The sequence below is a fragment of the Erithacus rubecula genome (genome assembly GCF_903797595.1).
Source record: "Erithacus rubecula genome assembly, chromosome: 9".
NCBI lineage: Eukaryota > Metazoa > Chordata > Aves > Passeriformes > Muscicapidae > Erithacus > Erithacus rubecula.
The window spans coordinates 31,013,332-31,143,254 of NC_136660.1; the positions used below are offsets into that span (position 1 = coordinate 31,013,332).

Genomic DNA, 129,923 nt, shown 5'->3' on the forward strand with positions numbered 1-129,923 from the left:
GGGCTGTCGTGTCCCTAAGACATTTACAACTCCATTAAGATTCACTAAAACCAACCAAGGAAACCAGCTCAACAGGCCTCTTGATTTCAATTCATCCTTCTTTTCTGTTTTATAAAGTGTGTGATTCAAAGGATTGAAGGGAGTCCTTCTGGCAGATGCATCTGAGGGGAGACAGTGGTAAAGCAGAACAAGCTCAACAAAGGTCTGCAGGTGAGGTTCACTTAGGGTATATTACAAAAAAATGGACATGAATTTACTTTTGATTCCTGACTTAACCCTATTTATGATCTGCTTTTTTGTACAAACAGCAGGGAAACCAATCTACAGTTTCAAATGGAGAACTAAAATGCAAACATTTATCACACCAGGTCTCTCTGCTGAAGAATTTATCAGAAAACCTGCTATGAAATTGTTGCTTCACCCTGCAATATGTTAAAGTCTGCGTGATCAAGCAATTACCTATTAGCAATAAATAAATAAAATTGGGAGGTCTGAGGTAAAGAAACACATATATTCACCAATCTGGTTCCAAAGGTAACTCTGGGGCTGCACATATAGTTAAGATAATTTATAATAAGGGCATATCCTGGTTTTGACTGGCATACAGTTACTTTTTCTCCCTAGTAACACAAATTATGGAGGAAATGAAAACTTTACCACTCCTATGTAATCCTTCTGTAAAGATCAGGTAATCATAAAAAATATTGCAAAATATATCAGACATAGCATGGGCCAGGCTGACCTTGGGGCCCCCCCTCTTTTACCAGTGCAGAGTATAAAATCTAATGCTCAGTTTTACTGGGATCTCTTGATCAGATGGGTGCCATCAGGGACTTGCTGTGGTTATTCCTCCTAAATGCAGCACTCCTGGATGCCATCTCACCTAACCTACACACAACATATTCTTCCCAAACAGGTAGGAAAAAGAGTGTCTTGCTTCACTGCACTGGGTTGATACCTGGCACTCACAGGCCAGTCTAATCAACCCTTTGCAAAGATTAGAAGACAGACTGAAATTATATAACATCATGTTGTCTTATTAGAAATATGAATCAATCAAAATCACAATGAAATATTTTTTTTTGTTGAAGCGAATTTAGTGTGATGAAATTATCATTGTTTTGCAGTGGTGTCTTCTAGCTAAGTTTGAACCAAATTTAAAAGAAATTCTGACTGAAAGACTGAAAAGACACTGTTTTTATAAATCCATGGTTTTCAGTATGGAATTATGAGGCATTATAGTCTCTTTGGCTGCAATGCATGTTTGCATTATAATACTTCAAAGTCCACCTTGCAAATGCACACTTGCATTTAATTTAATGGGAGTGTAACAGAAAGACACATTTGCTGTATTGTAGGGCATCAGGAAGCCTCAGGTTTGTGCATTTTACTAACTTGGGGCTTTCAGTCATGTGGAATAAAAACTTGGAGACTGTAACAACCCAGCCTGCACATATGCAAATACAAAACAGTTTCCTCAGAAACCAATATTTAGTATTGCTAAGGACTTTCTGAACACTATCAGTATTTTTTAATAGAGCTAAAACAACAAAAAACTACAACTAAAAAAAAAAGGTATGACACTCACACCTCTTTCACAGAAGATATCTGAAGTCTTATGCTCCTGCTAGGAATTTCTTCTGACTCAGACACCTCTTTGTTCACTGTTTTTTGCAGCTATAAATAAGTAAACAATGCCTATTATATCCCTGGGAAAATTTGTGATAGGGAGTGAATTGCTGATTTTGCCAACTGCTTTCAAAAAGACAGTTCAAAATGATTGAATTATACAAGCAGAAAACAGAGAAATGAAAACTAATCCAAGGAAATCCGAATAAGAGACATTTAAACCAAGGAAATCATAGAACAAAGAAAACAAAAGGGTTTGATATCTGTCCCACTGTATAAAGTCACTTTCTATATATCTGGGAATTATCAAGTACTTTATTTGTGCTGCTCAGATACAAAAAGCTTGAAGAAGATCATTGACCCTGATTAAGCATGTCACTGATTTCGTTTTACATTAAAATCAAGAATATATTTATGGAAGTTTTCTTTGTTCTTGTTTTCCGTTTTTTTCCACTTGTTTAATTTTACAGAAAAACCTGTGTTTAAAAAAACTGAAAGTACTGTGGTATTTCAAATTGGAAGCACATATTTAAGGGAGTTCCACAAATATTCTGTATTACTCAAATTTTGAGTAATTAATTTATTTGGTTAACAGTAAGGCTTCAATACTTGGTTTATGCATCTCCCAGTAAATCCTGTCCATTCCTAGCGAACACTTATTAAGAAATGCCAATAAAAAATTCAAAGTCCAGGAAAAGTAGATCATACTGAAGCCAAGTGTGGCAGAGTAAATGATTTGAAACTTGTAGAACAAGGCCCTAGAAAGGGAAGATGGCAGCAACACACGCAGCACTGGGAGAAACCTGGCCATCCTACTTCATCCAACAGGACCTCACTTGCTTCTTTCTCTTCCTCCACTGCAGATGACAGAGATGCCACAAACATACCCAGCTTCACTGGCTCTGTTACTCCAGGTGAGTCTGAATTTCTCCTGGATTTTCTGGCTGCCGGTTGTTCTAGAAACAATGAGTGCTTCAGAATGTGGGGTTCGGTTATTTCCGTGGGAGATGAGAACCTGGGCAAAGCAGCAAAACCCAGGCATAGTTGGGAGATTTAGTGGCCTGAGAGTCATTGAGTGCTGTCCAGGCTTTGGCAAGCGAAGATTCACTATTACTGGAGCCTCTTGCCAAGGTTTCCATACCTCCTTCTTTGGCAGATGCCACCATCAGCCTGGTGAACGGCAGCAACCGCTGCGAGGGCCGCGTGGAGATTTCCCACTCTGGGGGCCGGGGCACCGTCTGTGATGACAGGTGGGACCTGAGCGATGCCCAGGTGGTGTGCAGGCAGCTGGGATGTGGCTCTGCTGTTGCTGCAACCTCAAGCGCCTCCTTTGGAGAAGGCACTGGCAGCATCTACCTGGACGAGGTCCGCTGTTCAGGCAGGGAGTCCTCCCTCTTCCAGTGCAGCCACCAAGGTTGGGGCGTCCACAACTGTGGCCACAGAGAAGATGCTGGTGTTGTGTGCTCAGGTACCACTCATTTGACTGCCTGCGTGCAGATTGACATTCTGAAAAGGACCCCTACTGAATGCAATTTGGTGTGTGTTGTGGATGAGTGTGGGAATAGGGCACTGGAATGTTGCCTCAAAAGATCAGCCTGCTAACACCTCCAGGTTCTCCATTGCCCATATGCCAAGGTGGCAGCAACACACGCAGCACTGGGAGAAACCTGGCCATCCTACTTCATCCAACAGGCCCTCACTTGCTTCTTTCTCTTCCTCTCTTGCAGATGCCACTGATGCCACAAACATGCCCAGCCTCACTGATTCTACTCCTCCAGGTGAGTCAGAATTTCTCCTGGATTTTCTGACCTCTGCTTTCTGCAGAAACAATTAGTGCCTCAGACTCTGGGGTTTAGTCTTCACCAGAGGGGAGCAGACCCTTGGAAAATCACTGCAGAATGCAGCTGAGATTGGGAATTGTAGTAGTTCGAAATTCACAGAGAATTGCCAGGGCCCTGGCAAGAGAAGACACCAGTAAGTAGTCTTCGTTTGCTGAAATTTGGAGTGTGTTGGAGAAGATTGTGGAATTATGTTTTTGGTTAGACCCTCAAGACAAGACCACCATGCTGGGAGGTCCAAGTTCTCCATATCCCATGTTACAGTGAGAATCCTGGCCATGCTCCATCATCGACAGAGACCTCATGTGCTTTCTTATTTTTGCTCCTACAGATGCCACAACCACTGATGATGTCAGCATAGTGACGACTGCCTTTTCAGGTGAGTCTGAATTTCTTCTAGATCTTCTGGCTGTGGGTTATTCTAGAAACAATGAGTGCTTCAGAATGTGAGGTTTGGTTGTTTCCGTGGGAGACGAGAACCCGGGCAACGCTGTTTAACCCAGGGATAATTGGGAGATTTAATAGCCTGAAAGTCATCGATTGCTGTCTGGGACTTCACAAGCGATGGTTCCCTTTTGCTGGAGCCTCTTGCCAAGGTTTCCATACCTCCTTCTTTGGCAGATGCCACCATCAGCCTGGTGAACGGCAGCAACCGCTGCGAGGGCCGCGTGGAGATTTCCCACTCTGGGGGCCGGGGCACCGTCTGTGATGACAGGTGGGACCTGAGCGATGCCCAGGTGGTGTGCAGGCAGCTGGGATGTGGCTCTGCTGTTGCTGCAACCTCCGATGCCTCCTTTGGAGAAGGCACTGGCAGCATCTACCTGGACGAGGTCCGCTGTTCAGGCAGGGAGTCCTCCCTCTTCCAGTGTGGCCACCGAGGCTGGGGCGTCCACAACTGTGGCCACAGAGAAGATGCTGGTGTTGTGTGCTCAGGTACCACTCATTTGACTACCTGCGTGCAGATTGACATTCTGAAAAGGTCCCTTATTGAATGCAATTTGGTGTGTGTTGGGGATGAGTGTGGGAATAGGGCATTGGAATGTTGCCTCAAAAGATCAGCCTGCTAACACCTCCAGGTTCTCCATTGCCCATATGCCAAGGTGGCAGCAACACACGCAGCACTGGGAGAAACCTGGCCATCCTACTTCATCCAACAGGCACTCACTTACTTCTTTCTTTTCCTCTCCTGCAGATGCCACTGATGCCACAAACATGCTCAGCCTCACTAATTCTACTACTCCAGGTGAGTCAGAATTTCTCCTGGGCTTTCTTACCTCTGCTTTCTGCAGAAACAATTAGTTCTACAGACTTTGGGGATTTGTCTTCACCAAAGGGGAACTGACCCTTGGAAAATCACTGCAGAATGCAGCTGAGACTGGGAATTGTAGTAGCTCAAAATTCACAGAGAATTGCCAGGGCCCTTGCAAGAGAAGACACCTGTAAGTAGTCTTAGTTTCCTGGAATTTGGAGTGTCTTGGAGATGACTGTGGGATTATGTTTTTGGTTGGTCCCACAAGACAAGACCACCATGCTGAGAAGCCCAAGTTCTCCATATCCCATCTTACAGTGAGTATCCTGCACATGCTCCATCATCGACAGAGACCTCATGTGCTTCCTTATCTTTTGTTCCTACAGATGCCACAACCACTGATAATCTCAGTGTAACGATCACTAATTTTTCAGGTAGGTCTGAATTTCTTCAGGATATTCTGGCTACTGGTTATTCTAGAAACAATGAGTGCTTCAGAATGAGGGGTTTGGTTAGTTCCGTGGGAGACGAGAACCCAGGGAAAGCAGCTTAACCCAGGGATAATCGGGAGATTTGGTGGCCTGAAAGTCATCGATTGCTGTCCAGGACTTCACAAGCGATGGTTCCTTTTTGCTGGAGCCTCTTGCCAAGGCTTCCATACCTCCTTCTTTGGCAGATGCCACCATCAGCCTGGTGAACGGCAGCAACCGCTGCGAGGGCCGCGTGGAGATTTCCCACTCTGGGGGCCGGGGCACCGTCTGTGACGACAGGTGGGACCTGAGCGATGCCCAGGTGGTGTGCAGGCAGCTGGGATGTGGCTCTGCTGTTGCTGCAACCTCCGATGCCTCCTTTGGAGAAGGCACTGGCAGCATCTACCTGGACGAGGTCCGCTGTTCAGGCAGGGAGTCCTCCCTCTTCCAGTGCAGGCACGGAGGCTGGGTCATCCACAACTGTGGCCACAAAGAAGATGCTGGTGTTGTGTGTTCAGGTACCACTCATTTGACTACCTGCGTGCAGATTGACATTCTGAAAATGTCCTCTGCTTGCTGGAATTCCATGTCTGTTGGGGATGAGTGTGGGATTATGTTTTGTGTGGATCTTTGTAGCTGTCTGGGGACAGGATTTATTCCAGCCTCGAGAGCAGCTACTCACCGGCAGAGATGAGACTTAGGGACCTGCTATCGATCTTCCAAAGATAACTGTATTTCTCCAAAGGGAATCTATGCACGAAGTCCAATTACATGATACAACAAAGGGGTTTTATAGTTTTCTAGAGGATTGAGATTCTAAGCAATAAAAACTACAAATTACAAAGTAATTAATTACCTTTAAATTCTAAGTAAGAAAAAACCAATCACTTAATGAGTTTAAGAACCAATAGAAATCCTAAGAGATAACAGAAGTTTTGATGGGGGGTGGGTCATGCTTTAAGGAATTTCTTTGTCTAAGGAATCAGGTCCCAGGGGCCCTGTTTGGGTCAAGTAACATTTTCCACAGATCTTACCATGCAAAACCATCCTGCTATCACCCCCCGACTCTCCTTTGCCCATGTGCCAAGGTGGAAGCAACATGGCCAGCACTGGGAGAAAGCCAGTCATGCACCTTCATCCAACTGGCCTCACCTGCCTCTTTCGTTTCCTCCCCTACAGGTGTCACAACCACACCTGCAGCCAGCACCAACACCACTGCCTTTCCAGGTGAGTCTGAATTTTTCCTGACTTTTCTGGTTGCCGCATTCTGCAAAAACAATTAGAGCTTCAGAATTTTCGTGTTGATTTCCTCCATAGAGTGGAGAAGTTAAGAAAAGCAGTTTAACCTGGCCAAGACTGGCAGTGAAGGTGGCCTGAAAGTCATAGAATGATGCCAAGGCCTTGACAAGTGAAGGGGCATTTGTGCTGGAGCCTCTTGCCAAGGTTTCCATACCTCCTTCTTTGGCAGATGCCACCATCAGCCTGGTGAACGGCAGCAACCGCTGCGAGGGCCGCGTGGAGATTTCCCACTCTGGGGGCCGGGGCACCGTCTGTGACGACAGCTGGGACCTGAGTGATGCCCAGGTGGTGTGCAGGCAGCTGGGATGTGGCTCTGCTGTTGCTGCAACCTCAAGCGCCTCCTTTGGAGAAGGCACTGGCAGCATCTACCTGGACGAGGTCCGCTGTTCAGGCAGGGAGTCCTCCCTCTTCCAGTGCAGCCACCAAGGTTGGGGCATCCACAACTGTGGCCACAGAGAAGATGCTGGTGTTGTGTGCTCAGGTATCAATCCTTTGATTGCCTGCGACCTGACTGAGATTTGGAAACTTTCCCCTATTAAATGGAATTTGTGTGTGTTGGAGATGAGTTTGGCATTATGGTTTTGGTCAATCCTACAATTGAAAACCATTCTGCTGGTAGCTCCAGGTTCTCCATTGCCCATATGCCAAGGTGGCAACAACACACGCAGCACTGGGAGAAACCTGGCCATCCTACTTCATCCAACAGGCCCTCACTTGCTTCTTTCTCTTCCTCTCTTGCAGATGCCACTGATGCCACAAACATGCCCAGCCTCACTGATTCTACTCCTCCAGGTGAGTCAGAATTTCTCCTCGGCTTTCTTACCTCTGCTTTCTGCAGAAACAATTAGTGCCTCAGACTCTGGGGTTTAGTCTTCTATGAAGGGTGGCAGACTCTTGGAAAAGCACAGCAGAATGCAGCTGAGACTGGGAGTTGTAGTAGCTCAAAATTCACAGAGAATTGCCGGGGCCCTGGCAAGAGAAGACACCAGTAAGTAGTCTTAGTTTCCTGGAATTTGGAGTGTCTTGGAGATGACTGTGGGATTATGTTTTTGATTGGTTACACAAGAAAAAACCACCATGCTGAGAGGCCCAAGTTCTCCATATCCCATCTTACAGCGAGTATCCTGCACATGCTCCATCATCGACAGAGACCTCATGTGCTTCCTTATCTTTTGTTCCTACAGATGCCACAACCACTGATGATCTCAGCATAATGACCACTGCTTTTTCAGGTGGGTCTGAATTTCTCCTTGATTTTCTAGCTGTGGGTTATTCTAGAAAGAATGAGTGCTTCAGAATGAGGGGTTTGGTTAGTTCCATGGGAGACGAGAACCCAGGCAAAGTAGCTTAACCCAGGGAAAATTGGGAGATTTGGTGGCCTGAAAGTCATCGATTGCTGTCCAGGACTTCACAAGCGATGGTTCCCTTTTGCTGGAGCCTCTTGCCAAGGTTTCCATACCTCCTTCTTTGGCAGATGCCACCATCAGCCTGGTGAACGGCAGCAACCGCTGCGAGGGCCGCGTGGAGATTTCCCACTCTGGGGGCCGGGGCACCGTCTGTGACGACAGCTGGGACCTGAGTGATGCCCAGGTGGTGTGCAGGCAGCTGGGATGTGGCTCTGCTGTTGCTGCAACCTCAAGCGCCTCCTTTGGAGAAGGCACTGGCAGCATCTACCTGGACAATGTCCGCTGTTCAGGCAGGGAGTCCTCCCTCTTCCAGTGCAGCCACCAAGGTTGGGGCATCCACAACTGTGGCCACAGAGAAGATGCTGGTGTTGTGTGCTCAGGTATCACTCCTTTGATTGCCTGCGACCTGACTGAGATTTGGAAACTTTTCCCTATTAAATGGAATTTGGTGTGTGTTGGGGATGAGTGTGGGAATATGGCGTTGGAATGTTGCATCAAAAGATCAGCCTGCTAACACCTCCAGGTTCTCCATTGCCCATATGCCAAGGTGGCAGCAACACACGCAGCACTGGGAGAAACCTGGCCATCCTACTTCATCCAACAGGCCCTCACTTGCTTCTTTCTCTTCCTCTCCTGCAGATGCCACTGATGCCACAAACATGCCCAGCCTCACTGATTCTACTCCTGCAGGTGAGTCTGAATTTCTCCTGGACTTTCTGACCTCTGCTTTCTGCAGAAACAATTAGTGCCTCAGACTCTGGGGATTAGTCTTCACCAGAGGGGAGCAGACCCTTGGAAAATTACTGCAGAATGCAGCTGAGATTGGGAATTGTAGTAGTTCAAAATTCACAGAGAATTGCCAGGGCCCTGGCAAGAGAAGACACCAGTAAGTAGTCTTAGTTTGCTGAAATTTGGAGTGTGTTGGAGAAGATTGTGGAATTATGTTTTTGGTTAGACCCTCAAGACAAGACCACCATGCTGGGAGGTCCAAGTTCTCCATGTCCCATGTTACAGTGAGAATCCTGGCCATGCTCCATCATCGACAGAGACCTCATGTGCTTTCTTATTTTTGCTCCTACAGATGCCACAACCACTGATGATGTCAGCATAGTGACCACTGCTTTTTCAGGTGAGTCTGAATTTCTTCTGTATCTTCTGGCTGTGGGTTATTCTAGAAACAATGAGTGCTTCAGAATGTGAGGTTTGGTTGTTTCCGTGGGAGACGAGAACCCGGGCAACGCTGTTTAACCCAGGGATAATTGGGAGATTTAATAGCCTGAAAGTCATCGATTGCTGTCTGGGACTTCACAAGCGATGGTTCCCTTTTGCTGGAGCCTCTTGCCAAGGTTTCCATACCTCCTTCTTTGGCAGATGCCACCATCAGCCTGGTGAACGGCAGCAACCGCTGCGAGGGCCGCGTGGAGATTTCCCACTCTGGGGGCCGGGGCACCGTCTGTGATGACAGCTGGGACCTGAGCGATGCCCAGGTGGTGTGCAGGCAGCTGGGATGTGGCTCTGCTGTTGCTGCAACCTCCAATGCCTCCTTTGGAGAAGGCACTGGCAGCATCTACCTGGACAAGGTCAGCTGTTCAGGCAGGGAGTCCTCCCTCTTCCAGTGCAGCTACCGAGGCTGGGGCATCCACAACTGTGGCCATAGAGAAGATGCTGGTGTTGTGTGCTCAGGTACCACTCATTTGACTACCTGCGTGCAGATTGACATTCTGAAAATGTCCTCTGCTTGCTGGAATTCCATGTCTGTTGGGGATGAGTGTGGGATTATGTTTTGTGTGTATCTTTGTAGCAGTCTGGGGACAGGATTTATTCCAGCCTCGAGAGCAGCTACTCACCGGCAGAGATGAGATTTAGGGACCTGCTATCGATGTTCCAAAGATAACTGTATTTCTCCAAAGGGAATCTATGCACGAAGTCCGATTACATGATACAACAAAGGGGTTTTATAGTTTTCTAGAGGATTGAGATTCTAAGCAATTAAAAACTACAAATTACAAAGTAATTAATTACCTTTAAATTCTAAGTAAGAAAAAACCAATCACTTAATGAGTTTAAGAACCAATAGAAATCCTAAGAGATAACAGAAGTTTTGATGAGGAGGAGGTGGGGGCATGCTTTAAGGAATTTCTTTGTCTAAGGAATCAGGTCCCAGGGGCCCTGTTTGGGGCAAGTAACATCTTCTACAGAACTTACTATGCAAAACCATCCTGTTATCACCCCCCGACTCTCCTTTGCCCATGTGCCAAGGTGGAAGCAACATGGCCAGCACTGGGAGAAAGCCAGTCATGCACCTTCATCCAACTGGCCTCACCTGCCTCTTTCGTTTCCTCCCCTACAGGTGTCACAACCACACCTGCAGCCAGCCCCAACACCACTGCCTTTCCAGGTGAGTCTGAATTTTTCCTGACTTTTCTGGTTGCCGTATTCTGCAAAAACGATTAGAGCTTCAGAATTTTCGTGTTGATTTCCTCCATAGAGTGGAGAAGTTAAGAAAAGCAGTTTAACCTGGCCAAGACTGGCAGTGAAGGTGGCCTGAAAGTCATAGAATGATGCCAAGGCCTTGACAAGTGAAGGGGCATTTGTGCTGGAGCCTCTTGCCAAGGTTTCCATACCTCCTTCTTTGGCAGATGCCACCATCAGCCTGGTGAACGGCAGCAACCGCTGCGAGGGCCGCGTGGAGATTTCCCACTCTGGGGGCCGGGGCACCGTCTGTGACGACAGCTGGGACCTGAGCGATGCCCAGGTGGTGTGCAGGCAGCTGGGATGTGGCTCTGCTGTTGCTGCAACCTCAAGCGCCTCCTTTGGAGAAGGCACTGGCAGCATCTACCTGGACGAGGTCCGCTGTTCAGGCAGGGAGTCCTCCCTCTTCCAGTGCAGCCACCAAGGTTGGGGCATCCACAACTGTGGCCACAGAGAAGATGCTGGTGTTGTGTGCTCAGGTACCACTCATTTGACTGCCGGCGTGTGGATTGATATTTGGAAACTCTCCTCTGTTTGCTGGAATTCCATGTGTGTTGGGGATGAGTGTGGGGTTATGGTTTTAGTTGATCCCACCAAGAAAGGCCATCCTGCTGACACCCACAGGCTCTCCATTGCCATTGTGCCAAGGTGGCAGCAGCATGCCTAGCACTGGGAGAAAGCCAGTAACGCACCTTCATCCCACAGGCCTCACCTGCCTCTTTCCTTTCCTCCCCTACAGCTGCCACAACCACACCTGCACCCAGACCTAACGTGACTGCTTCGCCCGGTGAGTCTGAATTTCTCCTTGGTTTTCTGGCTGGTGTTTTCTCTAGAAATAATTAGTGATTCATATTTTGGTGTTTAGTCTTCTCTAAGGCTGAGGAGAGCCTGAGAAGATCACACTACAATGTATTTGAATCTGAGAGTTGTGGGACAGTGAAAGTCATAGAGTGATGCTAAGGTCCTGTCAATGAATGCTTCGTTCTCGTGGTTTGTATTGACTGGAGTTCAGTCACATGTTTGGGATGAGTGCAGGGTTATATCTTTGTTTGATCCCACCGTGTGAGAGCATTCTGCTGAGACACCCCAGGCTCTGTTTTGCTCAAATGGCAGGGTAGCACCAACATCCCCAGGTGTGGTAGAAAGCCTTGCCATGCTCCCTCACCCTCCAGTGCCTCAACTGCATCCTGTTCTTGGTCACATACAGCTCCCACAAGCGTGGCCCTTGTTAAAAATCCTCCTGCTTTAGATGTTTGTATATTTTTCCCCATTTCTCTGATCCATTACTCTGGTAGTAAAATAATTACTGTCTTGCAGGTGTGATCTGTTTATTTGCATAGTATAATATATTGGGAAATATCCTTACTCTGTTTAATTCTTTATATGCTACACACTGGTCTTTTGTGCTTGAATGATTCTATTGCTGGAAGTGGATTTCAGAGTATGCTGATTACATGGGAGATTTTATTTTGTTTATTCTCTGATTTTATGGTATCTAGGCCACCGTTTTTTACTTTATTTCATATCTGCATGCCTGAAGCCCACAAAGTTAATAACTGCCAGCATGGGTCATAATTCTGTGAAGAGTTCATCACTCTTGTATCCTAACTGACAGAAGTACAATCATTATGCTTTTTTGAGATTTAACCTTGTGTGGCCACAGTTTCTGTATATAGAACAGATTTTTATTTGAGCAAAGTAAATGAAAATTAATCACTTCTATCCCTTATTATATTTTTTTTCTTTTCTTTTTCAGTTCAAAAAATTATTTGTGGTGATACACTTTTAAAGTCCTCTGGAACATTTCAGAGTCCTTCTTGGAATTCTTCAGATAAAGCAGATTGTTTATGGCAAATACACATAACAAACAATTTCCGCATTGTGCTCACATTTGATAACATTCAGTAAGTAAAACACTTTCTGCTTGGGCAATAAGAAAATTCCAAATCTCAGTTGCATCCACACTTCCTGGGCTTATTTCCCATCCTATAAGTGCATGATAAATATACATAGGAAATGTGTACATGCAGAATCATATTATATTATTTGTCCAGCATTGAAACCCCAAAGTTTAGCAAATACATTTTTCATATATTCTCATTTCTTTCTCAGGTTGCAAGGTGGATGCCAGAATGAGTATATTGAGATCTATGATGGGCCACCCAAATCTTCTCCTCTACTTGGAAGAATTTGTTCTAACTCCCCTCACAAGTACACTTCATCTTCAAACTTCATGTCTGTCAGGTTTTACAGTGACTCCAGATATTCCAGTGGAAGCTTTCGGGTTCAGTATCAGTCCTTTATAGCAGACCAGAACACAAGTAAATTTCCATTCTATTTGTAATTCTGTTCTCTTAGTAATGTTTTCTTTGCTCAGAAGCTTTTATACACTGTGTTTTTTTACTATACAAGTATTTGTTGAAGGAATCTCACATAGAAGATATTCCTACTTGAACTGTGTGGCTGATTATTGATTGCTTACTTTCAGAAAATAACTATGTTTTTTTCTTTAAAAATATTTGATTTCTTTGTCTTTAGATGTTTTCTATGCTATTTTCTAAACTTGTATTTCTTTGTATCATGTCATAATTAATATATATTTTTGTACTTTTCTGGAAAAACTTTCACAGAGTTATAGAAATGTTGGTTACAAGGGACTTTTGGAGGTTTCCAAAGCCAACTATTCGAAACAGAACTACTGCCAACACCAGGTCAGATCCATTAAGAACTGGCCTAGTTGTGTGTCTAGAAATACTCAAAGGACAAAATATTTAAAGCTACTACTTGGGTGACCTGTTCCAATAGTGTCCTATTGCTTACTCATATCCAAGTCTCAATAAAATGTAAAAACAAGTGATTCAGCTTATGAATTCTCTTCTCCAAATGGTAGCAGCGATCTCATTTATTGGACTTGCAATATGGAAGCATTATCAAGTAGCTGAAATCATTAATAATTCATTTTTTTTCCCCCTAGCCCTTCTGTGCTTGCCAACCCACATGCGTGCAGTGGTAGACAGACATTATCTCAAGTCCAAGGGCTACTCACTGGAGAGCATCAGACTGGCAGACCCTCAATGTCGACCAATAATTACATCAACTGAGCTTATATTCAACATTTCATACAGTGACTGTGGTACACGTAGACAGGTTGGTGTCAAGACATTTGGGAGAGCTCTGGGCATGGGAATTGAATAGACATTTGGAAAATTGTCTTGGATTGCAAAGGGTGTTGTAGGCCACAAGAATGCAAAACACAGAAAAGGAGCATGAATGTCTGAAGGCTGAGATTGGTTAAATATTTTTGCTTATCCTTCCCAGGGTACCTATATCCTTCCATGTGCCTATTTCAGAATGATATTCTAAAGAGCAAAAGTAGAGGGGAGAGTTAAGTGAGCAATCCCATCCTGGATGCTTGAGATTTTTCAGTGTGGCACATCCTTTCTGATTGCTAGAACCTGGCACATACAGAAGTTGGCAATATTCACAGTATTTACAGTGAACATGACCACATGTGGTAATTTAACTATATTAATGTATCAAAACAGAGCAACAACGAAACAATCACCTACTCCAACGTGATAAAAATGTCTGCTCCTGGTGGAGTCATCAAGAGGAAGAAGGACCTTCACTTGCACATCAGCTGCAAAATGCTGCAGGACACCTGGGTTCAAACCATGTACATTGCTGATGATGCCATCGATGTCAATGAAACCCAGTATGGCAGATACGACGTGAGCCTGATGTTCTACAACTCCTCATCTTTCCAGTGGCCAGTGCATGACTTCCCATACTATGTTGACATGGATCAGAATTTGTATCTCCAAGCTTCTCTTCACAGCTCTGACCAAAATCTGAAGTTGTTTGTGGACACGTGTGTGGCATCGCCTAATTCTAGTGATTTTAGAACACTGGTCTATGAATTGACCAGAAGTGGGTAAGAACTTTGTTTAAAATTACTTTAAAACTGTTTCTATGTGTAGTTCTAAAAGAACCTAATTTGTGAAATGAGGTGATTTAGGACCAGTGTACATTGGTTGTAATTCTCAGCACAAATGTTCTTATAAGAACAACTTTTTGGCAAAGCCTGAATAAAATTCAGAATGACAACCAAATGTCATTCAGAAGTTGAGGTCAAGCACTGAGATTTCACTCAAGGAGGCAGTGAGGAAGTTGAGGTCTTACTTTGTTTCTGAGATAGATGTATGAAAGAGAGAGATTTACCCAGCTCTACATTTCTGTACATCATGAGTTTTACAGCATCAGAACTGGAATACAAAATTGTCTGCTCAAAACGAAGAGAAATCCCTTAGCCTTTTCTTATTATTCTAGAAACATAAGCCACTTTTCCTAATTTTGTACCAAAGTGCATTGAAGCATTTAAGAGAATGCTTATTTAAAAAAAAAAAAAAAAATAAAAAAAATAAAAAGTGTATTAAAGTTAGTTTTATTCTTCCAGAGCAGAAAGGGGAAATTTCTCTTTCTGCATCAACTTTTAGGGGCCTCTTTTCAAACAGTTAATTCTGTTTGCAAATGCATAACAGGCTCTCACCTGAAACACAGAAACCAGCAGAACCACTAGCCCTTTTCCAGCTATTCAAGTTTACACAGAACTTGCCAAGCTATGAAATTTCTGTGCTGTTTGCATTTAATAATTTCTCTTCTTGCTAAAAGCATATTTTTTTCCCCAAGTCTTTTGATTTCTCTTTTACTTCCTGATTTTCTATTTAACCCTGAAACTTATTGCAAAGAGAGGGCGTAATAGTGCTTCTACTCAAGTGAAGCTGTGAGCTAATAGCTGATGTGTTGATTTTCTGTCTTTGCAGGTGTGCTGTTGATTCCACCTACTCCCTTTACTCCCCGCCGCGCAGCGATGTCGCTCGGTTTGGGTTTAACGCTTTCTCCTTCGTCAACCGATTCCCGGCGGTTTTCCTGAAGTGTGAGCTGCTGGTCTGCAGGTACCAGGACTACTCCTCCCGCTGCTACCAGGGCTGTGCCAAGAGGTTCAAGAGGAGTGCAGGTTCTTCCCATAAACAAATGAATGTTGTTATTGGACCTGTGCAGCTTCGGGAAGCTCATGCTGAGAACAGGAACGTTGGTAAGTTTAAATATCTTTAATAACGTAAGACTCTGTGTGTTACTCTGTGTGTGTTTGCATTTCAGTTCAGACTCTGAAATGTGCCTTTGCTGGTTTATTTACAATTCTGCTATAATTCTTGTGGGGAATTATTGCTCTTTCCCTTCTGTCATAGTTTAGATTCATTCTTTGTTTTGCACATATCAAGTAGCAATTGATTCAGTTCTATGGGAGGAGGCATGAGATGTAATAATTTCCCTGCTGGATTTATATTAATTTTCCAAAGATGTCTGTGCCTTACTTGCATGTCTGTTATTTATTTACAATCAATCTCTAGGTCCTCTTGGAAATGCTGTTTCTCAGCACCCTGTAGCTGCTGCTTCCACTACCAGAAAGCAACATCTTAAGGTCTTTGAGTATAATCATTACAGACTCTCAACTTCTCTTTAATTCCTTGCCAAAATCTTTACTTGTTTTGCATGACCACAGAATTATTTGTGAAATAATGTACAGTTTCTGATCAGATCCAGATTAGAGCTTTTTAACTCAAATTCTCTTTGCCTAATCATCTTTGCAATAAACTAGCTCGGAGGGGGAAAAAAAAAGTAAGTTTTTCTCTGACCTTTTTTTTATGCACAGAGCTGGCCATCCAGGCAAAAGAGGAGACTCTGAACTCAGTGCCTGCTGCCAGCTTCCAAGCTCCTCTGGCTGTGACCACCGTGGTGGTGGTAGCTCTTCTTCTCACAGTGGGAGGATTTATTTGGAAGCAGAAACTGCAGGAGGCCATCCCATACCTGAAACTGTGAGAGGCAGCTCCAGGCATGGAAGTGGAAGGATACTTTCACCAGCCACCTGCTTTGTTGTTTGGGTTTGCAGTCAGTGTGAAGGGCAGCTCTTACTTGACTATTCCACCATCCAGACCATGTTTGAAGAACCGAGATGACACCTGATGTTACCATGAACTGAATTTATAAAGCAATCTGATTTTAAAACCTAAGGTGTAAAGAAGGATTGGTTCTTTCATCTCAGCATCCAAATAAGAATCTTCAGTACTGGACATTTCAAAGTTTTTCTGCTGAACTCCTCATTGGGTGTCTGTGTGAGAAGACTGAAATAGATGACTTGAGAAACAAGAGCTGACTTATTTGGCCCTTGCTGATATGCAGATGAAACACCTGTGTAGCACCATAAGATACACTGGGAAGAAGTACAAGAAAAATGTTTCTTTGCAGTAAAACATCTCAATAGTGAGCCATAAGCAAATACACTCAGGGGCTGCATGTGAGGAATTACTGCTCTACAGCATTCCTGTCTTTGGGCTAATATGGTTCTTCCCAAATTCCTATTTCTCTCAGTAAATGTAGACCATTTATAAGATTTTGTATGGAGGATGAATATAATCCTGTTACGTAAATTTGTAATTAAAAAGCAGAAAAGAAAATGTTTTTTGAGCAATATCTTTTTTCGTGTACTTGCAAACACCCCACTGTGTGTGTGAACTCATGGCTAACACACTGTTGGGTTGGAAAATGTGGCTTCTGACAAAGTGACTTTGCCAAGCAACGATTCCTGCTCTTGCTCTCACACATTTCTACACCTGGAATGGGTGGGAGGGAGAGAATGTACGTAAGTTCCCATAAGGAAGTGTCACCTGTCTCCTATCCCCATGCAAAAACAAGATTAAAAACAATAAAAAAGGAAGAATTTATTTGGATGAAGCTACTTAATACAGGTGGAAAGGTCACTGGTATTGATTGAGAAATTCCCTTCTTGAGACTTTCCTGTTTTCCAGCCAGCTGTGAAAGAAGTAAGTTCATTTTGAACTGAGCAGTATCAGATGTATAAAGTGAGCCAAAGTAGTGACGTGTGAGGAAGGTGAGCTGTGCTCTTGTGCTCTGACCTGACAAGGAAGACAAGGGCAGCTCTGATGGGAACCAGCCCCAGCCCCACAGCCTGCCCCATTTGTTCCTTCAAGCTGCCTTCTCCCCATGATTCCAGGCAGGCATCTCACCACCCCTCTGTGGTGTGAAGAAGGGATCACACAAGCAGGGACTGGCACTGTACACAGAAAGTGAGAGGGTTTTTTCCACACTGGAGGAACAAGGATTTAGGGTCTTCCTCCCTCCTCTGCCTGCAGCCACCTTCAGAGGGTGGAGCACCTCAGCAGGCTGACCTGCCTTCTCTGTTCTCTGGGCCAGAGATTGTCCAGCCTCAGAGGAATCCACCCATCTGCTCAGCACAGCAAGGACTCTCCTGCACCTGGGCTTTCCTAACTCTGTACAGATCTTCCCCTCTGCTCTTCCCAGACCTGCTGTATTCTCCTTCCCCTCTTCCTGCTGTGGCCCTGCTGCTGTGGTGTTGCTACCACACCATCTTGCAGGGTACAGCTTGATTGCACTTCTTTCCACTTCTATTCTCTCAATATTATTTTCAGCAGACAAGCAGAAAGATCCCAGGCCGAGGTGCTGGTGTCTCCAATCCTTACTGTCCCTGTGCTGTTCAGAGCTGTTTTCCCATAGCATGTCTGTGTCAGGGCTCCCAGATGGAGAAATACCAAAGCTGGATAAAAATGCAAGGTGGAATTACCAAGTTCACTGGTTTCTATATTTAAATATTTCTCCAGAAAGCATTAGCAAACTGTTCAGGTAGTAGTTGTGTCAGACTGCTCCTCACTTCTTGCTATCTCCCTTGATCCACAAGTATTATAGGATTCATGAAAATTGGGTTTGATGATGAAGAAAGGGTCATGTGCCTGGTGAATGATCTCTCTGCCACAAACCTTCCTGCCTGGATTCAGACTATCATTCCATCATCCTATCATTCCTTTGTGGAAAAGTCTGTGGATATCCTTATTCCAGTGTAGATACCTTCTGATAGTCATGGGTAAAAGCTGATAAATCTTGTTCATCCTTTCAGTGGTTTCTATTTTTACCTTTAAAGCCCAGTATGTTTGCAAAGTGCCCTCACAATTGTCAGCAGCAGAAAAAGTATTTTCGGTGTAGCTTCATTCTGAGTGATGTGATGGGAAATTTTTTAAGCTGCCAGAAGACCTTGAGAACAAAAGTGTGTTGCTACAAGAGATTTACCTAGCCAGTGGAAGGGTGGAATACTGTATGGTATTTGCATTAATTAACTTAGGTTAATCAAAACAAATTATTCATCTATTTCCATTGTGCAGAGATTGTCTGATAATAAAGATATCTATAAATATCTAGATTTTTGAAATTAATGATTTATTAATAAAGAAGGTAGTGAAGAACTAATCAATCAATCAATCAATCAATCAATCTTTTACCTGGGTAGTTTAAGACTTTTTTTACACTTAAACCACCTGGGAATCCCCTTTGTGCTCCTCTTCCTCCTCACCCTTCTTCAGTTATTACAAGAGTTTGGAGAAGAACTGTGATCCATCACTCATTCTTGCTTCACTGATTGCAGTGTTTGATTGGCCAGACAAATACACTGGATTTTTCATTCTTGTCAAGGTGTCAAAACCAGAATATGAATAGTGAATACCAGGTGTTGTGTACATATCCTCATGCATGTGCAAAAGTGGTTGTTTGGATAAAGAAAAAACATATTTGCCATTCTGAATGTTCACTTTCAAGGCTTCCAAAGTTGTCTTTGGCCTCTTATATTTTTCACTTCCTTCTTCCATTCCAATGATATTGGCCTTTGTGGAAAGATGTTTTGGATCATTCTCTTTCTCCCCTGGGCTTTGTTCTTCCTGCTTGATGAAAGTCTCTGGAGGCAATAAATTCATGTATGGCAACAATTTTAACTGGTGATAGTTCCATCCAAGACATGATGGCTGTGGAGGTAGGGATGAGATGGAGAACAATATTCTGACTCTTCAGTGTAAGGATGATCATCAGATTTTCTTGATAAATTGTTAGAAACACCAAAAGAAAAGAAAGTAACCACTCTGGCAAGAGAGTGATGAATGAGAATTAGGTATTATTTCATGTTGTGGAAAAACCTTGGATTCAGTCTTTAAAGAATGATACAGCTGTAACTGTCACTATGAAAAATTAAACAAGGAATATATTCTTGATATGAAGAAATTGGAACATTTTCCCCCCAGTTTGTTGGTTCAAAGGATCAAATGAAATTTTAGAAATAAATTAGTTTCATCCTATGCAATTTCCTTCACTATGCATAAAATCTAATGATTTTTTCCACGGTGTTTGCACCAAAAGTTATCAATTGGCCCTGAATACCTGACACTTCTTTGCAATATGTCTGCCAGTGAATTTTGACTGAAATTTTGGCTTGAACTTGAATGTGCCCCAAAATAATAGGTTTATACTGGGGCTGGACCTGTTGACTTCAGCTGCAGAATTCTTCAGAGACCCCTCAGTCATAATTAAACAGGGCCACCAGGTCTGATCTTATTTTATTTATCTCAAGTCTGCTGAAGATTTAGGATATTCATGGCTCCCCAAGGAGACCTGACACTCTGGTTGGCAAGGGTCTCTTGCTCTTTTGCTGGAAGAAACCCATTTAAGTTTCAAGATTCCACTATCAGCCCAATATCTCACCAGGAACCTCCTCATGAAAGAAAAATGCTAGGATGCATCAGCCAGAATTAAAGGGTTTCTTTGGACAGGAGCTCTCTTTTTTTTTTTTTTTTGGTACAATGAGATGATTGTGAAACCTATGGTAGCATAAATAGTTCCTTCCAGGCAATGGAAAATGTTACTCTTGAGATATTGTCTTTTTGCAAAACCCAGGAAGTTACAAAATATTAAATAACAAATCAAACATATGTTTGTTTCAGATCAGAGGATTGTGGTTGATTTATTGTTCTGCTGCAGAAAAAGAGACCTGTAGAGCCACTCCCCTTCAGAAATAGAGACTATATATTGTGAGATCCTTTTTACCAACAACACCTGGTGAGATGGGTACCACTATGATTTTGACATGGCTGCTCTTGTTGGGTCCAGCAGTTCTGGAGGCCAAAACAGGTAAAACACTTAGACTTGTTCCAGGGCACATAAAAAATTGATAAAGACTGCTTGGAGTCTTCTATGTTGATTCCAAGAGCAGAAATTCGATTGAGGTTGGTATTGGTTTGGGCAAATGAAAAAAGGGAGAATTGGATGAAGGAGCAGAGTTTAGTTCCACTAAAATTATGAACTAACCATCAGAGTGGATGATAAGAATGATTTGAACCATTTTGTGGAGTTCATTTTGCTGCCATAGAGTGCTACAGGTCTCAGTGCCCTGTATCATTGCAAGAAATGTGTCTCTGAGGATGTCGTGAATGAGGTTCCAAAAATCTGATCCAAAATTATGGAAAGGTTTATTTCTTTACTTATTTTCAATGTGTATTTTATTCCAGAGTATATGTCTGCACACATATGCTACATATTTAATATTGCTTGGTTTTGATTCTTCTTGATACTATGCACTATTTAACAAAATATAACATGAAGTTAAGTTTTCATACTCTAGCACTGTAGTTAAAGATGGATATCTAAAAATTATGAGAGATTAAATACTTTTCATTTAACTTTTTTTATGGTCATAGAATTTTTCTTTCCATGATTACTTTCTACCTCCTGAATGACAGGCACCTTGAGTGGTTTGGGTGACTTGGAGTTAATAGTTCTGTGTATATCTTAGAATAATTGCTGATGACTCTTCTAATGAGTTATTTAAGCTTCATGATGATAATTTATATTGCCACCATTCACCTCATCAATTCTCTTTATCTGTCTCCTGCTTTTCTGGTGATAAACCATCTCCCTCTGTCTGCTCTAGTTCTGTTCTCTGTCTCTGTGTCTCAGAGCAGAGTATTTGCTGTATTTGTATAATCACAGTCTTTTGTCTTTTTAATACCTTTGAAGTGTGAGGCAGGATTCAACCTATCCAATTTCATCCCCAGCTGATGGTTATGCTCTCACAGTGATGACAGGCCTTGAATGAAAGCAAATAAAACTGGTTTAGCTTGGCTTTAATTTCCTAATCCCACTCTGACTTTTTGCCAGGTTTGCTGTTTCACCTCTCAAAAACCCTGTGAGTAGGGTTCAAAAATGTGCATGTTCAAGTAGATATTTGAGGGAACAAGTCAAATATAAGTCAAGGGGCACTTTTATAGCTTTGGCCTTTGAAAGTCATACAAATCAGGGCAAATTTAGTTTGGTCACCATCTTGACTGTACTTCAAGCTCAATAGCAAAGAATTAGGTGGAGTGAAGAAATCCTGGAGCTGTTAACTTTTGAGATTTGTTTTGCTTTGGATGACTTAGTGTTTAATAACAAGGTAAATATGTACTTGGCAGCAAAGCAAAATATAACAAGTGCAGCTGCATGTTTTGATTTCCAGAGTGTAAATACTGCAAATCCAAAGTTACAACATTTATTTGCTTGCTTACACTTGGTAGTAAAACCTTTAATAAACTTCTTTACCAAAAATGGATCTCTAAAATCAGGATTTTCATGATGGTTACACCAGAATGGATAATCAAGACACACAAAACTGAAAAGCAGATGGACTTTACCTGAATGAATGCAGTAATCAGCTGTATATATGATAGATTATTTCTTTTTTTCAAAATGAAATAACATTTTACTGGTACATAAGAAATAAAGCCACTGAACTCCTGTTGAAATCTTTATAATCCTGTTGAGACCATCATCCATTTTGTACAACATTTGGTAGAATTCTTCCACTATAGTTACTCTTATAAGCTGTAGGATTTGGTGATGCGGGGACTCTAGCTCCTTAAACATGTCCCAAAAAAAATATTTTATTGCTTAAATAACTTGTGCTTAGCCTGACTTGATTGTAGGGATCTTGCATAAAATATACATGGCTGATTTGGAGAACTGGAAGAGAGGAATAAAAAAGGTACAAATCACATCTATCCTTACAGGCACCTAATACTGGTTTGGCCAACACCTTCTAGGGACAGGAGGGGAAGAAGACAAGAGACCCTCCTTGCAGCCCCTTCCAGATTATTTGCCTGACAGTTTTGTGCCCATGCCCTCTCTCCCAAAGGTCGGTATGTGCAGCTGGTGAACGGCAGGCACCCGTGCGAAGGGCGCGTTGAGATCTATTACAGAGGACGGTCGGGGACAGTCTGTGATGACTTCTGGGACCTCGCAGATGCCCAGGTTGTGTGCAGGCAGCTGGGATGTGGCAAGGCCATTGCAGCTCTGGGAAGTGCCTACTTTGGGCAGGGCTCAGGTGACATCGTGCTGGACAATGTGAGGTGCAGAGGAGATGAGGTGTCCTTGCTGCGCTGCAATCACACCGGATGGAGGATCCACAACTGTGCCCACTATGAAGATGCTTCTGTTGTCTGCTCAGGTATTCTTACTTCTTCTTTTTTTTACCCCCAATCCTGTCCTTTCACTCTGCTGACCCTGCAGAACAAGCATGAGTCCATGTTTTTCTTACTGCGGGTCATGTGAAAACTGTGCTTGCCCATCCATGCAAAGCAATTAAAAACCCCAAGGATCAGATATAAATTGCAGATATGTGGAACAATTATTCCAGCTAATCACCTGGCTGTGGCAATAAGGAAACAATTCAAAATTTGAGCCAAAAGCTATGTCTGATAGGCAGTTTATCAGGGAGGAATGGGGTTAGGTCAACTCTTAATGGATTTGTTAGGGGCAATAATAATTTCACAATCACAACTCAGATTGTCATAACTCACAATTCACTTTGGATTGTTTCCATATTTTCCAAGTCTTCCTTAGTATAGCTCTATTAATGCCTCTTTCCTTTGCAAATATCCATTCATTTTGAGTATTCTTTCACCTTGCTGTGTTCATTTCACTTTCCCATTATTTTTTATGAGAATGTGGGTTATTTATATTTTATTTTCTCATGTATTAACAACAGATCATCATGAACTGAGGCATGGCTGATGACAACAGATTGTTCAGGTGTTTTATATCTGTATTGAAGTTTTCCACATATCCTTGGAGAGTAAGAGGCTGAAGAGCTGAATCCATGCTAGAAGAAAGTGTTAATTACACCAGTGTTTTTCACTTAGAAGAAAAGAATAAAATTGCTACAATAGCTCTATTAATCTATATGTGATATGTTCAGAGCCTTTTTAAATGCCATTTATTTTTTGCTTGCATTCATAGCTCCAGTGCCTTCTATGTGCTGGATGTATTCAACAGATGGCTCAGCCTGGTTCACTCCTGTCCTTACACCAAACACTATCCCAAGACCACTGCCTAGCCTCTTCCTGGGGATGCCCTGATCCTGTGCAGAAGGGCATTCTTGATGGGGACAGGTCCAAGCTCTGCTGCTGCCAGCAGCCCCACAACTCCCCCCTTTCATGCCAGGAGCCTTTAAACTCTCAGGCTGTGCCTGGGCTGTGGTGTCCTGGGATTGGGAGCAGATGCCATGCCAAAACCTTATCCTGCTTATCATCATGGAAATACTTCCAAGAAAATTTTAAATTGGATGTTACCCACCTCCATTCTATCCTTTGACTCCTGACAAGATGGACTATGCCATCAGAGTAATTGTTCTTGATTTCACATCATCCTAGAGGAGCTGGGATTGTAGCTACCACACAGATGTACCCATTGCACAGTGCTCATGTGTGGGGTGTTTTTCTTCTTTTTTTCACAGAAGAGTTTGATCCAACACCAACAGAGCCAATATCAACAGATACAGCAGCACTGGAGACGACCTCCATAGAAGAGACAACACTCCCAGAATCAACAACGTTTCCAGGAGAGACATCAATGTCAGCATCAACAGATACAAGAGCCTCAACACTGGAAACAACCTCCATAGAATGGACAACAAGGCCAGAACCAACATCTCTGGGAGAGACAACAATGTCAGCATCAACAGTCCTCACAGAGGAGACGACATCCCCATGGCAGACAGCCACCACAGTGCCATCATCCTCCAGAGCAGAGACATCCTCCCCAGCAGAGACAGCCACCACAGCACCTATGACAACCCCAGACAGCACATCCCTGATGACCTCCCCAGGAGAGATGTCCACTTCACCAGGGATGACAGCATCGTCTGCTGCCCTGCCATTGTTGTACAATCTGCCTGATATGACCACCACAGAGACACTGGACACCACAACAGAGGAGAGCAAAGCAGGTAACCCTGTCCACTGTCACTCACTGTTCTCTTTAGTGCCCCCAGACTTCCTTCCCAGACCTGACTGCCCTGCAGGAGTACTCTCAGAATGACAGGACATGCTGTCTTCTCCCATTAACTGTCCAGCTCTGCTTTTCATGTCCATTCCCATGTCCATTCCCATGGCACTAATGATCCCCTTAGCAGGAACATCCAGCCCACCACATCCGACCAGCACAGTGCTACCCACTAGCACACCAGAAGTTTCCACTTCAGCAGAGATGACCACCACAGCACCATCCAGTGCCTCAACAGAGATGACCACCACAGCAGAGATGTCTACCACAGCAGAGATGTCCACCTCAGCAGAGAATACCACATCCACAAAGATGGTAACATCACCATTGATGGCCATCTCAAAGGAAATACCTATGAGAGCAGAGGGAAGCACACCAGGTAACCTGTTCAGTGTGTGAAACACCAAAATCATGATGGTCATTTCAGATGAGTGAAAAAGCTCTGCAGGATGTTGTAGGAATCATAGGACAGGGGCTCCTAGAGAATGGGCTACTCTCATCTGCATGGCATTGTGCTGACTCTGTTTGGAACCTTTGTCACTGACACCAAGTTCTTCCTTGCATCCTCAGCTCCAGCATCTACCCGATCCAGGCCATATTCCACAGGTAATTCCAGCTCCTTCATCCCCATGCCTGACCTTGCAGCCTCCTTGCAGGCTCCGTGTTGCAGTGGCCCACGTGGGCTCTGGTGTGAGCTCATCCTTGCTCCGTGTGCCAGGGCCCAGCGTGCGGCTGCGGGGCGGCAGGAACGGCTGCGAGGGCCGCGTGGAGCTGTACGACGGCAGCGCCTGGGGGACGGTGTGTGACGACCAGTGGGACCTGCGGGATGCCCAGGTGCTGTGCCACCAGCTGGGCTGTGGCCAGCCCCTGGCTGCGCTGGACACTGCCCACTTTGGCCCGGGCTCCGGCCGCATCTTCCTGGACGACGTGCAGTGCCGCGGGGACGAGCCCTCGCTGCAGATGTGCCGGCACAGCGGCTGGGGCGTGCACAACTGCAGGCATGTGGAGGATGCCAGTGTCATCTGTGCAGGTGGGTGGCCAGCAGAGTCCATCAGCTCTCCAGCAGCTCAGGACACGTTCAGGTGTCCTCCATGGGAAGCAGCCATGCAGAGCCAGGGCAGAGAGGGGAGCCTGGGGTCTTCTTCTGCCTGATGCTGAAATACATGTCATGCAAAATCCCCATTTTTGCACAGAGAGGGCATAACAGGCTCTCCAGTTTCACAGGTGTAGGTGCTCCATGTGGTTGCAAAGAGTAGGTTTGTGGGATCATGGCATGGGCTGTACTGGGGACATGTCAGACTGGTATCTAGATAGGACAATGGCAGAATTTCCATGCCCTTTCCTCCCTGATCCTGCCATTTTCATGTCCATGTCTATGTCCGTGTCCATAGCCATAGCCATATCCATGTTCATTCTCTCTCACAAGTTTACTGTCTTTAGTGCTCTTTCATTCACTTCCTCTTTTCCTTGCAGCTGCCAATCCAACCCCTCCTGCTCAATGGCCATACACAACAGGTAATTCCTTCCTACCCAGCATGTTTCCAGTTCTACAGTGAGCCCAAGCCTGGTCCAAGAGGAGAAGAGAGGGGGCCTGCTGGGCTGAGCCAGTTCACACCAGTGCTGCTGGTCCCTTCTGCCCACAACAAGGGGCTGTGTCACAAGGGGTCTGGTCATGTGAGGGCTTCTGGCAGGCAGGATCTGAGCCTCAGCACAATGGCAGCTGCAGTGGTGCTGAGTCCAAGTCCTGGTCTGCCAGATGCTCCATGTCTCCTGGCTGTGGGGCAGCAAGCACCAAATGGGTGGGGGCAATCTCTTCCCTCAAAATCATGTGCTTGCCAGGCCAGCCCAAGACACAGCTATGTGTCCTGATGCCAGGTCATGGCTGTTGCTTTGCAGCCATCGAGCAAAGGTGGCCAGTCCCTTGTGCATGCCGTGTCAAGGACCACAGCCTCAAACATCTGCAAGGGATATGAGTGGTACCCCTCAGGAGATGTGCCATGATCAGAGAGTACAGAAATGGCCTTTTGGCAAATGCCCCCATGCCCCAAGAAGCTCCCAGGATCCCTAGGTTGTTCTCAAGGGATTCCCCAGCAGATCCTTGCTCATTATGCATCAGCCTTCCATGCATTAGGGATCTTTGCTCTCTCACTCCCTTTCCTTGGCCCTTTGAGGTTTGCACGACCTTAAACCAAAATCACAGGGTCATAATCTGCAAAAAATATTTGGGGATGTGGAGGCTGTGAATGATAGGGTGTGGGAAAAATGATGTTGTGCCATGTGCCAGGGTCCAGCGTGCGGCTGCGGGGCGGCAGGAACGGCTGCGAGGGCCGCGTGGAGCTGTACGACGGCAGCGCCTGGGGGACGGTGTGTGACGACCAGTGGGACCTGCGGGATGCCCAGGTGCTGTGCCACCAGCTGGGCTGTGGCCAGCCCCTGGACGCCCCACGGAACGCTCGCTTTGGCCCGGGCTCCGGCCGCATCTTCCTGGACGACGTGCAGTGCCGCGGGGACGAGCCCTCGCTGCAGATGTGCCGGCACAGCGGCTGGGGCGTGCACAACTGCGACCATGTGGAGGATGCCAGTGTCATCTGTGCAGGTGGGTGGCCAACACACAACACCCGGCCTTTGGCACATCATTCTAGGAGGGTTTTGGGTCTGGTCAGGACAGAACTGAGGCTGGAATCATCTGCTGCCTGGGAATGAAACCAATGCAAAATCCTCATTCTTGCACAGAGAGGGAACAGCAGGCTCTCCAGGATTCCCGCTGTCTGTGTCCAGTGAGGGGACAAAGCTCTGGATTGAGGCATTGTTCTTTGGGGATCATGGGGTAGGACTGGGGACAGGTCAGGGTGGTACCAGGATGAGGGGAAGGAAACAAAGAGCTCCACCCTCCCTCCTGGCATTAAACCTCCAGCTCTGCTTTTCATGTCCATTGCCATTGAACTCATCACTTCCCGAACAGAGATATCCAACCCACCAGAGATGAGCACAACAGCACCAGCCCCTGCCACAACCAAGGAGTCCACCCCAGCACTGCTGACCACCACCACAACAACAGCTACCACAGCAGAGAGCAGCACACCAGGTAACCCTGCCCACTCTCACTCCCTGCTCTCCCTACGGATCCTGACCTCCCTTGCAGAGCTGATTGCACTGCAGGGAGCCTCCCAGCCTCCTTGCAGGCTCCGTGTTGCAGTGGCCCATGTGGGCTCTGGTGTGAGCTCATCCTTGCTCCGTGTGCCAGGGCCCAGCGTGCGGCTGCGGGGCGGCAGGAACGGCTGCGAGGGCCGCGTGGAGCTGTACGACGGCAGCGCCTGGGGGACGGTGTGTGACGACCAGTGGGACCTGCGGGATGCCCAGGTGCTGTGCCACCAGCTGGGCTGTGGCCAGCCCCTGGCTGCGCTGGACACTGCCCACTTTGGCCCGGGCTCCGGCCACATCTTCCTGGACGACGTGCAGTGCCGCGGGGACGAGCCCTCGCTGCAGATGTGCCGGCACAGCGGCTGGGGCGTGCACAACTGCAGGCACGTGGAGGATGCCAGTGTCATCTGTGCAGGTGGGTGGCCAGCTCATCTCCCTCAATAGAGCTGGGGCAGGGCAGCAAGTTGGCAATGCAGAGTTCAGCACTTAAGGCAGGATTCGGCGATTCGTCAGGCTTTTGTCTGGAAGGAGGGAAAGGTGGGAGACAGCTCCACTATGTTTTCCCTTTTTAACCCTTCAGAGTTTGTTTCCATGTCCATGTTCATGACTATGTCCACATCCATATCAGCACCTTGCCTCTAGCCTGATGCAATCACTACAATTCTGTTCACTCCCTCTTCTCCTTTGCAGTGGCAGAGCCAACACCTCCAGCTCAGGGTCCATTCACAAGTGGTAAGTCCAGTTCTGCCTATTTATGCTCAGTTTTAAAGCAAGGCCCCAGCCTGGCACAAGAAGAGAACAAGGGAGTCCAACACAGCTGATCCTGGGCAGTGCAAGGGTGCTGGTCCCCTGCGCCCTCCAGGGTGCATGAGTGTCCCCGGTCAGTGAATGGGACAAATGCAAGGGGAGCAAAGGATTTTTGGGCACATGACTCAGGGTCTTGAGCATGTCTGTTCTCAGGAAGCTCAATCAGGACACCAGCAGCACATGCCAGAGGATGTCACCTCTGCCATGTGTATTCTAGTGATCTTTGCTCAGTCACTGCCCTCCCCTGATCCCCTTAGTTCTGCAGCACTCCAGATCGTGGTCACAGAGACAAAATCCGCAAAAGAGTAGAGGAGATAACTCTGAGTAAGTGTGGATGATGGGTTAGAGGGACACAGACCAATACTGTGTGCCAGGGTCCAGCGTGCGGCTGCGGGGCGGCAGGAACGGCTGCGAGGGCCGCGTGGAGCTGTACGACGGCAGCGCCTGGGGGACGGTGTGTGACGACCAGTGGGACCTGCAGGATGCCCAGGTGCTGTGCCACCAGCTGGGCTGTGGCCAGCCCCTGGACGCCCCACGGAACGCTCGCTTTGGCCCGGGCTCCGGCCGCATCTTCCTGGACGACGTGCAGTGCCGCGGGGACGAGCCCTCGCTGCAGATGTGCCGGCACAGCGGCTGGGGCGTGCACAACTGCGACCATGTGGAGGATGCCAGTGTCATCTGTGCAGGTGGGTGGCCAGCACACAACACCCGGCCTTTGGCACATCATTCTGACGGGATCTGGGTGTATCCTCTAGAAGAGCCAAGCTCAGCTCCCCTATTGGTGCCAGGGCAGAAGCAAGGCTGGGATTTTCTACCACCTGCAGCTGAAGCGTGTGCAAAACAAATGACACATTTTTAAACAGAAAAGAGGCATTTTGTTTATCACACTTTCTGCTTTAGAGGCTAAATGAGGGTGCAAAGACCAGAAGGGTGGGATTGTTCTTCGGCAAGAATGCGGCTGAACTGGGGACAGGTCTGGCTAGTATTGAAATGGGGGGAAAGGTGGTACCCAAGCTCTCTTCCCCCTTTAATCCTACATCCTCAATTTTCATGTCCCTGGTCATGACCATGTCCACATCCAATTCCATACACTGCCACAAACCTCACTAGGCTTTTGTTCACTCCCTCTTCTTCTTTGCAGCCGCCAATCCAACCACTCCTGCTCAATGGCTACTCACAACAGGTAGGTCCTGCTCACCCAGCTTATGCCCAGTTTCAAAGCCAGCCCCACTCTGAGCACAATAAGAGAAGGGAGTCCAGCACTGCTGATCCTGCTCAGTGCAAGGCTGCTGATGCCCTTTGCCCATGACAATTCCAGGGTGCTTGAATAGTCCCCATCGGGGTAGGTTCACACCCAAAAGTGGCAAAGGGTATTTCTGAAAGTGCCTCTGTGCATAAATGACATCTGCATTCAGACAGCTCTAACAGGACACCAAGAGGTTTCAGGACAGGGCTAGACTGTTGTCTGCATGCCTGCAGACAATCCTCAATAACAATCCTCCCCCAATCCATTTTGGGTCTGCACTACTGCAGCTCATGGTCACTGTGTCAAGATCTGCAAAGCAACGGGGAAGTTTGGGGCTGTGGGTGCAGGGTTGGTGGAAACCTGTCCTTGCTCCGTGTGCCAGGGCCCAGCGTGCGGCTGCGGGGCGGCAGGAACGGCTGCGAGGGCCGCGTGGAGCTGTACGACGGCAGCGCCTGGGGGACGGTGTGTGACGACCAGTGGGACCTGCAGGATGCCCAGGTGCTGTGCCACCAGCTGGGCTGTGGCCAGCCCCTGGACGCCCCACGGAACGCTCGCTTTGGCCCGGGCTCCGGCCGCATCTTCCTGGACGACGTGCAGTGCCGCGGGGACGAGCCCTCGCTGCAGATGTGCCGGCACAGCGGCTGGGGCGTGCACAACTGCAGGCACGTGGAGGATGCCAGTGTCATCTGTGCAGGTGGGTGGCCAGCACACAACACCCGGCCTTTGGCACGTCATTCTAGGAGGGTTTTGGGTCTGGTCAGAACACAACTGAGGCTGGAATCATCTGCTGCCTGGGAATGAAACCAATGCAAAATCCTCATTCTTGCACAGAGAGGGAACAGCAGGCTCTCCAGGATTCCCACTGTCTGTGTCCAGTGAGGGGACAAAGCTCTGGATTGAGGCATTGTTCTTTGGGGATCATGGGGTAGGACTGGGGACAGGTCAGGGTGGTACCAGGATGGGGGAAAGGAAGGAAAGAGCTCCACCCTCCCTCCTGGCAGTAAACCTCCAGCTCTGCTTTTCATGGCCATTGCCATTGAACTCATCACTTCCCGAACAGAGATATCCAACCCACCAGAGATGAGCACAACAGCACCAGCCCCTGCCACAACCAAGGAGTCCACCCCAGCACTGCTGACCACCACCACAACAACAGCTACCACAGCAGAGAGCAGCACACCAGGTAACCCTGCCCACTCTCACTCCCTGCTCTCCCTACGGATCCTGACCTCCCTTGCAGAGCTGATTGCACTGCAGGGAGCCTCCCAGCCTCCTTGCAGGCTCCATGTTGCAGTGGCCCACGTGGGCTCTGGTGTGAGCTCATCCTTGCTCCGTGTGCCAGGGCCCAGCGTGCGGCTGCGGGGCGGCAGGAACGGCTGCGAGGGCCGCGTGGAGCTGTACGACGGCAGCGCCTGGGGGACGGTGTGTGACGACCAGTGGGACCTGCGGGATGCCCAGGTGCTGTGCCACCAGCTGGGCTGTGGCCAGCCCCTGGCTGCGCTGGACACTGCCCACTTTGGCCCGGGCTCCGGCCACATCTTCCTGGACGACGTGCAGTGCCGCGGGGACGAGCCCTCGCTGCAGATGTGCCGGCACAGCGGCTGGGGCGTGCACAACTGCAGGCACGTGGAGGATGCCAGTGTCATCTGTGCAGGTGGGTGGCCAGCTCATCTCCCTCAATAGAGCTGGGGCAGGGCAGCAAGTTGGCAATGCAGAGTTCAGCACTTAAGGCAGGATTCGGCGATTCGTCAGGCTTTTGTCTGGAAGGAGGGAAAGGTGGGAGACAGCTCCACTATGTTTTCCCTTTTTAACCCTTCAGAGTTTGTTTCCATGTCCATGTTCATGACTATGTCCACATCCATATCAGCACCTTGCCTCTAGCCTGATGCAATCACTACAATTCTGTTCACTCCCTCTTCTCCTTTTCAGTGCCAGAGCCAACACCTCCAGCTCAGGGTCCATTCACAAGTGGTAAGTCCAGTTCTGCCTATTTATGCTCAGTTTTAAAGCAAGGCCCCAGCCTGGCACAAGAAGAGAACAAGGGAGTCCAACACAGCTGATCCTGGGCAGTGCAAGGGTGCTGGTCCCCTGCGCCCTCCAGGGTGCATGAGTGTCCCCGGTCAGTGAATGGGACAAATGCAAGGGGAGCAAAGGATTTTTGGGCACATGACTCAGGGTCTTGAGCATGTCTGTTCTCAGGAAGCTCAATCAGGACACCAGCAGCACATGCCAGAGGATGTCACCTCTGCCATGTGTATTCTAGTGATCTTTGCTCAGTCACTGCCCTCCCCTGATCCCCTTAGTTCTGCAGCACTCCAGATCGTGGTCACAGAGACAAAATCCGCAAAAGAGTAGAGGAGATAACTCTGAGTAAGTGTGGATGATGGGTTAGAGGGACTCAGACCAATACTGTGTGCCAGGGCCCAGCGTGCGGCTGCGGGGCGGCAGGAACGGCTGCGAGGGCCGCGTGGAGCTGTACGACGGCAGCGCCTGGGGGACGGTGTGTGACGACCAGTGGGACCTGCAGGATGCCCAGGTGCTGTGCCACCAGCTGGGCTGTGGCCAGCCCCTGGACGCCCCACGGAACGCTCGCTTTGGCCCGGGCTCCGGCCGCATCTTCCTGGACGACGTGCAGTGCCGCGGGGACGAGCCCTCGCTGCAGATGTGCCGGCACAGCGGCTGGGGCGTGCACAACTGTGACCATGTGGAGGATGCCAGTGTCATCTGTGCAGGTGGGTGGCCAGCACACAACACCCGGCCTTTGGCACATCATTCTGACGGGATCTGGGTGTATCCTCTAGAAGAGCCAAGCTCAGCTCCCCTATTGGTGCCAGGGCAGAAGCAAGGCTGGGATTTTCTACCACCTGCAGCTGAAGCGTGTGCAAAACAAATGACACGTTTTTAAACAGAGAGGTAACACTGGGTTTTCCACACTTCCTGTTTAGGGGTAAAATGAGGGTGCAAAGAGCAGGAGAGTGGGATGGTTCTTTATGGAAAATGGGACTGGACTGAGGACAGGTCTGGTTAAGGCTTGAAATGAGGTGAAAGGCAAGACCCAAATGCTTGTCATCCTTTAATCCTACATCCTCAATTTTCATGTCCCTGGTCATGACCATGTCCACATCCAATTCCATACACTGCCACAAACCTCACTAGGCTTTTGTTCACTCCCTCTTCTTCTTTGCAGCCGCCAATCCAACCACTCCTGCTCAATGGCCACTCACAACAGGTAGGTCCTGCTCACCCAGCTTATGCCCAGTTTCAAAGCCAGCCCCACTCTGAGCACAATATGAGAAGAAGGGAGTCCAGCACTGCTGATCCTGCTCAGTGCAAGGCTGCTGATGCCCTTTGCCCATGACAATTCCAGGGTGCTTGAATAGTCCCCATCGGGGTAGATTCACACCAAAAGTGGCAAAGGGTATTTCTGAAAGTGCCTCTGTGCATAAATGACATCTGCACTCAGACAGCTCCAACGAAACATCAAGAGATTCCAGGACAGGACTAAACTGTTGTCTGCATGCCTGCAGACAATCCTCAATAACAATCCTCCCCCAATCCATTTTGGGTCTGCACTACTGCAGCTCATGGTCACTGTGTCAAGATCTGCAAAGCAACGGGGAAGTTTGGGGCTGTGGGTGCAGGGTTGGTGGAAACCTGTCCTTGCTCCGTGTGCCAGGGCCCAGCGTGCGGCTGCGGGGCGGCAGGAACGGCTGCGAGGGCCGCGTGGAGCTGTACGACGGCAGCGCCTGGGGGACGGTGTGTGACGACCAGTGGGACCTGCAGGATGCCCAGGTGCTGTGCCACCAGCTGGGCTGTGGCCAGCCCCTGGACGCCCCACGGAACGCTCGCTTTGGCCCGGGCTCCGGCCGCATCTTCCTGGACGACGTGCAGTGCCGCGGGGACGAGCCCTCGCTGCAGATGTGCCGGCACAGCGGCTGGGGCGTGCACAACTGCAGGCACGTGGAGGATGCCAGTGTCATCTGTGCAGGTGGGTGGCCAGCACACAACACCCGGCCTTTGGCACGTCATTCTAGGAGGGTTTTGGGTCTGGTCAGAACACAACTGAGGCTGGAATCATCTGCTGCCTGGGAATGAAACCAATGCAAAATCCTCATTCTTGCACAGAGAGGGAACAGCAGGCTCTCCAGGATTCCCACTGTCTGTGTCCAGTGAGGGGGCAAAGCTCAGGACTGAGGCATTGTTCTTTGGGGATCATGGGGTAGGACCGAGGACAGGTCAGGGTGGTACCAGGATGGGGGAAAGGAAGGAAAGAGCTCCACCCTCCCTCCTGGCAGTAAACCTCCAGCTCTGCTTTTCATGTCCATTGCCATTGAACTCATCACTTCCCGAACAGAGATATTCAACCCACCAGAGATGAGCACAACAGCACCAGCCCCTGCCACAACCAAGGAGTCCACCCCAGCACTGCTGACCACCACCACAACAACAGCTACCACAGCAGAGAGCAGCACACCAGGTAACCCTGCCCACTCTCACTCCCTGCTCTCCCTACGGATCCTGACCTCCCTTGCAGAGCTGATTGCACTGCAGGGAGCCTCCCAGCCCTGCTGGATCTCTCCAGATAGGCCATCACGAACCAAAGTGAGGATGCAAACACAGCATGTGGCAGAGTTGGCAAGTGGGGCAGCTGTGCTTTGAGTCCTGGAACTCTGCAGCCATTGCTGGTTTAATAAAACCCTTTGCAGTGGGATTGTCTGTCACTGCAACCAGGAGCAACATGCCCTGGGATCATTCTGCCTTCAGTTTCTGCATGGGTAGTACCAGAGCTGTTTCCTAGACCTATGCTGGATTTTGGGATATGATCAGAAGAAATGAGAATATGAGCATTTGCTGTAGAGAGAACAGGGTCTTCTATGGAGCTCATTGCTCTCTGTGCCTGGCCTCCTATTTCCTCTTCCCTGCCTTCCTGTGATCCCCATTTTAACACTGTGCCTCAAGGGGAGGCAATCTCCAGTCCCCAGTACCTTTCTCATGACCCACCCTTCTCACCTGTCTCTTCTTCCTTCACACCCACAGCTCCAGTGGCCACCTCAACACCTCCTCCAGGTAATGCTCTTTTGTGTCTCTTCTCACCTAATTTGTGGTCTGTCTGTCTCCCTGTTATACATTTCTGTAAATTTGTCTTTTTTCTCTATGACAATATCTCTGCAAGTGTGAGTGATCTTTTTCAAGCATATTATAAAATGGAATTTCATCTTTAAATGTCACATCTTCTAGGATTTATATCCAGAGCTTGTGCCCACCTTCCTACAAAGATGTTTTTAGGATCACCAGTGTGTTTAACAAGAATTATGTCATGCATGCTGGCAGGAACACTAAAGCTTTTTACAGCTACGTTTGTACTTAAGACTTTTCCCAACAGCCTGAATTACTTATTTCAGTCTAAGACCAGAAAACTAGTTTTCTAGAAAATTTGCAACTTATTTACCTTCTAAAGACCTTAAGAAAATAAAGAGAAGCAGCAGAGTAACTGATGAGAGGCTGTCAGTTCAGGAAGGCACTTCCATTTCAACAGTCATGGCACCTCAGAATTGACCTCAACTCTAAAAAGGGGCAGAAAGCATCCAGGTGTTACCTGCCCAGCCTGAAGAGGGTAGTCTGACACCATGGATGGAAATCCACTGCTGAGGGAATTCCGAATCCAACAAGAAAGCAAACCTAAAGCAAAAATAAATATTAGTTTTGGTTCAGCTCCTATAGACCCGCAGCCAGCAGGGAACCTGCTTTTCAATAGCTGTGGATGAGGCACATACAGCCCAAGCACACTATTGCAGAGGTTATCGTTAGTAAATTCTTTCCCATTTCTTTCTGCAGCACCTTATCTTTGTGGTGGCTCAGTCTCAGATTCCTCTGGGGTCCTGCAGAGTCCCAACTATCCTGGAAATTATCCAAACGACGCTGACTGCGTGTGGGAAATACAAGTAGAGAACAATTTCCGTGTAACGCTCACATTTAGAGATATTGCGTAAGTAAAACATTGTTTTCCTGGGCAAATATCAAAGTCAAAACTTATTGAGAAGTTTGAAATCTTATCTGAAACAAACAACCTTTCTAATTTTAAAGATACTTTCAATAACATCCACAGCTGGAAGACCAGATCAAAATCAGAATTGCTGTTGCATTTTTTATTCATCAATTTCTGCTAAAGCTGCATAAAAGCCAAATTAAATTTTGCTGAGAAAACTTTAAATGCTGGAAGACTTTATCACATGTTAGGCAGTGAAATCAGAGTTTCTGAAATGGGTTTGACAAGGTGCTGATGTTTTTCTACCAGGATGCAAAGCAGGACATGCCAACAGGACTATGTTGAAGTCTATGATGGACCTCTCCACTCTTCCCCTCTTCTTGGGAGATTCTGTTCTGGTTCCTTTCCCACATATGTGTCCTCTTCAAACATGATGAGTGTTCGCTTTCACAGTGACTCCAGATACTCCTTCAGAGGGTTTCAGGCTCACTACTCCTCCATTTCAGCTGGTCACAACACCAGTAAGTTCCTGGCCAGTGTTTCTCAACATACAAGCCTATTTATTGCTTTTGTTTGCAAAATAAATATCTGTGTAAATTTAAAGATATTTGTGGAAGCGTACAGTGGGTTGGGGCGGGAACTGCCTGACTTCTAAATTAAAGAAAAAACTGCTTCTAACCATTACCAAATTCCTAAAGTCACAAACATACTGCATCTCCCTGTTCTGCCAGCCATCCAGTGCTTGCCAGACTACATGCACGTAGTGGTCAGCAGACACTACCTGCAGTCTCAGGGCTACCAGGCACAGAGGGTCACCCTGAATGACAACAGCTGCAGACCGACAGTCACACCACGGGAGGTTGTGTTCAACATTCCCTACAGTGGCTGTGGAACCATACAAGAGGTACACTCCCTGTTTTGGGCACTCACTGCATACCTTAGCTTAGCAAAACTTAGAACTGGGACAGGATGTTCCAACAGCCCAATTCCCGATTTTAAATTGTGTTGTTAAACAGGAGAACGACGACACGATCAACTACTCCAACACCATCAGGGTTGCTTCCTCTGGGTATTTAATCAAGAGGAAAAAGAACATCAACTTGCATGTCAGCTGCAAGATGCTGAGGAAGAGCTGGCAGCAGGTGATGTACGCTGCTGAGGACACCGTGGAGGTGAACAAGTTCCAGTTTGGAAGATACAACATGAACATCACCTTCTACAACTCCCCGACGTTCCAGCAGCAAGTGCGCAGCTCTCCCTACTACATCGACCTCAACCAAAACCTGTACCTCCAAGCTTGTCTTCACAGCTCAGACCCAAACCTCAAGGTGGTTGTGGACACGTGTGTGGCATCACCAGACCCTCGTGATTTTAACACACTGGCCTATTATTTAGTCAGGAATGGGTAAGAGCTTTTTTCAAGTTGTCAGGAGCACGCCTGTCATCCATGTTTAGTTGAAATAATACAGCCAATCTGGATGGGGCTAAAACTCACTATCAACAGACTGTGAAAAGTGGTCTTTGGGTTTTTTAATTTTTACAGTATGAGCCTGGAAATAAGGAATTCTATTTAGACTGTACTATCGTTTCATTTCACTTACTCCATCTTTGTCCTGTGAACAAAACTCAAAGTAGTGGGAGAAAAGTAGATGAGACTGGCAATAGAAATTGCCTATTTAACTCCTAGGAGTTAAATATTTTAGTAAAACCAGGTCAAGCATTAGACTAATTTTTTATGCCTTGTATAACATTGACATTACTAACAGTTTGTCATTCCCTCTTCAGTCCTAAAGTATCCTTCCCTTGGAAAAAGAAGAAGAGTTGCCAATACTACAACTGCTTCATAGTACTTTAAAAAGTCTATATTTTTAAAGTCCATACTATGCTATGAAAGTTACATTTTTATCCCACTGCATTCCTAATACCTGACCATGACATAATTCACTTTTAATCCGAATTTTGCAAGAATTTATAATAACAAATTGAATAATCTGAATTTTAATTTCGCAGGAATGTGCACACATGAAGACTAATTCCCTTTTTCACTCCTTTCTAGGTGTCCTAGAGATTCTTCCTACACCACCTACTACTCCCCTTCCAGCCACTTTGCTCGGTTCAAATTTAATGCCTTTGAGTTCATGAGCCAGCACCCATCAGTGTACCTGAAGTGCCAGATGCTGGTCTGCAGGCTCGGGGACTATTCCTCCCACTGCTACCAGGGCTGCAGCTCCAGGGCCAAGAGAGACACCAGCTCTGCTGAGGAAGAAGTGGACGTGGTGGTTGGACCCCTTCAGCTCCGAGGAGGGGATACTCAGAATGAATAAATACAGGAAAAGCAGGGAAGCAGAATAAATTTCTCTCATATTTGCTCTAGGATGACCAAAAAGAAAAGCCACAGCTCTGTTGCCTGTCACTGAAATCTGCTTTTGCCAATTTTGCCATAAAAATGAAGGGATCAGCACCTTACAAGCTTCTACTTTCACCCGTTTTTAAAAAGTGTAACTGCTCTGACTGTCCCAAACAAGATTTGCCTGTAATCCATTTTAGTGCTATAACTCCTTGAATTGTGCTAATTAGCTCCAGTCTTGTTGTGAATTTGATGGCACTTGGGGAAATGGTTTATTGATGGACTTGTCTGTGCTAGTTTAATGGTGGCACTCGATAACCTTAAAGGTCTTTTCTAACCTAAATGATCCCATGATTCCATGAAGCCAGCTGGGAGGAAATTCCCAGATTTCTTGAGAAATCTTTCATTCCCTCAGTTGTTTTCTGCTTATGAAGTTTACTTTGTTGAGTTGTCATCCTTGCTAATATGAAGCCTGTCCAAATAGTGGAAAGCAACAAATCTGTGAGTTTGCTTGTTTCTGACTTTGATCAGGTAACCATCTTTTAACATTGGAGCTCTTTGTGCCTTGTACTTCAAAATGCTGAGATCAAACCCCAATAACTTTCATTCATAGGGTTGGGCTCTTCTAACAATCAGAATTTGTGGCTGTACAGTGTTCTTATTCTTATTCTTATTCTTATTTTCTTATTCTTATTCTTAGCCAAATATTCTTATTATTTTGAGTATTGCTTTTAGTGCTGCATTTCTCATTGAAACAATGATGAGTCTGTGCTTATTTATAAAATGCAGAGATTTCCAAGACTAAAATTAATCTGTTCTGTGAGCAGTGTAATGTATAATCAAAGGAAGGAGTGTTTACAAACCAGTAAATCTATTTTGTCTCTCAAATTAATGTCTCTGTGCTTAAAATACAAATATTTTACTGCGTTGAAGAGTGTGGTCTGTTTGGTTCAAAATTCCAAGTGGTGATCTGAGCCCCTGCTTCTGAAACACTACACAGGGAACTTCTACATTTTTTCTCCTTTTTAATTCTCCTCTCTCTCATTCTAAAACCATTTACCTCATGCCTCAAAATTTTGTCAGCTGGAATGAAAATGTGAATGAGGCATCAAGAAATATTTCAAGGTTTATTGAAAGGAAGGAAGATTTAATTTGATGAGAATGGATCATCTCTGGAAGGGAAGTGTGAAAATTCTTACCACAGCAACTGGATTTGTGGCTATCTAATATTCTAATTATTTTGAGCATTGATTACTATACTTTCCATGAAGTTTTAACTTCTCTAGACTGAATAAATCCAAATTCAAAATATGCTGAGCTGTTAAAGATGTTTTGTTTGCAATCTTTAAGGCTGAAACACACAATCTATTCTAAAGGCTTGTTATATCAATCCCATTAACAAACATCCTAAACCAGGCAAAAACACAAATATCAGCCAAGAGATTGAACCTCAGCCAGGAGACTTTTCAGCTCTCACCCAAATGTCAGTCAAGAGATGAAAGACATTTCATATCTGCTTTCCAAAAGGAAAAGTTTTATTCTATTTTTATTACTTTTGGATGCTGTTCACAAAGCTTTTTTTTTTTTTTTTTTTCCCCTCCATGCTTTGTGGTTGTGAGGAGTTTGACTTCTCAGAACTTACCCAGACTTTCAGAATGTCTTGTGCACATTCATAAACCAGACTGAAATATGCTGGAAATGCAAACAGCCAAATGCCACATAAACATTTATCACTGGTGCATGAAAACATGAAAAGCAAGACCTGTGACTTTTTGCCTTTCATGTCTTAGTTTAAAAAATACAAAGAATTAAAGCCAAAATGTAAGCTAAAATTGTTTATTTGGCCTTTTGTTTTGGTTTTTTGTTTGGTTTGCAGGGGATCAATGTTATGCCAATCTCCCAGTTGAAGGCTGGTGCCTGCAAACACAAGGGTCTCAAGACCCAGGAGCATGCAAAGGACATTTCTTTTGCTCTTTTTAAATGAGTTTTCTGGGGGCTGCTTATTTTTGTCACCTCCTCTGCCCTCAGACAAGACACACCAACCATCACTTGGCAGTTTTTTCCTTTCAATAACAGTCTGACTTTGGTATTAGGTTATTTCATTTCCTCCTGGTACATCTGTCACAGCCCAGCCATGGAGCATGTGCTTGTTCACTCAGTAGTATGCACTCAACTGATCACCTCAGCACCAATAATAAATATTTTGTTTGAGCACCATGAGAAAATCTCTTAGAAGTGACAACCCAGTGCTTAAATTACACCCTGCACTGGTGCTGGCTGGGTAGGTAATTTTCTTCCTAGCACTGGTAGGATTCCTATTTGGATTTAAGATGAGCAACTCTCACATTCAGTTAAGGATTTATCAGCTCCTTGTGCTTCTGTGCTAATGAGGAGGCTGGGGGGCTCAAGACATTTTATATATTTTTTATTTTATTTTATTTTATTTTATTTTATTTTATTTTATTTTATTTTATTTTATTTTATTTTATTTTATTTTATTTTATTTTATTTTATTTTATTTTATTTTATTTTATTTTATTATTTTTCCCCAATTGTCCCCCCTATCCAACTGGGGTGGAGGTGTGGGAATGAGCAAACAGCTGAAAGTTCTCAGAACTCTGACAAAACTGCACATCCCTGAGAAACTCTCCTGAAGGGTTCTTTAATGGGAAGAGAAGGGTTGAAAATCAATTTGATTGAAAATACAAATATATGTCTTTTAGTAAATAATTACATGGGATCTATGAGTTCCTGATTCATGCTGCTCCCAGTGCTACCCAGCCACCTATTTGGCCAGAGCTGGGGTTGAAACAAAGCTCAGAAACAAAATCCTTGTTTGCTTGTTTGTATGCTGGATTTCCTGCCCTGTTTATCCTTCTATTCTAATTTTGGAGTATGAAGCAGATAATTCAGCTCTCTAGTCCTCCTTCCCAGGAACCTGCCACGAAAATATTTATAACTGGGTATAAATAAACATGGTTTAGTTTCTGCATCTCATAGCCAGCAAGTAGATTCATTTTCCAGTTGTTAATAACAAATCCTCACGTAGATTGAGATTTCAAAAAGCTAATTAGGGTTTGCAGGGTATAGGTATGACACCATTTTTCTTGTTTTCATCCTTTTCTCCCCACAGTTTCCCATGGAATCCCACAGATATCCATTGACATCCAGCTGAGCACAACCTTCTGCTCCCAGTTCTGGCTTAGGGGTCCTTCAATGCCCAAGCCCCATTGCTTGTACCAAATTCCAATTATATAACTAAAGGAATACACTCTGGAGATCATTTCACTCAACTGATAATTTTATTATCTTAGTTAATTCTGTCAGACTCACCAAGTCACAATCAAGCTTTTTTGATAGGATTGCACTAGAATCTCCCTGCTGTGTTTTTAATTTTTTTGGCTGTTTTTATCTAGATGGTTAAAATTAAGGAGACACTAAAATCCACACAGCAGCTTGTGAATATTAGGAGTTCTTCTCTCTCAGACTCATGGCACAAAAAGTCTATTTTAATGAAACCTCTCCTGGCTGAGCAAGCTCATCAGTGACCCAGCTACATCAGAGCAGTGAGGGTTGTTTCCATTTCCTAGAATAACACTTGGAGCACCTCTTTTGCCCTGAATCTCCTGGTACTCATCCAACCAAATATTCTTTCTTTTTTTTTTTTTTTTTTTTCTGAAATAAGTGGATTAGTCACAGGGTGCCATGTAGACATTAATTGTACTGCTGCTGTTCTAAAGAGACTGCCAAGTCTGAATGACTGTCAGGTTTTTTTCCTGTGTTTTTCTCAGTTTTCAGGAACCATCCTTTCAGAGAGGTGGGTTCTCTGTTTCCTCCCAGTGATGTTGAGATGTTTCAGAAGCATTTGCCATTAGTTACCCTCTTCCATTGCTAAGCCTGGATTCAAGCAGAGCTTTGTTGCATGAGCTATGATGAAAATTGTGTCCATGTGAGGGCTCTATGCCTCCATTCAAAGGTGTGTGTTTTGCCTCACTAATTCCATGGCTCTGTTTGGCAAAGCCAGGCCTTCTGTCCCAAATGCTGGATCTTGATATCCCTAATTCAGGCTCAGAAACCCAAAGGTTGGCTCCAGCTGCAGAGGAGTGGCCAGAACCTGCTGCTTCAGTGTCCCTTGGTTTGGGAGCAGCACTCTGAGCACATAGAGTAAACACTTGATCTGAGCCTTGCCAGCATGAGACAAGCTCTCTTTGTTCCAGAAGTTCACTGGATTTTGCTAAGGAATGCATTGTTGGAGAGGACAAGAAGGCTGCTCCCTGCCAGCACCCAAGGGTTCACCCAGGCATCACATGAGATGCTGCCCAGAGGCAGCAGTGTGACAGCTGGGGGGACAGAAACCAAGCTGGAAATTAACTGTTTGAAACACAGGCTAGAATTTAGGCTGTCCTGAGGGGCTTCTGGCATTGCATTTTGGAAAAAAATAGTGTTTTGTTTACTGCAGAGAAGGTAGTCCTTTGCCTGGTGATGTTTTCTCCCTGGCTCCTCTTGGGCCAGTGGCCACTGTGGGATACCCAAGGGAGGCTCCCACAGAAGAGAAGAGCTTCAAGGTACTCAGAAAATGAAGCTATTAGAAAGGAACTCCTGCAAAAAAATTTACTAGAACATTTGAGAAGTTAAAAGTATCTCCACTCCATGAAATTACATTGGCTATTGCTGGTCTTTCAGTTTTTTGCTTTCCAGCAACATTCCCTCTGTAGCATCAAACCCTATCAAATCAAATCCTTTGGTTTTACTCTGATTTGTCCTGGATTTTCATTTTAATGATCACATTGTTTCATTTATACAACCTCTTTATTACTAACACTTTTTAAATTCATATTTTTCCCCATAGTCATAAATAAATACATTTCATGACTCGTCTGATTTCTGCTGTAGAGCTGTGTAATAGTCCTGAAACAAAGGTGCATTAATCTGCTTCTTATTGTGTCAACAATATCTTCAGCACCTTGTGCAATACCCTATTTCCTTGCTAGATGTTGCTGCAGTGACTCAAACTCCACCTAGAAGTGATTGATTTTTTCATTCACAGCTGAAGGAAGGGGCAAACTGATTACATAAATTGCATTTCATATCATGCTCTGATATTTCACAACTGAGTTTGTACAGAGCAAAACACTGCAGGTATTCAATGCTCTTATAGACATGACCCAGAACAACCTGCTTCAGGCATAAAACATCTGATTCTGTCTTTCCATGAAATGCCCAGGTTCAGGGAAATTCTCTTTTGTCTTTCAAATAAAGGTCAGTGAGGCTGGTGAATGGGTTGGACCAAGGGTAATTCTCTTTTGTCTTTCAAATAAAGGTCAGTGAGGCTGGTGAAAGGGTGGGACCAGTGCTGAGGGCAGGCTGAGATATTTTGCCAGAGCCTGGGGGAACATTAGTGATGATTTCTGGGATAAAATTGATACAGCACTGTCTGCAACCAGCAGGTTTGTGAATGTCACCTTCAGGAGATGTGACTTTTGCTCACAGCCCAGGAAAAATTGTCATGGATGTTGTGCAGTGCAGGAGGGATGAGGAATACCTGTGGGAGTGCTCTCTTGAGGGGTGGCATGGGGAAAGTGTGACAGTCACTGTGATGCCAGTGCCATGTGCTGGTGTACAAGGCAATACCTTTGCCTGCTCAAGGGGAGCCAAAGTGAGTTTTTAATTTTGTCAGATGGAAAAATGCTCCCCTGAACTATAAAACACATTTCCCAATAACATTATGCCTCTCTTAGTGCCCACATTGTCACCAAATCTCTGTCCTATTCAATGTTTCCCTCCTTTTTCTTTATTTTTAATCCATATTTGACATGGCAAACTTCCATCCAACTAAGATTCAAAATCTTTCAGAGCATTTTAAGCAGTGTCACTCAGAGTCCATCCTGTTATATACTTTTTTAGGCACCTGTAACCTCTTTTAACCAACTTTATTTGCTCACAACCAAGGCTTGGGAGGAGCAGCAAAATCAATCCCCAGGTACATTCTGCTCTCACAGAACCAACAAACATTCACACAGGAGACTTTTCCTGAACTTAAGGTCCTAATCCCACATATCTTACTTTGACAAAGCTTTTATTGAACACCTGAGGATTATTTATTTGAGTGAGATAACCAGGATAAACCAAGTGCAAAGATTGAGAGTCATGACTCCTTTGCAGCTTAGGGACAGCAAGGCAGAGAAAGGAGCCAGGGCTGTGTCAGATCCCTCTGGATATGCCATGACCTTCTGGCCCTTTGGGTTCTTTCCCAAATTTAACCCTGACAACATTTTTTCATGTCTGCCTGATCAGAAAAAAAGTTCAAAGTCATGCTCTCCACTGATTTTTCAAGTTGTTAGCAAGGTCAGTCAGCACATAATTAATTATCCAGTTTTGGTCCCTCTGTGAAACAAAACAGATTTTACAAAACAGGTGAAGTGTTATCATAGAATATCTTGATTTGGAAACAATCTATGATGTTTGAGTCCAGCTCCCTGCTCCTCACAGGAATAACTTCACTTAAATCACAATTATAATGTTGTCCAGGCACTTCTTGACCTCTGGCAGGTTTGGTGCTGTAACCAGAGGAGCAGTTCCAGTGTCCAGCCACACTCTGGGTGAAGAACCTCTCCTAAAAATACAGTTAATTATATAGAAACTGTAATTGCTAAAATGTATATTTTGCCTACTTCCTCCTCTGAAAACTTCTATGGGAACTAAAATTCCTGTCATTTTCAATTTCATATTTATTCAACCATTTTTATATTGAAAATAAATTCCCAACCATAAAAGCTTTCTCTTTAAATTATTACTGATTTTCAGCTTATTTAGTTTCTTCAGTAACTTATGCATGAGGAAAAGCTTAAAGTACAGTATAGTTTGACCACAGTGAAGGCAGTAATTCTGATTTTCATAAGTTTTCATGAGGCTAACCATAGATTTTTAATATTTAAGAAGATTTAATACATGAAACAAATATAAATCTGATTTGTATAGGACTGTATCTTTTGTATGTGAAAAACCTCTTCACTGGATCAGATTGTTGAAAGTTTCAAGTCTTAAAAAAGGAAAAATGTTGCATAAAGCAGCATTTTTAATATTATCTGTTATCCATATTTACCTCACATAAAAAAAGTCCTAAGAGAATTGTTGCACTCCCTAATGAAACTCAAAGGCCCTTAAGTGATATGAAAGGAGAAAAGAAAATGCAGTTATAAGGAAATAATTATGACATTTGGTTTGATGTACCTCATGTCTTTTGACTTTTTGGTCACCTTTGACTCAATGAGTTGAACCTTGGTTTTACTCTATTAATTTAAATACCTCATTGTAAATATATATAAATAAATACCCACTAAATAAATGCATAAATATATAAATAAATACCCACTATCATCTGTCTAACACAGGTAATTTATTTCATTATGACTAATTTCATAGCCACTCTTCAGCTGGGAATAAATCACTTTAACTTTGGCAGCCTACAGAATCTTCTTGAGTTACACAGCTCACTTCATGTGTCTCACTGCACTGATTTTACCACCAAAATTTAAATTAAATTTAAAGGCAACAGTGGCGCCAGCATCCCAAGGGCACTCCCACGTTTGTGATGCCAAATGTTCAAAGGGTGCTGCAGAATGTCACTGGTGGCACTCTGTGTGACCCTGCCCATGGTACTGCTGAGGTCAAAGGGATTTGCTGGAAGCTGAGAAAACTCTGCATTAAGACCATTGTCCACAGGGAAGTGGGGAGCAGGAAAAGCTGCAGGAATGCAGCAGATGCCAAGACAAGCAAGGTGTGCTGGCAGGAAGCCTTGGGTAAGGATGGAGTGACCTGTCCTGCCATGTGTGGCCAAGGTCACTGACACCCCTTGATTTGGGCACAGCTTTCAGCTCTGACAGATTTTCCTCACTGGGGCTTCCAGAGGCTGGATGTGACACCCTTATCCCAAGGGAATTCTCCTCTGGGACTGGGAAGATGGAGCCAGCTCTCAATACTCAGTTTAGCCTGACAGTGGCTTCATACATGAAGTTTTCACTTTACAATAAACTCACATAAATAAAGGCAGTCACTTTGCAGGTCATGTTATTGAGGATGTGATTTACTCCAGATGGGATTTGCATTTTCTCTACTCATTCCTCAAAAGCACCTTTCATCCAGAACTCACAGGGCTTTAGTGTAAAGGCTGTCAGAGAGCAAACAGGGGCTGTTCAGCTCTGGGTCCCCAGGATAACAAAGGCATTGAGGGGCTGCAGAGGGTCCAGGGAAGGGAACAGAGCTGGGGAAGGGGCTGGGACAGAATTGAGTTTGGCACTGGGAACTCCTCTATGGACATGGCCCACCCCAGATTGCTGGGAATGCAATGGGTTCAGCAAAAAAACAGGATTTACTGCATAAGAACACTTTTCAGGAGGGCAGTATGATGTTGAAAGAAATATTAAATATATTGCTATAGCATGGGGAAAAGCTGTGAATTCACACACATCAGTGATTTTTCTTTTTCCCCAGGGAACAAGAAATGCAACTAAATACAAGTGCAGAAGAAAAGCAGTTGGCCCTAATTTATTCCTTCAAAAACATTTTAGTGAAATTCTTTACAAATACGTGTATTTAATGGGATTTGCTCAGGTGGGGTGTTTTTATGGGCACCACAGCATCTCTGTGGTGTTGGAGCATCTTCCCCCAGCCTCAAGCACGGGGCCCAGCTGCCCTCCAGTGGCAGCAGCCACCAGAAAAATTCCACATTTCCCCTCTGCTTTCAACCCCTTTAAGCCCAGATACTTACAGAAATTATAACACTAAATAAAATAGTTAAATAATAAATACTATATAAAATAAATAAACACTAAATAAAATAATACTAGCAACAACTAAAATAATAAATAACTAAATAAAGTTATTCCCAGGGAGGGGGAGATGTGCCAGTGCAGCAAAACTTCACTGTGTGAAGAAAGATTAATGCTGAACCTCCTGCCAAAAATTATTTCACTACAAGCCCTCCTTGATTCCTAGGAGCAGATTTTGACAGATTTCTTTAAGATGATGTTCTGGGGAACAGCTTTGCTCTTCCAAGGTCACAAAGGTCAGCCCTGCTGCACACAGGATTTACCCTCTGCATGGTTTCCTTGGGACCTGTTTTGTAAAGGAGACTGAGGAATGCTGAAAAAGCAAATTTTGATGATTCTTAATAATAAAAGATTTTTACATTCAGCCACATTCCTCCCATGCCACCTTCTATCCCTATATCAGGGGCTCCAAATAGAGCTGTGCTGTGCCATGAAAATAAGCAAAGCATTCATGAAAAGAAAGAATTTATGCTCACTTTTAATTCAGCTAAGAAAATTTAGTTTTGTTTTACTCCCTGTAGCTGAGTCCCTTCTCCCTGACAGGACAAAATGAGGCAGAGATGGAGGCATCCTTTAGGATATCAGAGGCCATGGTGACACCATCACCTCATGATGAGGAAAAGACTGGAAGCTCTTATTGCTCTGGGGGCTGCAAGTCAGACAGAGAGACTGCAGATCCAAAACATGCTGGAGGGTTAAGGAGAAGTCAGGAAAATAAGAAAAACTTCTTCTTACAGGAGTAACTTTGGCAAACAAAGAGAATTTGTTTGAGGTTTGCCTGGCACTTTTAGGATGTTAATCTTCTGGCACAATCCTCACACCAATTTAATCTGGTTAATATGGTTGTAAATTGGAAATTTTCTTCATGGGTGGCACAAGATTCCTTCCCAAACAGCCTAATCTCCAAAAGTAAATCACTGCTTCCTGGTACAGCCCCACCATCAGCACAGGGTCACAAAGGAGCCCAGGGAGTGTTTGGGAAGATCTGAGACCAGGCTGGAACAGCTCCCTGAGCTGGATCTCCTCATCCGGATGTCTGGATGTACCTGTGAAAGGAAAATCCTCCCTAAATCACTTCCTTGGCATGGATCTGGAAGTGCAGGGGGAGGGCTCAGGTTGCACAGCACCTGCCTTTGATGCAGACCAGAACCCATTTGGTATAAATTCTGCAGCTGGGCTAGAACAGATCACCCCCAACAACCATGGACCTTCACCTGCGTCTCACCTGGCTGCTTCTGCTGAGCACCACTCTCCTGACTGAACCAGGTACTGGAAATTTTATTTCATGCTTGCAGAGTGTATAATTATTTACTAATATAGGCTGGCTTGCTGGAAGTGGTGGCAAAGATTCTCCTTGGATATTACTGATGAGTTTTGTACCATAGAATTGAAAGCTTGTCTTTTACTTCGAAGATTCAGTCAAAATCTGTAGGTTGTATTTCAAAATCTATTTATTTCAAAATCTATGTATTTTGAAATATATGTATTTCAAAATACAATATATATAATGTATGTATTATTATATTAAGATACTATATTTCAAAAATATAACCTATGAAGGTTACAGATTGGAGAAGGCTGAAGAATATTCCTTTGTTTCTTTTCTATGAGGGAAATTGCTTGCAGAAGTTGTTTTCTAAATGTTCTTCTTCTAATATTCTAGTTTTAATTAAAATTATTCTATACTGTACATTTTTAAATGTAGAGAAAAAAGGGGAAAGAAACACAGAGCTCGAAATATGCTGTGCATGACATGTTCCTTCAAACTTATAATCTTGCTAATTTAAATGAGATAATTTGGGCTTTATTTATCACCATGAAAAAAGCCTTGACAATCCCTTACAAAAAGAGGTATTTCACAGAGTGTAAATTAAGGGCTGGCTGTACTGAATTATTTACAAAACAAGAGTATGATGCATTACTTCAGGGCTAATGTTTCCTTCTCTGCCACAGCAAGTGGAACCTGGTGGAACAAGCCAGATGGAGACCCAAACTCACTGTGGAACAAATTTACTGATTGGATTAAGGACAAATTCCAGCGCAAAGGTAAGAGACGAGTTCCTGGTTGTGAGCACACCTGGCAGATGTGCAGAGTTCCCTGGGCCAGCTGTGGCTGTGCAGAGCCGTGGGGATTCAAATGCAGGCAGCAGAAGTTCAGCTATAAATAAACAAATTGGGGTTCACCTGTCAATTTTTGCTTCAGCTCCACCACAACCACAGCTGAGACTGGAGTCTGGAGAGGACCGATGTGCCGGGAGGGTTGAAGTTTTCCATGATGGAAAATGGGGCACAGTCTGTGATGATTATTTCAATATGAACAGTGCCAACGTTGTGTGCAGACAACTCAAGTGTGGCCGAGCTGTCTCTGTCCTGGGACTGTCTTACTTTGGCCCCAGTGGGAAAATTATCCAGTTGGATGATGTGCAGTGTAAAGGAACTGAATCCCACCTTTGGGACTGCCAGCACGCTGGCTGGGGCAAGCACAACTGTGGACTCAATGAGGATGTTGGTGTCATCTGCTCAGGTAAAAGTTAAATTAATAAGAAGAAAAATTGTACTCTTGTCCACCATAAATGTAAGAAATATCAGGGTAGAGCTTGGAAATCAGACCAGGGTTGAAAATTGGGTGTGGGGAGGGTCTTATGTTTGAGTCTGAGTGATTGAGGAGCAAAAGAATGCACTGTACAAAATAACAAGATTGGACAGCAAGCCCTGAGTATGAAAATAGTGAAAAGCAGGTAGTTCAGGACCACTGTAGTCAACATCTGATTATAGCCAAGATAAGAAATGCAAAGATTAAGGAGAAAATAGAGGTCCATCCAGTTGTGAACCAGGCATGTGTGAGTGGAAACAAGAAAAATTCTTGCCATAAATATATAATATAAATAACTGCCCAATAAAGCAAACTTTTGCTTTTTTTTTTTTTGCTGTTCACAGATGCAATGCTCTCCACAGTTGCACCAACAGGTAAGGCTGAGCTTTTGGGACAGAAGTCCTAAAATTAGCTCTTTACAGTCTCCCCAATGCTCAGAGTTTAATTTCAAACTCAAAAAATCATGTGATTACAGTTCCTTGGCAGACAGTTTTCTACAAAGGCACACATTCTGAATTACAAGCTATTGCTCCAAATTACTGTTTGCTCATCCACTGCACTATTTCTTTATATTTCATTATTTCTTTATATTGCTAATACAAACTGTATTTGCCACATACCTATTAATAATTAGTGAAAACATGAGGCAAGTCTTTACAGTCCAGGTCTAAGTTTCTGATTCCATTTCTTTGCTGAAATAATCATAACACCCTGGAAACTTTAAAGTACACACTCTACTAATGTTTCTTAGGATTTCTGGGTGTTAATGATGCTCTTTATAATGCACAGTCACAGAAGAGCAGATGTTAAAATGCAGTTTTCTACCATATAGAATCATGAGTGTTTTATTGTATGTAACACAGAAAAGAAAAGCTTTTTATTCTTAAGGTTTCAACACTGTGACAACACAACACACAACAGAAACCCCTGATTTCTGCTGGGCAAAGGCAAGGGTGAAAAACAAGCTGCAAATGTGTGTGGAAATTTTGAGCAACAGATGTGATTTGTTTAAAGCAGACAGGAGGAGCACAAATCTCCCAAGTTCTCTTACAGTGACTATTGGAAAAAGTTTTTCTGAGCCACAGGACCAAAAGTTCAAGTGCAGGGATCTTTCTTTGCCGTGAAACCCAAAGTGTGAATGATGTCTCAGATCCCTGCAATGTCTCTGCAGGTTCCTCCCCTGCTCCCAGCCCAACCCCAGCCCAGACTCAGACATCTCCTGCTCCAGAGACCGTGGCAGGTGAGGCACAAACCTCGTGCTTTATTCTCCCTTACAACTGCCCATTTGCACCTTTCCAAATGACTTCTGCACCTCTAGGAGTGAAACAATGCAGTCAGGGACAACACAAAGACTGACTGTCTTTGCTAATAAATATTAAATCAAGTGAAAGTAATTGTTTTGTAATAAAAATTAAAAGACTGTGCAATGACTCATTGTCCCACAAAGCCCAAATTTATTTCCTTTCATCAAGACTGTCATTCACATGTTCACTCCTAATTGCTGCCAATCTCTCTCTGCTTTGTATTTCCTCATCTGGCCCCAGATGTGTCTTCTGCACCCACTAATGTCACAGAGAAAATGAGCACACCAGCTCCTGAAATCCCAACCACAGCTGATAAAGGTAAGAACAGTCATTTCACATGTGCTTTTTAAAAGAAACACTCTGTTAATTTGGGGATTTCAGCTAAATTAAGATGTGACCATGTAAATATTCATAGCAGACAATATAGTTGTCCTTAGTTCCTCTTTTGTGAAGGAACAATCCCCTTACAAGATCTTCACTTGAAAAATATCAGCCTAAAAGGACACAGGGATACATCCACTTACTGATTAATAGCTCTGGGTTGTAGCTATAAAGAATATACTTACAAATTTGCAAAGAAAAAACACCCAGATCATTGTAATTCTCTGTGTCCAAAATTCATAAATTGTCTGGAAACATTAAGGATCACAGACAGGCATTTTCACTCATTTCCTTTCCCTCAGCTGGGGGATGAGCCTCCCAGTTATTCAGCAGATTGATAATCATGGAATGGTTTGGGTTGGAAGGGACCCTAAAGATCCCCTGGATCCAACTCTCTGCTATAGGCAGCAACACCATCCACTAGATTAATTTTTTTTAAATTAAATCTGAGACCTGAATCAAGTCACAAGCTCTTGAAATCACTCTTAAGCTTTTAATTGCTTGCAGCCATTTAGTTTCTCACTTTTCAGCCTCCCCTTTTCACTCCCTCCCTCCCTCCCACCACAGGGGAAAGCAGGACATCAGAAATCCCAATTCCACCACAGACAGGTGAAGGGCATTTGCACAGCATGCAGCATGGCAGAAAAATGTGGTTAGGAGGGGACTTCAGTGGAAAAGCCCAAAATATGCTGCAAAATGTCCATGAATTTGGCCACCTTGCCATGGACCTGCTGCCACCCTGCAGGTGGAGCTGGATTGGGCACATTTTGAATCCACACCAAGGAATCTGAAAGCATTTAAATTCACCAAGAGCTGATCTCAGCCTTACCTGAGCATTCTTTCCACGTTCCTTCCTTTTTCTCACAGCCTCTGAAAAAACTACAGAATCAAACTTGACACCTGCTGGGCTTGTAGATGAGACAACCCCATCTGCAGAAATCCTTTCCACACTGGCTGAAGGTAAGGCACAGACACAATGCCATAAAATCTAGTAACAGTGCTTGAGTTTGTTCAAAATAGATTACATTGATAGGATAAAAGTAAATTAATAAACCTCAAGATCAGTCAACTGCTAGCTCATTGTTTCAGTGAAGAAAAGTTCAGTTTATATTCAATATCAACAAAATCTAACCTCACCTGAGTGTTTTGACTCAAATGATCAGATTTTAGAGGCTACAATCCAAGTCTCTCTTCCTTCAAGGATGCAATCAAAAGCATATCAGCAATCATCAGATCCATTTTCTATCACTGATTGAAGTTTTTCTCCAGTAATGGATTTTCTCAACACTTTCACAGTCCCTTCCAAACCCTCAAATTCCTCCTTTGCATCCACTCAGTGAGTGAAGAGCCTGAGGCAGGAACTACACCAGGAATTCTAAGCACAGCTTACATTGCAAAGTTTGAGTTGCAAATCCAATTTGGAGCCTAAGTGAGCTAAAGGACAGCCAGACTGTATGTCAAAATCATGCAAATAAGTTTAATAAGGAGGGTATGAACATACTGCTTCATTCTCCAGTAGATAAGAAGGTTAAAAACCCAACTAATAAATATTTATTTATTGTGGTGTTATGTGGTGATAAAGACTTTACACTTTTAACATTATGACAAACCCAGTTTAATCAACATTCAATTCTGGTTCCTATGGGCAGTATTGTTCATTGTTCCTCCTGCTTTCTTTTTCCCCTCAAAGGTTCATCAGATTATTCAGCCACAGAAGCAGAAAATTTGAGCACATCTGCCCCAGCCAGAGGCAGCACTGAGGCAACAGCTCCAGCAGCACTGCCTACAGTGAGGGAAGGTGAGAAAGAGCCTGGCCTGATGGTGCTGCCATGTGTGACCCCACATCCCAGCTCTTCCCACCCTCTTTTCTGAGGAAACTCTCTGACATCTATTTTGTACACTTTGCAACCTTTTAGAGCTGCTTTAATGAATTTATGAAATAATTTTTAGGTATTAAAAATCTATTCAAAGCTGAATTTCACCAATTAGTGAAGAAATATCAGTTGCTCTTTTTCTGCCTTTTTCCTGGCAGTCATTTCACTTTCAAAAGGAGAGAAACTAAAATTTTCCAACTTAGGAGACTCCTTTACAGAGTTTTGATCAGATTTTGCTTCTTCCCTTCCTTGTTCAGACAATTTCATCTTTCTTATAGACACTGTGTGTAACTGGGATGCTGTTCAATGGTTAAATGGGAAAAAATGCTCTTTTCTAGCTCCACTAACTTTGTTACTTAAATTTGTACACAATGGAGGTAAACTGTGTTAAAATCTCAGGAAAATTCAGTGCTCACTGATTCCTTTGATTATATCCTACACTTAACAAAGAATTTCATTTGAGAAGAGATACAGATATTGATTATTTTCTCATATTGATTTCCTGAAAATGAAAAGTGGCTGTTCAGTTGTCTGTAGGTACCCCATAAGAAGACATTAAAGATTATTGAGATTATTATTTAATCAGTCCTTTATTTGCTGAAAAAGTCCCCCTAAAAACTTCAGATTGCTGATCATATTTCAGATTAATGAAATAATTAATTTATACAGTAACTTTTATGGGAGAGGTGCCTCCCTCCCATAAAACCATTTTTAATATTAGCTGAATAACAACAATTAACTTCAGCCTGCAATTCAAGGAATGGATCCAAACAGAGAATTTTTAATCTGCCACTTTTTCACTATCCCCACCTGGATTTAGACAGCTAATGCAGGAAATGTCTCAGAGAAAAAGTATATTGTTAAAATGGAGAACAATATTTAATTTCACCTTTTCACTCTGTATTAAGTAATACAGCATTACTCTGGTTTATATGCTATGATGGAAAGCAACATTTTAAATGCCCAAGATATTTAATTTATTTTTTTTTTCTCACAGCAACAGTCTCTCCTACTGCAAAACCTGCAGATGTAACCACTTGTAAGTAATACAGTGTTACTGTGGCTTACATGCTACAAGTTTCAGAGCAAAAATATATACTTAATATTTAATTTCTCCTTTCCTTTCTTTGCAGCAACAGTTGCTCCTAGTGCTGCAGCAAGAGACATTACCCCTGGTAAGAATAAAGAGTAACCATGGCCTACATGTTATGGGTGTTAGGGGGAAAAAATACACATTTAACATGCAGACAATATTTAAATTAATGTTTTCTTTCTCACAGCAGCAGCATCCACTGCTGCACCAGCAGACAATGCCCCTGGTAAGTAATTCAGTGTGGTTCTGGCACCATGCTCTGATCATGTATTGACTGTCTCCATAATATTAACAATAAAATCTCAGGATTCCCTCTCTGGATCTCACCAGGGCAGCAGCACCATTGGCAGCCCTCAATGAGAGCTGCAAGTCTCCTGAGGTTTGGGTAATTGGCAAAACTGTTTTTAACCTGCAGTTTTGTTTTTTCTCATGTCCCTGACCAGCCCCTGCACAAGGTACAGCACCTGGAGTAGCAGGTGTGTGTGACTTTAGTATAATGTGCAGAATTTTGGGATTAAGGATCAGCCTGAGTAAAATCCTGCTCCTCTGCCCCTTGGCAGCCCTGGATTTGCCCACACAATAAAGGAACAGGTCTTGAAGTGTAGTTTTGTTTTCTCTTTGACAGTCACAACTAAGCCCACAAGAGCTGAAAGCCCAGGTATTTATTTCTGGTCATTTCTGCAGCTGTGGTGGACAGTGTACTCTATTCCATGTGAGTCACCCATGTATTCACAATATGGACAATGCTTAACTTCATATTTTCTCTTTTCACAGTGACAAGCTCAGCTGCTCCATCAGTCCCTCCAGCTCCTGCAACAACAGCCATTGCCACTAGTAAGTAATGCAGATTTACCCTGGTTTGTACCCTAAATTCTCTCCCAAAGCTGGGACAGGATGATGTGTTGGCAAGGCTCCCTGTCACCACTGCATGCACCATCTCCTAAAATTAATATTGAACTTTGGGGATCATTTTTTGGCTTCCATATAAATTGAGGGACCTGAATTGTTGGTCTTGATATAGGAGGAATACCTGGTCTGCTGAAAATTTTAAGGAATTGGAATTCACAGGAACAGACACACTACACCAGCATAAATTCAGTTTTCCTCTAGATCACCTGACTCCTTCAAAATCAGCCCCCTGCACTTTCAAAGTCCCATCCCCACTGGAAGTCGAGTCACTGGGAATTCTTTTGACATATTCAGTGGTATTTGCTTTGAACCTTAGTTTTCCACAGTGGGCTTTATCTTTTGAAAAAATTGAATTGCAATAATAATTGATAATGTTCTGCCTCAGTTTCTCGCAGAACAGACTAAGGGATTCTCTTAGAGTCTGGCTCTATCAGTTTACTTTGATAAAAGACACTTGGCTGCTTTGGTAAAACATACAAGAAAGTGAACTTCAGGTGCAGAGCAGACATTTGAGCATGGGATTATGTCCCCACACAAAGGGATAAACAGAATTCAATCTTGTTCCCATTAATGCCAGTAATATGTCACTTGTCACTTTCTTTAGTAAAAACCCTTTGTCCATGACAATTCTATTCCTCAGAACCATTGCTAGTAATATTTCCTAGTCTTGATGAGTGGCATAAAGGCACATATTTTTCCCAATTAGCTCACTTTTAAATTTTTTTTTTTTTTTTTTTTTTTTTTTTTTTTGCCTTTAAAGCCCATGCAAAGACAAATGCAGCAACTACCAGCTCAGGTAAGGTACTTGATTTTTTTCTTCTTTTCAATGACTTCTCCTCCTAAGGGCAGGATACTCTGGGTGAGAGATGTGAGCTGGGAAGGGCTGGCAGGTCATTGGCAGAGGGGATCTGAGTGCAGGGGAAGTGGGAGAGGCTGGGAGCAGGCAGAGAGATTGGGAATGCCTGGCTCAGCCAGGGGTCACACACTGCTCATACAGGGCTGGCAGCAGAACCATCCTCAGTGGTGACTGCCAAGGGGATGAGCTGGCTTAGGTTTGCATCATTTATGGTTAAAAAATATTTGAAATGCCCTCCCTGCAGCTGCCAGCTGCTGCCCACCCAGTGCCCTCTGCTCTGGAGGGCTCACAGGCAGAGACATCTCATGATCCTGGCAAATTTACCCTCTGCCAGTGGAGAACAACACCAAGGAGTAACCTCGGGCTAGTTGCTAGTTGTAGGAGGGAGAAATGAGCTTTTAATGGAATATCATCAAAGAGAGAGAAATTAATTTCCTCTCCACTCAGCTGCTATTCCAGGCCTTCATTTACATGTGCAAAGCAGGCCAGTATTTAATATGTGCTGCATTTTGCTCTGTGTTTGCCTCTGGTTTATCAACATTCAATCCCTCCACTGCAGCAAACATTACTCCCCTGCCTGACAACATGAAGCAGCTGCTGCTGTTATACCTAAAGAGCCTGTGCCAGCCAAGGAGACCTGGGATGCCAAAAGTAACAGTGGAATGGTAAATATTTATTCATGCATGTGAGATGCCCCAGCCTGGGATACCCCAAACCATTTTCTTACACCCCTCAAATGCTCAGGTACAACTTGATTTGACTACTCAGTCATACCCATACTACCAATACTAATCACAAGAAAATTTTGCAAAAACACCACTATTTCTGCAGCATTCTTGGTGCATGTCAGTTGATCCAGACTGGAGCAGTGACTGGTTTATGGCACCAGATGATGCTGGCAGGGTTTCAAACACATCAGAGGGGCTGGGATGCTGGTGTTGCCTTGGCTGTCCAGGGGAATCCTTCATGGACAGCTCTAAGCTTCCAAAATGCAAAATCCTTCTTGCCAGGGCTGGGCTGTCCTTTAGTCTGTTTTAATTAAGCATGAACCATAGCTGAATGTGCAGTAAAATTCCACTACCTCATCACTGTGCAGTTTATAATATTATTTAATATATATTAACAGAATTCCACTAGGTGCTTTACATGAGTGATATTTGTGTGTGTTGTGATGCACATTACACCAACAGACAATCAAATTCCTGCAGTGGCATCAGTGCTCAGGAGTTCAGAGCTGTGAGCTGAGAGTAACATCCCAGAAGGACATTTTTGGAAGAAAGTTTCTTACAACTGAGAAACAAACGGGCTTAGTGAACATGTCACAATCATTCCATGACAATTTATTTGTGGGGTTGTTTTATTTTCCTTTTTCAGGTGTGTAAAGGACCCAAGCTGTGGGAAGCACTCTTCATCAGGCCAGAGGCTCGTCCAGCTCCGTTACAGAGCTCCTGTACAGTCTGGGCTCTGCCTACGGTGCAAAGTGTCAGGGTGCCACGTCCCACCTCCCCCTCCCCAACCCTTCCCAGGGAACAAACTCCCTTTTCCTCCCCATCCCTTCCCAGGAAACAGGCTCCCTTTTCCTCTACCTCGACCCTTCCCAGGGAACAGGCTCCCTTTCCCTCCCAGACCCTTCCCTGGGAACAGGCTCCCTTTCCCTCCCAGACCCTTCCCTGGGAACAGGCTCCCTTTTCCTCACAGACCCAACTCAGGGAACAGGTTCCCTCCTCCTCCACCTCGAGCCTTCCCAGGGAACAGAGGCCCTCATTTCCCAGGCCCCAGAAGAGCCAGGAGAAGCACAAATGATGATGTTGTTGTTGTCATTGTCCCCCAGCAATGAACCTTCTGACCATGGCATTATGTTGATGTACCTCTTGACCTGTCCATTGTGGTCCAAGATCTGCTGCTGATTTCTAAAAATATACTGTAGTGGGTGTAAATCTAAAGGTATTTGATCTTAACTGAACTTGGGTTCCTTAATCTCAGATCTTTTGGATCTATATAGAAGATCTGTAAAAGCCTAAACTTCAGTAAATAATCTGTGACAAAAAATAATTGCATCAAGTGCCTGTTCTTTCTCACCAAGACTTTGTTTCTTTCTCAGTGTTCCTTCAGTTCATACAAAACTCTCTCCACTACACTCATAACCCTGTGCTCTGCTTCTCACAGGTAATGATTTAAAGGGCATTTGGTTCTGATAGACACAGCACTGTTTGGCAGGGATCCACCTGCCAGCTCACACATTCACTGCAGATTCACATCCAGTCACAAAAGGGATGTTAACACCTGAAAATTCCTTGCAAATACATGTGTAGGTATAAGAAATAAAACACAACATAGAGTAAATGCAAATTTAGCATTTCCTTAAGCCAAAGGGAATACAAACACTCTGCAACATCTTTAAACTTGCATTCAATGCTTCCACACTCAAAGGCAGTGTAAACACATTTCAGGATGAAGAGACTGTTGCATTCAATCCTTACAGAGTTAAAAATCAGAGAGAGTTGTTTTAAAGAAGGCATAGGTGTGAGATTGCAAATACAGTATCATTACAAATGCATTGTATATTGGTTTGTTTATAAAAGAAAATGTTTTTGTCAAAAAAAAAAAAAAAAAAAAAGAAAAAAAAAGAAACACTATGAAAGAAAACACCTGGCTGTGTTTCAAGAAGGTCTGTTCTAGAAAAGCTGGAAGAAGCCCTGTTTGCACAGCTGTGGGGTTTGTGCTGCCCATGCTGGAATGAAGCACAGGCAGCTCCTGAGGGAGCCCCCACACCCAAGGCCAGGTAACAGCACACCTGGGGCACTGGCACAGCCTCAGCAGCCTTAAAGGCTGGGCACTCACTGCTGCACTCAGAAATACCCTAGAGTTCAGAGCTTTGGTCCTTATGAGACAAAATAAGGTGAATATATTGGAACAGGTATTTTGCTAAAGTTGTCAAAAGGAGCTCAGGCTTTCAGGGCTGTGCTTGTTTCCTTGCCTCAGGAAGGAAAGGCTGATTCCTTTTTCCTTCTCTAGCTCCCAGTGTGGGGCTAAGAAGGTTCTGCCTGCAAAGTGGTGGCAGTGCAATCTTCTTCTTTTGATCTGTGACAAACATGAACCTGTCCTTGCTCATCCCTGAGTGTTTCAGCAATATATTCATGACAACTCTTTTACAGTAGCTGCACTTAACAACCTGAGGAATGCTCAGCAAGGACAGGGAATGATTTGCCAGAGAGATGTCAAAATGAAGGGGGGAGAAACCAAGCTCCTGATGAGAAGTGCTAAGAGAAAACTGCAGATGTGCCTCCCAAGGGAGTCTGTCAAGTCCTTCCACAACATTCCTGCTCATGTCAACACCCCCAAACAGCCTCTCAATGAAATCTACTGAAAAGTGCTTTGAGCCGTGAGAGCTGACAAATGCACTTTAAATTTATTCCACACAGTGCCTGCTTAAAAAAAAAATGGGCCCACCTGTTACTTTCTCATCTATATCTGTTAAAAAGAAACTGTGACTGGCAGATTAAGCCCTCCCTCCAGGATAACTTGTACTACAGGGTGATTGTGAAATAGCAGGGGGTATAAAAGTCAGAAAAGCCAAAGCCTGCCCTCCCCAGCTACCCTCAAAATGCAGCTGCTCAGGCAATTCCTCCTTCTGCCTCTCCTTACTGCTCTGGCTCTCACTGAAGGCAACTCAGTAGAATTCACAGGTATGGAAATCTGTTTATCTGTGATATTTTATTGATTTCTGCACAATAGATCTTGTGTAGCCAACTGAAGGGCAAAATGTTGAACATCTCTAAAGGTGAATCTTATTTTAATGGGCTAATAGCATGACAGTGACACCAAAATGTGACTGCAAGCATTTAAAATGATAAATTAAAAAAAAATTATATACATTCCACCCTATGACAGTTATTTTAATTTAAGAACTCAATTTTGAAGTAGTTTTACTCTGGAATGTAAATTTGCTTTTATAAATGAATACTATATTAGAATAACAGGAATCAGGAGAGTAATTGGGAAATGTTTGCTTTTTGAGAGAGATTTGTTGATTTTTCCTTTGTTCAGTCAGAAGCAATGAAGAGCTGTTTGTTGCTCAGTCTGGGATCACCATTCTGTGCTCAGATCTGCCCTGTAGCTGATTAAAGGAGGGTAGGTTTTGGAGGATAATGAAGTATTGCAGCTGCTCCAGTGCTGTCTGACCCCAGAGTGCAGGAGGGTAGGACTGACCTGTAATGCTCTCACAATGAGGAGGTTTCATTTGGGATGGTAAAAATCTCTTCTAAACTTTTCTATTCCCTCTGAAGTCCATCAGAAACCCTGACCTTATTTTCTGGGACTGCATGCACTCTAAAGAAAATACTTCTGACTGCATTAAACCATTATTTTTACATTAATATTAAAGTAGAAATGAGATTTTATGCTCAGAGTAGATGATAAACTTTCTCCAAAGTTTCCTATCCAATGGCCATGACTGCAACTACTTCACAACTTATTCAGTAGCATCAGTGATGTCAGACATAGTTGAGTTGTGGGGTTTTTTCATAAGAGAACTTACAAGTCCCAAGGCTTGAATTGTTTGTGGTGACAAACCTTGCTGAAGAGGGCTGCTGAGGTGTTCTTCACCACTTGGCATTTCTAGTTTTGCTATTGGCTTGATCCTTTTCTCTGCTACCAGGAAAACCAGGATAAACCAAGGTTTTTATTATTCTTTTACCATCTGATCAATCAGATTTCATAAAATGAAGTTATATAAACAATTTTTTAAAATTAGCACATTTTTCATATCTGTTTGATGGACTCTCCCAGTCATTACATAATGCAGCATGAAGCATTTACTGCAAGAAAACAGTTGAGAGATATCCTTGCAAGCTGTTTCTGTTCAACAGGGGTGCCTCGCTGTGGGGCTTCACTCCATGAGCCCAACAAAGCATTAAGGATTGAACTAAATGCAAATGCAAATTGCATCTGGCAAATCCAGAGGAATGCAAACCAAAGAATTAGGCTCATTTTCTCCTATTTTAAGTAAGTATTTCCAACAGTTCCTTTTGTACTGTTTTGTTTCATCAGAATACAGCACAGAAATGTATTGCCTCTAAATATTTCTCTCTATTGAATATTGTTGTGCACTCCAGTGAATCTCAGAATGGTTTGGGTTGGATGTAAGTTGAAGCTCACCCAGTTCCACCCCTGCCATGTCAGGGACACCTTCCACTGTCCCAGGGTGATGGAACCCCAATGTCCAGCCTGGCCCTGGGCACTGCAGGGATCCAGGGGCAGCCACAGCAAATCTGGGCACCCTGTGCTGGTGTCCCACCACCCTCACAGAGAATTCCTTCCCCAAATCCCATCTATTCCTGCCCTCTGGCAGTGGGAGCCATTCTCCTTTTCCTGTCCCTCCATCCCTTGTCCCCAGTCCCTCTCCAGCTCTCCTGGAGCCCCTTTAGGTTCTGGAAGGGCTCCGAGCTCTCCCTGGATCCTTCTTCAGGTGAACACTCCCAGCCTGTCCCAGAGCAGAGGGCTCCAGCCCTGGGATCATCTCCAGGTCCTCCTCTGTGCTCACTCCAGCACATCCTTCCTGTGCTGGGGTCCCAGAGCTGGATGCAGCATTCCAGGTCTGGGTCCCACGAGGGCAGAGGGGAAGAATCACCTCCCTCAATCTTCTTTGGAGGCAGCCCAAGCCCATTCATTTTCAGGGTTGCACTGCACAATTTTGGGTCATGCTGAGTTTCTCAACCACCAACATCCCCAAATCCATTTCCTCAGAGCTGCTCCCAACCCATTCTCCACCCAGCCTGTATTTGTGGGACTGCCCCAACCCATGTGCACATTTCTCTATGAGCTCAGGTGATTCTCACTGTGTTTTTTTCCAACAGATTTGCTCCTTCTTCAAGCTGTGAATCAGAAAGCATCAAAGTGTTTGATGGTCCCTCCACTGATTCACCTCTTCTTGGCCAAGTGTGTGATGACACAGATGCAGTCCCAGTGCTTGAATCCTCCTCAGACAGTTTAACTTTTCTCATAACAACCAACCCTGAGGCTTTCACACGAAACTTCTTTGTCTACTACTACTTCTTCTCACCAGGGTCAAGTAAGTCATTAAATAACATTTGAACTATGAAATATAATAAAAGAAATTTTAATAAGTCTCACTCAGCTCTTCAGGCCTCAGAGAATGGAATGGGACAAAAATCAGTGAAGGGGCACAATGTATTTGCAGAGATCATAAAAAGTTAAATTTTACTTAGAAAAGTGATGGCAAAGGTGACATTATGGGACTTTACTTTTACTTCCAGACTTCTATGAAATGCACTCAGCTTGCAAATATTACAGCATTTACCCAGGAGAATTTGACCATCTAGTCAGAACTCCTGCAAGTACAGATCACAGAAGTCAGTAGGAGTTTTAATTCAAGAAACTCCTTACTTTTTTTCTTTTAAAAGATAAGAATAGCTGGGACAAAATCAATCTTATCTTGTGACCAGTCCCTTTGCTTCTGCTGACCTGGTGGCATGGTTTAAGCTCTTAAAAAGTTCAACTTTACAGAGCAGTTACCAAATCCCACTTCATGCTGCTCCAGTTTAATTTTTGCTGCTGAAAAATTCTGTCCTACTTCTAGTCTATATTTGTCTGAGGTTCCACTGGTTTGACTTTTTTTACCATTGTCTATCAAGTAAAATCTCTGTCATACTTGCAGATTTTGCACTTCCATACAGACCATGTATGGTTGGTGTAGCATCTTTATTATCAGTTTTTCAAGAGGGCACCAAATTTATCCAAAATGTGGCTCTCACTAAATTGCTTCTAGTACCAAAGTTAACTCATTTACAGGCAGCTCAGGCATCATCACACTGAACCTCACAAAAATAGTGACCACTGGCTCCATTTTGTAATTCCACCTGACCTCAAATTCCCTACAGAATTTCCATCTTTAGTACCTCTAATTCTTTCCAAAGGACTGGAGTCCTAAAGAATCAATCCTGGTAGTTACAGAAGGGTTTGGGGGTTGTTTTTTGGTTTTTTTTTAATATGACTTATTCTGTTACCAATATATCACCTTTTCAGGTCCTGAAAATTGTGGGGGACAATTAACTGGTCCCAATGGGACATTCAGCAGCCCCAACTACCCAGCATCTTACCCTCAATTCAGACACTGTGTCTGGCACATACAAGCACCAAAAAACTCAAAGATAAACCTACAGTTCCAGGATTTTTTGTGAGTAAATTCCCTAATGCTCTTTATTCTTTCTGTTTTTCTTTTTATTACTTTGTCAAAGAAGTACATTTTAACTTTTAGACCACCTGCACACTTTTAAAATAAAGGGGTTTGTTGACTGTTATGATAAAATGGTTGTGAAGTGTTTCACATCCCTGTCATTACCCTAAAGCTGCTGCAGTGCCAGTCAGAGAAATTCAGAAAACATCTCAGGTGACCAACCAGGGGGTGTAGGTCCATTTCTTGAGATATCCAGACTGCAGAATGCCCTGCAAGAATTCAGTATGAAATGAGGATTCCACAGGAAATCATTACATTGATCCCTGGCCTCTGAGATGATAAACTCTGCACAGGGTGGAATGCTCTGGCCAGGGTCCACCTGCTAATACTCTTCTGGGAGAATCCACCCTCCACTGGTGAAAAAATGCAGGAATCTACTCTGTGACACACACAAAAGGTTTCAGAGGCCCACAGAAGCCAATACTTGAAAAATTATTTTGATAATTTTTAAAATAGCATCTTTTTTAAATAATGGTTTTAACAACGTCCATTTGTGGTGTTCTGTTCTCCATTCTTTTACTTCACTTGAACTCTCAGACCCTTTATCTGCACTGGATCCTCTATCCAGTACCACCAGAGCTGTCTGCACTCAGATTTCCCTGTGCTGATTTTTCCTGCAGCCTGGAACTGGACAGAAACTGCCAGCTTGACTTCACAGCAGTGTATGATGGCCCCAGCACAGACTCTGGGTTATTGGGGAAGGTGTGTGGCCGTGCCCAGCCCACATTTGAGTCTTCCTCCAACACAATGACAGTTGTGCTGTCCACAGATGACACCAACTCCTACAGAGGATTTTCAGCTCAATATTCCAGTGTTCCCCTGCCAGGTCCCACGGAACCCAACAGTGAGTGCCCTTGCTGCTTGGAGAGGATGCTGATTCTTTTTATGATGTGATTCTTCTCTTACAAACATCCAAAAGAACTGATGGTTGATATTAAGGAGTTAAACCTTTTTCTTGGTACTATTTCACCTTTCTTTACACAAAAAAAAAAAAAAAACAACCCACATTATCTCACCTACAAAGCATAAGTTACTTCCTGACCCATCTGCAAAAGAGAAACAGTCCTTTCACTTTTGGGTCCTTTTTTTTCTGGCTGATACCACTTAAAATTGGAGGTTTTCCTTCTTTTGTACAAAACAGGCATTGTTACCATGCTAAGATGCAAAGATAAATTCTTGCTGTCTGGTTAGTTTAAATGGTCTTGTTGCCTAAGGTACTCAGGAATTTTCCTGCTCTGCACTGGTTAGTCAGAGTTTAGGTGGGTTGTAATTTCCTTCCCCCACTGAGCTGGGCCTTGTTTTCCTTATTGCTCCTATATCCTTGCATGCCCATCTTCCCATTAACTGAGGTGGAAAGGAGCTTCTAAAGACTCAATGTCTGAGATAAATCAATTTCCTTACCCATCATTCTGCAACAGCTCTTTGATTCCTTTTCCCTTGTTAAAAGGCAGAGACCCATTCTGTGTTTCTGGTTTTTAATTAAACTTTCAGCATGAGTTGTATGGGTTTCTAAAGCTGAGCACAAAATTTTGGTGCAACTTCTGCATGACCTCAAGTGGGCATGAGCTTTTTCACTGACAAATCCAGAGCCATGTGACAGGTTCAAGGATTTAGACAAAGTGAGAAATGACTGCTGCAGCTTGTCCTAATGTGTTTTTGGTTCTGTTTGATTCTTTTTCAATGGCAGCAACCCTTACTTGCTCTCCATACAGCATGAGAATTGTTCTGAGCAAGTCTTACCTGGCCTCCCTTGGCTTTAGGGAAGATGACCTGCAGCTGAATGATCCATCTTGCAGACCAGTTGTAACAGATTCAGTGATCTTCTCCTTCCCATTGGCCAGCTGTGGAACAATTAAAAAGGTAAAGGGGATAAAAGTATCAAAAAGCTCAGGAAAGATAAGAGCAGTGTATGAATAGCATGTAAGTAAATTGATTTGATTTTCACTTAACTCATCCCATTCCATGTTTCCTGTCTTGAAGTACAAAGAACATTTTTGCCTCTTTAAGAATCTGATGATGAATGAACCTTTCAAAAGAAGTAGGGAAGAATCCACACAAATTGACCCCCAAAAGATTCCCAAGATCTAGTTCATAGCACTGTTCCAATAAGGGTGACAGGACCATAGCTTTGGTACTTCTCATACTCCATGTACTATTCCTTAAACTTTTTACTGCCTGGATTGGTTCAGTGTTTTGAAAAAAAAAACAGGCAGAGGACTGATGAGATTTTTTGGTTGCAGCATGTTTCACATTTGCAATGTATCTTGGGGCTCTGACAAGCACAGCTGGGCAGGTTTGTAACTTCAGTTACAGCTCCTTTGGACAGCTGTGCAATCCCAGCTGAGCCCTTCCCACGGTTCCTTTGCCAGGATGAAGGTCACAGGATCACTTACACCAACAGCATCTCCCTGGCTCCAGCTGGCAGCACCATCACCCGCCAGAGGAGCATTATCACAGCTCAGTGCAGAATGAAGAACAACGAAACCCGAGAAATCCTTTACACCACAACAAACAATGTCATCCAGAAGCTGACTGCCAGGGGGAGGTACAACATCACCATGGCCTTCTACGAGTCAGAATCCTTCTCCAATCCCATCCAGTACTCCCCATACTACGTAGACTTGAACCAAACTCTCTTTGCTGAAGCAACTCTTCATTCCACTGACCCAAACCTCCAGGTGTTCATTGATACCTGCACAGCATCTCCACAGCCTGATTTCGGATCGCTGACGTACGACCTGATCAGGAGTGGGTAAGGATGATTTCATCACAGTCTCCTAAGCTGTGAGGAAATGGAGTCTAAATGTCAACTGTGCTTCTTTTGGCTCCTCCACTTACCTTCTTTAGCAGGCTGTGATTGGAAGTGAGTTGCAGATAAATGTAACATGTTCCACTAACAGAGCTGGGTAAAACATGCACCACATCAAAGGAAAAAAAGCAATCATTGTATGCCCACGTGAAAACAGTGCCCTGGTTAAATGCTGTAGTTACAATTCACAGTACTCAGTGAGAATGATTACTCTAAGTGGACTGTTTAACACATCTGTACCTTCTTTTACAGTTGCAATAAAGATGACACTGTGGTAACCTACCCAGCATTTGAGAACCACGGAAGATTCAAATTTAGGGCCTTCAGGTTCCTGAGGAGCTTCCCATCAGTTTATCTGCAGTGTGACATTGTGATCTGTGACAGCAGCAACACCAACTCTCGCTGTGCCAGAGGCTGCATCTCCAGGCAGAAGAGAGACATCTCTCCATACACCTGGAAAACCAACACTGTAGTGGGGCCCATCCGCCTGAAAAGAGATCTCAGGGCTGCTGAGCACTCAGGTAAGAGGGAAAAAATAAAAATTTAATATTCATTTGGCTGCACTTCACTCAGGTTTATTGTTGCTATTCCAGATAATAAAGACAGCTGACTTATTCCAGGCAAAGTTAATGTTCCCATTGCATGCACTGGCCAGAACAGGAATAAAAGTATGTTGAGAGCAGAAACCAAAAGCAGCATGCCTTTGAATTAGAGCTGCAGAGGTGTTTGTGAGATAACTAAGCCTCTGATCCTCAGTGGTCAGGAACTGAGAACAAATAGAAACTACAAAATATGGAAAAGCTATTTTTAAAAGCTCATATTGCTATTCCCACTGTGCTTATTCTCACTTTAATGGAGCCCAAAGCTCCACCTGAGAAAAACACATTGGGCCACTTGCTTTCAGGTATCAGATCTAGGAAATATTTAGAATTAATCTTGCTCTTAATAGTACTTAGAATATATTTTTTTAAATTATTAACCTTTCTGAACTCTAGCAACATTTTAGAGATGTTCTCACTTATTTTAATAATGAAAGATTTTGCATTCATATGTGTGGAAGTGGACACATCTGTAATGTGAAAAAGTGCAAATATATCACACCAGGTATTATAAAGCAAAATGAGTTTTTTACTGAGGAGCAGATAGGAAACCACTGGAACCACAAGTTGTATTTTTTTTTTGCCCAGCCTTGCTTCAGCATCTCTCTCATGGCAGAAACTTGGCTGCAGCAATACCCAAGAATTGAACATCATGATGTTCTGCAGGATTGTTTTATTACTAATTTTGACAACTCTTCAGTACTACATATTCAGGATTTGCACTCTGTGTAGGTCTTATCAAATAATATCTGAAAAATGCTTGTTTAATTCCCAGTTAAATCATGAAGTATTCTAAACTTTAAACACTTTATTTTTCTCTCTATGCAGAATCCCTCACTGAAGTGGAAGCTGAAAAAACACCAAACCTGCAACAATACAACTTCTACACTCTGGCATTTGTGGTTTTAATTTCAAACATTGTCATTGTGGTAGCTGTGACACTAAAACACCACAAACACCAGGTAGGACACAGCTATCAAAATGTCCACAGCCCATTTTAACTACTTCTGGAGATTTCTGTTTAGTGTCAACTGTTATTCATATTTGTCACCCAGAGAGGGAAGAGGGAAAAAATAAAAAAATCATTAAATTAACAGCATTGGAACTCAACAACACTCAAAAATCCATTTCAACTTCTTCTGTTATCAAATAAAAAAATCCAAACCCAAAATCTCTATCTCAAGTCACTGAGCTGAAAAAAAGTGTGTCTACCTTTACATACTTTATACCTTTACAGGCATGAAATACAAGATAATTAAGATCCTTCTGTCTTAAAAAAAAAAAAAAAAAAAAAAAAAATCTTGTCTTTTTGAATCACTTTGAAACTGCACCTGGCAGGAGTAAGATCAGGGACAACTGCAAGATGTATTTTCAAAGCAGATTATCCACTCTTCCAAATCTACTAAATCTACTAATCTACTAAATTAAGTGGGTTTACTACCATCAGGATCTGACAGTCTTCAAAAGACATCAGTTTTCCTGGAGAAGAAAATATCAGGCAGAATAAATAAAAATACTGGCTTGTACATGCTTCTGCTGTTCCTGAGTCAACACTTGCTTCACCATCAATAGCTTTTGCCAAAAATGTTTGTGCACCCAACTGAGGGGTTTAGAATCAAGTCCACATATCTCCAATTGAAATGGTGCACCCCAAAATCCAAGAGCAACAGAATGAAGTTAGAAACTCAGCCTTCCACAGAAGGAGGATTTGGAGACACATTCCTACCTCCCCAAATGACAGCACAACTGATCCCAGTGGGTAAAAGGAAAACTCCTCTGGTCATCTGGAGCTGCCCCAGCACATCCTGTCTGGGAACAACATCCACTTGAGATGAACCATGAATAAAGTACTTGCACTTCTTGGGATATTGAAACCTGGATAAAGTCTGCTGAGCACACATTCATTTCACTTGTTCCTGCATACTCAGGTGGTTTAGAAATGAAAAAAGTATCATGGATTTGTTGTAGGTATCTCTTAAGGAGCCTGGATTCCTCACTTAGGTGCCTGTGCAGCTACAAGGCTTCCAAAGAATCCAGGCTGGGCTCACATTTCCCCAGCTCTCCAAAGACAGCTCCATAAAGTGCCCAAATTAGGCAATGAAACCCAATCTTCCTTTTAGAGACAGAACAATGTCTTCAACAGGACTGCCAAAAAAGTATAAGCACAAACAAACTATATTCTGTTCTACTGGTAACATGTTTCACATCAAAAATGAATACAACCAAAAAAAGTGAACTGATTACATGCAGGTAAAAAGATAAGCAGTAACTCAGTTTATTGAGAGTACTCCATTGTTCAAACTGGAACTGGGGAACTGTTCATACAGTTTCTAGCATCATTCTTTAAATAAATAAGCCACAAAGGGCATACAAAACTCTTATATTCAGGAAAAAAACACATATTCTTAAGATCTTTCATAAAACTAACAAGTGTGTACAACAATGGATAGAATTACAGTAACAAAATGCAAGTTAACACTGAAGTTCTTTATAGTTTTAACTGCATAAATACTAATCTTTGTAAAGTGTAATTACTCAAAGCATTCACATTGAAACCCTACCTCTGAATCTCTTATCTCTCTCCATTAGAAAACCCCTCATTAGAATCATAGTGTGCTTGGGAAATTTTGTTTGGTTTTGAGTTTTGAACCAAGTCCATCAAGAGAAACATTTTATTGTCTATGTGTGTCTGAAGAGCCTGGATTTGGCAGTCAATATAGTCCATCAGCTTCTTCTCCATCAGATCCAGGTTTTTTGAAATTATCTTTTCCAAGTAGGAACAAATAGGCTGCTGTTCCACTCTGTAAAAAGAGCAAATATAAGAGTAAGTATAATCTATTTCTTAATGATCTGGGCACCTGAACATCTTTTAAATGTAAAATTTCATTTATTAGGCAATGAACTTTGGAAGCCATTAGGTTTTTAGCACAAGTAAAATACCCTGCCTGCCACACTTTAAATCCCAAATTTTTTTTTTTACAAACATGCTATTGTATGTAATCATCTTCTTTCAACCTTGTTTTTCCAAAGGCTCAATTATGCATTAGAGAGCTTAATTACATAAAACAAAATCCACACTTGTCAATAATAAACACAGAGTTTGTGTTCTGTCAGCATGGCAGACTGTCCTTGTCAGCAGAAGTACTTCTAGAGTTATCCAAGCTATGCAACTCTCTGGGTTGGCATTTGCATTCTTAAAAAATATGGGAGCTGAGATATTAAATCCTGATTCCTACAAGACATTCCCACATCTCATGAGTTCCACTATTGTTCCTGAGGTATCAAACTGGGTAACTGTGACAGCTGCAATGTAAATGGCAACAAGTGAGGAGGAACAAGAAAATCAGTGAGATGATACACACCAAGCAGGAAGATTGTGGCATATTGTGTGAACAAAAAAAGATGTAAGAATTTAGGGGTAAAAGTATTTAAAATTAAAATATAGTAGATGAGAAAGACAAGCTATGTGTGTATGAAGAAATATCCTTTTTAAATCAGATTAAATGTAAGTAGAAGATAAAACAGTTTAGTAACAACAAATGATGTGAGCTCTTCTGAAAAATTCCTAAATTCAAGCAGCTCATCTGAAAAACTGTAAAGCTCATCACCACACAGCCTTCAAAACCACACATTCTAAGACTCACTATTGCTGCTAATGAGAAGAAAATTCTTACATTATGCTTTTTATTTAAACTTGTCAAGAAACAGTCAATACTATTTGGAGAGATGCATCAAACTTAACTCACCCAGCACTCTGAACACCTTCCTCTTTAGCCACTGCACTCTTCCCAAGGTGCCTCTCTCCATCCTTGAGCCGAAGGTGACTCACCTGAGTGCACAAGTTTTGAAGAAAAGGAAGAAGCACCTGTGGGTTGGCCACATTTGGAGTGTCACCTCCTTGTTGCTGCACTTGCAAAGATCCCATGACTTTCAAATCATTCCTGAGGTCAACTGCATTTTGCTGGGTAGGAAGTCTTTCAGAATCCAAAGCATTCCCTCTTTCAGGTACCTCAGAGTTCAGATCACGAGTTATTTTTACATCTTTCTGCACTGCTTCACTTGTTAAATGATTTTTAACAGGCAAAGGCTCCCTGGCTGATGGACTCAGTGATGACTGAAGAGCTGCACTGTGCAATCCATCCATTGCACTTCCAAAGTCAGAATGTTTCCCCAAGATCCAACTGAGTTTGTCTCCAAGAGGGAAACTGTTCTGATGGGGAGAAAAGCCCATATGAGTATTCAAATATACTGGAAATTATACAGCAACAACAATAGAGACTTTATAACCCAGTATTCTACTGGTAAAGATTTTAAAAGTAGTTTTGAACTACAGTCTTTGTAAATACCAAGTGTTAATTATCTTGTCAGTGTCTAAGTAAGAAAAGAGTTTTACTGACTACATTTTCACCATGCTGTGGCCCCAAAAGTGAGTTATTAACATCAGATGGGTTTAGCATTCTGCTGATACAGCCTACTTTGCAGGATTAGGATCTAAAGTAAATATTCCATGAGAGCAGTGAAATTCAGTTGAAGGGGACATGGTTAGAATGACCATTAGGGACCAACTAGCCCAGCTATCTACACCCCAAACATTCCAGGGAAAACTCCCACCATCCTTGACCAGTTACAATGGAAACAGGCAGAAGGAGAGCAGGGTGGCAGTGAAGCTTAAAATCATAACCATGCACACAAAAATAATAATCCTGGAGTACACAACCTTTACTCATTGCACTCATGTGAGTGGCAACAGATAAATTACGATGAAAATGACAGAAAGTGTGGATTAAAAAACTCAAAGTCTTTTTAGAACATTCTTAAGTGGTAAAATGTCAGTTTGTGCTGGTGGAAAAGTGACTTACATTCTGCTGACACCGGACCATGTCCATGAGCTGCTGAGCACCTGGAGACAACTTAGACCCCATGGATTCCATTATAGTTTGCACTCTGTCTAGATCTATGCTTGAGCCTAGTGAAGGAAAATCAGTTGCTAGTTTTGCAGACACTGCTTTCACTTCTAGAATTATTTTACTGATGAGTACTCTGTGTTTCTCACCAAAGGAGAGCAGCTATTGCAAGAAGGAAAGAAAATAGTTTGGTTAGGGAAAAAAAACATTTCATGTTTCTTTGTACATAGGGGACAATGCATTGTTTAGAGCATTGGGGAAAACTATGCTGAACTCTTTTCCAGGAAAATTAAGCCAATTTCTCCTTACTATTATTCTCCATAAAATTCTGACTGGAACAGAGGTGCCTGAGTGCCCCAAAGATACATAAAGATTTTTCTAAGCATTTAAGAGTAGTGGCTACACGATTTTCACAAGCTTATTTAACCCTAGAGCTGACAGTTTAACCACAGATTTGCAGTTTATCTGATTTATGTTTTTTTTTATCTAAGACTAAATTATCTATATCATATAAAGTCTTCATTAAAAGAAAATTGAGGTGCCAATTTAAAAGCTGCACTCTGCCATCAAGACAAAGTACCAGCCAACAGATTTTTAAGTGATTAGGTGAAGAAATTAAATTTATAAAACCAATAATTTTACTAAGAGCAATGCAATTCAGTTGATTAAGTGATTAATAAGCTAAAAGAAAAATAAAACAATGCTGTTCACCTCCTTACCTTAATTCTACAGGAGGCTGCAGGGCATTCAAACTTAAGGTACTTGTGGTATAAAGTAACCTCTTCAGTTTCACTAGACAAATGAAATAAACAAGCTGTGAAATCATTATACAAGGTATTTTTTGGTAGAAATACACTATATTGGTAAATATCTAGATAAGAAACAAGACAGACTGCAACACATTTCTAATGCAAATTTATGGTTTCCAACAGCAGCTTTAGTTTCTAGTTTTTAGCAATTTTTTACTTTCTAATAGCAGCTTTAACGCTTATAAGCAACTTGTAATTAATCTTATCAAATATTTATGTAAAAAAACTACTTGTATGTGTGCATGCACTGTGCACTAGAGAAGCTTCTGAGGTTCAGTACATTATTCACACATCCTCCCTGAGGCTCTGAGTCGACTGGTTTCTATTTAGCTAATTAAGCAGCAGATGTGCCATGTAATGACTTAAAAACAAACCAGAAACATTGCTTTGTTTCCCCTGGCAAAGTACAGAAGTATTGAAGGGGAAAACAAAACCTTCTTTTTTACATCTTCTCTCTTGTCCTTTATAGTGTGAGATGACTACTTATCAAAGAGATGAGAAGTCTTTTATAGAACCCAAGAATGGGTTGGGAGGAACCTTGAAAGTCACCCAGTGCCACCCCTGCCATGGCAGGGCCACCTTCCCCTGTCCCAGGTGCTCCAGCCCCGTGTCCAGCCTGGCCCTGGGCACTGCCAGGGATCCAGGGGATCCACAGCTGCTCTGGGCACCTCTGCCAGGGCCTGCCACCCTCACAGAGAGGATTTTCTTCCTAACATTCCATCTAACCTTGCCCTCTGTCAGTGTGAAGCCATTCCTCCCTGTCCTATCTCTCCAAGCCCTTGTCCAAATTCCCTCTCCAGCTCTCTCGCAGCCCTGTCAGGCGGTGAAAATGGCTCTAGGGTCTCCTCAGGCGCCTTCTCCAGGTTTAATAACCTCAATCCCCTCAGCCTTGCTGAAGACACCAGGTCTCCGAGAGCAGCAGAACTCGGAGACACACAAGAGCAGGAGGCTCAGCCGTGCCCGGCACTCACCCCGGGGCCGGGCGGGTGCCGCGGCTCTGTCCCCGGCCGGTGCCGCAGTACTCCTCACCCACGTACACCTCCATGTTCCGGGCCTGGCTCACGATCCCCACCGACACCATCTCGGCGCCGGGCCGGCACTGCAGCCGCAGCTCGCAGGGCTCCTCTCCGCCCGCCCGCCGCTCCGCCAGCACGGCCTCGCTGCTGCGGGGGGGAAGCGACACGCGTTGTCCCGCCAGCCCCGCTCCCGCCCGGCCCGGCCCGGCCCGGCCCGCCGCTCCCTCTCGCCGCCCGCCGCCCTCACCCAGGCTCGCCGTCCCCCGCACCCCGCCGCAGGCACAGCGCCCGGGCCAGGCCGCCCGGCGGCGCGCAGGGCCAGGAGCACCGCGCCGACACACAGCGCGGCTCCCGGCCTCCCTCCTCCGCCTCCTCCTCCGCCGCCGCGCAGCCGCTGGACATGGCGGAGCCGCGGGGACACCGGCCCGGGGCAGGGACACCGGCCCGGGGCAGCGGCACCGAGCGAGCCGCAGCCGCCAGCGCCGCCCGGCCGCGCCTGCGCCGCGCGGGGGCTCCGCGCCTGCGCGCTGGGCAGCGCGGGAACCGCCTGAGGGGGCGCCCGGGGCGGGAGCGGCGCCCTCAGGCCCGGGGTGGCGGAGGGGAAGCCCAGAGAAGAAATTCCTCGTAATGTCCACCCTAAGCCTCCTGTGGTGCAGCTTAAAGTGATGTCCTCCTGTCCTGGCACGGGTTGTTTGAGAGAAGAGACTGACCCTGAGGTTGTGCCTGGAGAGGTCCAGGGTGGATATTAGTAAAAAGTTCTTCCCCCACAGTGTGATCCCCTGTTGGACTCAACGGTCTCTTCCAACTGAAATGATCCTTGGATTCTGTAAAACTTGCTAACACGTCAAAATTTGGAGCGGCGGGATTCTCCCGAGTTGTGTCCTGACAGCGCACCGCCTAGCAGAGAGGCTATGAATAAAAGAAGCCATAAATAAAAGATGGGCTTCATTTAATTTTCAGTAGGATCTCACCTTCTGGGGTTGGGGAATGCTGAGACACAGGCCGGGGAATGAGGGTGTCGAGTTCTGCTTTCACCCAGTGCAGGAATGTTCCGCGTGTTCTCAGTCTGTGCAAATGGACCTGAACGGGCTTTGACAGACTAATACTGCAAATACAGCCAGCATTCTGCTTTTTGTCACTTAAGGCATTGTTTTACACGATTTACCAGCAATGGAAAACTGGATTTTCTCTGCTTTAATCAAAGAATTGATTAAAATTAATTAATGTAAATTTTTGAGTGTGTTGTCTCAGTCTCATTTGCGTGTTTCTAAATGCGCTTGGTACTTCTGAAATGCATTGCAAACTCATCCAGTTTTAGAAGTTTTTATTTTCTGCTTTTGGTGACAATGTGGTAGTGTGGAAGATTACTCTGATCCTGGAAGAGCAATGATCTGCACAAAATCACGGACTTTTGGTGAGGAGAATTGTGTTTACCATAGAAGGGACGGGGTAGAGCCTCTTTTTGGGGGATTTTCATGTGTTCATATGCATTATATTTTAAAGTAAAGATGAAAAAATGGAAGGCAAGAAGCTGAAATTTCAAAGTAAGTAGATTCTAAAAATGCTATTTTTTAAATTGAGCTGGCAGTAGCTAGGGTAAACATCCTGAACACTGTATTTGTCAGTAGCAATATTTTGCATTTCTAATCCCATATGATCTCACCGTGGGATGAAAGTCCTTTAGAATAAACCAGTTTGATCCCGACATGGGACATGCTCTTTCTCCAATCAGCATTTAAGAATGTGCTGGGGTTTTTTTACATTAGGCTGTCTGACCAGTTTTCTCACAAGCCTAGTGGATTAAATTTTACTTCCCATTTCCTCAGCAGAGATGCAGTATCAGAGAGCTTTTTCTGCTGTTTGCTTTTGGAGCAGACGTTTCTCGTTCTTCTGGTTCCCTGCAGAGCAGCCAGAGCCAGCTCAGATGCTGGAGTAGTTTCTCCAGGAAGTCATGGTAATGCACAGCCTATTTTTGTTCACTTTTGGACTAATTTCTACTGGAAACCCTTTTTGGATGAAAGGTAAGCTTTCTTTTTTCACATATTCAGGAAGTTTCTCCAAATCTGCTTGGATTGTAATGATGCACACCTATGAGCCACAGCTCTCCCTATGCAGCCCTGCTCATTGAGAGAATCTTGGAAAAGATTACAGGTTTAAACTTTTTATAATTGAGCTCTTTGTGGGGTTTTTTACCTCCTGGATGTTGTAAATATGTAAATACATCATTTTCTGTGCAGGACACTGATTGTGACAACTGCAGTTGCTGTCACTCTTATCAATATTAGAGACCATAGAAAAACATTTCTTCTTTGCTAATGTGAGGGAAATTCCTACAGTTTCATTGTAATTCTTCCTTATCCCCATTTATGATTTGGTTTCATGTTTTAGATTTAAGTGTAACACCTGAAATGTTTCCAAGAAAGTGATATTTTTATGCATTAAAAATGGTTTCCTGCTTTCAGGTGTCAAAATTTGAATTGTTAAAAGAGCATCTCTATGGTTAGTTCAACATACACTTGGCTCATGAAACAGAATGGATTTTGTGATTTAGATAATAAAGTTATTGAAGATTAAGAGCCAAATCACAATATCAAGGTCTGACATTCTTTTCAGACTGGTTTGCTAATATCAGCTTCCACATTTTGATTGCAATTGCAGCCTGTAGTGTTAAACATATGCTACCTGCACCTAGCTTTTAAAAATCCTGATGCTATCTAACAGGTAGAGATCATCATTACAGTGGAGAACCCTCCTCACTTTGAATGCTTGGCTGGTTGTGTAACTTTCTTGCAATTATGAATTCCTTTCACAGGAATGTGGGAGGCCGAGGGTAACTTTGTAGTACTATAAATGTGAAGAAATCTCTTTGTTTCCTTATAAAAGGAATTTTGTTTCCTCATAAAAGAACAATTAAATAAGGAAGAAACCACTTCCATTGTTAAAACTCATGTTGCTGTTGATTCTGTTTAAAAGCAATGATTTTGTCTCTGTTGATCAAACCAATTGATGAGCAGACAAGAAAAAGAAAGATTAATTCAACTTCACACAATTTTAAAAGAAGGAAATGGAGATTGTTTTTGCCTTTATAAAACCATTTACCTGAAACCAGATACTTGGCAGGCTTCTTATCTTTAGCTTCCTGCATTAGCATGTTGTTGTGGAGATAATTCTGATATCATGTAAAAGCTACAAACCTTTTGCAAAGATCTGGCTGTTGCTAGAACAAACAAAATGCAAGATTAGGCAATGGCAGGAGGCAGCGTGGTGAGCCACCTTTTCTCCCACACAGGAGATGGAACAAATTGTATCCTGAGAAAACTAAAAGTATTCCTTAATTCAGGACAATGGAGGAAGGAGAAGGCCAGCTGCAATTTTCTGTGGCACATCAGGTTAAAAGTGATGGTCATGGAAGGAAAAATGACAAAGTCACAAATTTAATAATCCAGAATATGTGAGAATTAAGATTTTGTTTAAATGCTTTGATAGTTTTTCGTTGTGTGCTCCAGAAGACCCCAGCTTTAATCTGAAGTAACTTTTTTTAAAGTTAGTTTGATCATTCCTGAACTATTCACTCCTCCATTTCTGGCTGGATCAGAGTAGGTTTTTGTCTACTGTGCAGGTGCCAACATAATGCCTTATCCTTTCTGATTTTTTACCAGTTTCAAACTTTATTTTCAGGTGTATCCTCTGAACACACATCCAGACTTTCTACATTAGAAATAATCATTCCTCGAAGTCTGACAGGCAGAGAGAAACATCCCTCACTTTCTCATGAGGTTTGTTGTTCTATCTGATTTTCCTTTTTTTTCCTGATTGTTGCTGTTTTTCAACACAGTCCTACATTCCTCACACACACAATGGATGGTATATGTAGATTTTTGTAATGAAATGTGCCCCACATTCTCTCTTCTGATTCTTAGTGTTTTCAACTAGTTTTAAGTAAAAATGTTCCCACCAAAGCCTGTGATTGTACTCTGAGTGCCTTCCAAACTTCTAATCCTGTTAATGACCTTGTAAGACAGAAGTGAGAAAGGACATGAAGAATATTTTCATTTCTTCTGAGTCAGATTAGATATTGAACTCGAGCTAACATCCATGCTGTCCTCGTTCTGGTCTTTGGATAATAACCAGAGGATTTCAGCCATGCAGCACCCAAAGGATAAAAATGGTCCCACAGAGTGGCACAGGTTAAAAGATGAGTTTAAAGAGAAACCTGAGCCTTAGTTCTTCAGTTCTGAGGTAATTTACCTTTGTGCCAGATACTGAGTTCATTTACTGAAGTAACTGTTAATGAAACAGCATTAGTCATCTTTGAGCAAACCAATTAGGGATTAAGACTGGGAGTCTTTTATCTGATTTACATAAGGAGTGTCACAAAGCATGATGTGGTACTTAGCAAAGAGTGCATTCATGGACTCTGCCCTCCTGTCTAAATGAACATATAGATCCATAGAATTTAAACTTTACAGTTCAGTTTGCTGCTGAGAGTTTGAAATACTAAAGCCTGAGAGTGAGAAATCCAATACACAGTAGCTGGGCCTTTCTTGTCAAGCAAAACATGGAATTAACAAAACTGAATAGAAAAATCACCTAATTAAGTGATAACTTTTGTTCTGTTTCCAGGAGCATTCAGATGACAATCTTTCTTACTCAGTTAAAACCAGAAATGGAACATACCTCCTAAAGCTGAAGAAAAATAAGTATGTGATAAGAGTGTCCTAAGGAATTGTCTTGTTTCAGAGTTGGTTGCATACAGACAAGAATTTTTATACTGAAAAAATTTAGGAAAATCCTTTTCAATGGCAGATTGTAGCAACTACAAAACAACTCTATTAAATTGTGTTAAATATAGTGTCTCTGTTATTTATGGTAGTATCTTGCAAATAGAAGGTACTTTTCCTAGCTGTGAAAAAAATTATTTTGATTATTTTTTTTTATTAGCAGTGCTAATAGTATCAGAACATTTCAGAAAATCCTTAGGGAAAATTAGAATTCTGTTCAATATCAGTTTTTTATCAGCAGGCAGAGGGGTTTTAACTGTGTTGTATTTGAAGAAATTTTTCTGTTTCTGTTGTTCCTCATTCCTGAGCCTGTAATAGGCCAGGTCTTTATGCAACTGACTCTGCTTAGATTCCTTTGTATGGATATTTTAGTTAAAATAAAGAATAATAAGTTTCAAAATAACTTATTTTCCAAAAACTCCAGCACATTTTGTTTCATGTGTTTGGATTTTAATAACAATTTAGTGTGCTGCTAACAGAATGTAGCACTTAGCAGGCCTCTTGACTTGTTTCCTGTTTCTAGACCATTAAAAGAGCAGTAGTTTATTTTTGTTTCCAGAAAACTTCTTAGTGATGACTTTAAGCTGTACACATATGGGGAAAATGGGAAACTGCAGGCAACACCATCCAAAAATGAGGTATTGTACATAATAAAACTTCCCAGTGAGACTTAATTGTGTGTTTTGTGCATGAAAAATCTTCTCAGAGCAGCCTTTGAGAGGACTCTAAGAACAGGATGAGCAATGTAGCTTAAAATATTTTTATAAAAATGGTGATGGGTTAAACTAAAAAGCTGGCTGTGTTCTAGAACCATGGGATCTACTTTAGGTGCTCATGTCAAGGAATATTCTCCTCCAAGAAGGCCAGGATTACTTTCCAAGTAGGGAGCTCTGTAAATTTCTAACAGCCAGCCCTGATGTCATGCAAATAATGTGGTTTGCTAGAAAATAAGTTTGTAGTTGAAGGCAACCTCCTTGTTGTGTCACTAATTATGTGGATTTGTTCATTTCAGACACACTGTTATTATCATGGCACTGTTGAAGGAATTGCTGACTCCACACTTGCTCTGAGCACATGTGATGGCCTTAGGTATTTCCTCTTCTTATTTTTTGGAATATTTCACCTTTTGATGAAGCTGAAACTTATTACAGGTTTTGTAGTTTCCCTCAACTCCCACTCTTTTGCCCTTTTCCAAAATTCCTTCACAGAAAAAGAAAAGATAACATGAGAGAAACCATAATAAATATAGGCAGAACCTGGGCATGAACTGAAACTTCTACTACAAACTTTGTCTTATGAATGGGCACATTTCAAAAGAAAAAGCGTTTCCATGAAAAAATTTTGTCCAAATCTGAGCTAATTTTTTGTGTTTCAAATAGAATAAAATCACAAATGGGATAAAATTCACCCATGTATTTTACAGATGAAGTTTCACAGAGAGATGTCACTTACAATAAATCAGGACATCCTGGCAGACGTGTAAATGAATAAAGGCTGAAAGGGAACCTTTGCATCAGCTCTGTACCCAAATCCAGATTCACTTATGAACAATTTGGCTTCATTGTCTTTTTTTTGTTGCTTTTCTAATTGAAAAGAAGCCCACATTTGTTGAATATTTTAAATAAGTTCTGTTTCACCCTCATATTAATATAATTTAAAATAATTTATTTCAACATAGTGTCTAAATATCCAGCTGTTACTCATTCATCTAGTCATACCCATGAGGGAAAAATGATGAAATAATGTTTCATTCTGTTATGATTTTTAGGGGAATTCTCTACATTGGAGGCAAGTGGTACGGAATGGAGCCCCTCACCACATCCAGCACATTTGAACATGTGCTTTATGAACTGGAAGATGTGCAGGGTATCCCCTTCCACTGTGGGGTGCTGAATGGCAGCCTGGAGCATGAGGTGTTTGTGAAGCAGTCTGTGAAACACACATTTTCATCAAACAGTACCTCCAGCAGGGACAGGCTCCTCAGGGTAAATATATTTCTGTTTCTCCCTTGAGCTGCAGTCCAAGGCATCTCCAGGGCTCTTGCTCTGGCACAGCATCACTGCAGGTGGGATTGATCTGGCAGGACATTTCCTTGTGGCTTTCATTTTCATGGATCCAAGCTGGTGGGACCCTGTTGAGGAAATCCTGGAAATCAGAAGATCAGCACAATGGGGATCTCACATAGCTTGAGGCAGCTCTGTAGTGGAAGAGCAGGGTCTGGCCAGGACAGCTGTGGGTAGGACTGAAATGCACCAGCTGCCATTCAGCTCCTGCATCCCAGTGTCTGACCTGGTGTGAATTACTGACACAGAGATGTTTAATGGTAATCTCACACAAATTGAGGCCACATTACAAAATGCAACATTGCAAACTCATTCTGTTAACTTGCTGTGCTTTCTCATTTGCAGGAGAAGCGAGCTGTGCTGCCCCAGAGGAGCTATGTAGAATTATTTGTGGTTGTGGATCACAACAGGGTAATTATATCATCCAACACTAAATAAATGTTATTGTTTTGCTAATTTTTCTCCTCTGACATTGTTATGGTATTTTACAGTTTTTGCTGAAGAATTCTGACCCTGCTGCAGTGCAAAAGGAAATAGTGGAGCTGATTAATTATGTTGATGGGGTAGGTCAGCTAAGTTGCCTGGATTCAGTAGTTTCTATTTTATCATAGTGTTCAGAAGAGCAGCTTTCTTTCCAAAAGATATGTTTAGGTACTTTCATAAAGCAGATTGTTTTCAGTTATACTTTGTTTTATATTCTAAATATTTTTATTTAGTTTACAATTTACAAATATTTTATATTTCCCTTAATAATTACAAATATCATATATTGAGTTTCAAAAGAAACTGAAGTTATGTCTTGATCACTATGTTCAGCTTATGGTTTACTCAGTAGTAATGAAAGAATTCCATCAGAACAGCTGAGGAACATTAATTTTTTTTTTTTTTTCCTCCAGATGTATACAGCATTAAACATTCAGATTGTTTTGGTTGGATTAGAGGTTTGGACAGATGCCAACCACATACCTGTGATGAATGGTTCAGCTGGAGATGTGCTGAGCAGATTTGTTTCTTGGAGACAGAAAGATCTTCTGAAGCGCTCAAGAAATGATGTTGGTCACCTCATCATGTAAGTTTGCATTCAGTGGGAAAAGCAGCCATGCTGCCAGTGTTAATGTATATGATTTGGGGCTTGTGTATTAATTCAAATATACCTGGAGAAAAATTCTCCAAAATGGTTTACCCTGGAAAAATGACAAGAAATGATAATGGATTCTTAAGAGTTAATCAACTCCAGGGACAGGGTGACCTGCAGAGGTCCCTTTCCACCTTAGCCATCTGTAATTGAGTGCACTGACACAGCAGACTTAGGGGATTATTATCAAGCTCTCATACACATATTCATTATTAATTAGAATAAAACCCTGCTGTGGTGATAAATTCCTTCTTAACTTCAGGAAGACCAAATTTTGCCTTGCAATATTTCTTTCCAGCTCATCAGTGTCTTTTAGCAGAAATCATGAACTTTCAAAACATCTTTAACACCACCTCCAAACTGCTTTTGTTGCAGAGGCAGAAGCTCTTTCAGTGGATCCATTGGAATGGCTTTTGTGGGTACTGTGTGCTCACATGTCCAGGGAGGGTCAATCAGCACTGTAAGTACATCATCATTTGGGTATGGAAGAAGCTGGTCCTTGACCTACTTGGTCAAATCACCCTGGTCTTGGCTGATTTCTTTCATGGGGTTTCTTATGTAAAGACTTGTGCATATTTTACTTTTACATATTTTTACAATTTCTTTGTCAAATTCCAGCCCACTTGGCTCATTTAATCTTCAACAAATTCTTTTGGCCATCATTTGTGATTCCTCAAACTCAATATTGCATAATGTCATCCTTACACCATTAAAATTCATAACTGCAGAGGTTTTGGGATGGGAATGCAGCTACAAAATAATTGTGGGGTTTTTTTACTCATTTGAAATCTGTGTCTAACAGACAGGAATGGAATGGAATGGAATGGAATGGAATGGAATGGAATGGAATGGAATGGAATGGAATGGAATGGAATGGAATGGAATGGAATGGAATGGAATGGAATGGAATGGAATGGAATGGAATAATATACAATAGAATAGAGTAGAATAGAATAGAATAGAATAGAATGGAATAGAATAGAATAGAATAGAATAGAATAGAATAGAATAGAATAGAATAGAATAGAATAGAATAGAATAGAATAGAATAGAATAGAATAGAATAAAGAATCACACAGAATAAGACCTGCAATGGTGATCCAGACCAGCTGCCAACTTATTGCCTACCTGAAAATAAAGTGACAAATTGTCAGTCCTTGCTGCTTTCACCTTACAATACAATTTGGTATTCTGCCTTCCCAGTCCCTGAAAGCTTTTGGTGAGAGTAAATCACTGGGTACAGACAATATTTTCCTTAGTTTCACTTCTTTTCACTTGGTTCTCTTCATTAGCTGAACCATAACAAAATGTTACGTCATGCCACAGTAGTTGCACATGAACTGGGGCACAATCTGGGAATGAAACATGATGATAAGAGGTGTCCTGCATCCTATATCATGCACAGCACAGATAAGTAAGGTTTCCAGTTATTTTATTTTAATAATTTATTTCATTTGTAGTGATAATGCCTTACAAACTGTGAAATTCCTATAAATCTGGAAGAACTTTAGTGGATGGGGAGTTGTTTGAAAAATTTGATCACAGAGGTGGATTCACTGGTTTAGGATTTGACATAATTTTAATTTATATGAAATTTTATCTGTTTTCTGACCCAATAATTCTTTATTTGTAAAAACATATTTGGACTTATTTTTTTTTTTAATAATAGTGTGTTGCTGGGGTTTTTTCACCCTGTTGAGAATGCTTTACATGTACTCACTGGGTTTGTGGAAATATGCACAAATTATTTAACAGTTAATTTTAAAAAAATCTTCATGGCTTGTGTTTCCTTCAGTTCATTTGTTCTTTGGCTTCCCCTTAAGTGAAAAAGATCATAATATTTTATTTATCCCCACTTATTTTAATAAATCAGGATAACTGAACATTGGACAAAATTACTCTAGAAGGTGCATTCCTAAGTTTTTAGGGACTCCAAGTTAAGATGAATATTTTCCTGCAAATATTTTTTAATCAAATATTTTTAGACTCAGTATAGAATTTCTAAGGCCTGTGGCATGCAGGACACCAGAATAACCTGATGGTCTCTGGACTCTAAAAACATTTATATTATAATAGTATTTTAAATTTTTAGTACTGCACTTCAGTGCAAAGCAAAATAAAAACTGTTTCATGATCTCCTAGCATTATAAAATACAATATTTATTATGGAACAACAATATTTTAAGAGCTTGAGTTGTATGTTCTCCTGTAAGCAAAATATTTATAATAATAAAATATTATCCTTTCCAGTGGATCCAGGAATTTCAGCACCTGTAGTGCTGATGATTTTGAGGCCTTTATTCTTAATGGAGGAGGAAACTGCCTTAGAAATCCTCCCAAAACAAGTAATGTGTACAAAGAACCTGTCTGTGGTAATAATGTGGTGGATAACAATGAAGAGTGTGACTGTGGCAAACCACAGGTAATGCATGAAGTTGAGCTGGATACTTGTTGTCCTGTTCTATTCTATTCTATTCTATTCTATTCTATTCTATTCTATTCTATTCTATTCTATTCTATTCTATTCTATTCTATTCTATTCTATTCTATTCTATTCTATTCTATTCTATTCTATTCTATTCTATTCTATTCTATTCTGTATTACTGGCCTCATTGCATTATTATCTGAAAAGTTTTCCTTGTAATTTTGCATTTTTGCAAGCAATATCAAAATAAATTTTAGTAAAAGCTTAAAATCATGCTTTGATTTTGATGTGGACTCAGTTAAGGACTTTGGTTTCACAGAATATTGAGGCACTGCTGAGAAAGAAGTGAAATTCAGAGCAGTGTGGAAGCACCACTGGGTTTTGTGCTAGTTTTAGCATCATGGATATTTCTGTTCCATGACAGACACTTTATCTATAAAACATGAACAGGTTTATTAACTGTAACCCTTAAACTTTGCCACACAAAATGACTTCTAAAAGTCCCATTTGCATTGTCAAAATGTCCCTCCAAGAATGGGATATATTGGCTCATTCTCCAGAAGGTAAAAGTGTCTCAAAAAAGGCAGCAATAAATCAAAAGGCTGCCAGCAAGCCCTGGTTCCATTGGCATCCCTGTGCCGCAACAAAACAAGAGTTTTTCTGCTGACTTGTACAAATCAAACACAGCAACTGTGCCTGCTGGTTCTTTTTAAAGCAGGAGAATGTGAGAATCTGACACAGATAGTTTGGCCTGTCCATCCATGTGGACTGATGAGTACTTTCCTGGCTATATAAATAAAACAGAATCCCCTTCCAATGTTCTCAGGAATGCTCCAACCCCTGCTGTGATGCTGCCACCTGCAAACTCACACCTGGCTCACAGTGTGCTCAAGGACTGTGCTGCAAAAACTGCAAGGTAGGCAGTGCTTTATTGAACTAAATTGTTATTATTCACTTGAAAAGAGCTAGCCTAGTCCTCTTGACATCTTTTCAAATGACATTCACCAATAAGAGAGCACAGAAGAAGAGAATTTGTCTTCCTTAAAATCACTGAATGTTCCCAGTTGTCTTTGTTTCACTCTAGAACTTCCTGTGTTGCAATAGTAAAAGTCTTCTCCCTGTCTGCTCCTAGTTTAAAGTGGCAGGAGCAGAGTGCAGAGCAAGACAAGATGCCTGTGATCTCCCTGAGTACTGCAATGGAAGCACTGCCTACTGCCCAGATGATGTTTACATCATGAATGGTCACCCATGCAGCAACAGCAAGGCTTATTGCTACTATGGAGTGTGCCAGAGCTTTGATTCACAGTGTGAATCCATCTATGGCAAAGGTATGGTTAGCATTTAATTAAGGTAAACCCATTTGTAGGCTCCTGATGGACATTTCCAATTTTTCTTTCTGGTATTTTTCAGACACCTTACTGAGATTCAGTATTTTTTTTTTTTTTTATACAGGGGCACGAAAAGCACCTGATATATGCTTTGAAAAAGCAAATATTAAAGGAGATAGGTTTGGAAACTGTGGAATGAAAGGTGGAGTGTACAAGAAATGCCCTGTCCAGTAAGTCAGCACCAAATAAAATCTTCAATGTAAAAAAACATATTTGTTACAAAGCCTAAAGTAAGAGATTTAAAAGAATATATTTTTTAAATGCAAGCTAAAAATGATTTGCAGTGATACTGATTTTTATCTGTTCACCTGTCTCTGAGTGTCCTTTTTTCTACACAGGCACAGTCTGTGTGGGAAGCTCCAGTGCACATCTGTCAGTCTTCAAAACCTCCCAGCCTGGAGTGTTGTCAATAATGCATCTGGGGTTTTATGCTGGTCCTCTGACTTTGACTTAGGGTCAGATATCCCTGATCCTGCTCAAGTTCATGATGGGACAGCCTGTGGAGAGAACAAGGTAAGTGGAATCACAACAGCATATATTCCAGGTGGAAAGTTCTGAATTTCCAAAAACATTACTTGGCTCTCCTGTTCATGTGCAATAACACAAAAAAAAATCTTTTGAGATCAACAATACAAACAATTAATCAGCTCTTCAAAAACTTTACATTATCAATCATTCAAATTACTCCATCAAAATGCATCCACAGAGTTAAGCAAACCTGAGGCAAATAAAGTTCTAAAATTCTGAAATACTGACTGTTGTATTTTTCTTACCATCTAAGTGAAAGCTGCAGACTTGTAAACATATACACTTATATAGGACATTTATAAAAGGATAGGATTTTTTAAAGTTTTGTGTTTGCAAGACACTAATTACTTGTTGCAGGCCTGTTTAGGTTTTGAATGTCTTGATGCAAGATATCTGGGCTACAGCTGTGATGTAAAGCAGAAGTGTAATAATAATGGGGTGAGTAGATAATGCTTTGTGTCCTGTTTCTAGACTGTGTAAATTCCCTGGATTTAAGCAACAACCAAGCAGGTGGCTCTGCTTTTTCCTGATCTGTATTAAAAGTTAAATCCACTTATTTTACCTGTAATTCATGTTGGCAGAACACTGCAAACTCCTTAGCACTAACACTGAAAGGCATTTTGTCTGAATTTCCCAAGGGAATTTTTTTAATATTACTGAGCTGGTGAATTGTAAAAGGAAAAAATATTCCTTTGAGGATGAGAATCTGGTAATTCCTGATTTATAGATGTTTCTGTGAAAAATCAAAATGGAGTTCAAAGGTTGTAAAACTAAGGTTTCTGGACTGTGATTTATTGCAGACAAATAGCACAAATGTTAACTTAGAGAGAATTACCATGGGGTATCAGAATCCCTCAGTGCTTTGGGGTGTTTTGGAGGGGCAGAGCTTATTCCTAATTAATATTTCATGCATTCCTATGCAATACTATGCAATATTTCTTGTTCCCACATGCAACTCCATGTGTGGAACTCCAAATCCATAGCAAAGGTTTGAGTGGCCACTCTCAGGGAGGTGCAGTGTGACTAATCCCAGTGTTTGTGCTGCAGGGGTGTGACAGCAAAGGGAACTGTCCCTGCCTGACTCATGACTCCCTCTTGTTTGGGCTGTAGGTGTGTAACAACAATGGGAATTGCCACTGCAATCCAGGATGGGCCCCTCCATTCTGTAACCAGTCTGGCTATGGTGGCAGTGTTGACAGTGGCCCAGCTCACACAGGTAGGACACTGAAACAATTCTGCCCCAGGGACTGAAAATAATCTGCTAATAACAGCTTCTTTTCAACTGTATTGCATGAGACACAAATCATGGACTACTTGAAGAACAAACATTAGTATTTGATATTGATGTTTTCCATCTCTTTGTCTAAAAGCAAAATTCTTAATCTGTAGTTTTCTAAGGAAAATCTGTGATCCTTCTGAGGGCAGAAACAATTCATGTTTTATTAAATGTTACTAAATTTGTATTTTGGGAAAGGGAAAAATTGCTCTGTTTTTATTAAAAGTTTAAGAAGGCAAAGCAAACATGCAGAGCAGTTGTGGTAAGCAAATACAATATGAATTTGTTCTGCTTTAGAATTATAGAAAAAATTTTATGGGAAAACATTGTATATACATAGAGTGGGTAAGGCTGAAAGAACTTGTAATACCCTAAGACCAAATCCTACTTTTCTGATTGTAACATGTTATAAATTTCAGTGAAGTTATTAATTTTATTCTACATCAATTGGAAGATTGTACTTTTAAAAACAAACAAACAAAAATGCTTTAATATTTTAAATTAAATAATATTTAAATATTTAAAATATTTAAAATTTCAATTCTCTTTCCCTAGACACATCACTTCGGGATGGGTTGCTGATTTTCTTCTTCCTTGTGCTGCCTGTAGCCATCCTCATTGCAGTAGCAGTATTCAAACATGATGCAATAAGGAGAAAACTTTGCAGGAAAAGCAGAGGACAGCACAGGTATTTCCCTTCTTACAGCTGCTATTCCAACATGAAAGTGTTCTCCAGGTCACTGCAGCAAGGCAGGTGGATGATTCATCTACACAAAAAATTCCACACCTCCTAAAATACCAGGCTGCCCTGGTAAAAGCAGTAGTGGGGAGTTTAACAGCCCATCCCCTGCTCCTTGCAAGTGCAGCCCAGACACTCCAGTTGTCTGTTCTCAAGCATTTTTTCCCAAATTCATTGCACTTTCCTATTTTTTGTTGATAATTGCTAGTCAAATCTAGAACAGGATGGACTCAAAGCAGAATCCAGACCTCTGAGCTGTGGTTATGTCCTTGGAAAATGCTGCATCCCTGATGATGTGGTTTCTGTTTCAGGGATAACAATGGGCAGGAAGCAAAGCAAGGCAACAGAGCAAGTCATGAAACAGGAAATAATCAGGTAAAATAGATGCAGACTTGGATTATTTCATGTTGGGTAACCCAAACTGCACTGTGCCTTTTCTAGGCACTGTTTATCATGACTTTGATACATTGAAACCACCTGTTTTATTTCTTAAGCCAAACAGTGGAGATGCTGCTTAGCCAGGATGTGGGTCTAGTTCTGATAAAACTGAGTAAAAATTATCAAAACAAAATGTGGCAAGAGAATACGAAGAAAGCCTCAGCAAATGAGAAGTTCTAAAATGATGTTAAGACTGAATAATTATTTACACTTTGTGTTCTTTGCTAACCTGATTTTCTGCCATGTTTTTTCCAGCCTCCTGCAGCAAGTCACAATATTTTTACCATATTGCATTTTCCTGGTACAAGGTTTGTAATATTTAAAACTTTATTCACTTCATCTTTCCTATTTTTGTGTTGCTGTAAGTGAAGTTGTTGATGTCCTGTGTCCTGCTTAGGAGGATTTTTCATGCAGCATCATGAGCTGCAATACATTAAAGGCTCAAAGGAAAAATGTTGGCATAAACACAGGTAAATGCTGCAAGAGAGAGGAAGGGGCAGAGAGAGTTAGGTGTAAATGCTAGAAATGTTTAAAAATTATAAAGAACCAGTTTAGAAATGCCAGGTGTCTCAAGTCATGGAATACTAAACACAATGTGTTTCCCACACTTCAGGCAGCCAGTCCAAACCCAGCATCCTGCAGCTTCCTCAGGACCTCAGCGACCCCCAGTCCCACCCAGACCAGTTGTCTGAAATGTTTCATGGGAACCCTCAACCAATTCTGACAAGTAACTGGTCTGAAAAACAAATTAAAGGATTTCAATGCTCCAGTGCTCTCCTTGGGCAGCCAAAATGCCTTTGGAATCCCTCCTGGAAGGACTGGGTGCCAAGAGGCACTGAACACAGATGTGGTGATGCCCCTGTTTGCTCCTTGCTGCTGGCTGTGTTTGTGCCTCCTCTACCTCACCTCCTGGTTTTATAAATCAGAACCTGAAGTTCAACTTGCACAGAACTGAACCTGTGAGACTGTCAGGGAACAGGACTTGTCCAGGCTGCTGCCTCCCTCCCAGGCCACAGAGAATTGAGTTATTCACAGAAATAATTCAAAGATGGGAGATCTGCACTTTACCTCCTGGGCTGCCCTTTCCTCAGGATGAACTCTGGGGGCCTGCAGAGCCAGGTTTGGGGACAGTCCCTCTCAGCCCACCAGCAGTGTCAGCTTTCATTTCAGGTAGTTTATAAAGTCACCTCACTTGGGGACACCAGAAACTCTGCAGGTCATGTCCCCAGACTGAAAGAACCCATCCACCACTGCTGTTACAGGAAATATGGGATATTGGAAATACCTCCACAGCTCCACAGTGGTTCAGTGTTTACTGGTTTTTGCAGCTTGGCTTTTTTTCTAGAAGTTGATTCCACTACAAAAGCAACATATTAATTTTGTCATTGTAAATGGGACAGTTAGAAACCAGCACTGATTTAAAAGAAGATAAATATCTCCGTGTAGGAGATGGATCCATGGAAAAGTCTCCAGCAGAAGGGAGGAACAGCTGCAGTGCAGAGCCCAACTCACTGCCAGGAACAGAGCTGTGGGTATGGATCCACCTGCCCTTGGGAGCCAGAGCACAGCCTGGCTGTGTTCATGCAAATTTGGGAAAAACAATGAATAAATTATAGGATTGTCTCAATGAGAAAATATTTCCAACCCCTCACATGGCCACATCACTGAGAGCTGGACAAAAGAACCCAAAAGAGGCAAAAAGTCTGTGTCCTCTTCCTTGATCATTCAGAACCTCAAATCGTTATTATTAAATATCCTTATCATTTAGACCTCAGGTATGACATTGATTTTATTTTATTTATTACATCACAATTTAAAATAAATCCTCAGGAGCAGCACACTTGGTTGTGTCTTTGTTTTGTGATCACCATAAAAGGCACCTCTGGTGCTCACTAAAGAGAATTCTTGAGCTGATTGATAATTGATAAATGATTTGTGTTAATCATAGAAGTTTTGGAGTTTGTATAAGCCAGAATACTTAAAATAAGAAAAGAACATGATAAAGGGAAAGATATGAATAAACCCACTTTGTTTAAATCCCCCTGTTATGAATATTGTTTATACCAGTTTGTAAAAGAGAAAAAAAGGGTTTTCCATAAGTCTGAAAGGTTTTTTTGCAGAATCAGGTTTCCTGCCTTTGTGTAATCAATCACACAATATCTGCTAAAGATCAACTTCCCACTTCTTCTGTTTTTATCTACCAAGACCAGATGGTTACATGGCAAATTGTCCCAAGAGCTGTCCCACGGGAGTTTGGAAGTTTCTTTGACTACCACTGCTTACCTTGCAGAATTATTACAACAAAACAATAACAATTTTTGATTACTACAAGGAAATCCATCCTATAAAAAGGGAGCTGCAAACCAAATTGGGTGGAAGCGTGGAGTGGGCGGTGACCCCTCACGTTTACTCCAGCGCTGCTTGCTCCGTCTATATAAAATAAACCAATCCAAATTTTCCTGAATATCGAGACTTTGTTTCTCATTTTTAACACAGAACTGGGTAAAAAATGGGAAATATCAGAGGCGGATGAAGCGGCCGTTTGTGCCGAGCCCGCCAGGGGGCGCGGCGCGGGTCCGGCGCATGCGCACAGCGCCGGCGGAAGCGGCAGCGGCGGCAGCGCTGGCGGAGCAGCAGCAGCAGCGGCAGCGGCGGGGCAGCGGCGGCGGCGCCCGGGTGGGGCTGTGCCTGCTGTGCGGGCTGCCCGCGGCCGGCAAGTCCACCCTGGCCCGCGGCCTGAGCCGCCGGCTGCCGCAGCGCCCGGGCTGGGCCTGCGCGCTGCTCGCCTACGACGAGCTCATCCCGCCGGAGGCCTTCGGCCCGCGCGAGCCGTCCGCATTGGTCAGTGCGGCTGCGGCGGCGCGCCTGTGTGACGTCACTGCGTGCGCCCGCAGTTGCCAGGCAACGGGACGCGGCGGGCCGGTGCCCTCGGGCGGGCCCGGCGGCGCTCGGAGCGGCGCGGGGCCGTGACCGCTCTGTGTCTCTCTCCGCAGCTGCCCGGCTGGAAGCGGAGCCGCCGCCAGCTGCTGCACTGCCTGGAGGGATTGCTGCGGGCGCTGCTCACCGGGGCGCCGCTGGCCGCGCCCGCGCAGCCGGGCTGCGAGCGCTTCCTGCGCTGCTGCCGCCGCCAGGGGCTGCTGCCCGCCGCCGAGCGCGGGCCCGGAGCCGCCTCCCGGCCGCTCGTCCTCCTGCTGGATGACAACTTCTATTACCAGAGCATGCGCTACGAGGTGTTCCAGCTGGCCCGCAAATGTAATTATTGCTTGATCTTCGGCTTGAGGATGTTTGCAGGGAATTTCAGCTGCTTTCTTTCAAGTGTTCTCTTGGAGCGTTGGTTATTGTGATCGCTGGATGCCTGTAATAGAGTAGCAATCAATGTAACTTTGTTACTGTCTTGTTATAAATTGGTAGATCATGTAAACCCCTTCCTAGAGCAGCCTCGAAGCACCTTCTAGTATATAAGGAGGCCCCAAGAGAGCTGGAGAGGGACTTTGGACAGGAGCATGGAATGGCAGGGCAGGGGAAGTGGCAGTGGCAGAGGGCAGGGTTAGGTGGATATTGGGGAGGAATTGTTCCCTGGGAGGGTGGGGAGACCCTGAAGTGCCCAGAGCAGCTGTGGCTGCCCCTGGATCCCTGGCAGTGCCCAAGGCCAGGCTGGACAGGGCTTGGAATACCCTGGGACAGTGGGACATGTCCCTGCCCCTGGCAGGGGTGCAGTGAGATGAGATTCAAGGTTCCTTCCAATCCAAACCATTCCAAATTTCTGTGTGTTGATCTTTGACACTACTTGTGTAACCTTGAAGGTAGAATTATGTTCCCTGTCTAGATTTTTTTTCATGTCAGGTTTACAACCTGCAGAAGCTCCTTGTTCATCTAGAACCCTTCTCCTGCATGTTGCTCCCAGAAATTGTTACTGGAACCGCTTAAAGATAAAATTGTCTTGTTCTGTTCTTTTTAGATTCCTTGGGCTTCTGCCAGTTATTTTTAGAGTGTCCAGTGGAATGCTGCCTGCAGAGGAATCGCCTCAGAAGTGATCCTGTGCCTGAGCAGACAATACAATTAATGGCAAAGAAAATAGAAATGCCAGATCTCAGGAAAAACACTTGGGAGCAGCACAGCCTCATTCTGAATAGTTCTGATTGCATCTCAGAGGATGAGTATGTTACTGGATTGATCCTAGAGGTTTCCCTAAGTGCTGTTTTCAGTGGTAGAAGCTTCTTACTGTATCTACACAATGTATAAAAATTATTCCCAGTGGTGATTTTTGGAAGCCAGGCAGTTTCACAGACTCCAGGCTTGTTGGGAGCTCACAGCCACCATCCCCTGCAGAGTTAACCTCAAAACTCACAGCATTCCTACCCTATCTCTGAAAATCTGTGTAAATTGTCTGAAACACTAAGGCTGCAAATAATTGGAGTTGTAAGTGCTTTTTATTTCAGATTATTTCACTGGTTGCCTTAAAAATTTTACTGGAAACTTGCTTTTTTTTTTCTTTTTTTTTTTCTTCTTTCTGTGGATTCATTAGAAAAGATGTGTATCTGTTTGATTGCCATGGTTTACTCTGTTGTTTGTTTTCTTAGTGAGCAGATCATGAACTTGCTGGCCACTGCTTTGGAAAATCCAGAGAGGCCAAACGAGGAGGACACAGAGCAAAAGGTAACACTGCTGGGCTTCAGGGCACAGCTTTGGGTGCTGCTAATGTGTTGTTTTCAAACAGCACTTCAAAAACCAAGTAAATTCAAAGTTTGCTTGTTTTTTTCCTTCCTGGTGGCCCTGGGCAGGAGGCAGCTCGAGCCATCTGTGCAGCCAGTGCTGTCCATCAGGCTGACCAGGCATGCAGGAGGGTCATCTCTCAGGCAATGCAGGATGCCAAAGGTACCTCCTCTACCTGTCCTACCTATGCTAGGTGCTAACTGGCAATGGAAAACACTCCCTGAACTTCCCTTGGGGTAAAGGAATCCTATCCCAGCAGGTGAGCCTGAGGCAACACCTTCACAGCTCTGGTCAGTGTTATTTGTAAAGTTTGTAGATTTTTTTAAGATTTATTTACTGTATTAAATACAGCTTTAATAAATCAGAGCAGTATTTTAGAGGATTTTAATACTGTTTTGGGACACATATCAATAATGTCCTTAACAGAAAAGCTCAGCTCTGTGCCTGTGTTCAGGCTTCTCTCTGTGGCCAGGGGCAGGAGGGAGCAGCTGGAGCTGTGTCAGGGAGGTTTAGGTTGGATTTTAGGGAAAGGCTCTTCCCCAGAGGTGCTGGCACTGCCCAGGCTCCCCAGGGTGGGATTGTTGGGGTGTCTGTGCTGGGCTGGTGATCCTGTGGGTCCCTTCCAAGTTAGGATATTCTGTAGTTCTGTGATATTTTCTGTAAACATGAAGTTAAAAGTTCAGCTTTGATTTTCTTTTAGGTAAAAACATTCTCCCAAGTGAGATGAAGAGCCTGGCAGAAGAACTCAACAAACTGAAAGCACAATTTTTGGAAGACTTGAGGCAAGGAAAAACTTTGAAAACCCAATATTCTGACCCTGCTACAAGTGTTATTTCTTCATTCCAGCATGAGGCAACCAATGTAATAAATAAATATATTTTAAAATAATGACATAGGGAATACATTGGGTGCTTAGGAGCCCAAAGTGTTTCAAATTCACTCTGCTGAGAGATCTGAGGTGCCCCTGTGCCTCCTCTCCCCATGGAATGGAAGAGAAACAATTTAATCAAGTCTAACCAAGCTGTTCTTGGCTGTGGAGATCAAGCCAAGAGCAAACCATCCTGAGACTTAAATTCTATGGAATCAGAAAGAGTTAAACTAGGAGGAACACTTGGGAAATCTCCAGTTCCAGCCATGAAAGGATATGCAATTAAAAATTGACCTGAGACCTAATTAGAAAGTGTTATTTTATTCATATCTTACAAAATCAAAGCTTCACAACATGAACTACACGAGATAGGGTTATTTCAGAATTAACCTTGTCATGTCAAAAACGTTCACTAACATTAAAATTTATTTTACAACTCTAACAGGTTTTGTTTTTGCATAAAATCTGCTCTTTACACTGAAATACATATTATTAACAAAGTAGGTACTTAGAAGCACATACACAAAGATTGCTCAATGAAAAATGCTTTAGCAGGAGAGAGATTTCCTGCAGCAGAACATCCATTTGTTTTTCAAAGAAGCTTAAAATTAGTAGAAAACTTGCCAGTGAAGACTTCTAAATTACATTCCCTTTGTCAAAAAAAAAACCAAAAAACAAACCCCCAAAATGTCCTGGAACAAAACAAACTGTAACAGATTATTTGGCTGGAAAACACTGCTGGAAAGTGTCTCCCAGCTCTGAGTTTTATATTAAAATGCCAATCAACATTTTATGTCTAAATCCTCTAAATATGTAAAAAAACAACTATTTTTCCTATTGCCTCCTTCACAGATGAAGTATTAACTGAGATAATGAGGCTGTTCAAATATTCCAATGTTCATTGGAATATTCAGTCTCCAAACAGTAAATGGGTATGTCCACAGGGCTATAAAACAAGCTGTGACAATAAAAACAAAACCCCCACAAAGTTCATGTTTACATCTACAGAACTTAACAGAACTGAGCTATGGAAGAATTCCATCTCCTTCCCAAACTTCCATTAGTAACAGTTAAAATGCTAATCACTCATTATCTTATAAGGATTTGGGTTTAAAAAAAAGAAAAAAAAAGTAAATGCAGTGTAGCACATGGAGGGCCCAATATGAAAAGTTCTTTTAGCCAAGGATTCAATGCCAGAATCCTGGACAAGTCTCCCTCACTGACTCTGGGCAAGGTCTGCTTGTGCAAGGGATCATACTTGGAAAGAATCTGCCAGTGCCAACTCTGATCTTTAAATTATAGTCAACAGCACATATAAATCAGGAAAAACAGGAAAATACACCTTGCAAAGCTCCTCAGCTGACAGAAGGGGACAGTGATGTCAGGGCATTGCTTGGCACAACTGAACACACAGTGTGATCATGGAACATAATCCTGGTCCTGGGAAGGACAGAGGGATCCAGCCCAGGGATCTGGGATGAGCACCAAAGCTGCTGCTGCCCAAGAACCCCCTGCAACGAGGAGTTTGCCCAAGGAAACAGGGAAAAGAGTTTTTTCATTCCTCAACTGTTCATGGATGTCCCAATTAATCTTTCCCTCAGTTACTCAAGAGCAGAACCCAGGCAGCAGCAGAAAATCCTTCAAACAACCATTTGCAAGGTTTGGGGACAGATTTTTTCATACTGAGTTCTGTTTTTAAGAGAACAGGATCCCCTCCTCAATAAGGGCCCCTTTTCCATGAGATCCTGCAGGCTTCCTCTTGCTCCCAACTCCTCCATTAGTGACCTATCCTTAATTTTCTTCAAGCATTGTGGTTCAGGAGTCATTTCTCTGTATCACCAAATCATGAGGCAAAGAAAAGCCTCTAACAATGTTAACACTGCCAATAGAAACCCCAGTGGGTCAGAAACCACATCTGTGCACATGGAAATTACTCTCCCTACGAGACCAGGAGGGAAAAAACCACAGACCAAGGAGAACTTGGCTGCTGTGATCACTCAGTCCTGTCAGGGGCTCCCTGCAGCAGCTCCACTCCACAAGTTTCCTTGGAAATTCCAGAGCTTAGGAATAGGAGATTGCACCATCTGTCAAAAAGGCAAGGAAAACCACTTCCATAAATTACTAACTGTAAAGTCTTCAAAAGGAATGACTCTTATCCTAACACTGTATTTGAGCCAAATTTAAATGGTGGAATTGTTCAATGTGTGATCCAAAGAGAGCCACCCTTTCTGCCCTCTTTGACTGGAAAAAAATTGATTCCAAAACCTGTCCAGGAGCAGGAACTTCTAACTGGATTCCAGTTCAATCAGTTTTTAAATAAAATAAAGGATGCAGCTCTTAAAATAAAGGATGTTTACACACACAGACTTGCAGTTTTACTTATAAAATAAATCTAAAAAGTATAAAGCAACAATGAAATATTTTGGAATTACAGAGTGTCCTGATGAAAAACGGGAATTACATTCTGTCTTACAAATCCAGCAAAACAAATTAACATAAATAAAAATGAAAACAACTTGTAAGAGTGACAGTGTTATTGTTCATCTTCACTGGAACCACTTCAGTGGCAGATTTCTGACCTTGTTACTACAAGATTCACAGCCAAGAACCCAGTTCCTCAAGCATAGAAATTCAACAGTAGGTCAGCCAGGTGGACAGAAACATGCCTGGTATCCAAATTTCTATTTGATTAAAGTCAAAATTATTTCTACAGCTAAAATTCTTCCACAGGTGGTTTTCCTGCACTGATCTCACCCTGATCACTCTAAGTTTTTCCATTAATTTCAGGAAGTTTTAGCTCCCATAATAATATTAGTTTTGAATAAGCCAAACATTTGCTATTCAGTTTCCAACCTCTGACTTGTGGAACATTAATAAAATCCTCTTGCTTTTAACAAAACATGGTTTGCTGATAGGAAAAGGGGAATATATAAGGAAAGCTTTAATTTGTCTCAAGTAGGACAAACCAAGGTAAAAGTGCATGTCTAAATACGGGAGAAGTAACAGTTCTTCCTTTCTTTTTAATGTCTCAAATTCTTATCTAGCAGATAAAGATATTATTAATTTTAATTGGATGTTTTATACAGGTTTATGTTAAAGTGCCTGTCCTTTAGCCTGAGGGCTTCTAAAGATGAGTGTAGACTATGAAACAAAACAACTTCAGTTACCATTTGCCATCTACAATTCCTAAAAACAACTTCAGTGTATTCAGCCAGTTTTCCTTTGCATCCTACATGGAGCCCAGAAAAATCCAGAGGTTCTTCCTCTTATTCCCAGCATACCCAAAGGACACCAAACCTGGGAGAGGGGACAAACCAGGCCTCCAAGGCAGCTGAAATTTACAATAAACTGGAGATTAAACATCTCTCAAAAATACAGGTAATTTAGTTGAAGCCTGGCCCAACATAAAACTGAACAAAGGAATTTTCATTTGTAAACTTCTTGTTTGTTTCTATCAGAACTTCTATCAGCTGGACAGAAGTCTAATTGTGCAAATCTTAAATATCTGTACAACTCAGTTTAAGGCAGTTAGAATATCACAGAATATATACTAGTTCTAGAGGTTCTTCCTTATCTTTTAAAATTTTCCTCCTCTGAAAAACAATGGCATGTAAAATTTATAGAGTGTAGGTAAAGTAAGGTATCTTTTTTGCTTCTGTAACTCATGAATGACAGGCTTTTGGCTCCTTTTTTTTTCCTACCATAGTTTTATTCACAATAAAACTCATCTTCTAGTTTTGTGCTAATAGTTAAATTAGTGTTTAAGTCCTAGCATGAAGAGTTTAGACTATATTAAACAAAAATGTATTAATCATCAGATGAAAGCAACTTTTACATCAAATTGAAACCTGTGAATTCAATTGTGAAAATGTGAAAAATGCTTGTTTGTTTGAGTAGCCAGGTTTTTAGAGATTTCTCCAAAGTCATAGAATAGTTGGGGTTGGAAGGGACCCTAAAGGAGGGACACCTTCCACTGTCCCAGGCTGCTCCAAGCCTCCATGTCCAAGCTGGTCTTGGACATTTCCAGGGATCCAGGGGCAGCCACAGCAGCTCTGGGCATCTGTGCCAGGCCCTGTCCACTCTCACAGGGAACAATTCCTTCCCAATATCCATCTAACCCTGTCCTCTGCCACCATGAAGCCATTGCCCCTTGTCCTATCTCTACATAATGTGTCATTGCATTGACCTTTTGTATTTTATGGATAATACCTCTTATCTTGCCTAGTAAACAATTGGGAATTATATCCTATGGTTCAGGACACATGCTCTGCTCCTTGCAGAATATTTATTGGGATTAAGTACAAGCAACTTAAATTTAGCAACCACAGCATGTAAATGCATTCCAACCCTTACAGCACTCTTGGCTTTTTTTTGAAAGGCTACATATAAAACAGTAACTGAAACTGATACAAAATTTTCCTGGCAAGTTTTACAAGAACATGGAAATCAATTTGCCTCCTTTGTCAAATTCATTAATGTGAAGATTCCCTGTGGGAATGTGCAAGCTTTCCATCAGCAAGTATGAAAAATAGAGTGTAATATGTTAAAAAACTAAACGAAAGCACGTTCTCAGTCAATGTTGATTATGTTGGCCTCTGGCAAAGTGGCAAGCAAAGTCATACTTGTTTTTACACTTACACCCACAAATGTTACACTGGAAAGGATTCTCAAATCCATGGCATCCCATGTGGATGGTGTACAGGATATTGTCTGCAAAGTACATGTCACAGTGTGGGCAGTGGTGCAGGAGCTGAGGGTCCTGCACAGGCAGGGTGGGAGCTGGAGTGCTGGGCTGGCTGTTGCTGATACTGGGGGTGCTGGTGTGGGCACTGCGGTCACTGCTGGGCCCTGCCACGGGGCTGTAGTTCCTCTGATTGTGAGCGGGCCGGGAGTCAGGGCTGGTCGGAGAGGAATTCTGGGGAATATTTGCTGACACAGCTGAAACTACTGCAGGTGCAGCAGGCTGCTGTATCATGAAAGGCTTTTCGTCTTGACAGGAGACCACGTCAGGAGAGGCTGGATTTTGGTTTTCGGGTGGCAAGCTGGACAGCTGCCCTGCCAACGTGGAGAGCTGGTTTAAAGGATTATCCACCATCAGCTCCTGTGGATCCCTTGGCAAGCCACCGCTCTGAGTGGTTTTTGTCATGCTCTCGTACGCCTCAGTCTGGATATTGGGGATCTCGTGGGTGAAATCATTAAGGTAGTCCGGTTTCTGCACCACCATGGAAGGCGGACTCAGATTAATTAATGCTCTTCTGCTGTACCCCAAATTGCTGGTCTTCTTCTGCAGAACCCCCCACATCTTCTTGCTGCTCAGGGAAGTCCTGGTGCCCTTGATGGGCACCATCTTGTGCTTGCGGCGGCGGTGGTGGGACAGGTTGCTGCGGTCGCTGCAGCGGAAGGAGCACAGCTCGCACTTGTAGGGCTTCTCCCCGGTGTGGGAGCGCATGTGAGCCTCCAGGTGGCGCTCGTAGGCCGAGGCAAAGGGACACAGGTGGCACCTGTGCGGCTTCTCCCCTGGAAAACCAGAACAGGTTAGCCCACAGCACCGCAGAGGCTGGAAAAGGCTTTTGTGGAGCACAGAGAGGCGCATTGGGAGCTGCTCGGCAGAATTCAGTCACCGCCAGCCTCGAGCTCAGCTGGGTGACCTGGCAGAGTGGGGAACAGGGGACAGCTCTGCCTCACCCTAGGGACCATCAGCACAACACACAACCTGCCTGGGAATTGCAGCAACAATGCCAAGGACTGACTGCAGCGATGTTTGTGTGGTGCCCTTAACTGGATCCAGCCTCTCCCTCACCCATGGAGGGTGTAGGGGAACACTGGAATGTCCCTGCCACCAGAATGTTACTGTTCTTCATGGTAACTGTTTTAAACACTGAGGGAGGGGATCCTTCTGGGACCTCCCAAACATCCCTACTCCTAAAAATCCTGAAACTACCACCTAAGTAACCACACACACAGGCAGCCACTCAAGAACTGAGCTTTGAAAAAGGATCCTGTGGCTAAAGAGTTCTAACAGGAAACAAAAGCCAGGTATTCCCTGGAGAGCTGTGTGCTCTTCCCAATGGGAGATGGGATGATGATCATCTCCTTTGCACATGCAGAACTGTGCTCCTCTACTAAACAAAATTTATAGATACTCACATTAACTTTTCAATAAATACTCAGAAAACTTTGTGACATAGTAACAGCTCAACACATTTGTAACACAGCACTTTAAGACTTCTAATTTTCCCTTGACAGACTGATCTTCTAGGAGTTACAGATCTGGGTCTGCAATGTCAGAAGTGCCTAAAGGATCTGGTCTGTGTTCAGGTGCTGAAATGAAAGACCATCTTACTCTTCATATCTAGAGTGCCAGCTCAATTTCTAAATCTCTGTCATGTGACTGATGAGCATTTCAGTTTGGAATCATAGTCTGGAATACCAAATAGATTTCTTTTATTCTCCCTACATCACTAGCTCTCAAAGAGGAAAGAAATCAATTTTTGTTTTACCTCTAAGTACCCTCTTTGCACCAATGATTTCTCCATGAGCATCCCTCTGTACTCATATATACACACACAGGGATGGGTAAAGACCTGGAGACTTGGTAAAATGGTATGAGAAGATTGACAAACTCCCTGCACTCACACAGAATTTGCCAATCTGATTTCATTCTAAACTGGTTACACAGAGATAACTACTCATTATCTGCTGTCAGGCTCAGCATGAAGCCAATCCTGCAGTAGGCTGCACTTAATAATAATAATGGTTGCATGATCATGCCTGGGTCACAATTCCTTTGGCAGATGTCCAGGATGCTCTACCTGTTTATTTACACTGCTCTGAGGCCATGAGTCAGCTGCCACTTCCCTATTTCAATGCTGACTCATCTGAGCCTTCACAGCACAAGCAATCCATCTCCTGGCCCTCTGCCAGCTCTCCAAGCAAAAGGACACTCAGGCCTAGGGTCCTCTTCCCTTGAGTGAAAAAACAAACCAAACCAGGAAAACCAAACCAAAATAACTCTTTTTTCTGCTCTACTTAAAGTCTACTGAAGTCTTCTGCAATAACGTAATACACTTGTCAGACTTCACGAGCACCTATTTTTTTCTTTTCTCTCATTTGCCATTAAGTTGGAGCTTTCAGAACAGTTTAGAATATTCTAACCTTTATGGGAGTTTTGCTTTTCAGGTTTATACACCTGACAGTGGCAAATGCTCCTTAACAAACCACAGTTTATAATTTTTCTGTTCACTACTGATATCAGTCACTTACTTGATGGCATTATCCTCACATTTGAGTACTCTAACAATAACTTGATTCTTATTACTATGCTTTGTGCTTTCATACCTAGAATATTGTGCAGAACAGGAGTATTTTCGTGGCTAAACAACAGAGGAAGAAGAGGCTCTATATACCCTTCAATTTACATTGAAATTTTCATGCTAGACTTTACTCCAGTATAGTTACTTACAATAATGAATGTCAGTAGGAATTTGCACAGGTTAAATAGGTACCTGGCACACCTTTACAAAAATAAGACTATAAAAACCCACCAACACCCAGTTATTGTTAAGAATGCTCACAGTGCTTGAATTTGCCAATTCCTGACATGCAAATCCCAATGCTGAGTAAACACCCAGCAGAGCAGGGCATCCCCCACCTGTGTGAATCCTGATGTGCTCTATGAGCCGTGCTGTTCCTTTGCTGGCGTAGTTGCAGTATCGACACTTCAACTTCCCATCAAAAGTCCTTTCAAAGCCATCCACCAACATTCCTGAGTTTTCATCCAGTGAGACTTCAACAGAAGGATGATCCAGACCATTCTGATCACCTTCTGTCCCAGCTGTGAACAATGCAACAGAGGTTTTAATGAACAATCTGCAGGACACCATCTGTCATGCTGTGAGCAAATGTCAAATACCTTTTGCTTCTTTGCTCTTGCTCTTTAAATATAGAGAATTATAAAAACATGCACTGATTGTAACAAAGGTTCCTACACATCCTTTGTGATATAAAAATTATTATCAGAAATGCTTCTACACAGCTGCAGCATTAACTGGAATGTGAACACTGAAGCCACTCTCAAAAAAATCAGATTTATGGTACTGGAATCAGCTCACCTGCTGGGAGAGTCTCTACTTCCTTGTCACCAGTAACTGATCCAGAAATCATATTGACATGGTGAGTCTGCTGGGTCAGATATTCCTGAAAATCTTTCACAAAATCCAACGGTTCTGCCTTCTTTTCCCCCATATTGACACTTTCATTTACAACCTCTCGTGCCTGGAAGGGAAAATGTTTGCAGAAAACAAGTGTCATTGAATTTGGCTGCATTAGCAAATACAAGTTCAGGTTTTGAGTTGGATTTTTTTAAGTGAAGGATTACTTTTATCACACAGTGTGAGTCAAAGAACAAATTGGCCATAATAACAATATTGTTTTTTAAATTTTAACTCATTAAAGATCACCAAATACAATTTATGGGGAAATCACCTTCAGCAATAGGTAAATGACATAATAATAAAATAGCAAATTAAATTTCAAGATAAAAAATACATAGTAATAAAAAACAGCCTATCTTTAAAAAAAAAAGTATCATACCTGAATTTTAGTTCCCTGCTAAGTAGCAAACATCCTCCAAAACATACCCCAACACATCAGATGAAAAGCACAGAGCACAGCTTCTCCACTTTCCCTAGAAGGAATAAAAAGGAAATGTGAGTCCATTACTCTTCCCAATCCTACATGAGTTATAAGATAGAAACCTGAAAAATATTTGTGTTTGAAAGACAGGGCTCTAACACTACTGCTCTAAATTTTATTAAAACAATCACACTTCCAGTAAAAGTTTTTCAGAGACTAAATCCTCTGTTTCCTGAATGTCACCTGAAAGACACTTCTGACTCACTGACTGTTTTCCAATAAACATCTGGCTCCAAAAAACCCCAGATTTGGGTCAGTCAATTAGGGCAACTGCAATGTTGGGAAATAACTGAATGTTGGTGATTAGCAAAGCTGGAGAGAAGCCTTAGGCAAAGCACAGTTCTCCCAAAATTCTACTTTCCTATCTTGAGTAAAAGTCTTATTCCAATCCATTATTCTACAATGGAACACATCTTTATGTATTTATCTACCTACCCTCTTCCAGGTGTCACCAGCCTCCTCTAGGCTTAAGTTAATTTGTGTTCCATTTGTTGGTGTCTCCTGAAATAAATCAAAGACATGAGGACATGAATTATAAGTTTAAAGTCATCTCTAATATTGAAGATATGTAGGGGAAAACAGGACAATGTAACACAGAATCATGACCAGGCCAAATTTCCATGAATTATAATAAGAAATAACAATTTAAAATTAAACCATTTGAAATAATATCAAAGGTTTGTGTTATCAGAGGAGAATCTGTGTGTGCCTTTAGGTAAGGCATGGAATAGTTTGGATTGGAAAGGACCTTAAATCCCATCCAGTGCCACCTCTGCCATGGGCAGGGACACCTTCCTGTGTCCCAGGCTGCTCCAAGCCCTGTTTTAGACACTTCCAGGGATTCAGGGGCAGCCACAACTGCTCTGGGCACCTGTGCCAGGGCCTGCCCACCCTCCCAGGGAACAATTCCTCTCCAATATCCCATCTGACTCTGCTCTCTGGCAGTTTAAAGCTGTTTCCCCTTGTCCTGCCACTCCAGGCTCTTGTAAATAGTCTCTCTCCATCTTTCTTTTGTGTCCTTTCACAACTGAAGACCACAATTAGGTCACCTCAAAGCCTTCTCTGCTCCAGGCTGAACAATCCCAGTTCTCTCAGCCTTACGTGATTGCACTGATTGCTTTTAAAAAGCATTTAATTTTGAAAGAAAAAATGACAAAATTTCACAAAGAGATTAGGGATCAACTGCATAAAACTTCCTTTCTCTACCTCACTGATTTATTATGAAAACACTCATCCTTTTTTTACATCAGTGTAGGGAAGTCACCACAATTTAAACATGACCCAAAGCTCCCATGTGAGTGCTCAAACACTTCTGTGATTTTATGTGGTATTTTTTAGAGCTACACAGCCAGCAGCTCTCCTTCTCAGGGGAGAATGACACACATCTGATCCCTGCTGTGTCACTCCTGCAAACAGAAAATGCAACTCTAATTATCAGAAACTGAGCAGCCCAGCTCGTGTTTCACTGATCACAGCGGGTGTTACCCGAGCTCTGCTGACACAACCACACCTCCTCCAGCTTCGCACAAGCAGCAGCAGAGCACTGGTTACTCCTTTTCTACCCGGCACAACTGCTGGCCTGAACAGTGGTTACAGCACTGAGGTGAGCAAAGTTTGCTCTCAAAGAACGTGCCAGGATGAAATATTCTGCCTAAATAATGCTGCTGAAGAAAGCAGCTCATACACACACTCAGCGAGAAGTAATCCTGCAGTAATTATAAGAGAATAAAAAATCTATCAGGACATGTATGCAGTAGGAGAATAAAATTACTGTGAGCACATCTATGCATCCCACATTCTTCTAAGGAATCCGGGGGAAAAAAAGGGGAGGGGGGGGTTGTTCTCTGTTCCATCTTTTCCATAGCAAATAAATGACAGCAGGAAGGATTCCAAACTCCATGCAAACCCTTGCCGGTCCTCCTGCAGGCGCTGGTCCGTGGGAGGGGCAGTGAATCCCAGCGCCGGTGACCTGTCACCAGCCCCAACACCCCCGGCCCCTCCCGCTGCTCCTCCTCCGCCCCACGCCAGACCGGGGAGCGACACCCCAGAAACCCGCGTGTCCCGTTCTGGGCTCCTCGGGACGGGACAGACGGAGCTTCTGGAGAGGATGCAGCGAAGGGCAGCAAAGGTGCTGGAGGGGCTGGTGCTCCGCCCTGCCCAGGAAAGGCGGAGGGAGCCGGGGCTGCTCAGCCTGGAGAGCAGCCCCAGGTGAGCGGGGCTCAGCCCCGGCTGTCCCTGTGTGCTGCAGGGCCCAGCAACGGGCAGGGACCGAGCCCGGAGAGTTCCACCTGAGCCCCGTTACCGTGAGGGCGACAGCAGGAACAGAGTGCGCAGAGCGGGTCCGGAGTCTCCCTCAGCGGAGAAACCCCAGAACGTCTGTGCTGGGATGGCCCTGCCTGAGCACCGGATTGATTCCTTCCAACTCACCCGCTCTGTGATTCTGTGATTACAGAAATTGTGTGATTTCTGCGATTCCTCTGATTTCTGTGTCCCCCGGCTTCACATCCAGGCAGCAGCCGCGGGGCTGCGCCGCTGACCCGGCCTCGCTGCCGGCCCTCCCCAGGCGCTGCCCCCGCCCCCGCCGCCCGGCTCCGTCAGGCACAGGGAAGCCCCGGAAGGAGAAGGAGGGAGGGAAAGGGAGAAGGAAAGGGACGGAAGAGCAGAAAAGAAGAGGGAAGGAAGGACCGGCAGCACTCACCGCCGCCGCCCCGCGCCGCTCCCGCCTCCCGCCGCCGCCATATTTGTTGTGCCACCCCCAACCCGGCCCGGCCCGGCCCGGCCCCGCCCACCGCAGTCTCGCGAGACCCGCGCGCCGGCGGGAGCGGAGGAGGGGGGTGTTGGCTCTGACGTCACGGGGGCGGTGGTCGTGACGTCACGAGACGGTGGTCTACGTCACGGGGCGGGCGCCAAAATGGCGGCGGCGGCGGGAGCTTGGCTGAGGGGCTGCGCGAAGGTGACGCCTCGGGGCGGGACAGGGGCGAGGGGAGTGGGGACGGGGGAAAGCCACAGCCGTGTCCTGCTGGGCTGGTGCAGCTCCCTGTTGAGCCTGCTGGTGTCGGGGCTGGCGGCTGTCGGGGCAGGGGCAGGGAGGCGAGGCGTCGGGGGCGGTGGGGGACAGTGGCGGACAGTCATTTTCTCCTTCTGCCCCGTGAATTTGTGTGTAGGGATGTGAGGGAACGCTGTTGGGTCACTTCGTGCTAAGGAAAGTTCTTGTTCCGGGATGGTTGGGAGGCTGTGCCCAGCAGCTGCAGCAGAGGCGCTTTGAGATCTCCTTAGGTTGGATTTTAGGGAAAGGCTCTTCCCCAGAGTTGCTGGCGCTGCCCAGGCTCCCCAGGGAATGGCACAGCCCCAGAGCTCCGGGAGTTTGGGCAGCACTGCCAGGGGTGCCCAGGCGGGATTTTTGGGGTGTCTGTGCAGGAACAGGAGCTGGGCTGGTGATCCTGTGGGTCCCTTTAAATTCGGAATATTCTGTGTTTTTCTAAACCCACCTGTGGCACTGGAGGTGTGATCAAGACATGCACAGCCCCCGTGTTTTTACCACATAACCCTTGGCCGTGCACAGCGAGATGTGCTGGTCTGGGACCTCCTCCTGCAGCTCCTGGGTGTGTTGTGGTTCTGGAAATAAATTGAAATAAATTGAAATAAAGAAAACCAACCCCAGAAATGAAGGGAAGCTTCTCTGCTGGGAAATAGCAGCTGTGTGGAAACCAGTTGGGATGGATACAGGGCTGGAAGTCACCAAGCAAGTAAAGTGAGCTGAGGAAAACATTGCTTTGGGTTTTTTTCTGTTTATATCTTAATGCTGCTGCCAGGTCCAGCATTAAAATCTTGCTTTAGATTGTAAAATAAACAGAAAGAAACCAGGAGAGCTGATCTTTTAAAGAGCTGAAGTGGAAGTAAGAATTGAGATAAAAAGAAAAATCAATGTTATCAGGAAAAGCATGTGTTTAGTAGAGCAAGCAGTCTGAATCCTGTAGCATCACAAATCACTACCTACAAAAGAAGACCAGGAAAAACAGGGAAGCAGCATTCAAGGATTTAAGTAATGCCCATCCTCTTTAAATAACTGCCTGAAATTAGTGATACTACATGGCTGAGAAAAGAAAGGTACACAATAATGTAGTGACTTGATTATTTATTTGGTTTTTAAATCTAAATGTTGAACTAAGACATGATTTCCACACTGGGCTATAATTCCTCTGGTGCAGCTGTGAGGTGCTGCTCTTTGTGTGACTGTTGCCAGCATTAATCCCATCCCTTGGATGCATCCCATTAGTTCTCAAAGTTTTCAAGGTGACCTTTTTAGGAATATTCCTTTGTTCTGTTTCATTCGTGTCTCAAACAAGTACTTACCAAAGCATGGTTGATAAATGTCTTTGTTTATCCTGCCACTCTCAGGGGAAGTGATGGGAAGGAGGGAAAGCCTGGGCTGGTTTCTGGAGAGGTAATTCCACCCTCTGAGGGTGGTGAGGCTCTGGCACAGAGAATCAATCTCTGGCCACCCCATCCCTGGAAGTGTCCAAGGCCAGCTTGGACATGGCTTGGAGCAACCTGGAATCTTGGAAAGTGTCCCTGCCCATGGCAGAGATTTAATGTCCCTTCCAACCCAAACTACTCTATGATTTGATGCTTTATATTCCCAGTGATTCACCTTATTTATGCCACTATGGAGCAAAAATGCTTTTTTCTTTGTACTTAGAAATGAAGTAGTGGAAGGAGCAGGAAGTGTGTGTGGTTTGTAGCCCTGTCACTGCTCAGGAAGCAGCACAGTGTTAAATTGAAATGTGCCTGTGTATACTCAGGTTTTTCCTTCTCAGACCTTGCCAAGGACAGAATTGCACAGGTGGAGGTTTGCACACCTGGGTGTCAGGTGACCCCAGCATAGCTGCATGTTCTGCAAATAATTAATTCCTGGCTGACTGCTTCTAGAACATGGTTTAATCTCTATTAAAACAATGATTTATTTATTTTATGAACACCACAATGACTCCAGTAACATCATTTGAAAGTGTTGCAGCAATTGCTGACCATCCAAATATATTCATAATTTAGCCCTGCTCATCAGTAGTTGTTTTATGTCACCAGGGGATTTGAATGTGAATAAACACTGAATTTAATCACTGAACAGCAATATTTATTTTCTGTATACCACATCTGACTGTTTGTTGTCGTTGGGTTTTATTTTATGCACAGCTGTTTGTGCCAAAATCAGAATTTCCTTATCACAGTAGACTTTTGCTTTTCTCCAGAAGAGTTCATCAATGTGTTTTACATCAGTTCTTCATCCAGGGAGATGACAAGTGTTGAAAGCCAACATGAAAGAGAGGGAATTATTAGAAGGATCAAAGGAATTTTTACTTCCTGACCCCAGAGTTTCTGCAGTTTTTGAGGAATGCTGCTATCACAGTGTGCATTGTGGAATTGCCCCGTGTCCTGTGAGCTGAGCAGGCGCCTGCTTAAAAGTTTTTTAAACTTTTACCACATATTAATACTATTTCAACCTCTGCTCTTTTGTTTGGATAACCAATGCTTCTTGAAATCATTGTTGTATATTGTGGATAAAGAGGGAGCATAAGCATAAATCACTTTTTTTTTTTTTTTTTTTAGTTCCTTCCCATACTTTTAAATAAGACACAGTAATTATTAGTTACACTATCAACATACTGACTGTGGGATTTTAACTTTATAGAAATTAACTGTACAGAAGCATTCAAATGCCAGGGCTTTGTCTACAAAATGTGTGCTCTTTCTGAAAATCATTAAGTGGTGGATAGGAATTCAGTTTGAATACAGAACCCCCCAGTGCAGTTAAAAGTTAGGCCCTTTCACAGCAAAATACCAGCAATCCACAAGGAGCTGACAAATTGCTTTAGAAACAAGAGTTGCTGGTCCCTAGAAAAGCAGGGAGAAAGCTAAAGGCAGTCATTAAAGTTGGCAGGCCTGGAAAAGGCATTGTATGTGTGCTTTATATTTACTCTTATATCTATTAATGAAATATTAATTCTATTGAAAGATGCACTCACTACTCTGAATATTGCAGTAGACTTTTAATATCATCTATAAAAATAAATTCTATCAACAGGGTTTATTTGCTGTAAACACTAAAATAGACTGAAAAAAAAAAGTTTGTGCATACTTTGTTAGTAAACTTCCAGAAAGAAAACTTGTGATAAAAGTAATTAAATGCTATTTTCTTTTAGGACAGAAGGGAGGGGGAGGTTATATTTTCTCAAAAGCTTTCAAGCTGAACATTAGATGTAAGTTATATTTACTGAATAAAAGCACTGGGTAAAGTTATATATTGTTGTCAGCATACAAATCTGGCTGTTTGCATGTTCTGTATTTGTTGGCAGCAGCTGAGAAGACACATGCCAGCACACTTGGCTCCTTGGAGGGTTTCTCCCCATGTTTTTAGATCCTCCAAATCAGAACTCAAGCCAGCTCTAGCCAGTGATGGACTTGTCTGTGCTCCACTTCAGATGTTCACCGAAGAGGAGGCCATGCTGAAAGACATGGGTAGCTATTATCTCTGTAGTTAAAATTCAGGAGTGTTTTAAGTAGAAAGGGTATTTTAGCTTAGTATTTTGTTTTAATTATTTATTTCCAGTCAAATGTTGAGATTTTTTGGGGGGAGTTGTTCTTTACGCCTTGTGTTGCTTGGCTGCTTACATTTCTGGGAGAGGCAGAACACATGTATAACCTGTCAGAAGCACCACATTCCTGTTATATTGGTCCCCAAGGAGACTGTTGGAATATTTACATGTTTTTTCTTTCTTCTTTTCATTGCAGTGGCCAAATTTGCCCAGGAACGAGTTGCACCTTTTGTGCAAAAAATGGACGAGAATGCAAAAATGGAAGATTCCATCGTACAGGGATTATTTGAACAAGGGGTCTGCAAACTTTTACCTAATCTTTCATTTGGAAAGTAACATCATTTTAACAATCTCTAACTGTTCCTTGCTCAGATTTTTAGATGAAAAGATTGAGGGATAGAATTCAAATGAACTAATGAATCATTAAAAATTCTGGAGTTGTCAATCACATGACAACTTTCTTTACAGCATTATCACTCTCCATCTTCTACTGTAATTTTTTTTCCATCTGCCCCATACCGCATACTTCACCTTATCTTTTAGTTCCTTGTCTTCCCTCCCTCACTTTTTTTTTGTTGGATAAGCATAATTGGATGCTGCAAAGGCCATGACTCCAAGTGTTGATGGAGAAGAGAATCAGGAATCCTCTGTGCCTTACTGGGCAGCCATGAGGATTTACATTGCCATAATCCTGGTGTTCATTCCTGGATTCAATTTTACCCTTTCCAGCTATCAGGACCAACACATTTATATATTTGCACCTTTTCCATTTCAGCTGATGAGTATTGAGCTTGGGGAAGAATATGGAGGAACTGGAGCTTCATTTTTTTCAATCATATTGGCAGTGGAAGAACTGGCCAAAGTTGATCCAGCTGTGGCTCTTGTGTGTGAACTCCAAAACACTCTAACAAATAAATTGTTTACCACCTATGGAACAGAAGAACAAAAGAGAACTTATCTTCCCAGGGTGTCTAAAGATACAGTGAGTCAAAGTCTTACTTTACTTAACTATTAAAATGATATTATTGTTTAGTAATGTTAGTAGGATTTTTTTCCAGTGATTAATGTGTGTCTGCAGCTCTGGAAAATATGTGTGAACTTTGAAACACTGGTTAGAGCTGAGATCTGTGGTGATATAGATACATCCTGTCACCAGTAGCTGAGAGGTAAAAGTGGAAAGGCACTTATTAGTTTCATTAAAATTTAATTTACTGTGGAAAAGAACTGTAAAGCAGTTGACTTTGAGAGATGTGTAATTACACAGTGTTTCTATTCTTAATCTCCATGGCTGAAACTCAGTTACTGTAATGCAATAGCTTAAAATGTTTGAATTTAAGAGACTTATGCTGACCTGTAAGTATTTTCCTTGTAGGATTTATTTATATTTGTGAAAATTAAATTGTTTTTTCCCCTTCCCTTGCCAGTTAGGGAGTTTCTGTCTTTCTGAGGCTGGATCTGGCAGTGATGCTTTTTCCTTGAAGACTCGAGCTGAAAAGAAAGGAGACTACTACATTATCAATGGCTCAAAGATGTGGATAAGCTTAGCAGAAGATGCAGGAGTTTTCTTTGTCATGGCAAATACAGACCCATCCTTAGTAAGTTGCTACAGAATTCTTGCATTTCAGTGACAGCTGCTGTGGAATTTGTATTTGAGGTTAATACTCTGTGTACCTTTTCCTGGCTGATTGCAAACCTTTAAAAATATTTCCAAACAAAACTTGAGAACTTTAATAAATTCCTTTGACCAGGAAAAATAAAAATGTCAGGATCATAGTTGCTTAGATGAAGAGCACAGCCCTGATGGTGTTCTGAGTAACAGGACTCAGTCTTGTGCTTTTCCAGCCTTTCTGACTTAGCTGCCAAATTCCTGTTGTTAAAAGGCAAAATGGAAAACTAAAAAGTATTCTATAATAAAGTATGTCCAGTAAAAAATTACATAGCTGAGTATGCAAGTACCAGGTTGTTGGATGCAGGTAGTAGATTTTGAGGGATATTGGTATGAAAACCAGTTTTTGATTGTTTTTTATTCCCCCCAGGGGTACAGAGGAATTACATGCTTCATAGTGGATCGTAACACAGAGGGGCTGCACGTGGGGAAGAAGGAGGACAAGCTGGGAATCAGAGCATCTTCCACCTGCCCAGTCACTTTTGACAACGTGAAGGTATTGTAAGTTCAGCTGTTGAAGCATAATTTGTGTAAAACTGGAAGTTGACCACACATAAGGGAAGAATATTAACTGAATTCCATATTTTTTTATCTTAGTTACATTGATTGTTGGGCATATTTTAACATTTTCATCCCACAGAAGTCTAGAGAGGGGCTGGATTTCTTAAATTTTGATGATGTTTTCTCAGTCATCCATTTATAGCCATGTGAATCTGGGAATGCTCTAATCATGTATCCTAGGAATCAAATTATAGTTTATGTTTTATGCCTTCACTTAGGAGGTAAAATTGATAAAACTTGTGAACTCTTTTAGTAGTTGCAAAGCAGAATAGAACAGGAATCACTGGGTGGTTTTATTTTTTAGGTTCCTGAGAGCAATATCCTGGGACAAGTTGGACAAGGCTATAAATATGCCATTGGAATGCTCAATACTGGCAGGATAGGGATTGCTGCACAGGTAAGTGATTTGGTTTATTACTGAGCACCAACAGGATATAATTTGAGTTTGGACTGATATGTGTGGAATCTTTAAAGCAGTTTAGAAAATACTTTATTAAAAGCTCGATTGCCACTAGATGTCACTGTTCCCGTAGCAAAGTCACGGTGAAGATGGGAAGAGCTGCCAGTGGGAAAATTCTCCTGTGGTGACATAAGCAATAGACTTAAAAAACATTAAATGGCAATTAGCTTGTCTTTGGTCGTTAACTTATTGCTACTGAATTATGTCCACATTCTTGTCTTCCACTATGAAAATTTATTTTACAAAGAAAACTAACTTTGGAAAACACTGACGTGTAATATTAATGCTTCTAGCTGCAATTGTATGAGGCTGGCAAATATAACCAAGTTATTGATGTTTTCCCAACAATTTATTTTTAAAAGTCAACTTATTTTTGAAACAAATGTGATTTTCTCTAGCAGAACTGTTCCAGTTCATTGTTGTGTTTGAAAATTGCACTGTATGGCATCTTAGGGGAAAATATTTACTGACCTTGGAGTTACTTCAAAATGTTGTATTTTGCTGTAGAGTCAACTTGGATTTCAGAGGAAATCAGGTTCAGCCTGAGAGTAAAATTACTTGTGATTAGTTTTTATATTTTTAATTTACTTTTGAAAGTAATCTTTTCTTTGTTTATACTTTGTTGTGCAATGTTTCTGTGCTACCAATCTCATTTATCTTTTGCCCTGGTTTGCAGACAGATCAGAAGAAATCATCTTCATGAAATTGAGATTTTCCACATGGCAATACACTATGCTGATAATTGGGCTGGCTTTTCCATCATTTCTAAAGATTACCTCTGATTAAACTTTGTCTGATATGGCATTTAAAAAGGGCTGTAGGCCCCATTGTTCCCAGAGATATAAATAATATAAAGGCTCTGGCAGTAAAATACATGGTCTGGATTTTACTCTTAATTACTCCAAGTTACACCTTAATTAAAAGTTAAGGTCAGGCAGTTGTTATATCTTAGTTACTGCTTTCTTGGCACCTTCAAATTAAGAGAAATGGACTTGACAAGAAGAGCAGCTCTAAAGCCCTGTGGTATTGAGTTTAGTTTTGCAGTAGTAATAGGTTTAAAAGATAATGAAGATCTTATAAAATGTAATTGTGGTTTTGAAAACAGTTTCAGAGGTTTTTAGTGCAAGGCAGCTGCAATGTTATTACAGGTGCTGAAGTTGTTGTACTTGGTTCTAATAATTTATATAAGGAGATGACAAATCTGATAATGGGGCTAATTAGCAACAGAGTGCAATATTTTCTTTTTTGGTTTTCCTGTATATTATTTTTTTTCTGTTGTACATCATTAAAGGTAGTTTTTCTAAGCTGCCTGATGTGACACTTTACTGCTTCTGCCTTTGTGGAAAGACAAAATTGATGTAAATTCTACAATTTTTTTGCAGACTTGGAAGATAGTGCAAGAAATGTTTCTCTCCTTCCACTCCACTAATTTTCTAACTTCTGAAATAAATTGCTAATTCTGGCAGTCTGGTGTCCTCTAGAAAATGAGAAATTATTTTGCTTATGAAAATAATTTTGATTAATCATTCAGATTATTTTCCTTTAATAGGGTAATGAAATCTATAGATCTTCAGTTTGCAATCATTTTCTTATGCAATTATGAATTTTCCAAAAAAACACTTAATATTTTTGCAATTACAGTTGACCCATAAGTTTTGTTCAAAAAATGAGTGGTGGTGTTTTCACAAGTATTTGCTTATGGTAAGAAATGGGCATGTAATAGGTTTGTTCCTCAAACTTTTCTTTATTGTAATTCACCTCAGTTTTTCTGATAACTATAAAATTCTGGTTCCTAGGATTCTCTATAGAAGTTTTAGCAATATCTAGGTAGGAAAAAAACTATTTTTCTCCTGGATATCAACCTGCCTGACCAGAAGATGGCAAATTATTATCATCTCCATTAAGTTCATTCAATTAATCAATTTTTTCTGACTATATCCTTATTTTTCCTTGCAGATGTTAGGACTGGCCCAGGGGTGCTTTGACCATACAGTTCCCTACACAAAGGAGAGAGTCCAGTTTGGGAAAAGCATCTTTGATTTCCAGGTACTTGTTCATGGACATATGTTTTCTCCAAAAAAGAATAGTGATCACAATGAACAGTAAAATTAGTATTGTGATTTGCATAATTCATGTTCCACTTCATGTCTTGTCTCTCCTCCTCAATATTTGAGAAGAATTTTTCCAAAAAAATTCTGGATGAACATTCGTCTGCCACTTAAAATTCATCAATTCAGTGCTGTGTGCCTTTGCAAGTGCCACACAAATAATTTAAAGATTCCTTTTGCTTGATAATTTATTGACATTCTTTGAAAACAATGCACATGGAACTCCCTTCTGATTTTAATATCACACTCTACTGAATGTGCTCCAGTTTTTATACCCTTTCATGAAGTGTAGGGGAAGGGCTTTTTCTGGAGACACTAGAAATGATAAAAAGATGAGGAAAACTGATTGAATTATTAGATTTCCTGTGTTGTACAAAGACATTTAGTTTTCATTACAATATCTATTTCTTACAGCAGAAAAGACTCTTTGTTGCAAAAATGATGTATAGTTTAATAAGGAAGATACATAATTGTAATTACTGTAGTAATTTTCTTGTTAAAAGAAACCTACATCTCAGCTGAAGAGAAGGAACATTAGCACTACTCATAATTTATGCAGATTTTAGGAAGCACTCCTAGATACCTAGGAAATGATTGGAACTACTTCTTTTGAATAGGAAATGGAATTTATAATTGCCAAATCATTTTGGTATTTTGACCTGCCTATATATTTCTGCAGATCTGAGGGAACGGTGTTAATGTTCTAATAAGATGAAAGATTTCATTGTGTTTTAGACTACTAAATGTTCATTTTCAATGATCATAATATTTGGGTGTTCTTAAATAAACCCATTCTCCTGTAATACCATTCAGATGGGAGCTCCATCACCTCTTTCCTTCCCCTTGAATCCATTCCTCAGTCCTGTCCTCTGGACTTTTAAGCTGCATCTAAATCTTGTCTTGTGCTTCTGGGACAAGGAAAGGAGTTGTCACCTTGCTAGTTCTCCACTTTATTCAATAAATACTTGTTAGCAAGTCTTCCTTGGCTAAGCTCATTAGGGAACCAGACCTGCTTTTGTCTCAATGAACAGCTGGAGAATGAAAATGCAGCTCTGACTTCCTCATGCCTTTGTAATCCAGAGGAGGATGTTAAGATTGGGATAAAATCTTCCTTTATATTCCTGGGTTTAAATAGGCAGCCCTCTGTCCTGCAGTCAGGCAAGAAGAGCCCCAGTGCTCCTGAATCCAAGAATAGGAAAGGGGAAAACAGGACTGCAGCTCCCGAAAGCACTTCAGTGGCCCAGGAGTTTTCCCAACCTCTGTCTATAAACACAGAAGGAGCACAGAATTACTTCCCAGCTGGTTTTCATGTTTTTATGTTAGAGCTCAGGTGCATTCCATGGTGAGCAGAGGGGCTGTGGCTCTGTGTCAGTGCTGCTGCTGCAGCTGCAGTGGGGCTGTGGCTCTGTGTCAGTGCTGCTGCAGGAGCTGCAGTGGGGCTGTGGCTCTGTGTCAGTGCTGTTGCTGCAGCTCCAGAGGGGCTGTGGCTCTGTCTGGGTGCTGCTGCAGGAGCTGCAGTGGGGCTGTGGCTCTGTGTGAGTGCTGCTGCTGCAGCTGCAGTGGGGCTGTGGCTCTGAGTGCTGCTGCTGCAGCTGCAGTGGGGCTGTGGCTCTGTGTCAGTGCTGTTGCTGCAGCTGCAGTGGGGCTGTGGCTCTGTGTCAGTGCTGCTGCAGGAGCTGCAGTGGGGCTGTGGCTCTGTGTCAGTGCTGTTGCTGCAGCTCCAGAGGGGCTGTGGCTCTGTCTGGGTGCTGCTGCAGGAGCTGCAGTGGGGCCGTGGCTCTGAGTGCTGTTGCTGGAGCTGTAGTGGGGCTGTGGCTCTGTCTGGGTGCTGCTGCAGGAGCTGCAGTGGGGCTGTGGCTCTGCCTGAGTGCTGCTGCTGCAGCTGCAGAGGGGCTGTGGCTCTGTGTCAGTGTTGCTGCAGGAGCTGCAGTGGGGCCGTGGCTCTGTCTGAGTGCTGTTGCTGGAGCTGCAGAGGGGCTGTGGCTCTGTCTGGGTGCTGCTGCAGGAGCTGCAGTGGGGCTCTGGCTCTGTCTGAGTGCTGTTGCTGGAGCTGTGGCTCTCTCTGAGTGCTGTGCTGCTGTTGCAGGGGATGCAGCACCAGATGGCCCAGGTGGCCACGCAGCTGGAGGCAGCCCGGCTGCTGACCTACAACGCGGCGCGGCTGGCGGAGGCGGGCAGGCCGGCCATCAAGGAGGCCAGCATGGCCAAGTACTTCACTGCTGAGGTACCTGCTCCCTCACTCCAGCCTTCCTCCTTCTCCTTTCATCCCACTGCTGCTGAAGCTCCTTCTGTGTGTAACTCATATTTCATCTTTGCTGGGAAATCTCTGGATGTACTTTTATCTCGGTTGTCATGTCCCTGGAGGAGAGCCCAGGTTAGATGGGCTTGGAGCAACCTGGGCTAGTGGAAGGTGTCCCTGCCCATGGCAGGGGGTTGGAATGAGATTTAAGAGTTTTAAGATCTCTTCCAACCCAAATCATTCTGTGTTCCTCAGTCCATGCACAAAATCTGAAGTAAGTCAAAGAACAAGCTGCTGATGCCCCTAAATAAAATTTTTAAAACCAGCCAACAACACTAAAAGGGGAAAGTGAATTCATACTTTCACTTATCCAGAATGATTTAATTTTCTCAGAAATCTTATTGTGGCATGAGAAATGACACTGTAAAGACTTCATTTGTGACCATTTCAGCTCTGCTGGTCACATCTGTGAATCTTAAAATGACTCAACACTGGATGACTTCTCCCTCTGTGCAATTGCTCTCTTGCATACCACTGCTGGTCTTTTGCACTTAGCAGGGTAGAAACTATTGCTCAAACAATTAGTGAACTCCTGATGTTCTCTGATTTATGTGATTTTTATCCTAAAATGACTTGCTGAAGATGAATACCAAAATACCCATCCTTCTCTCCTGTTCTAGTTGCTGCTTATTCCCTGTTTTGTTATTAATTAGTTACAAAGTGTAAGTTTTACCACTACTGTCCTGAAGTTGAATCCTGAAACTCTCTTCATAGGTTGCTACACTGACAACCAGTAAATGCATTGAATGGATGGGAGGTGTTGGATTCACCAAGAATTACCCAATAGAAAAGTACTACCGGGACTGCAAGATCGGTGAGTGAAACTTTCTTACCAAGTATCTCTTGTCTAGTGCTCTTAAAGTTAGAGGAAGAAGGGCTGGCTTTTTTTTTCTCTGGATATTTTTTCTTCATATATACCAACACTAATTCAAAGGCTCAGATATAAAACAGGTATAAATGTATGTATATGCAAGGCTAAAGTACTTTATTAGATACTAACAAAATACAGACACAAACACTGTGTCCCCTTCTGTTAAGAAAATTTCTGTAAAAAACAAGAATTGAAATTACTTTTGTTCCCTTTAAGATCTGAATCCATGTGGGGTTTTCTTTTCAAGGCTTTCTTGTTTATCAGGATAATCCTTAGACAAAACAGTTTGGTATTTTTAACAGTATTAATCTTTGGCTTTTGTTATAATAGCATTTGGAACTTCTTCATTTTTGTTGGCTGCTTAAGAATTGCTTTTCAGGAAAATGTCTTTGCATTATGTGGTGCCAGCCAGAAAAGTGCTTTAATTGTTACAGATAATAAAATATGAACATTTATAATATTATATGCATAATTATAATTTTGTGCTAGTACTTGTACAGTAAAGTTTCATTTCATAATTGTAAAGGTTCTGACTGGACTTTAGGATGATATTTTGGTCTCTCTTCATAAATTCACTGTGGGTTTAGAGGCTACTAATTTGTTTTCTTCTGATTTCAGGTACAATATATGAAGGAACTTCAAATATCCAGCTGAGCACAATTGCAAAATTCTTAGCACAGGAGTACTGAAGCCATAAGGACTTTTTTGATACCATATGAAAATTATTTCCCTGAGCACTAATTTTGAATTACCTATTTATTTGTAATTACAGAAGGCATTGGTGACACCATAAATAAGAATACATCATCACAGTGAAATCATAGGGAAAACCATGAATTCCCCATTTCAGGAGAGTCAGTCATTTATGTGCAATCAAGAATTCCACATTCAAATCCAAACTTCTTTCTACCTGAGAGACTTCCAGGTGTTGGATTTAGCTCCCTTAGGTCATACCAGCACTTGGAGATTTCAAAGTGAAAACAAAGGAATCCAAATCCCTGGCATTTCTGTGTATCCACCTGGGAGAAGGGACCCTCCACATGCAGCAGAGCTGGTGTTTGCAGTGGAGCTGCAGTTGGGATGTGCTGCCTGCATTAGCATGGGGTGCAAAGAGAGGGAAGTGGTGGTTTCCTCTCTCCCAGGTGGAGTGATGTCTGTGGAGCTGCTGTAATTGGAGTCATTTTTCCAGCAGCCCTCAGTGTGTTCTTAAGGATATCTTTGTAATTAAGCCCTTGCAGCCCCAATTTGTACTCCTGAAAGGTGGATAATATCCACCTCCCTTTCCAGCCTTCTCAGCTGTTAAGGGTTTTAATCTAAGAGCCTATTTATAGTTCTCCTTTCATAAAAGGTTGAGTTGAAATCTTTCTGAAATGGGGTTAAAAAAGCTCTAGTAGTTCTGCAAAAGGACAGATACAAGCTGGGTAATGGGAGTGCTGTGATATTACCTCACAGTGGCCTTTCCACATTCAATGCATTTTACAAACTTTAAAGGGAGCCACTGTTAATTTGCAGCCTAGAATTCCTTGCTCCTGGAAGTTAGTGGTTTGCTAGCACAGTTTTTCCCTTTTTTAAGAGAAAAAAAAGGGCAGGGGGTTGGGAAGTATTTGCTTTTTTTATTTGTCTCTGTTTACTCTAAAATTAGACATTTTATTTGCAGCAGAAACCTCTTCAGAGCTGGAGAGCTAATTAACTAATAATCAAGAGACAGGAAGCTTAATATATGAAAAATCATCCTAATTGCTGTAATTGGCAATCTGTTTCAAGTGTTTTGGGGAGGGAAGGATTGGTTTTCTGGTTTTGGCTGACTTAGAAGAATCTCATTTTTAAAGCTTGCCTTTCACTGATGATTCACTCTGAGTGGAGCTTAGAACATTATAGGCTGAGACTCCCAGAGGATTTCCTAGCAAAACCAGGGCAAGTGACACTTCACAAGTGGGATTTGTAAAACAAGCAGTGCCTTTAGACAAAGAAACAAGCAAGGATGAAAAGCACTATTAAAAAGTTCTCTGCCTTCAAAGGGAAGTAACTGCTTTAGTGAATTAATCCCTCTATATACTACATGCTTTGCCTGTTAATGGGCAAAGAATTATTGTGGTGATTATCCTTATGCCAATAAAAAAGCCTCTCCCATATCAGTTTGAGGTTTTCAAAAATACCAAGAGTAGGAAGGTAGATTAGATGGTTTCTGAAGTTTTCTTCTGGCAATATTATTATTAATCATTATCATTATTAATGCATTTCAGATTTGCTTGCAGGCTTGCTTTCAGCTGAAACAGCTGGAGAAATTTAGATTAGAATTAAGACTACAGACACCACAACACTTAACTACAGTTATTCTGTTCAACACAGTCTATCTGTGAATTTAAAATAATCATAACCTCACTGCAAAATGCTTGAGTTAATGTAGATTACTGTGCTGAGTGCCAAGGTGAGGCACCTCTTGGCTGCTGAGGTTTATTCTGCTTTGCTTTTGTGAATGTCCATAGAAAACAGAGTTTGGTTTTTGCTGTGATCTCCTGGTTTGAGACACTCTCATCTTGGCATCTGCAGTTTGGGTGAGACTGAGGACTGGCAATACTTAACTGATTCAATGCAGTGCCAGAAGCAAACCCTTTGTGGAGCAAAGTGCAGAGCTCTTTGAAGGACTGTTCTGGGCTGGATATGCAGGATTATGTAAAAAGACTCTGTGTAGAACTGTGTCAGGTACCCATTTGAAAAAAACAACCAGGAAAAAAATGAGATGAATGTGATTCCTCACAGTCTGATATAGGATGCCTGAGTCCAGGAAACAACCTGAGCATCCTAATCAGCTATTCAACAGTAGCTGATGAGCTTTTTTTTTCTCAATAAAGCAAGGTCAAGCCTTTAACTAATGTTACAGCTGTAAATATTTCATGTCTTTGTTATGTATGTTCTATTTTGTACACAGTTTTGAAAGAAATAAATAATGTAATGTATTTGTATACAAAATTCTGTGGAGGAATATGTGCAGAAATCAATTGCAACCCCTGAGTAACTTTTCTTGTTGTTTTAAGAGGACAGATACCTGTGTGGAGGACATTGGCTGCTCTGGGGAGGGTTAACTTACAGAATGGTTTGGGTTGAAGGTAGATCCCACCTGTTTTGGGCAGGGCCCCCTTCCACTGTCCCAGGTTGCTCCAAGCCCTGTCCAGCCTGGCATTGTTTCCTCCCCTCAAGCCTGATTGCATTGCTGCTCTGAATTCAGATGTTTGGTTAGGAATGGGAAGTGCTGTGCTGTTGTCCAGCAGCTGTTCAGAGCTGCCTGTGCTCCCTGTTCTGGTTTGGGACAGGCATTTTTGGGTGGCAGTAAATGGCACTTTACATCTGGCACTGTGGGCACAGGCTGCAGAGCTGGTGTGGGCAATGCTGGGAGGCTTTCTGAGCTTTTAAGCTGCACTTTATACTCAATATGTGCTTTATTAGTGACTTTCCCCTCTTTTTGTCCTTAGTCCATCCAGTCTGTTGTCCTGGAACAGCAGCTTCAGTGTCAAATGTTGCATGTGAGTTTCCTTGGTTAGAAGAAAAGTCCTGTATTGAGAATGTATTAAAAAGTGCCTGAACTTTGGTTTTGACTTGATACAATGGTAATCTTGTATATCAGCTCATGGTTCTCTAATAATATGTCATTTAAAATTGTTACCAGATCTTGCAGGTTTTGTACCAGGAGTGAGTGTCATGTCAGGTTTCTCTGGTTCTGTTCTGGTTGGTGATCAAGGCAGATCTCCACAGAAGGGTTTAATCACTACTTGGAAAATTCTCAAATACAACATTTTATATCATCTTCTCTATGCTGTTGTTCTTTCTTTCATATTTTCTTTTCCCCATGTAAAGATTGTGTTAGAAAAGGCTTACATGAACTACAGAGTTATTGTTCTTTGGGAGCTTTTTGCTGTGTAAAGACCATTCTAATTAACATGTTATTGCATTTCCACTTGAAAATCTTTTGGTGAGAGGCACATTTCAAGTTCTTCTACCAAGCAAAGCTCAATTGGAAGCCCAGTCTGCTTTGAAAGCAGCTGTCTGACTTCCCTGAGCTGGTACTGGATACACAAAAGCTGAAGAAATGCTTTTCCTCAGCCTCAGAATGTATTCAGGGTAACTAGAAATAACCAGTGTGGTCCCTAATAGCTTGTTTAATGCTCAAAGGAACATGCAGTGTACACTGTAACATTTTTTTCTGGTGAAATATTTAGAAATATAAATCAAAAATATGTGCAGTCTCACTAGACAGTAATAGCATTTTTATATATTTTGTCTTTCAAGATCATTTGGATTTACATCTTTGTGAAACTATTCTCTCTCTCTCAGTAACTGTGAGAGCTGCTAACACTGGAGGACTTAGACAAACTAAAAAAACCAAGTTTTTAGTGATTCTTTCTTAGTGAGGCTGAGGAGAAGCTGTTTGCTGCCTTCAGTCAGGAGCATTCAGCCAAGTCTCAAGCAATGACCCAGCCCTCAGTGGAACAGAATAATTTTCTGATCATCCTTTACATTAAATTTGCAGCAAGTGTCTTGGATGTTTTTGGCCTGAATTGTTTTCAAGGATACCCTGTAAAATTCTTCCATTTCCTAATTTGCATCCTAAATATGGAAATTAAATGCAAATTTTTCAGTATAAGCAGAGCAGGTTTAATTTAAAACAGTGTTGCTGAGGTTTTCTGCTTTTAAGACATGATAATTACATGTTAGACATTAACTTTTCCGGACACTTTTTGGTTTTCTGTAGAAGAAATTTGCTAAACTGAGGAAAAAATAATCCAGGAATAATTAAAAAATAAAAGTTAAGGTTCTGGAAGCATAGTTAAATAGTGAGAAGCTCCAAAGATCTTGTTTGGTCAATGGAGCTGCTGAAGATAGAGTTGGTCCTCTCAATGTCTATCCAAACAGGTTTTAGAAGGAAAAAAAAATTCTGGGTTTAATTGCAGCAGTGTTTGCATTTGATTGATAATTTGGTTATTTGTTGGTTCAATATAAAAGCTGGAATCAGCAGAATATTGGTCATAAAATACATTTGAGTGCCTTGCAGGGTTCACAGTTTCCAACAACCAAAGGAAGGTGCAGCAACAGATCTTCCATTTAATGCTGGAAGAATTTTAGCTCTACTGTACTTTGACTTCAGTGATCCAATTTGCAGAGATAAACAATTCTCTGGTAGAAATGCAGCTTGCCATTATTTAATAATTATTTAAAATGTGGCTTGTTAGCTTTGTGTAAGAATCTGGGCTGCAGGGGAGTGCTGGTTGTGCCCTGATTTTTCAGGGGCTGACACAGCACTGGGTTAAAGCACCCAACTCAGACTGTTCTAATTTAATAGCAAACCTACTCTATCCTGCTGCTTCTATTTAGAAGTGTCCAAAAATCTTTTTTTTCTTTTTTTTTTTTTTCCAACTGTAAAAGCCTTCTGGCACTAAATTACATCTATTCCTTGACTGAAACATATCTGCTCTATGCTAACCTCATTATCCAGGAATGATTTCTAGAAGAGGAAGTGAAGAATAATTAAATCATTCCTAACTGAAGGAAATGCTTCGCAGAACTATGCAAATTCCAATTTGGCCAAGATGCTGTGGTTTCAGATTCTATTTCTGGGAAGGGCAGAGGGAGAAACAGTTATTTTTGGAGTCATGGGCAGCTGGGTTCTGGCTGCAGTTTTCTCTCTTCCCTTGAGCTGGGACATCCCTGCTGAGGAGGGAGCACAGTTCTGCCACCACCCTCCTGTACCTGCCCTGCTGGGAGTGCTGCAAATCAGCCTTGTCCCCCTGCTTTGGCTGGTGTTGGCTGAGACCCTGAATTGGGGGATTTTCCTGCAAAATGGTGCCTCAGCCCTCATCATGTAATGGATTAACTGCCCCACTTAATTAGTGGTTTGTCTTCATTTTCTGCTGCCTTCACTCAGAGTCAGGATTAAAAACACGAAGGAGACAATTTTCTCATTCAGACTTGGTTGTTTATTAAATCTTATAGTGCAGAGAGTTCTGCAGCACTTCCAGCTCCCAGGTAAAAGCCAGCAAAATGGAGAGTGAATCCAGCTAGTCACAAGGTCTGTAAAAGCTAAACAGTCCAATAAAGAACCAACACCTGTATTATTTATACTTTTGACCCAATAACCAAACACCTGTGACACTCACTGCAGGATTTTCTATCCAACCAAAAATTACTACCTGAAACTAGGAAGAAGAAGGAACAAAAAGGAGAAAGAGACAACTCCCAAACCCCTCCATCTTGTTCCATACTTATTTCTATATTCTAAAACCCCAAATGCAAAACCCTTCACCATGTGAAATCACACATTTCTATTCTAACTGAACACCCATGACCAACTCCATCACTCAAATTTGGAAGCCTTCTCCAAAGCCTCAAGTCAGAAGCAGTGTTCTTTTGGGGGTCACTGTCAGAAAGCACAGAAAATTTAAAATTCCCAAGTTTCTGGGCTCCAACAAGCAGTGACTTGCCAGCAGTGGTGCCCTTGCTGTCAGCACAGGGCAGAGCTGAGAGGGGACAGACACTTCCCTCCACTTAGCCTGGGATACAGTGCCTGGAATAAAATCAGGATTGTGCCTGGAATAAAATCAGGATTGTGCCTGGAATAACCTCAGGATTGGAGGTTTAAAATGAGTTTTCTGTGTGTGGGCTCAGCAGGAGTGCCTGGGGCAGCCCATGGGCTGGGCACAGACCTCACAGGGCTCTGCACTCACACCTTTAGATTTTCACATTTTTCCATCTGCAAATCTCACTCTTCCAAAGCTTAAGGCAAAAAGAAGGTAAAGAACCCCCTCACAATTAGATCTTCTTATGTGGGAATGTTTGCAAATATATGGGTGATGTGTAATTGATTTATTAATACAGTTAACCCACTGTAAGAACATCTTTTCAGTGCTCCACAACTTTGGTCTCTCAAGGAATCAAATTGCTGAAATGAGTTGTGCATTCAAGAAATCCACTTAGAATTAGGAACATATGTCCTACTTTTCCAGCTTCTCCTTTAAAAGTTGCATTTTACAATAATGGAGTGTAAAGAGTAAACTTCTGTGATTTGCAAAAGGCACCAGCCTTGTGCCTTTTCCAAACTGGTTGATTTATGTGCTGTTTGCTGTTTTTGAGAACACAAAACAATTAATTCATGTGTGAAAAGAACAGTGAATTAATCCTAGAGAGCCCTGGAGCCTTTAAAGACCTGAATCATATGTTGAGCTCGTTTAAAACTTGCATAAGAAATTAATGTAGAATAAAGCCCTTTAATTTGAAAAGTGCATCTATAGTAGGTGTCCCTAGGATATCTCCTGGGTCATTATTCAGAAAGGTTAAGGAGGACTTTATTTTTTCCTTTCTTTCTTTCTTTTTTCTCCCTTATATTCAGTATGTATTTTCCAGTTTGCAGCTCAACGTGGTGCATTTCAACTTATAAAGAGGCAGAGATTTTAAAAAGAAATGGGGAGCTTTTTATTCACCTTCCACTTAATTTCCTTGCTGCCTTGCCAGTCCCAGCTTAATGAATGTAATTGCTACCTTTGATGAAAATACTATTATCAAGATCACACATTACATTGGAAAACAGTTTTTCTTTAAACACAGCTACTGCAGTCTCTAATTATGCATGTAACAAGTGGCTCCTGAACAAAAGAGCATGTTGTCTACAATTGCTAGGAATTGGAGCAAGGCAAATTTGAACAAAGAACAGATTAGATTTGCTCCATGCTCCACAAAGCCCATTCCCCTGATTAATTTCCTGCAAAAACTAAAACAATTCTCTCTTAAAAGAAACTAACCCTCATCCCCAGAATGATCCATATGCCATTTGTGTCAATCTATATGATGATAATGGCTACAGATTTAAATTATTAACTATTAGGTGTAGTAAAATAGGAAAGCTCTTTTATAAACTTACCTTTTCATATGTAAATAAGCAGTACAAGGACTTAAGGAACAAAAACCTGACTTTTCTGTGGAAACCAGGAGCAAGAAAGCACCCAGTAACTGAAAGTCTGAATTGTGCATGTATAATCCAATTATTTTGTCAGTTTACTCTGTGCTCTGTGTTCTACACTGCAGCAGGAGAACCAGGTCTCCCAAAGTCCTGTTGGGTTTTCCAAGGATGACACATTTGAGACTGATTTCCTTTTTTCCATTTGAGGAGAGTTCTTCTGAAAAGGCTTTCATCTATTTCTCAAAACAAATCACTTTGTCAACAAGGTTTAATGAGTCAAAACCAGATTTGGAGATATATTTTGCTACTATTCCATGGAAAGCAGATAAAATTTTGAATTAGTACTTGGCCTCAAATAAAATCCTGCAATATGGATTGAATTGTTTTTTGGTATTTCTAATTCAAGGAGTTAGTCACAGCAGTTTAGAACACAATGTTATTTTTCATCCCTACTTGTATTGATCCAGGATCCCTAGCTGTGGTACAGGATGCAAATAAACCACAATCAGGTGGGTAAAAGCAAAAAAAAAAAAAGAATTCTCTTCCAAAGTGTTTACAAGCTGGGTTAGGACTGGGTGTGAATTAATACAAACCAGATTATAAAGTCTAGATTTTTTTTTTTTTAAGGAAAATTGGTGAGCTTCTCTCCTGGAAGGAAATAACTGCAGGCATGGTGGTTTTGGTGCTAGCAGTGGCAGAGGTGTGTGTGATAGCAGCCTGCTTTTCTCAGCTGTCAGAGTCTTTGTGTCCTCAAAATGTCACTGCAGGGATCCCAGGGATAATCCTGCCCCTGTCACACCTGTCATTTACCCCTCTCAGTCCCAAAAGGTGATTTGTTTGCAGGTTATCACAGTTCTTCCCAGTTCACATTACCTGTAGTCATATAAAATCTTTAAAATCTACCCTGCAGATCAGAAAGAAAAAAAAAAACAAAATCCTCCTATTTTTAAATATGGCTAGAATTATTCAAGATGCAATTATGACACCAAATAAAATTACTGGGAGCATAAAATCCTTCTTCACTTTTTTTAAAGAAACTGAATACAAGAAAAAGTAAGATATTTCTTAGAAAGGAAAATAATTTCTGTTTCCAGACAGTTTTTCTTGTGTGTTCCAGATACTGTGGGTCTTCTGATGATGGGACACCACAGAGACTTCACTGGAGGAAAAAAACATGAGAACAGCCTCATGTTTTTGAGTATTCTGTCTGCAAATATCTGTGACAAAACAGAGTATAATTACTACCTGGGGAATCTGGAGAACACAATCAATATATTCACCAAATTCAGAATAACTTGGGCTTAGTTCCTTGTCTCCATTCAAACAAGTTGAAAGTAATCTCATGAGTCTGGGGCAGCACCTTCCTGTGCCTTCCTGAGAAAGTGCCAGGGTGTGAGTTTTTCTCCTTTCAGAGACAAATCCATTGTTCATCTCTTGTCTTAATGCAGCATTTGTTGCAACACACTCTAAAAAAAGCTGGCTGGGGAGCTTGGCAATATTCCAGTGGCACTGGGAATATTTATCCCTTCACCACACTGTCCCCACTCAGGTCTCACCTCAGCCAAGTGCAGAAGTTTAGCTCCTGGTGTAGACCATAAGTGTTTTTCTAGGTGTGATGTAGCACATAACAATGCATGTTTTTAGCACAGCCATTGTCTGGAATAAACATTAATTCACAAACCCCTCGTGCAGAGGCTGTGGGGATGCAACAGGGATTTTTCTGGGGGTGTCATGCACCTCATTGCTGTGGAGGATTGCTTGTTTTGCATCAGTAGATCAAGGAGAAACTAAAATCCCTGGCCCTGAAGCCTGCACGGGGTGTGCAGTGGATGGAAAGGCAGCAGCCCCATCCCTGGGCAAGCTCTGGTTTCTTGGGGAGCCCTCCTTGGTCAGAGGGAAATCCTGCTCCCTCCCTCTGCACAGTAACAATTGTGCTGATCACAATTATCTGATTATTATCAGTCAGTGATGGGCCAGGGTATGAGGAGTAAACAGTGACCAAAGAGGATGATCAAGAACTGAAAAGGAGAAGGCTTGAGTGAGATTTTACCACCTCAGCTTCCTTCCCTTCTCCACCCAGTTCTCAAAATAATGCAGAGCAGAGGGCAAATCTTGTGTCTGCATTTAAATAATCCCAATGCAAACAATCTCTTTGCTTTTAAATCATCGCAGTGGAGGTTCAAAAGGGAAAGAGTCAGTGCAGAGCTCTTTCCTCAGCTGTGCTGGAGCTGAGCACAGAGCAGCTCAGTGCACACAGGGGCTGTTTGTCTCAGGCTCTTCCCTATCCAGATGTATGATCCAGAGAGAAGGAAAAAGGAGTTGAGGTTTAAACTCTTATCACTAAAGTGAGTCTCCCTCTACATTAAAAAACTATCCAGACATTGTAACAGGAATGGGTTCAGTTCTTATGTCATAAATTTGTGTGTGTAGAAAAAAGACTTATTGGCGAATTTAGCAGTATTTTTCGTTGAACTGGCAGTTGCTAACCATTACACCAGTATTTATTTGATTCTTAAAGAGCACAAAAGCATGGACTACAAATAAAGAAGATGGAGTAATAGCTTTTGACTGGACCACTAGCTTTAAACTTGAAATGAAGTGTCCAGTTTTGAGTTACTGTGTCCAAATGCCATTTGTACAGTTTGAAAAGTGGGGGCATTTTTCCAGCTTGTCACTGTTAGCTGTAGTTCATTCCAGTGAATGATATCACTGAAGGAGCAGTTGTTCTGCTATAAGTACTTCACTCATGACTGGAATGTATTAAATGTATTAATCTGCGCCTGAGAGTGTAATTTAGGGAAGCCCTACATTTGACACATTCTTGTACATCCTTATTTTATTGCCTTATCCTGCAGGTAACAATGTCTCAAAAGCAAAGGGAAGGGATGAAGTTAAAATTACATGTCACCAAATATTATATGCACTTTTTTCGCCGCTCACTTCGCTGTCAGAATTACGGATTTTCAACAACATTAGTTTAAATATGTTTATGACTTGATTTACACCTCTGATGTCAAAATAAAATGCCAGGCAGGATCCCAAGGTTTCTAATGAGCTGGGAGGTGAGATGAAGCCATGAGGGGAATGTCCCCAGCCTCAGAGCTCCATCTTTCATGACAAAACTCTGTCGCAGCCGGTGCCTGGGCCAAGCAAAGATAAAACGCGAGGGTTGAGTTATCCTGGAGAGTATTTGTCAAACCTGCTTTAAGCCAGCGGAATAAAAATGTATTTTTGTGGCAAGGTTAGGCTTTATGTCAACTAAGTGAACCTGTAAAGCATTTATGGCCACCTCGTGACTATTGCCTGTCATAAATTTGAAACGCTCTTAATCCATAGGTGCGTCATTTCCAGGCACCCTCAGCACCTTCCACACAATTATCCCCCGTGTTGCTGGGGGAAATTGGGGATGGGGGTGATTAGTGGTGACAAACAGCATTTTCTGACAGTGCAGTGAGCTGTGCACCTGTGAAGGGCAGCTGCTGCCCAGACCAGGTGCCTGAGCTGTGGGGATCAGCCCTGAGGAAAGGAGAGAGTTTGAGTGGATTGAAACGCAGCAAACCAACTCACCTCCCCTTCCTGCACGGGGTGTGCACAGCATTAACCACCCGTGCATCCCTAATTTATGCTCAGACAGAATTTCCCTGGAATATCTGAAGCATGGGCTGCTCCTTTGCATTCCCAAATAACCACCCCAGGCTGCCCCAAGCTTTTCCTACAGGAAATCCTTTGCTGCTGAGGTGCCCCTGCTCCAGCTGCAGGCATGGTCAGCTGGCAGTGATGGGGATGATGGAGGAGATGGGAGCAGTGCCTGAACTCTGACCTTATTGATCCAGCCACCCCTGCCCAGCTGAGTGGCTGCAGCCCAGGCAGCTGGAAAAGAATTTAAAGGGAATTTAAAGGGAGCTGGTCCTCCCAGCACGGCCCTCCCGTCATTAATAACGTTTTCAACCGTGACAGTGATAAACACGCCGTACTTGAGGGGAGTTTATTAAGGTCAGTCCATAAATAAAAATTAAAATTTAAAAAAATGGGTTTACACAGATGAACAGATGGATGAATAAAGTGATTGGTAAAACAATAAATATGAAAATAGACAGATGGATGAAGTATCTGGTGGTGATTCTCTAGAAGTGCAATGCCTCAAATGCTGGCAATGTTGTACCAGACCTTTCCCTCCTTTCTGATAAAAAACAGATTTAATGAAGCTGCTGCAGAACTTATACATTTCGTGGATCTATGGCCTGACTAATATTTTGTCATTTAATGCCTATTCTCCAGCCTGATAAAAAGGATTGCAGCCATTTCTCTATGTCAGGTGTATAACTGAGTGCTACTAAAATTTAAATGTCTCATCTGTCCTTGGATCTAAATACAGATGGCCTTAAACCTCTGAGTTTTTCTTAATGCAGGATGGTATACAATACCCTGCCTGACTTCTTTTATCACTCTCCAAGAGACAGAGATTTGTATCTTGGTGGAATTCAGGCTACCAGGAAGCAAATACTCTTCTTCACTTCCAAACTCTGAATATTATTTAGAGAAATAAAGCCAAAAAGCCCAACAGCACTTCAGCTGAGGAATTCTGGCAGATCTTTATGCTTTATAAAATCCAGCATTTCCTTGGGAAGCACTTAATGCCTGGCTATCATAGCATTTATACCATAAATTTTATTCTTAGCTGGGCATTACTTGGAAGTGCTGGGAAACTGGCAGAGGAGAGAAGTTCATTGCAATTTCCTGTGATCTTTGTTTCTGTGCTGGCTCTGCAGGCAGCTGAGCTGGAGCAGGAGGAGGCATCATTTGGGGAAACTTGTGCAATCCTTAAGGGTAAACACTTGACTTGGATTCAAGGCTTTGAATTTGCAACATCTAACAGAGAACCTTAATTGTTGCCCCTGATTAAATATTCCAAAGCAGTTACCTCAGTCACTGTGTTATTGATCCTTGATTAGCCCTTGGGTCCTCGATGGCCAGGCAAACATTGCCTTGCAGCCCACACAGCCACGTGCAGCATTGTTTGCTGCA

At 42.7% G+C, this 129,923-nt stretch overlaps 9 protein-coding genes and 2 long non-coding RNA genes across 22 annotated transcripts; 9 read left to right on the forward strand and 2 right to left on the reverse strand.

The window, feature by feature from the left end:
- Window positions 1-155: 155 nt before the first annotated feature.
- DMBT1 (deleted in malignant brain tumors 1) lies at window positions 156-17,092 on the forward strand (the record flags this gene model as incomplete). The annotated part of the gene is made up of 26 exons (XM_079313098.1): window positions 156-210; window positions 2,493-2,543; window positions 2,786-3,097; window positions 3,357-3,407; window positions 3,799-3,846; window positions 4,089-4,400; window positions 4,660-4,710; window positions 5,103-5,150; window positions 5,393-5,704; window positions 6,366-6,413; window positions 6,655-6,912; window positions 7,227-7,277; window positions 7,670-7,717; window positions 7,960-8,271; window positions 8,531-8,581; window positions 8,973-9,020; window positions 9,263-9,574; window positions 10,242-10,289; window positions 10,531-10,842; window positions 11,103-11,150; window positions 12,120-12,267; window positions 12,476-12,684; window positions 13,338-13,510; window positions 13,909-14,297; window positions 15,187-15,458; window positions 16,077-17,092. The coding sequence occupies 26 exons, from the start codon at window positions 156-158 to the stop codon at window positions 16,241-16,243; spliced, it is 4,134 nt and encodes a 1,377-aa protein (XP_079169224.1). The 3' UTR covers window positions 16,244-17,092.
- Window positions 17,093-20,265: 3,173 nt separating this feature from the next.
- On the forward strand, window positions 20,266-39,950 carry LOC306804975 (scavenger receptor cysteine-rich domain-containing protein DMBT1-like). 9 transcript variants are annotated; one of them, XM_079312221.1, is made up of 27 exons: window positions 20,266-20,404; window positions 22,443-22,754; window positions 24,042-24,533; window positions 24,717-24,968; window positions 25,160-25,195; window positions 25,308-25,619; window positions 26,063-26,104; window positions 26,874-27,185; window positions 27,570-27,674; window positions 27,834-28,145; window positions 28,421-28,462; window positions 28,912-29,223; window positions 29,679-29,720; window positions 30,166-30,477; window positions 30,844-30,966; window positions 31,126-31,437; window positions 31,713-31,754; window positions 32,204-32,515; window positions 32,971-33,012; window positions 33,460-33,771; window positions 34,138-34,260; window positions 34,821-34,850; window positions 35,619-35,769; window positions 36,079-36,290; window positions 36,501-36,673; window positions 36,786-37,174; window positions 37,826-39,950. In XM_079312221.1, the coding sequence occupies exons 1-27, from the start codon at window positions 20,338-20,340 to the stop codon at window positions 38,091-38,093; spliced, it is 5,439 nt and encodes a 1,812-aa protein (XP_079168347.1). In that variant the 5' UTR covers window positions 20,266-20,337; the 3' UTR covers window positions 38,094-39,950. The 9 variants fall into 9 exon arrangements, with proteins under 9 accessions (XP_079168347.1, XP_079168346.1, XP_079168345.1 ...); XM_079312220.1 differs by having other exon boundaries at window positions 27,552-27,674; window positions 34,156-34,260; window positions 37,826-39,948; XM_079312219.1 differs by having other exon boundaries at window positions 27,552-27,674; window positions 30,862-30,966; window positions 37,826-39,948.
- An 8,186-nt stretch (window positions 39,951-48,136) lies between these two features.
- Window positions 48,137-50,893, forward strand: LOC306805379 (scavenger receptor cysteine-rich domain-containing protein DMBT1-like; the record flags this gene model as incomplete). The annotated part of the gene is made up of 5 exons (XM_079313100.1): window positions 48,137-48,210; window positions 48,898-48,990; window positions 49,148-49,468; window positions 49,882-49,911; window positions 50,709-50,893. The coding sequence occupies exons 1-5, from the start codon at window positions 48,147-48,149 to the stop codon at window positions 50,891-50,893; spliced, it is 693 nt and encodes a 230-aa protein (XP_079169226.1). The 5' UTR covers window positions 48,137-48,146.
- Window positions 50,894-51,078: 185 nt separating this feature from the next.
- Window positions 51,079-53,006, forward strand: LOC306805373. The gene is made up of 3 exons (XR_013775191.1): window positions 51,079-51,159; window positions 52,090-52,182; window positions 52,913-53,006. It is a non-coding gene; the product is annotated as an uncharacterized lncRNA (long non-coding RNA).
- A 1,805-nt stretch (window positions 53,007-54,811) lies between these two features.
- Window positions 54,812-57,976, forward strand: LOC306805487. The gene is made up of 6 exons (XR_013775224.1): window positions 54,812-54,847; window positions 54,964-55,023; window positions 55,859-55,894; window positions 56,514-56,619; window positions 57,329-57,670; window positions 57,710-57,976. It is a non-coding gene; the product is annotated as an uncharacterized lncRNA (long non-coding RNA).
- Window positions 57,977-59,557: 1,581 nt separating this feature from the next.
- CUZD1 (CUB and zona pellucida like domains 1) lies at window positions 59,558-67,626 on the forward strand. The gene is made up of 9 exons (XM_079312249.1): window positions 59,558-59,640; window positions 60,823-60,958; window positions 61,810-62,024; window positions 62,999-63,149; window positions 63,830-64,053; window positions 64,897-65,069; window positions 65,579-65,961; window positions 66,271-66,539; window positions 67,446-67,626. Exons 1-9 carry the CDS (start codon window positions 59,559-59,561, stop codon window positions 67,616-67,618), a joined length of 1,806 nt encoding a protein of 601 aa, XP_079168375.1. The 5' UTR covers window position 59,558; the 3' UTR covers window positions 67,619-67,626.
- Window positions 67,627-68,870: 1,244 nt separating this feature from the next.
- Window positions 68,871-73,864, reverse strand: LOC306804992 (ATPase PAAT). Of its 2 annotated transcripts, none has more exons than XM_079312257.1 (6): window positions 73,594-73,864; window positions 73,302-73,493; window positions 72,241-72,313; window positions 71,477-71,683; window positions 70,364-70,827; window positions 68,871-69,418 (listed from the first exon to the last, which is right to left on the reverse strand). In XM_079312257.1, exons 1-6 carry the CDS (start codon window positions 73,746-73,748, stop codon window positions 69,190-69,192), a joined length of 1,320 nt encoding a protein of 439 aa, XP_079168383.1. In that variant the 5' UTR covers window positions 73,749-73,864; the 3' UTR covers window positions 68,871-69,189. The 2 variants fall into 2 exon arrangements, with proteins under 2 accessions (XP_079168383.1, XP_079168384.1); XM_079312258.1 differs by having other exon boundaries at window positions 73,616-73,745.
- A 1,233-nt stretch (window positions 73,865-75,097) lies between these two features.
- Window positions 75,098-89,525, forward strand: LOC306805204 (disintegrin and metalloproteinase domain-containing protein 9-like). Its single transcript, XM_079312697.1, has 22 exons — window positions 75,098-75,367; window positions 77,025-77,122; window positions 77,970-78,046; window positions 78,687-78,765; window positions 79,140-79,216; window positions 79,896-80,112; window positions 80,536-80,601; window positions 80,682-80,753; window positions 81,087-81,259; window positions 81,701-81,785; window positions 82,618-82,739; window positions 83,576-83,747; window positions 84,578-84,667; window positions 84,884-85,079; window positions 85,204-85,309; window positions 85,478-85,652; window positions 86,025-86,105; window positions 86,778-86,883; window positions 87,499-87,631; window positions 87,994-88,057; window positions 88,376-88,428; window positions 88,734-89,525. The coding sequence occupies exons 1-22, from the start codon at window positions 75,298-75,300 to the stop codon at window positions 88,810-88,812; spliced, it is 2,391 nt and encodes a 796-aa protein (XP_079168823.1). The 5' UTR covers window positions 75,098-75,297; the 3' UTR covers window positions 88,813-89,525.
- Window positions 89,526-90,634: 1,109 nt separating this feature from the next.
- Window positions 90,635-94,141, forward strand: PSTK (phosphoseryl-tRNA kinase). Of its 2 annotated transcripts, none has more exons than XR_013775079.1 (6): window positions 90,635-90,961; window positions 91,114-91,372; window positions 92,079-92,277; window positions 92,701-92,776; window positions 92,902-93,092; window positions 93,534-93,721. XR_013775079.1 is itself a non-coding variant. In XM_079312270.1 (6 exons), exons 1-6 carry the CDS (start codon window positions 90,650-90,652, stop codon window positions 93,719-93,721), a joined length of 1,128 nt encoding a protein of 375 aa, XP_079168396.1. In that variant the 5' UTR covers window positions 90,635-90,649; the 3' UTR covers window positions 93,722-94,141. The 2 variants fall into 2 exon arrangements, 1 of the variants encoding a protein (XP_079168396.1); XM_079312270.1 differs by having other exon boundaries at window positions 92,902-92,995; window positions 93,534-94,141.
- A 3,828-nt stretch (window positions 94,142-97,969) lies between these two features.
- Window positions 97,970-105,147, reverse strand: IKZF5 (IKAROS family zinc finger 5). Its single transcript, XM_079312263.1, has 6 exons — window positions 105,094-105,147; window positions 102,831-102,896; window positions 102,294-102,387; window positions 101,813-101,975; window positions 101,353-101,535; window positions 97,970-99,218 (listed from the first exon to the last, which is right to left on the reverse strand). The coding sequence occupies exons 4-6, from the start codon at window positions 101,943-101,945 to the stop codon at window positions 98,275-98,277; spliced, it is 1,260 nt and encodes a 419-aa protein (XP_079168389.1). The 5' UTR covers window positions 101,946-101,975; window positions 102,294-102,387; window positions 102,831-102,896; window positions 105,094-105,147; the 3' UTR covers window positions 97,970-98,274.
- A 66-nt stretch (window positions 105,148-105,213) lies between these two features.
- On the forward strand, window positions 105,214-119,796 carry ACADSB (acyl-CoA dehydrogenase short/branched chain). Of its 2 annotated transcripts, none has more exons than XM_079312261.1 (11): window positions 105,214-105,348; window positions 108,752-108,911; window positions 109,185-109,285; window positions 109,764-109,970; window positions 110,413-110,583; window positions 111,025-111,150; window positions 111,520-111,612; window positions 113,632-113,721; window positions 115,870-116,007; window positions 116,797-116,896; window positions 117,572-119,796. In XM_079312261.1, the coding sequence occupies exons 1-11, from the start codon at window positions 105,307-105,309 to the stop codon at window positions 117,640-117,642; spliced, it is 1,299 nt and encodes a 432-aa protein (XP_079168387.1). In that variant the 5' UTR covers window positions 105,214-105,306; the 3' UTR covers window positions 117,643-119,796. The 2 variants fall into 2 exon arrangements, with proteins under 2 accessions (XP_079168387.1, XP_079168388.1); XM_079312262.1 differs by having other exon boundaries at window positions 105,292-105,348; window positions 108,749-108,911.
- Window positions 119,797-129,923: the final 10,127 nt, after the last annotated feature.

Excerpts from the sequence above, each read along its gene's own strand:
- LOC306804975 (XM_079312216.1), top strand. The coding sequence starts at position 20,338 with ATGGGTACCACTATGATTTTGACATGGCTGCTCTTGTTGGGTCCAGCA. Across the intron at positions 24,534-24,716 it reads AACAGAGGAGAGCAAAGCAG|CAGGAACATCCAGCCCACCA; the intron begins GTAACCCTGTCC and ends TGATCCCCTTAG. Across the intron at positions 37,175-37,825 it reads TATTATTTAGTCAGGAATGG|GTGTCCTAGAGATTCTTCCT; the intron begins GTAAGAGCTTTT and ends ACTCCTTTCTAG.
- CUZD1 (XM_079312249.1), top strand. The coding sequence starts at position 59,559 with ATGCAGCTGCTCAGGCAATTCCTCCTTCTGCCTCTCCTTACTGCTCTG. Across the intron at positions 63,150-63,829 it reads CTACAGTTCCAGGATTTTTT|CCTGGAACTGGACAGAAACT; the intron begins GTGAGTAAATTC and ends TTTTTCCTGCAG. Across the intron at positions 65,962-66,270 it reads TACGACCTGATCAGGAGTGG|TTGCAATAAAGATGACACTG; the intron begins GTAAGGATGATT and ends CTTCTTTTACAG.
- LOC306804992 (XM_079312257.1), bottom strand. The coding sequence starts at position 73,748 with ATGTCCAGCGGCTGCGCGGCGGCGGAGGAGGAGGCGGAGGAGGGAGGC. Across the intron at positions 72,314-73,301 it reads GGCACCCGCCCGGCCCCGGG|TGAAACTGAAGAGGTTACTT; the intron begins GTGAGTGCCGGG and ends TCATTTGTCTAG. Across the intron at positions 70,828-71,476 it reads TGGTCCGGTGTCAGCAGAAT|AACAGTTTCCCTCTTGGAGA; the intron begins GTAAGTCACTTT and ends TCTCCCCATCAG.
- LOC306805204 (XM_079312697.1), top strand. The coding sequence starts at position 75,298 with ATGGTAATGCACAGCCTATTTTTGTTCACTTTTGGACTAATTTCTACT. Across the intron at positions 81,260-81,700 it reads GATGTTGGTCACCTCATCAT|AGGCAGAAGCTCTTTCAGTG; the intron begins GTAAGTTTGCAT and ends CTTTTGTTGCAG. Across the intron at positions 88,429-88,733 it reads TTGCATTTTCCTGGTACAAG|GCAGCCAGTCCAAACCCAGC; the intron begins GTTTGTAATATT and ends CCCACACTTCAG.
- PSTK (XM_079312270.1), top strand. The coding sequence starts at position 90,650 with ATGAAGCGGCCGTTTGTGCCGAGCCCGCCAGGGGGCGCGGCGCGGGTC. Across the intron at positions 90,962-91,113 it reads CGCGCGAGCCGTCCGCATTG|CTGCCCGGCTGGAAGCGGAG; the intron begins GTCAGTGCGGCT and ends CTCTCTCCGCAG. Across the intron at positions 92,278-92,700 it reads GATTGCATCTCAGAGGATGA|TGAGCAGATCATGAACTTGC; the intron begins GTATGTTACTGG and ends TTGTTTTCTTAG.
- IKZF5 (XM_079312263.1), bottom strand. The coding sequence starts at position 101,945 with ATGGGGGAAAAGAAGGCAGAACCGTTGGATTTTGTGAAAGATTTTCAG. Across the intron at positions 101,536-101,812 it reads AGTAGAGACTCTCCCAGCAG|CTGGGACAGAAGGTGATCAG; the intron begins GTGAGCTGATTC and ends CATTGTTCACAG. Across the intron at positions 99,219-101,352 it reads GCACATCAGGATTCACACAG|GGGAGAAGCCGCACAGGTGC; the intron begins GTGGGGGATGCC and ends CTGGTTTTCCAG.
- ACADSB (XM_079312262.1), top strand. The coding sequence starts at position 105,307 with ATGGCGGCGGCGGCGGGAGCTTGGCTGAGGGGCTGCGCGAAG. Across the intron at positions 109,971-110,412 it reads CCAGGGTGTCTAAAGATACA|TTAGGGAGTTTCTGTCTTTC; the intron begins GTGAGTCAAAGT and ends TTCCCTTGCCAG. Across the intron at positions 116,897-117,571 it reads CTACCGGGACTGCAAGATCG|GTACAATATATGAAGGAACT; the intron begins GTGAGTGAAACT and ends TTCTGATTTCAG.